Raw genomic sequence first — 143,796 nt, 5'->3', positions numbered from 1 at the left:
CTCCCTCTCTGACTGACTTGGCCTCACTGACTGGCCAGCCACGGGGAAAGGGATTCCCCACCCAGCCTCTCTCTGCAATCACCTCCCGTGGTAGCTGCATGAAGCTGAAGCAGGGGCTGCAGGTGCAGCATCTCACCTCAACCCCAGCAGCATCAGTGAGCCAACTGCCTGCTGGTGAAGGTGCAAGGCCCCAGCCCGGGCTCCCAAGGCCCTGGTCAGAAGGAATGCGGGAAATTGCCTGATGTAGCCCAGCGTCTTACAGGTGAGAGTGTGGAGGACAGGGTATGTTAAGGCTACATTATGCTCAAAATTACTGGTCACACGGACCAACCTCTTTTTTCCATTTTGGATAGTCAGCAGGGCAGGGGAATGCAACTGACACAGTGTGGCTGAATCTCAGAAAACCTCTTGCGACATCTCCCCAAGGGACAGAGGAAATATGGCTGGATGCCAACAAGGTTAGACAGACATAGGCACAGGTGATCAAACAACCACGCCAAAGATCACTCGTTACTTAATGTTTCTTTAATGCCAAGAGCAAAGGTGAGTGGTCCAAGTGTGAGGATGTGTGAGCCGAGAGAAAGCAGAGTCCTGACAGCTGGCCTTGTGGGCTACTTGGAGGATGGACCTGAGGTCCCTCTCACAAGCACTTTAAGCAGGGAGGTGACCTGGTGAAGTTCAATTCTGGAAGGAATGCTGGGGTGACAATGGAAAGGATGGCCCAGGGAGTGTCTGCAGCACACACTAGCTCAACCCCAGGTAACAGCATGGTGACTGTGTCTCTGAAGTCTGGCTTCCGTTTCAAACCTGACCCATCTTGACTCCCAGTTTACTATGGACCAGGTGCTCATCATAGATCAGTTCATCAAGGTAGGCTTTATCACCTTTATTCGAGAGTGAGAAACTAATGGAGAGGGTGTGCAACTTGCCCTGCCGTGTATGGTGTCAGATTCCGGACTTGAGCCAGGTCTCCTTGCTTCCACAGCCTAGGGCTTCACTCTTCTGATTATGGGCTCTTTTTGTGACTCCACTGAGGAAAGATTAGGCTGAGGCCAGGCGGGGTGGGGGGAGGGGGCGGGGGGTAGAAACAAGGACCACAGGATCTCTCTGATCACAGCACCACATGCAGGATGTTTAAAGCATCCACTTCCCATAATGTGTCCCACACCTCTCCCCTCACCAAGGAATGGTGTTGAAGTATGAATTAGGATGTTTTCTTGGGCCCAAGATAAAAGGGCAAGGGCTTCTTTAAAAAGCAGCCACTGGAAATGTGGGGAGGTATGTGAAAATCAGACCATGATGAGAAACCATGGTCTATCTTGCACATGGCAGCAAATGCTCAGACTTGTCATTTCTCCTTGACTTGCCTGCACACCATCCTCATATAGGCACAGTGATAGAGATCAGAAATGGTAAATGATTCAGGTCAGCCAAGGGAAGGTCATCTGTCCCTGAAGCAGTGGACTGAGACACACATTTTGGCACATCAAAATGAATAGTCCATTCTGGATAAAGTCATTGCTTCTCTTGAGATACAAGAACCTAGTGCTATTCTGCTCTGGCTAGCTCAGATGAATTAATCAGAACTAAGAGCTTTCCAGGCAGAGAGAAGAGCAAGTGCAAAGGCCCTGAGGCTGGACCATGTGCGGCATGTTGAAAGAAAAGCATGTGTGATTGGAGTCCAGTGGGGCAGGGCAGGGAACAGAGATGAGGTCAGAGAAAGCAGCAGGAGGTCAGAATGTGTAGGACCTATTGTAGAAAGCCATGTAAGGACTTTAGCTTTTACTCTGGGTGAGATGGGAGCCAACGGAGGACACTAAATACAGGAGTCCTCTAATTGACTTAGTGTTTTAAAGGGTAACCTGGCTGCTCCTTGGAAAACAGGCTCAGCCGGCATCCCAGGTATGCAGCAATTGTAACGCCTGGGGAGAGATGATGATGGCTTGAACAAGAATGAAGTTAGTGGAAGTGGTGACAGGGGCTTAGGTGTTTGGCATGTTTTTCAATGAAGAGTATATTAGTCAAGGTTCTCCAGAGAAACAGACCCAGTAGAATATATCGTACCTGTGGTGCCAGGAGGGCACTGCCCAGACTCAGGAGAAGCACCTGAGAGGCTTCAGGCAGTGAGGGACATGGTGCAATGCTCCCTGGTATGTGGTAGGCACTCTGGTTTGCCATGGAAACCAGACATCCAGACTTTCAGCCTAATTCAGAATCTCTTCCCAAGCACTGTGTTGGGCCAATACATCAAATACAGCCCAAGAGCGACCTGTTTGCCCCTTCAGATGTAAAACTGAATTGTTTTCCTTGGAAAATTTTACCATCTAGTTGAGATAATAAGATATGCTCTTAAGAGCTATAGTTTAAGAGAAAAACTAAAAGACCAGGTGGTGGGTGGAACTGTGCCCTTCCCCCGCCCCCCCACCCCCCTCTCTGTCGCCCCAAATAACATATTGAAGACTTAACACCGAGTACCTTAGAATGTGATTTTATTTGAAAATTGGATTGTTGTAGATGTAATTATTTAAGTTAAAATGAATTCATACTGGAGTAGGGAAGGCTCCTAATCCAATATGACTTGTGTCCTTAATAAAGAAGAGATAGAGACACACAGGAGAAGCCCAGCTGACCATGAAGGGAGAGAGATTAGAGCGATACAGCTGCGAGCCAAGGACTGCCAGCAAAGCACCAGAAACCAGGACTAGGCAAGGAAGGCTTCTCCCTAGGGGTCATCGGGAGCACAGCCATGCAGACGCACCTTGATTTTGGACTTACTTCTAGCCTCCAGAATCCTGACACAATAAATGTCTGTTGTCTTAAGCCACTGAGTTTGTGGTGGTTTGTAAGGGCAGCCCTGTGACTGCAGGGCCATAGCTCTCGCCACTCTAGTTACTGCCTGACGAGTGTCAGGGAGACCCATGCAGGTCTGTGACAGCCATCAGAAGGTGCAGGTGACCAGGCTTTTGGGCGAGGTGCACCCCAGACTTTGCTTGGGAAGGAGGGGAAATGCGCTCTTGCCCAGGGTCAGCTGAGGAACAGGTCCTACAGCTCAGGGCAGGAGGAGGTGGGGCTGCTGACTTGCTGAACCAGGAACAAGTCAACAAGCTGCTGGCTCTGACCTCGCCCAGAGCAGCTGACGGCTCTTTCCCAAAAGGCAGTTTCCTGATTCTTGGCTCCCACAGCAAACCCGGGGTCAGGAGTAGGCAAGCAAGGTCTCAGCCTGGAAAATGTGCAGTGAAAGTGTCCACTCCGCTAAGCATTGTTCTCATTCCCAACCCATTGTTTTTCATCAGAGAGTTTAATGTCGGGAATTAGATTACAGTTCCTGTCATACCAGCCCATTTTAAAGGTAAAGAAACTGAGTCTCATAAAGACAAAGTCATTCATTCAACACTTTCAGGCAATTTTGTGGCAAAGCGTATATGAAAACTCAGAACTCGGGACTCTCAGTTCCGTGTGCTTCCACAAAACATGCCAACACTAATCAGTTCATGTTCTAAAATTAAGTTCCATGGGGAGAGGCTAGGATAGGGTGTGTGTATCAACTGCAAAAAACAAGTCAGGACGGACTCTCCCCACCACTCCCAGGGAAAGGAATTTCTCTCAGCCCAGCTTATACTTCTGGGAAATTCACATTTTCAGGCATCTCACCATGAGAGGGGTAGAAAGGAGGAGCCCTTCTACCCACCCAGCCAGTCCACCTCAGCTGCCTTTCCTCTCGCCTGGGCAACCAGAGGCCTGGGCAGGCCGCACAGCAGGAAATCCTGAGAAATGGAAGGAACTTAAACACCCATCCATATGGGAGGGGTCAAGTAATGATGGTGTATTTAGTCAGCAGTGAAAAAGAATGAAGCCAGTCTAGATATGGAGTCTAGGAAGGATCTTTAAAACACATTACAAAGCAAACACTGAAGAGACCTGCACATGGTATGGTCATATTGTTGTACAAAATTACACCATATATGTGACTTTGGATGTGTAGAAAGAGGATCACATCAGCCTGATGATGGGGATCCATCTATTCACTCCACTATCGGGCTGCGGGCCTTGGGCTGGGTGAGGGGATCCACAGAGAGCAGAGCAGACAACAAAGCAGAGTTTCTGTAGTGGGTATAGGAGGGACGGAGGATAGGAAAGGGGGAAGAGACATAATGTCCTTATATTTTATATACTTCTGTGTAATGGCAAGTTTTCCAGCTAGAGTGTTGCATGATGATGTCATAATAAATACAAAACTATATGATCAAAGAGAAGAAAGTAGCAGAAGAAGGAAGAATGCACATGTCAACACAGTGTGCCAGGGGTGCTCATGGGAGGACTCTTGGATTGTCTTTCAAGCTGTTACTCTTGACCTTACTGGAGGATGGTCTCTGGTACCGAGCATCCCAAAAGAATGATACCAAGTAGAGAATGTCAGGCACAGTGTCCACAGCATCATAGATGGAAGAAAGCATATTCCAGTGACAAAGGTCCCACACCTCCCTGCAGTTTCCTGATGGCCCTCAGAGAGCACTGCCTGCAGCCGCTACGGTTCCAGAGGAGGCAACCTTTGAATAGCAGGGTCATCTTCTAGAACCGATGCCATGAGCATAGCTGTGCTGTCTTCTGTGAAAGTGGTCTTCTAAACATGATTTATACCCTCCTGCCCTGTCAAGTGCCTCTGTCTGACCAGCAGCCCAGGCAGTCTAACCCTGGGCAGATTGCACAGTTACATGGATTGCGTGAAAGGACAGACACACCCTTTTCCACCCTAGCACTTCCCAGGTTTTGGGTTCGTCTTCTATCCTCTATGGACAAAAATATGAACCAGACAGGTTATTGGCCAGTGGGGTAACATATACCTTACCAGTACTCTGATGTGCTTCTGCCTCTAGGTGTCCGTTTGGGCAGAGATTTGTGATCGGAAGACCAGAGTTCAAATCCCAGTTCTGCCATTTTCGACTGGTATGCTCTTCCACATACTTCCTTCTTCAAAAATAATAACAATAATAATTAAGTGAAGATAACAAAAAAGATTCTACTTCACAAAATGGTTGTGAGGATTTTTAAGAGTTTTTTTTAATATTTTTTATTAAATTTATTGGGTGGCCACTGGTTAATAAAATTATGAAGATTTCAATTTAAAAGTTTTTATAACTGTCTGTTTTTCACTTGTGTGTGTGTGTGTGTGTGTGTGTGTGTGTGTGTGCACGTGCACAATCACTGTTTTACTCATCTCCTAGATGTGCCTGGAGCTGACAAGATTTTGAGGGGGAGGGGTGAACAGAGTGTGCCTGTCAGCTGTGACAGAGACCAAATCTCAGTCCCAAACAGAAAGCCTACAAGGAAATGCATCCAAGTAAAACCAGATCCACCTGTCCTCAGAGATAATCAGAAAGGTTCCTTTAGGCTACCTAGGGCGAAGGCATGTGGTCTAGACCACCCTAACTGCATTTCTGTCCTCATTCCTCACCTGGGGAGCAGTTTCAAAGACATGAGTTTTACAACCTGTTTACTTAAGAAAGAAAGATGAAATCTCATGTTCAACTATTTTCACTGCTCTAGTATCTGACTTTGTGATCTAATGAAGCTGTTTAAAGCAAAAGGAAATGTGTCTCTCTTCTTTTCTAGGTGTTTTCATTGACAAATTTCATGGGGTGACCTTGGGCAAGCCAGCCATTTCCCCTTCTGAGTCCCCACACCACTGCCTCTTGCTCCTATAATGATTCTGTCCCAGTCCCTCTGAGAGTGGGGTACTCAGATCTCCATCTAGCCATCTAATACAGCTCTGTAATTTGTTCACAGCTCTGAAACACTGTCCCCTCCTTTGTTCCACTTACTGTATTCTATTAATAGACCCCAAGCTTACATCACAGCCTGCTGAGTCAGGAGATAGCTCATATTCCATTCACTTGGAGAGATTTATCAAAATTCAGATGCCTCGATTTTTTTCAGCCCCAACAAATCAGAATCTCTGGAGGCAGGATCCTTGGAGGTTTTCTTTCAGAGCCATTCCAGGTGAGTGTAATATGCATACAGATTTTGGCTAATAATGTCCCCGTGGTTCCCTTCACAGGGATGAGGGACAGGCCCAGGTGTAGATTTCAAGGGTCTAAATGCCCAGCACCCCCTTCTTAATCTTCTGACCCATGCCAAAGATAATTAAAAACCTTAACCACAGGAGAGAGGAGGCGGGGTGGAGGGGTGCGGGGGTTGGGGGGCAGCACATTTGGGAACAGTCCACCTCAGTGAAAAGAATCTGAGAGGTTCCCTTTCACTCCTCAAAGTTCAGCATCCACAAATAATGAAATGACAACTTATAATTTTATAGGAAGTTCCCTATTGATGAAACCCTTCATCTCACACCATATCCATGTCATAGGGGTTGAACCTGCCATGTAGGAAGTAATGAAAGAGTTGTCTGAGAGAAGTCAGGTGACTTCTCCAAGGCCTAGTTTGCTAGTTATTGGTAGAGATGGATTTTCTTGAACATTCAAGTCTGCCCCAGCACATAGAGTAGCTTTCACCACTTAGGACATCCAGGAGAACATGAACCAGACACATACACATGGCGCCCCAACCCCCAGTTCCTTTCTTAAGCAGCAGGGTGCCAGGGCTTTCGACCTGTGATATAGATTTGAGTTACCTGGTGTGGTAGGCAGAATATAGCCCCCCCACGTATGCCTCAATCCTTAGAATCTATGAACATGTTACTCTATGTGCTACGGGGGACTTTGTTGATATAATTAAGAAACTTGAGAAGGGGAGATTTGGGGGATTACCCAGATATGATCACTAGGGTCCTTATAAATGGGAAGTAGGAGGGTTAGAGTCAGAAGATGTGATGATAAAACTACAAGAGGGCAGATCAGAGAAAGAGAGTGAAGATGCTACTGCAATGTCGGCTTTATATGGAAAAAGGGACTGTGAGCCAAGGAACATGGGAAGCCTCTAGAGTCAGAAAAAGGAAAGAATCGACCCCTGGAACTTCCAAAAGGCTACAGCCCTGCCAATTCCTTGGCCTTGACCCAGTAAGAATCATTTCAGTCTCTGACATCCAGAACTATAAAATAATGCATTTCTGATGTTTCAAGCCAGGAAGTGTGTAATGTTACAGCAGCCACAAGAAACAGATATATCTGAGAACCAGTAAGACACAGACCCTTATCTGGGTCCAAGATTAGTGGTGAGAGCTCTGATGGGAGCTTTCCGGTGTTGCCTGTGTGCTGTCTTGGAACCACACTCTGAGCGTGGAGGCCATCAGCGACTCCCTGCGGCCTCAACGTCTGGAGGCCTCTGGTTAGCATGGGGGTTAGCAGGGGTGGGTGCATGACCTGCAGACCTGGGGGTTCCCTTCCTTTGAATGTACCCACACATCCATCCCTCTAATAATGGTGCAGATCTCTCATCAGTCTTACTCTCAAATCACCTATTCTTAGAGGTATCCCTTTTATTCCCTATTTCTGCCCCTTGTTTATTTACTTCACGAATTATAATTGTAAGTCAGGGTGTTAGTTTACCACCCTTTTCCTCATGTTTCTGCTGCCCCAACCCTGGCACAGAATGGGCACTCCGATGTGAATGAATGAATGAAGTCCAAAAGTAAAGAATCTTTTAGTTCTTTTTCAAAAACTGTCTGCCAAAGTCTCTCACACCTTGTATTTATAAAATTGAATTTTTTTAAAGCTACATAATCCAAAAGTTTACACTGATCCAAGGAGCTTTATTCTCTCAGACTGGTTCTACATTACAAGCAGCCTGAATATTGATCTTTCCCATCCATGTTCAAGATCTCTCCCCAAATCTGGTTCTCAAAAAGGAGACTCTGAGTTGAAGATTTGCAGGCAGGAAGCATATGAGGACATACTTACAGGGTCCACTCAGGTGGGGAGGGAGGGAGGCAGGAGTGGACAAAAGGAGGAATGGGATGCAATGCAGACCCAACAGAGTTCTCAGCTGGTTCCTACAGGAAGCTCAGAGTAGGCATGGCCCTTCAGAATTGTCTCAGCCCAAGGGCACAGATAATAACCAGTCACTGAACTGGTTACAGCTGTGTAATGGCCGGTCCTTGAAGTCAGATTGGCCCAAAAGAGAGCATGTCTTGGGGACAGCAGTTTTTGGCAAGCCTCGGAGAAGGACTCAGCTGAGAGCTGTCAACCTCGAAAGCTTCCAGCTTCTGGGAGAAGGAGTGGGCCAGTCATGGTAGGTGGGAATCTCCAAGCATGCCTTTGGTTTCCTTAGTCACTGAAGAAAAGAAACTATTAAATCAGACTAAGCCCAGGATGGAGCTCTGTGTCACACCAATATGAAGTGGGGTGAAATAGACTAAAGATGCAAGAGAGAAAAACGCTGTCTGGCTGGCATGACACAGTGGTTAAGCATTGAACTATGAACCATAAGATCATAGCTCAATTCCCAGTTAGGGCCTAGGTTGGAGGCTCCATCCTCAGTGGGGCATGCAGGTGTCAGGTCATCAATGATTCTCTTTCATCACTGATATCTCAGTCTTTCCCTCCTTCACCCTTCCTCTCTGAAATCAATAAAATTATTTTTTTAAAGAGAGAGAGAAGGATACTGATGTAGAAGAGTCCAGAAGGAAGTAAACTGAGATGGACTTGAGGGTGCACAGACACCATGACTTGGAAACAAGGTTCTTCTGAGATGGGGCCTTCAATACTGTGGTGATTCTTCTTGGCATTGACTCCACGAGATGCTGAAAGGTGATGTGAGGAATCTGACACCATGCCTGATGAATTGCACTGTCCAGTTCTGTGAGATTTGATGGTTGTGGAACCAGCTGCCTGATGGCTCTTTTTTACTTCATCCCACAAATGCTCAATTGGATTGAGATCTGGTGATTGTGGGGGCCACGTAAACAAGGTAAAGTCTCCCTCATGCTCTTAAAACCACTCCTGCACAATTGACCACCATGGCATGGAGCATTGTTTTGCTGGAACATTAGGATATGCCATCAACATGTTAGGATGAACTTGATCAGCAATGATACTTAGGTGTGTTGTGCTATTCAGACATTGTTCCACATGAATTGAAGGGTCCAAATCATGTAATGAAAACATGTCCCAAACCATAACACTGCCCCCACCAGCTTGAAGGATTGCACTCATGCATGTGGGGTACATGCTTTCAAGCTATTTCCATGAAATTCTCACTCTACCATCTGCATGATGCAACTAGAAATGTGATTCATCAGACCACATGACTGTTTTTGACTGTCCAATCTTTGTGTTCCTATGTGAATGGAAGACGTTTTATCTTGGTAACTGCAGCAACAAAGGTGTTCGAATAGGCCTTTGGCTTCCATATCCCATACAATGCAGTATATGGCTAATTTGCCTACAAACATCAGGTGGTCATAATAATCTGGCCACTCAATAATCTGGTGGGAAAGGTAGCTTTACATTGTGAGTGCACAAAACACAGTTTATTCTTATATTATTATTTATTAATTGTTGTATTATTTTCCATACAAACAACTGCAAACCTACTTTTGCCCACCCTATATGTATTCTTAAATAGGATCATATTCTATATAGTAATTCTCTCACTGCCTCACTCTTGGCACCAGAATTGCCCACAGTGTGAGACTGACAGCTCTAACTTGGATGGTTTCACTGGATTTGCTGCTCCTCCTCCAAGTGAGAAAGGCGGGGCTCTTGTGGAGAAGGGAGCCTCGGTGACAGCAGCCCAGGCCACAGCCTGTGGGGTGAGGCCACTGCCATGAGGCCATGGGTGATGCTGGCCCAGAAGCCTCTCCTCCTTCCCCGGGACAAAGGCAGAGCAAGTGTGGCCCAAAGGCTTTGCCACGTGGTTTTCTAACATCTATAAATGTTTTCCTGTTTCTGGGTAAGAGTTGTTAATCTTCCTTCCTGGAGTCTAAATAAAGTTCAAAACAAACCTCTAAACAAAGGGGCCCTCTGCTCCTAGGTCTCCACTCCACTCCCTGGAGAGGAACGAGCCAAGATGCTAGGATCCTGACGACTTTAGCAGCCGAGCCCCACAGAATCCCACCCCAGGATTCCTCTCGCACCCTCCAGGTAGCCACCAATTGTTACGGACATTCTCCTGTGGGTAGCGTTTTATTTCTACTGGCCCCTTTCTTCATGTCCTCATAATTGTGCAGGGAGAACAAAATGGTTTTCCCAAAAGAAGTTATTTGGGGCTTTCAAATGGCCCAAGGTTCCATGTCTCTCCTAAGAGCCTAATTCATCAGCATGCAGCAGGAAGGTGACAAGGATCCTAGACAAAGAGGGGTGAGGGGCCCTACATTAGAGCCCAATGCTGCCCCTGCCTCAATGTGAGGCCAAGCGGCTGAGTGGATGGCCCAAGAGCAGGGCTCATCAGCATTACATGGGAATACAGGAGGTCCTGCCTGTAGGCTTCCCAGAGTGGCTGTGTGTGTGTGTGTGTGTGTGTGTGTGTGTGTGTGTGTGTGTGTGTTTTGGGGGGGGGGGGGTGTTAAAATATCCCTGGAAGAACATTGCTGGGAGGCACTGGGTGTGTTTCATTAAACTGAGTCTACACAAATGGGAAAGATGTTTGGTCTTAAAAAGGAAAATTGATCTCAACCAGAAATCAAGGGAAGGGATTCAAGACCCTGTCACCTTCGTATGTGAATTTGTGCTGCTTCAGAAGAACGTTCACTCAGATCCTTCAAAAGATACCAGGAATACACAATCAGTGCCGGAACTCCGACCTGCCACCTTCCGCACTGCACCCTGCGATGTGGTAGGAGGTCATAGACCCTGGTTGCTCATGGCCGAATCCTGACTCATCATCTCACTGGCTCATCATGTAGCCTGCTCCCAAGTAAGAAGAGCTGTCACCGGCTCATCTGCACAGAACTAGGCTGAACAAAGTGGGAGTGAAAATGCCCCTCCCCGTAGCACCTTCTCTCAGGAGAAGCAAAGCCCTTCCCTTAACCCCATCCTTTCCTTGAGACAACATGATCCCCGTTTTCATGGGAAATGATGAAGAGGACACCATAGTGTAAGAGTCAGAGAGGAACCATTAAATAAAATTTCTTTATGGTTAAAAGATTTCAGCAAAAATACCTAGCGAGAGGTGACAACATTGAGAAATGAAGCAAGGCTAACTCAAGTCAAAAGGAGGCTTCTCCAACTGTGACAACAAGTCCCTTGTGAATCACTAAGGAAAGAAGAGAATCGCTAAGGGATAGGACGTGGGGTTGAAGGAATGTCAGGGGCTGAGGAAAGGGAGCGTAAACAATAGAGATCTTTATGCCTATCCTGCAAGGGATAAGCCAAGCTTGGTTAAAGCTAACTTTCCTACTGCAGACTTGATATGGAAGCAAAGAATTTTCTAACCAGAAGTTCTTTTAGAAAGCACATAGTCCAGATAAAGCCCTCATTCTGAACCATTTCTAAAAAAAAAATATTAAGTTACATTAAAATATAAACAAATATAAATATAACTTGGAGTTCAATAATTAACAAGGATCACCTCCACCTCCTGAGTGGGTATTCTGTAAAAGGCACTGACCTGGGTGCTTCGTGTGTACTATCTCATTTAATTGCAAAACAGTGGTGTGAGGCAGCACTATTATTATTCCCTTTTTACAGGTGGATATGAAGCACTTGCTGCTACAGAGCAGGCCAAAGTGCTCCTCCCTTCCCCATTTAAAGCCCAGTGGAGGGCAGGGTATGGTGTGGGGAAGGGCCAGCAGCCCTGTCACTTGTCCTTCTCCCCAACATCTCAGATGACCCCTCTGTTTGAAAACCAGAAGATAAACTGAATCCCTCAAGGCCAAGGTAGGCAAAGATAAAAAATATTTAGCTTTAAAGAACAGAATATGTCTGGGGTCCAAATACAAGCCTGGAAATCAAAGTCCTATGAGCAAGTGGAAGCAGATGCCAAGGGTCAGCCAGGACACGGTCCTCAGATCTGGGGCTGGATCTCAAATGACCCCCTTACTGGACATTGCTCCCTGCTTAAAGCCCGAAGTCTCGAAATGCTGCTTATTCTATTAAAAAAGAATCAGAAAACTTCCTCTCACCTTCCAAGGACACTCTGAAGAAGCCACGCATCTGTCTGAAGCCTGTGTGCAAAAATTCAACACCCAGGCCTGCTTCTCAAAAAGGTACAGGATCTGAATTTACTATGCACTCTGCAGTCAGGGGAGTTTGTGACGTTGATTATGTAGGCAAACAACAGAAACACCTGCAAAACTATTGTATAAAGGTTCCCTTCATAGTGTGATGCCATGAGAAGCCCATTTTTTAGATGTTAAAGAGCAGTTCTGAGTAGTTTTTTAGTTAAAAATCAGCCAACAAAATTAATTACTGAGAGAGAAAACTGGCAGATGCCACTAGCCAGTGAATTAGCATGCTGAGGATGGGAAATAAAAGAAATGAAAATGAAATAGGACTAGAATAAGCAAGGGGATCCTATATAATAAAAGCCCAATATGCTAAGCATCCAACAGTTTGTTTGACCTCAACCAGTCACTATGAAGCACACTGACTATCAGGCGGCAGACACTCTGATGGGTAGGTGCTGGGGTCCGGATGATCAGGACTGGGTGAGACAGGTCGGACATGCCCTGGAGCCCTTCCGAGGTCCCTCTCCAGCCCCGATCATGCACTGGTGAGGTCCCTCAGCCTGGCCTGCACCCTCTCACAATCCAGGACCCCTTGGGGGATGTTGGAGAGCCAGTTTCAGCCCGATCTCCAGAAGCCAGGCCAAGGGACCTCACTGTACATGAACATGTGTACTGGGCCTCTAGTGTGATTTAAGAGAAATTAAAAATGAGGACCCATAATGAAGGAATAGAGTATTATGAAAAAAGACAAATTTGATAGGCAAATAAAATTCCATTTTAAAATAAAGGCATTGTAGTTAAGGACTCACAGGTTAAGGATGCAACAGAGTAGAGGGGGAAAATAGGGAACCGCATGTAGATCTGCAGGAATCACAAAAACTGCAGCATAGAAAAACAAGGTGGAGACTATGAAAGAATTACCCAAGAAGAGGGATAGAATGAGATGCTCCACATAATCTAATAGAGCTTCCAGAAGGAGAAACTGAGTCACTAGTCACAGGGAAATAACTGAGAATATTCCAAAATTGAAGACATGTATATTCAGATTTTAAAAGCACACCAAGTTCTGAAAAAAATAAATAAAAATAATAGATTTTTAAAAATATGACTTGTATTTCTTTAATGGTTTGACAAATTGTTTAGGTTTTTCTCTCTAATCCTTTCTGAGTTTAATTTCTATTTCATCTAAATGTTAGTTTTGTAGAATAAAAGAATTGAATAAAAATTAAGAATATAAATTCTAAAAAATAGAAAATAAAGACTGCAGAAATAAGTAAATGGTGCTGAATGGAAAAATTAATGAATCATCTCTATGTTTTAAGAACTTATTTTTAAGCCACTGCTATAGAATCAGCTACTAATACTGGCCTCTGCTCGCTTCCATGACAAACAGGTCACTTTCCGTGTGCAGGTCAGAAGTCTGCTCCTGGGATGATTTCATGCTAGTACATTTCCTATGTATGTGGTCAGGAGATCCTTCCAAGGGAGATTTTCCCAGACAGGGAGTGGGAAGAGGATAGAAACTTCAGCAAATGCTGGACCATCTTCAGAAACCTGATACCAAACAAACATGGGCTAAGAGTGACACCCAGTGGCCGACCACCAGCACAGCCCACAAGAGTGACTCCCAGGACTTCCAGCCCCTGGCTGCTGCTGTGTCCAACACATTTGTGGGGTCTCTGACAGCTGCTCCAGGGAGGTCTGCAATCTGGAGAGTGCCTTGTGGGGATGCAGTGAGCCAGTTCCCCTCTCCTCCCTACATTGTACCCCTCCCTGTCTCCTGGCTCACTTCTCCTTTCCCTACCACGTGTGCAGTCTCTGCAGCATTGGGTCTCCCAGGGGACCAGGTGCAGGACAACAGAGGACACTGTGGAAATAAGGAGAAGGTCTCATGCCACCACTGCGGTACAGGGGCTGATGTTCTCCAGGGTGAGAGTGTATCCCCACAACTGAGCAGTTAAAATGAAAAAAATAATTTAGTTAATTTAGGTAATTGATACATTATTCTCCCTGTAGAAGGTAGGCAAACTGTCTCCCACCAGAATAGTCCTGTGCTGTGGACACAGCGCATGCCCCACCACCCCTATGGATAAACCCAGCAGCCTGAGCCTGCTGTATGCAGATCACTCCCCCATCTCTTTCCCAAAGCTTTGGCCTAGGGCAGTGGTCGGCAAACTCATTAGTCAACAGAGCCAAATATCAACAGTACAATGACTGAACTTTCTTTTGAGAGCCGAAAACTGACTTCTGTGCATGAGCCACGAAGTTTCATTCACACTGTATGTGCGTGCCTGAACATGGTATTTTGTGGATGAGTCACACTCAAGGGGTCAAAGAGCCGCATGTGGCTCTCAAGCCACAGTTTGCCAACCACTGGCCTAGGGCATCTGGAACTTTTATATTGTGAACTGCTTCTTTGCTCTTTTTCTGAACTAGTTCCTTAATTTTAAAAATCTATCAATTATACATCTATGTGAGTACCTTGCATTTGGTAGGTAATCAATAACTGTTTGCCAGTTTTGTTTGGTTTTCTAATAAAGAAGGGTCTCCTTGGAGATGAAGAAGCCAAATTTTTCACATGGCATTTCACAGGAACAGTTAACATTTGCTTTAGATTTATTTACAGGTAATTTAAGATATTTCAAAAGTCATCCATCCACATCCTCTTTGGAGATTTACTTCTTGCAATTTTTAGAGCCAAATTAAATACTTCATGTCAAGTGTAACAGATTATCTGAGCTGGGAAATGGCTGTCTCTTTGCCTGCATGTTCCATGCTTCTCCGAACTTCTGCTTTTGACTGTAACTAGCCATGGTCCAATTGTCCTTTAGCTTCAAGGTCAGATCATTCCATCAAAAATCAGCTAACAGAATCAGTATGTGATCAGTGACATGGGAGCATAATTTAATGGAGCTCAGAGGGGAGAGAGAGAGAGAGAGAGAGAGAGAGAGAGAGAGAGTGAGAGAGAGAGAGAGAGAGACCCCGACTGTGAAGGGAAAGAACTGAGGTGAACCATGGAGGATACCTTGAGTAAAGATTGGATGGAGGGCCTAAAAGTAGTGGGAAAGAAATGGATGAAGACCTGGCAGTCGGAGATTATACAAAGTCCACATCCACTATTCTCCTCCCCCCAATTATAATATATGGAATGGAGTAATGATGGTGGGGTGTAGGGTGAAAATGGCAGCCAAATTCTGAAGCATGTTTATGTCAGCCTGAAGGGATTTAAATTAACCTTGCAGGAAATGGAGAGTGATAGAAGACTTGACAGCAAGTAAATGTCAGAGATAAAGTGAACACCCTTGCACTGTATTTGGTTGTGGTGTCTAGATGATCTGTAGATGACATATGAGTTTGAGCAGGGGTCATATTCTTCCATAAATTTAGAATATCTTGGAAAATGTATTACGTGCATAGAAAAAAAACCTGTCTACTTTATAATTATAGGACATAGTGTTCTATAAATAGCAATTACACCAATCTGGTTCAGTGTTTTCAGATCATTATTTTTACTGACTTTTGGTGTTCTTTCAATTGTGTGTGGTTTTTTGTTCTTTTAATTATTGAGCAAGAGTGTTAAAATCCCAAGCTGTGATTATAAAATTTGTTTCTCCCTTTAATTGTTTCAAGTGGTTCTTTGTCTATTTTAAAGATCTATTATTCAGCACACACATTAATGATTGTATGTCTTTTTGTGTTCTACTACAGCCACCCCAGCCTTCTTTCACAATATCTTTTTCAACCCATTTTCTTTCAACCTGTCTTTAAAGTATATATTTGATGAATAGCATATAATTGGGCCTCATTATTTTAAAAAATCAATTCTGACAATCTCTCTCTTTTAATTAAAGTGTGGTTTTATAGTCTTCTAGCCCTCATGGTTGATGATGAGAAGTCAAAGGTATTTGAAATTGATACTTTTAAAGAAAAATTACTCATGACACTTTTGATGATGAGGCTTTATTCAAGTAGAGACTACTGCTATGGGGGTTTTTAATAAGGGAAAGTGATCAGGCTCAACTCCAAACACAAGGACAAGTGGCAAAGGAGAAGGGTGGGGTCAGTAAATGGAAAATTACTCAGAGGAAACTTCAGGGATAGTAGGATTCTTGTTAGACCTACTTAATAGGGTTCTTGCTGAAGGCAAGCAAGGATGATCAGATATTTTTTTAATATTTTTTTTATTTCAGAGAGGAAGGGAGAAAGCTAAAAACATCAACAATGAGAGAGAATCATTGATCAGCTGCCTCCTACATGCCCCCTACTGGGAAACGAACCCACAACCTGGGCATTGTGCCCTTGACAGGAATCAAACCCGGGACCTTCAGTCTGCAGGCCAAGGCTCTATCCACTGAGCCAAACTAGGTAGGGCGAGGATGATCAGATATTATGGGTAGGGGGAGGAGTTTGATCAGATGTTGAGAAGATCAGATGCTGAGTGGCGAGTGTTTGCTAAGCTGACTCATCAGTATTCTTGCTAAAACTGGACTGAGTACACCATGGACAGAGACCACAGTCAGGGCCTCATCAGAAAGAGGACTGGCTCATAGGAGTTTGATTCACATTTGGTCTTACATGTGAGAGGATGGAGGACCGGGTCTGCTAAGGCCACAAGCATACACAAAAAACTGGTCACACAGGCCAACCTCTTTTTTGTTTTGGATAGTCTGCAGAGCAGGGGACTACAGCCAACACAGTGAGCTCACCTTTAGGAAAGCCTCCCTCCTGTGAAATTTCCCTAAGGAGATGGAACAAATCTGGCCTGAATGCATAAGGCTAGACAGAATGATGACTGAAATTGACTGCCAATATGCTACTTAATGCTTCCTTGGATGCTATTTTCTGAGCAGTTCTTATTCTCAGCTCTCATTGCAGTTCAGGCCAAAATTTATTAAAGTCTTTGGATGGAGTCACAAATTCACTCCTTTAAGTAATATGAATGAGCACCTACTCTGTAGTGAGCACTAGTAACACTATGAATGAAATCAGAGCCCCTGCCATCACAAAACCCACAATCCATTGGGAAGTTAGGTGCAGTCAAATGACTGTGCAGTAAGGGATATGACCGGGAGGAAAGTAAGTACTATAAGAGCATGTAGAAGAGGAGTTTCATCTAGGCGGGAAATCAGGAAAGGCTTCCCTACAGAAGTGACCCTTAAGCTAATCTCTGAAAGATAAGAGTTATATAGACAAAGGTAGGAGGGACAAGCATCCCAGAGACCAGCATGTCCCTCAGAGGCCCTGGGCCTAGTAAGAGCAAATAAAGAGCCAATGAGCAGTGGGTGCAGGAAGAAATTAGGAGCTGTATTTATCTGCCAAAAGAGGGCAGAGAATTCTTATTACTTTGCTCACAGCTGTGTCCCCAGTTGCTAGAACTGTGCCTAACACATATTAGATATTCAGAAATATTGATTGAATGAATGAATGAATGAGTGAATGAACGAACGAACGAACGTTGGTATATGAAGCTAATAGAGTACATAGGGGATATTAACAACAGAAATTTTGAAGAGTTTTAGGCAGTGGGATGCTGCTACCAGATCTCTCTGTTTTATAGAGATTAGCTTTGCTCCTGTGTAGTCAAAATACTGGAGGGGGCAGGAGTAGATGTAGGGGACCAGCAAAGATGAGCATTCCTTTTTTTGGATAAAGGCAGCTCAAACCAGTCTGTGGCACTGCAGAGAGAGCAACGTGAAGAGTATCAAGGGATATTCAGGGGGCTTGGTGAGGGACTCCTGGACACAAATTGGGCAAAGTTATTGGTGAGGGAGGAAAGAGGATGCACAGGAAAATGGAATCTGAATTCACCATTATCTCAAAACGTTTGGAGGAAATGTCACAAGCAAATTAAATAAATGCAAAACTCTTAACTCAAAATACACTCAAAAATACAATGACACAAGTACAAGTGGGGGAAATGGCTAAAAATAAAACCTAAGAAACACTTCAGAGTACTTTCAAGCTCTAAGCGTGAAGGTTGCATAAATGAGGGTACCACACACTGATGCAGGGTAGGCCCCCAGAGGAGAATTACTGTGAAAGTAAACAAAGTGGCAAATGGAAAATCCTGCTGTCCTCGGGGCCAGTTGCTGAGACCACACATTTGGCTCTAGGTGACAGATGTTAAAATAGACATTTATTGACCAAAACTCACTGAGAAAAGGGCAACTTAATGAAACATGAAAGAAAGTTAGCACATGAAGACATAGCTACATTAACAGAAGACATTTAGCAAGCAGGTAAAAAAAAAAAAAAGAAAGAAAAAAAAAACTCAAAAGGAATAGTCACATTGAAGTGTATAAAGGCTCTTTTGAAGGTGAGAAATTGCACTTCTGTGATCTGTGGGAGTCTCATCCACGGTGGGTGATAGAGGAACAAAAATTTCCACTCAGTGACAGAAAGCATTTTCTAAATGAATGTGTCCCAAAATAGAAGTCTCAGCCAGCCCGGGGCCTCCCTAGGGGAGAATAAGCAGATGAAGGCCAAGAAAAGTCAAGGCCAGGTCATGAAATCCAGAGCCTGTGTTTCCGGCTTCTTGGAGACTGAGCTTGATCCTCAGCGCTGAGTGGAGGCCTATGAGCGTTGTAAGGAGGACGCAGCCTGGTCTGGCTTACATCCTGGGAGGACCTCTCCAGTGTTGAGGATGGACTAACACTGGCCTCACCAGAGTGGTCAGGAGGGCCCATAGCAGCCGCCAGCCCACATCCAGGTGCTGGTACTCTGATTAGGATTTCATTGAACCTATAGATTATTTTGAAGAGAACTGATATCTTGCTAATATTGAGCCTTCCAATCCATGAACACAGTATATCTCTCCATATATTTAGGTCTAGTTTGATTGCTCTTGTCAATGTTTTGCAAATGTGAGCATAGAATTCTGGCATGGATTTTGTTAAACATATCTCTATATTTTTGGTGCTATTGTAATGTACTAGTATTGTTTGTAGATTCTTTAGGATTTCCTATATAGGTAATCGTATCATCTGCAAATAAAGACATTTTTTTTTTCCTTTCTAAGCTGTACACCATTTATTTCCTGTTCTTTTCTTCAATATTATTTTGAACAATGGATATCCTTGTCTTGTTTCTAATCTTAGAGATAAAGTAGTCTCTCAACATTAAGTTTTTTCATATTTGACCTTTATTAGGGTAAAGAAGCTCCCTATTGTTTCTAGTTTCTTGAGAGATTTTATCATTAACAGATATTGAATTTTGCTAAAATGCTTTTTCTACATATATTGAGATTATCATGAGGCTTTTTTCTTATATTTTCTGTTTATATAATTAATTACATTAATTGATTTTTCAAATATTGAACTAACTTTGCATTCCCAGGATAAACCCACTTGTTCATTATGTGTTATTCTTCTTATATATTGCTAGATTTGATTTGACATGGTGCTCACCACAGTGGCTAGTTCCTGATGCCGTCAGAGAGACCCATGCAGGTCTGTGGTAGAGGGGCCGGCAGCCATCAGAAGGCACAGGTGACCAGGCTACAGGCAAGGTGCTCCCCAGGCTCCTCTTAGAAGGAGGGGAAATGCGCCCTTGCTCAGGGTCAGCTGAGGAACAGGTCCTGCAGCTCAGGGCAGGAGGTGGGGTTGCTGACCTGCTGAACCAGGAACAACTCACCAAGCTGCTGGCTCTGACCTCGCCCAGAACAGCTGATGACTCTTTCCCAAAAGGCAGTTTCCTGATTCTTGGCTCCCACAGCAAACCCGGGGTCAAGAGCAAGCAAGGTTTCAGCCTGAAAGATTAGCAGGGAATGTGTCCTTAAACAATGATCTCTCTACTCCTCTATGCATTGTTCTTGTCTCAACCCATTTTAAAGGTAAAGAAACTGAGTCTCATAAAGACAAAGTCATTCATTCAATATTTTCAGGCAATTTTGTGGCAAAGCCTATATTAAAACTCAGAACTCAGGACTCTGAGCTCCGGGTGCTTCCACAAAACATGCCAACACTAATCAGTTCATGCTCTACAATTAAGTTCCATGGGGAGAGGCTGGGACCGTGTGTGTGTGTGTGTGTGTGTGTGTGTGTGTGTGTGTGTGTGAAGCGCAAAAGACAAGTCTGGACTGACTCTCCCCACCACTCCCAGGGAAAGGAATTTCTCTCAGCCCAGCTTATCTTTCTGGGAAATTCACGTTTTCAGACATCTGACCCAGTAAGAGGGGTAGGAAGGAGGAGCCCTTCTACCCACCCAGCCAGTCCACCTCAGCTGCCTTTCCTCTCACCTGGGCAACCAGAGGCCTGGGCAGGCTGCACAGCAGAAAGTCCTGAGAAATGGAAGGAACTTAAACACCCATCCATATGGGAGGGGTTAAGTAGCGATGGTGTATTTAGTCAGCAGTGAAAAAGAATGAAGCTGGTCTAGATATGGAGTCTAGGAAGGATCTTTAATACACATTACAAAACAAATACAGAAGAGACCTGCACACGGTATAGTCACATTGATGTACAAAATTACACCACGTATGTGACTTCGGATGTGTAGAAGGAAGACCACATCAGCCTGATGATAGGGGTCCATTCATTCACCTACAAGTGTGGGAACTCAGCTATGATTTTTGGCTTCATAGTCTAATAGGTCTATTTTAGTGATGAGGAAAGCATAAGTGGCTCTGTCTCATTCTTTTCCTGAGTGACCTTGAGCAAGTCCAACATGTCCTTTTTCTGTCCCTTCCCCTCTTCCCTACATGACATAGCTGAGTCCCCACACTGTGCCAATCTTGCTCCTTGGAACTTTGGCCAAGTCCAAAGGAAAGGGCATGCCCAAGTCAGTCACCAGGTGTCCTGTCCAATACACAGCGTGGGGCGCTGCCCCTTCCCTCATTTCACTCACTATCCTTCTATTGTAGCCCACATTTACTCAGGAGACAGTTCTAGAATCACACCTTGAGAAACATGCCACAGACCAGCGCTTCTGAAACAGGTTGCACACCTGTCTGCACTTCTGACTCGGACAGATTCATCAAAATGCAGGTTCCCAGACCTTGTCCTGTTCGGTGAATCATTGAAGCCCCTGAAAGAGGGACCCCGGAAATGTTTTATACACCTTCTAGGTGATTCTGGTTAGCTGACATGTTGGCAAATGCTGCCCCAGGGGTTCCTTTCCTGGGGAGGAGGGACAGGTATATAGACTTCAAAGATCCTCAAGGCTGGGCTCTTTCTTAATTTGATCCACACCAAAATTAATTTAAAGCTTTTACCAGCAGGGGGCAGCATGGGCAGGGCATTTGAACTGCAGAGAAAATAATCTGCATACAGTGATCACAAATAACAACCTATAATTGTACAGGAGGCCCCCTTTTGTGAAACTCCTCCAAAGTCATTGACTCCTTAAACCCTGTTGCATACCTGTGAAACAGCAGGTCTTTGTGTGAGAAGTCAGGTGACTTCTCTAAGGTCATATTTCTAACCATTGGTAAAGGTAGGTTTTTCCACACATTTGTTGGGAGAAAAAGGGAATGAGAAGGAAGGAATCATCTATAGTAGGTTCACCCTTTAAAACTTATAAGAGGCTCTAGATGGGTAGCTCAGTTGGTTAGCGTGTCATCCTAGTTCTCCAAGGTTGCAGGTTCGATCTCCACTCAGGACACATTCAAGAATCAACCAATGAGCGCCTAAGTAAATAGAACAACAAATCTCTCTCTTATTAAAATACTTTTTAAAAGTTTAACTTTTAAGAGAACATGTACCAGAAACACACACACAGCACAACCTTCATTCCCAAACCTCAGCTCCACCTTCACTAATTCTGCCTAATAATAAAGTTCAGATGCTTCTCACCTACACAAACCACATTCCTATAGCTGTCAAACAAACAAGAGGAACAAACTTATCCACATACTTATGTATGCACAGACGACAAAAGTAAGAATGAATAAGAGAAAACCATTTAAATCATAGGCTGGTTCTAAATTCATGTGTATTTTAATGCCTTAGATTACTACTTCAGAGAGGAAGGGAGAGGGAGAATGAGATAGAAACATCAACGATGAGAGAGATTCATCAATTGGCTGGCTGCCTCCTGCACGGCCCACACTGGGGATCAAGCCTATAATCCAGGCATGTGCCCTGACCAGGAATCGAACCATGAGCTCCTGGTTCATAAGTTGACACTCAACCACTGAGTCACACTGGCTAGGTCCACCTGGCAATCTTATCAAAATGCAGATTCTGATTTTGTAGAACTGAGGTAGGGCCTGACTTTTGCATTTTTCCATCAAACTTCCAGGTGATGCAGTGGATGCTGGTCCACAGACCACACTTTAAGAAGTAGTAGCCTAGTAAGATATGTACACATATAATACCTTAATTTAAAGAAAAGGAGGAAAAAAACAAGAATTATTAGCCTATGTCATCCACTGCTACTCCCTTCCATGACTGGAGACTTCAATTAGCACAAGACGGGAGCAATGGAACTGCTACCTGCTTCAATCCTTGCCTTTCACTGTGTGAGCATCTCTCCCACTAAGAGCTACTCTAGTGTTTAAAGACACATATTGATCATACATGGTCCCTAAACTTAGCCCATCAATTAACCTCAAACTCACCTGAGGAAACTATGATCTCATATAACAGCTCCCGGCTTGCAAAACAGTCCCATGTATGCAAAACTATATTGGCTTAGAGCAAAGGGAAATTTTGTACGACTGTTTTGTTTTGATTTTTTTTCATTACTCAGGTCCCTTTGTTTCAACCAGGGGCAATGTTGCCTCCATGGAGACATTTGACGATATCTGGCGACATTTTTGGTTGTCATAACTGGCTACAACCTAGTGTGTATAGGCCAGAGATGCTGCTCAACACCCTATAAAGCATAGGACCACCCACACCACAAAGAATTACCTATCCAGCCCATATTTCAGTGGTGCTCCTGTCAAGAAATCCTGCTCTGTACAACTCATACAGATCCAAATCTTTGGCAACTTATTGAATGGTTATTTGAGTATTTCCACAGATCAGGGGAAAGGCCAATAATATAGGCAGCCACTCAAATTAGATACCTTCCCATTGGGCAGGAGAGTTTAGGGGCTGAAGGGTCCAGTGGTTGGGTTTGAATGCCAGTTCTGCTGCTGGCAAGCTGGACAGAATTGGACACATTATACAAACCTCTCAGACATCAAATGACCATAAGCCCCAGGAGGACAGGAGCCATCTCTACTTGGGGCAGCAAAGTATATACATTTTCCTGGCACACAGTAAGTGGTTATATGTTTATGGACGAAATAAATGGGACCTTACTTCATTATAACAATCATTTATTTATTCTGATGAAGGTTGCTATTTTAAATTCTTGATTAGAGACTTGAATGTTAGGGATTACTATTATTAGCTGTACCTTGTCCTGGCAGAGCCAACCAGCACTCTGGGATATGTATAATGTCCTTTGCTACGCGTGTACAGTATTGATTGTGGGGAAAACTGTAGGTTCAGCATCAGACCACCAGGTTTCAAATCTTAGCTCCACCACTACATGAGCTTAGATGTTCTATTTACTCTCTCTCTCTCTAAGCCTCTGCTTCTTCATTTGAAAAACAGGGGTAATAACAACTCCTATCTCACAGGCCTCTTAGAAAAATTCAAGTTAAATGAGATAACGGATGCAAAGTCCTTAGCACAGTGCCTGGTGCACAGCACACAGCCAGCTCCCAAGAAAGAGGCTTTGTTATGCTTTTGGCCTCAGGCCTCCAAATCAAGGGCGCCTGCTCTGTTACCTCTGCAGAAAGAAGAGGAGACGCAGTGCGCAGTGTGGAAATCAGAACCTGGCCCCAGAGACCGCCTGAGCAGCCTCCCTTCTGCTGGGCGGCAAGTCAGGAGCCTGCCCCTCTCCCTGCTCCGTGTGCCTGAAGGAGCAGCACTGGGACGAGCATCCCATACTGTCCACGTGCCCACTTAGTCACACTCAGAGCACAGCCTCGGTGACTAGATGCACGGCATTTTCATTCTGCTAAAGGGCCCAAAGACACCAATAAAGATGTCAACGCTGGAAATTGTTTGGAGAGCAAAGAAACAAACGAGGAGAGAAAAGTGCAGCCTTTGATTCAATAATGAATTTTGCATAAAGGCCCATATCATAGAGCACCAGAGAACAAACTGCCACACGCTCTGTTTTCCATTTTTTATGAGTTTAGGAGAAGGTCGGGGGAGGGCTGACATTAGGAGCATAGTAAAGAAAGTGTGTTCAAGCATATATCTTGATTGAGCACGTGGACTGGAGCCATTTATATTTTATAGCTGGTGAGAGCTTGGAGCTAGAAAGGAGCATCTTGTTAGACCCTTTCACCTTAGAGATGAGCAAACTGGAGCCCCTGGACATCAAGCAACAGGACCCACGCCTTTGGCCTCAGAGTGCCCGGCTTGGGAAGGGGAGCCATGGGCTTGTTTCCTGGCCCAATCCTGCCTGGCTCAGGGATTTGAGCCCGGCTTGTAAGGACGGGCAGGAAGCGTGGAGGCCTTCTTCAAGTGCAGTTCACACTCATCCACATGATCTTTCCTGAGCACGGACTGAGGGCCAGATGCCATTCTTGGTCCTTGGGCAGACCAGGTGTCTGCTCCTAATGCACATACCTTCCAGCTGACAACACAGCCCATAAAAGTGTACAAATGAATTGTACAACATCACTTCTGGGGTGTCCCATGCCCTGGGGGAAATAGGCAATATGCTGTGGCAGAGAGGGACTGGTGGGGGAAGGACAGCTTAGCAGGACTCACTGGGAGACAACATTCACTGAAGATGAGATCTGAACCACGAGAAGGAGCCAGTCACATGGGAGTCAGAGGAAAGGGGGTTCAAGTCAGAAGGAACAGCCACCCCAGGCAAGTGTGGGAAGCAGAGCGAACAGAAAAGAAGTCTGTGTGGCTGGAAGAGAGTGGGCAAGGGGAGATGCCAGGAGAGGAGGTGGTAGTCATGGGCAAGGCAGTAGGCTGGGACTACAGGCACCTGCCCACAGTCCCCCTGGAAGATGGAACCGGGACTGAGATGCAAACGGGGGCCTCCAGGCTCACCGTTCTTATGGCACTGTGTCACCTGTGCTGTGCAGGTCCTTTCAGCATGTGGGCTCACCGGGGAAGTTACAGGAGGACCCGCCACACTGGGCCTTGACCACACTGTGCTCCCACTCAGGACCTACGAGGACAGGCCTCCAAAGGAGCCCCGAGAAGCAGAGCGGCTGGACGGCATCAAAATGGAAAGTGGACTTCCCTTCCCTTTAGTCACCGTGACACATACAAGGGTCGTGAATCAGCCCTGCCAGCACAGAGGAAGTCCTCAAAAGAGGCAACGGCAGATTTTTTAATTATTATTAATTTTTAATTACACAAGAACTGATGGGTCCATTTTCTATACTTAAAAAAAAAAAAAAGTAGGAAAGAGATCAAATGAAATAAAATATGGTCCCTAAGGCACAGAATCGTCTCCTCCAATCCTGACATCTTGTCAGGCCCCCCACCTCTATCCCATCTAGAGCTAAAAACTATTATCAATTAAGTGAATAGTGTTCCCAACTGTTTCTTATGCCTTTAAAATGCATGTGTGTGTATACCCAAAAGGAGATGGGGCGGTTTCTATGGGTTTGTTTCCACAAACTGTAGCATACTGCATGTAATGGCTGCAGCTTCTCTTTACCCGACCAGACAGCAGATTGTAAGGAGCTTTCCAGGTCACGACACGGACATTCACCTCATTTTGCTATTTGCTGTGTAATGTTCCTCGGAAAGATGGGCCCCAGTTTATCTCCCTGTGCACTGTCATTTCAAGTGTTTCCAATCCTCTCTGCATTACTAAATACAGTTAACACTCCAGAGAACGCTCTTCTCCGTCCACGTTGTGAGTGTCCCCCTAAGGCAGACGGAGGATGAGATTCTTAGGTGCAGTTCCCAAAAGGGAATCAGCCGGGGGCCTGGACTGCAGTGCATCACTCCAAGCATGGAGCACGCTTCCCTGGCGTTCCTGAGGAAATGACTACCGCCACATACCACCCTTTTCCATGGCCTTCCTGGATATCAGGGGCTATGACGTCACCTTCTACAAATTCTGTGACAATGCCTGAGTTTCAATCTCTAATTTGTAGTGAGATGAGGACAAAAATAATCACCACCTACTTTGCATTTATAAAAATAATCACTTTAGTTTTACAAAGCACACAGTTTCTCCTTTTGTTCCTAGAATAACCCCAAGACACACACAGGAAAGGGATCATTGCAATACACATCACACCAATGTCTAGTGCAGTGTTTTTCAACCTTTTTTGGGCAAAGGCACACTTGTTTCATGAAAAAAATCACGAGGCACACCACCATTAGAAAATGTTAAAAAATTTAACTCTGTGCCTATATTAACTATATATAAAGTAATTCTCTTGAATAGGAATCAAATAAACACAAAGAAAGTATTTTATAATTACTTTATTATGAAATATTAAGTAAACAAAATAGTGAAAAATTATAAAATTCTTGTCTTGTCTGCACCTACGGCACACCAGGCAACATCTCGCGGCACGGAACAGCGGTTGAAAAACGCTGGTCTAGTGGATACTGTTACTCATTACATCAGAGTAGACTGACTCGCAAGAATTCATTGGTTGCCTAAGGTCCCATAGCTAGGAGGTGAGATTAAACCCAGAAACCGGGTCTTCTGACTCCAACCTGTCCTCTTGTGCAAGGCAACACTGAACTTCCCTACTGTGGGGCTTAATAACTAAGCAGGACCAGAGTTCTCAGCAGATTCTAAAGGATTTGGTGGAAGACCATGTACAGAGATAAAATTCAGGTTTTAAGAAGCCACATGAATAAAGAGGGAAGAGAGCCAAGTTTGGGGGAAGAGGACATGGGAGTTAATGTAACTGAACTCTAAGAAAGGATGAATAAATCCATGGTGTCTGAAAGGCTTTTACTCCACCCATTAATTAAATACGCTCTCTGGGACACTTGAGTTAGCTGGTCACGGGAGGCCTCTCTAGGGAGCTGGCAATTAAGCTAAGACGTGGATGAGAGGGGATTCCAGCTTTGCAAAGGAACAGGGGGAGAGAAACCAGGTGTGGGGAATAGTGTGTACAGTTCTCAAGATGAGCAAACTCACTGGGAAGCCATGGAATCCCTCTGTGCAGGGAGCAAAGGGAGAAGGAGCATGCGATCCCGTGGGCTCCGGATGATTGACCTGGGCAGGTGCTAGAGGAGTGCAGAGGACAGCTCCCCGGAGAGGATGGGACTTAAGGAATCTTGAGAAGTTGACTGGAAATGATGGCCTTATTCAAGGGAAGCACAGCAGAGGAGGGCACGGCCAACACAACTGTAGGCAGAAGAGAAATTATTGGTGAGTAATGAGTAAGACTCCCTCTCTTAATCTGCAAAATGGAAGACCAGGACAGAAAGCTCACTGAGGCCCCTTTTAGATACGAATTTGGAAAGTGAGCCAAGAGCAGCTTGGCCAAGGGAATGGCAGGGCTGAGTCCAGCTCTCAGATCTCCAGATTTCCATCCGGAGCTGGCTCCGCCCCAGCTTCTTGTTTCTGTCAGGAAGGAGGCTGGGACTGTAGTCGGATGTGAGTGCAAAGCCCCAGCAGAACCCCCCGGTGGGACCGTCTGCTTGGAGCTCCCTTGCAGCCCCCAACACCCTGATCTCAAAGCCAGTTCCTTTGTCCCCCCCACCTCACCCCCAGAAGCTTTTCCCAAAGACCTCAGGAACCCCTTTGATTTTTAAAAAATATTTAATGTCCAAAGTATTATATACATCCCCTTTCTTTTCCCATTGACCCCTCCTAGCCTGCCCTGCCCCACCCTGGCCCCAGGCCTTCACCACACTATTGTCTGTGTCCATGCGTTATGCATATATGCATACCCCTTTGATTTTTTAAGAAACATTTCTCCATGCAACAATGTGAGGAACAAGAGGAAAAGCTTGGCCCCAGCACAAAGCTGTTAGTTAGAAAAGCAGGCCCTAACTCCCCCTAGGCTTCTGGGTTTTCCAGGGAGGACCGGGGCACAGATGTGGAGGGAGCACCATGTGAGGCTCTGGTGGGAAGTCCACTATTTGCTCAGGACCTGGATCTCAGCACAAGCCAGGGGTGTCCTTGGGGGACCAAAGGACCCTGCAGCAGCCTAGCATGTGGTGAGACCTTCTGCCAAACCCCAACTACAGGACACTGAGAACCAAGAACATTACAGTGAAAGGAACCTCGAGAGTCACCTAGTCTAACCCTCCATTATCAGTGTGGAACTCAGGCCCAGAGGAGGTCTCCTGACCAGTCAGTCAGGTTGGTCCAAGGCACTGCCTAACTATGTATGAGCACTTCCTATGCACCTGATTCTTAACAAAGGTATTTGTTGACACACACAGAGAGGTAGGTACTGCTATGATTCCTGCTTTATAAGAGAAATTTGTGGCCCAGAGAGGTTATGTCCCTTGCCAAAGGTCACAGAGTTATGAAGAGTACAGCCAAGTCTCTAATCCAGACCCTTTTATCCCACTGCCCCGGGCTTCTTCACATCCTGTTGCATCAGGACTATACACAGGACCGCTGACCTCTCGGCCCAGTAGAGCCACTTCCATCCTGGGCCCATTCAGCCTGAACATGATCTTGGTCATCTGAACCCCACTGAGCTCTTCCACAAAGAAGCCCTGAGACCTATCACCAGCAGCTGGTCTTGCTGCCCTTACACCTGTGGTCCCTCTTTTGCAGCTTAGTTCCACACCCCCTTCTTCCCTCTATCCCTCACAGTTCAGACTGGCTGTTCCTTCTTCTTCAGCCTTAGCTCAAATGTCACCTGTTGAATGAGACATCCTTCTGTTAGTGTCTATTACTGCCCTCTCTTTCCTAACTTTACAGCTGTGTGTTTATTTCTGTGTTGTCTCCTCCCCCATGTCTCTGTCAGGCACTGTGCTTGGCACAGAATAAACAGTCCATTAGAAATCATTCAATAAGTGGGTCAATGAAAGAATGAACTAAAAAAAACACCTTAATTCTGCCCTAGCTGGTTTGGCTCAGTGGATAGAGCATCGGCCTGCGGGATGAAGAGTTCCGGGTTTGATTCCAGTCAGGGGAACATACCTAGGTTTCGTGCTTAATCCCCAGCAGGGAGCGTGCAGGAGGCAGCCTATCAATGATTCTCTCTCATCATTGATGTTTCTGTCTCTCTCTATCCATTCCTCTCTGAAATCAATAAAAAAATATATTTTTAAACATAATAAAAATAAAAACCTTAATTCTTCTTCAAATAAAATGTCTGCCAAAATCTCTCACATCTTGTACTTGCCCATGAGATAGTGTTAAACCCACATAACCAAAGAAGAGACGCATCAGGGCGGCAGCAGGGCTCAGCTGGCCCCAAAGTTTCCGCTTTCCCCTTGAAGACGATGGCAGATTTGCCTCCCAATGGTTTTGCCACCTGGTTTTCTAACTAGGAGCATTCCCCTGTTTCCGAGTGAGACTTGTTTATCTCCATTCTGGAGTCTCAAAGTTCAAAACAAACCTAAACAAAGGGACCCTCTGCTTTGTGCTTGTCAGCCCCATTCTCCTGCAAGGACAGAGCCAAGATTCTGCTTTCCTGATGACTTTCACAGCCCATTCCACCGAGAATCCCACCCTCGCTTCCTCCTGCGTCTTTCCCGCCTCTCCAATTGTTGTGGACATCCTCAGGGGTGTAGCTTTTTTAGCTTCTTTTAACCCTTTTCTCCCTAGCCTTATAATGTTTCAGATTGTTTTTCCAGTAGAAGCAATTCAGGGCTTTTAGAGTGGTCCAAAGCTCAATCGTCTCTCCAAAGAGCTGAATTCATCAGCAGCCAGCTGATTTTATTATTTTAAAAGAACCCTAGACATAAGAACTAGTCAATTAAGCCCCCTGTAGTTGGAAAATTCTAAGGCATATTTTCATGGCCACCAGACACTCTATGGAAAGGCCCATAAGGTCTACATAAGTGAAAAATGGCAGGACCATCTTTGAGGGTAGGTATTAGAAAGGATACTAATAATTATGTTCATCACTATGCCCAACAACTTTAATACACCCAACATTTCATGAGGTAGATATCATATTTTCCCCATTTTACAAATGAAGAATTTGAGGTTCATTGAGGCTGAGTATCTTGTCCAAGATCACACCGCTAGTTAGTGATGAAACTGGTACTGAAAAGCAGCCAGATTAGAAGCAGTTCCTAGCCTCTGAACCAGGCCATCATTTGGGTTTACCTAATATTCTTGTTTTACTTAGTTAATTACTGTCTATCCGCTGCCCCCTCCCAAATAAAACTTATGTTCCAGGAGGGCCTGGTCCTTGTCTGTCCCGTTCACCACAATATCCCCAGAAGCTAGAATAGGGCTTAGCACAAAGTAAATATTCAGTAAGTGGTTCCTGGATTAATGAATGAATACTAAACTTTTATTTGACTTTGTCTTATAATTGGAAAATATCTAAACACTAAAGCTTTGGATGATAACTACATATGTTCACTGAACAGCCTTGTTCATTTTGCATATTTATATTTAACTTACCTAAACTTTCTCCCAGAAAAAAGAAAAAGAAAAAAAACATTTTTCCAAGCATTGGCACCTAGCAAGTTGCACACAACAGGAGAATCAAATAGGAAGCCCAATTTTTTGGAATTATTTAAATATTTATTAATCACTTACTATATTTTCACAGCAATTCTAAACCTCTGCCCTTTTCAGTAGCAAACAGTGGTTTGTGAACCATCTGGGACACTTGTTTAAAATGCAGAGCATCTATCTACTCAGAAGCCTGAAAATCTGCATTTTTACAGATATCTGGTGTAGTTGTTGCACTAACAAAACTTTAAGAACCACTGTGAGTAGGTTTAGGATTATCTCCCCCCCAAAAAAAAATTGAAAATAAATCCTATTAAGCTACCAAAATGTGTTTCAAATCCACTGACACTTCAATTTCTCTGAAGATACTTTAATTGCTATCACATCTTGATGTTTTTTTTCACCATGTGGAAGGCAGAAATATTGTATTTACCTAAAAGGTATTCTTTCCAAGTTTTAAGAGGGTGGCTACCTACCCCTACCCTGTCATCCCAGACTCTGGCACAATGAGTCCTTCTCACATGGGACCAAGCAAGAAAGGAGAAGACCCCGTCCCGTTCTGCCACCAGTCGTTGTGTGTCCTCTGGCAGGTAGCTCAGCCTTTCTGGCCCACTGTTTCCTTGTCTATAAGTTGGGGTGTGAGTGTTCACAGCTTTTTGATTCAACACATGCCCTACCCGGAGTCATTCCATAGACAGGGATCATGTGTCTTCTCGGTCTTGTTTTTCTACACTTGAAGGTCATGCTTCTGTGGTCATGAATTCCATTCAGGAAGTAACAAGGAATGTGAAGGATCCCACCCCCACTGAATTACTCATGACCCCAAAAAATCAGAATATAGGTTTCCCTAATACACACCCAGGTGGACTAATTACAAAAACTAAACTAAACAAAAACACTTTGGATGAGAGCTAGTTGGCCATACAATAACTGGGTGGACCTGTGAGATTGAGTCACGAGGCCACATACCAGCTGTTTGCCTCAGACAGGGAAGTCTTTCAAGGTGCGGGTTCCTAGACCTTCCACTCTGAGGGCTGTACAATATTAGTTCTAGAAGAGCCCTGGAGTGCCTGTCAACAAATACTTACTGATACCTACTGTGTGCCAGGCACTGTCCTAGGCATTGGGGGTGCCATAGGAAACCCTACTGACAAGACCCATACTTTCATGGTGCTAACGTTTTAGTGGGGAAAGAGAGAGGATAAACAATTGTAACAAAGGAACCAGAGACATGGGGCATTAAGAGGGAGAGAGTAACATAAGTTAGGGAGTCTGAGGGAATCCCCCAATGTCTCATCTGCTTGTCCAGCTGCTCCCTTCCACACACGAGGAGGACCAGCCAGAGACAGCAGTGACAGCAGTGACCCGGTCAAGACCAAGCTGAACTGAAGCAAGAGTTGGAAGTGAAACTGGTTTTCCTAGGAAACCAATCCCTTCTTCACAGCCTCTCCCAATATTACTTTACTTCCCGGTCATCTAGCCCTTAGCCCCTAAGACTGAGGGAGGGAAACAAGAGCTCAAGAACTTCCTTATTGGCCCCACGGCACAGGGGTCCCCTTAGTAGTCATCCCATTGCACCCCAGGACCCAGAGAGAAGCCCCGGTGGGGCGGGGCCTGAATGCGGGTCGGCGTGTCCAGCAGGTGGCAGCAGCGAGCGGCCGCGCCCCCCTGCACTGCCACCCCGCGAGCCCGCATCATGGATGTCGAGCTCTCCTATTTCGCTTTGCTCGCCTTGGAATTCGAGACCCCAGACGAGAAACAGGATTCATGAACCGGTCGCAGGGGCCCGGGCAGGGGCCTCTGGCTCCCGACGCTGGCCGAAAGGTGGGTCCGGGGGGCGGGTCACTGCTTTCCGAGAAGCCGGGCGGGGACGCGCTGCCCAGAGGAGCCGGCTCTCCGCACGCTGCCCCCGCCCTGCCTCCCTGTGGTCCACACCCCCTTCGGGCTCCCGAGCTGCTGGGCTAGAGTAGTTGGGGGGTGCGGTGCGACCAGGCGCCGCCAGCCCTGCTTCTGTCTCCTATTCGGGGTCTGAGGGCAGCAAGACTGGGGCACCAAGCCCCGGGGAACCCGTGTTCTGCCCGCCTCCTCTTCTTCCCTGCTCTCACCTGCGCCTCTTGGTCCACTCGCCTTCAAGGCCAGTGGCTACAGCCCAGACGGAGCAGGGACAGCAGAGGGAGAGGGAGCACCTGAGGATACAGAACTGGCACTGGACTGCCTTTTCACCCCCAGGTGATGAGTGAGGTCGGAAGATCGGAAGATTTTAAAAGCAGCCAGGGCCTCCGTATTGAATGAAAGACCCACGGCAGAGGCATCACCATGAACACGAGCAGTAAGTGGGTCCTCCTCTCCCTTGCCATGGGAACAGGGTGGGGGCGGGAGGTGCAGGAGCCTGCGTTCGCCAGGGCTGCCTGGAAGGAGGAAAGAGACCTGGCATCTGGGTGGACACATGGCCCCCAGACTCTTCCGTGGTCCTTTCTGTGCTCTCCTGCAGAGAAATGGGGGTCTGAGGTGGGGTTTTTTTTTTTTGTGTGTGTGTGTGTGTGATCATTCTGCCAATGTTTCATCGGCAGGCAGCGCCACTTGCCTCTGCAGGGAAGGCTGCCTGTCTCCTTCTAGCAATGCCTGGGAAGGCCTCTGAGGCAGTCGTGTGGCCATTGTCTGAGTGTGGGGGCTCTGAGGAGACCTCTCTCCACACAGCTGGAAAGCCACAGAGAGCTCAAAGCCACACGGCTGGTCCTGGAGCTGGGAGGAGCAGGGAGGCTGGCCCTCAGTGGGTGGGTCTGGGGATTGTAAAATATCCCTCTCCTGCGTGCCTGCAGCCCCGCGGGCCCGGAGCTGCGTTCTCCACATAGCTCTAGGCTGCTTAGCCATGCCCAGAAGGAGAGAAAGAGACAAGCCCTTTGGCCAAGGCCTCTAACATGCCAGAGGCAGCAACTGCTTTGCAGAGTCAGGACCAGACATTTTGCTACTAGGCTGGGCCCCAGTTGTGAGAAAAACAAAGAGGCCCAGTCCATTTCTTATCACTGTAGCACCTTAGACCGTGGGCACACGCTGTGGCACCACCCTGAAGGGGAGGGCTGGGTCAAGTCCCCCTCCTGCTCCCTCATCAGCTGAGCTTGCTGGGTCACTGCAGCAGCAGGTGGGGTTATTGGATGGGGAACCCCTAGGAACATTCACTTCCTTAGGTCTCTGACTTGCCCATCAGTCTCCTTTCTGGATCCCAGATTGTCTGTAAAAGGAGAGGGGTTGAATTAGAGACTCTTCAAATATAAGAATCTACAAGTTTCTTAAAAAAGAAAAAAGAAAAAGCTAGAGCTGAGCAGCAATACCAGGAAAATCAGGACCTTCTGAGACTGTGTCCAGATCAAACCCACTGTTCCCTCACCTTCCCTCCATTCCCAGGCTGTTGGCAAGGAGGAACAGAAAAGAGCGAAAACCACTGTGATGGAAATGAAATATTTCTTTACTGTGTATGTGTATGACTTCTCTCTGCTGCCTCCCATTGTGTGTTACATGGCTGCGTGAAGCAAGCGAGCGAGGCTGGACTCGCTTTGCCTCTTTCAGCCAAAGAATGTGCCTCTCCGTTCTGCCAGCCTGGAACGGTGCTTTGGCTTCACACCAGGCTCAGGGAAAAGGCAAAATGCTGTAGACCCGATGGCTTAGTGGGCCACAGGTCTGCATCTGGTGCTTTCAGGCAAATAAAGATGTGAACAGCCTGTCCCTTCTCACTGTCTCTAGCAAAAAATGGATTTATCGGAGCTAAGAAATAAGGTAAAATAAGCCACTGACCCTCCCCTTTTCTCTCTCTGGAATTGTAAGGAATTCTTGTCCTGTTAGCAACACTGATTATTCTTGAAGGAATGAAACAGAGATTTTACTTAAGAAAAAAAAGCAATAATGACCAATGTGTTGAAACTGCAGAAGATGAGAGCTGACAAAAATGTCATTCTAGACACTTTTTCTAAATCAGGAGATTAGCAGAAAAATAAACAGAGTAGAGTGACTAGGGCAGCCTAGAGCTCTCTGAAGTCTCCATAAGAGGAAGTGCTCCCTGGGCAGCACTGTAGAGAGACTGGCTCAGGGCTCAGGGGCTGGGCTCCATCATCTCTGAGGCTCCTCCCAGCCCTGAGCCTGCAGGTGGAGGGCAGGAATCAGACCTCTCTGGACTGAAGGTGTGGCAGGGTCCTAAGGACACAGAACAGGGTGTTGACAGGACATCTCTGGGGTGACCTGATCTAAGCAAAAATGCTCTCCCCTTTGCGATGTGACATTCTTAACTTAATCCTCATGCCTGAAATTAAGCCTAGGAGAAACTCAGCTTTTCTTTCACTTCCGTTTCCTGGGTCCTCACTCTTCCCTAGCCATTGTACTAAGCATTTCACAGGCATGAGCAACCCAAACTCTCACACCCAACCTGTGGAATCTTCTAAAGGTTTACAATATCACAGAATTAATAGTTGGATTATGAACGGTTCTTGGATGCATGATAGTTTGACAGTGCATACCATTCCTAATCCATGGTTCAAGGTCACCACTGAAGTGGGAGCAAAGCATGAGCTTATTATTGAGTCCTCATCACTTCATCTGGGGAAGAGAAGGGGCTGCAGTCTTGGGACAGTGTATAAGAGCTGACAGAATGTGGTCCCTGGAATCACGTGGGCCTGGGTTCCAGTTCTCCTTTTCCATTTATTAGCTGTGGCCCACAGCATGATGATCCCATCCACAAAACGGGAATGACAGCCCCTCCCTCGGTGTAGCATGGAGATGCATGTTAATGTGTTGTGTAAAATTCAGAATGTGGAGCCTTGGGCATGGCTGGCATCATGTCAGCGATGGTGGTCAGTCTGTCGTCGTCACTGCATTGGCAGTTGCCACTGTTGGCTTTATGATATTAGCAAGCATTATGACAATATGATCACTCAACCTCTGGGACATTATACTGTCATCATAAATTGACAGGAGTCCCAGAAGTGTGATTTTCAGGATTACACTGGATTATGAGAAAAATGCTTTGCAAACATATGTACATTGTTTTTATCAATAAGAAATACATGTCTTATGTGGCAAAAACGGGGGAGTGTGCATTCTTGTTTCATTTTTGTGCACTTTCTTTTCTTCTGAAATCCAGCTGAGCTTCAGGACAGGAATTAGAAGAAAGGGGTAATTTTGGAGATGATGGAGTGTGTGTTGGTTCAGACCTGCAGAATGTAACAGGTGGGCTTTGGCCCTCAAAGCCCATATGGAGGGAAAGGAGAGCTCCCTGCAGGGAGAAGACAGCAAAGGCATGAGCAGGACACACAGAACTCAGGGACCCTGGGCTAACACTGAGACAGCATGCTCAGAGAGCCTCAGCGGATGGAAAGGGAAAACAGCAACTGCCTCTACCTTGGCCTCTGTTGGGTCTACCGCCAGCCTTTTCTTGCCCTGGCCTGTGCCCAACTTAATTCCAAGGATCTGTCATTGTCTCCTGACCTACTGAGGCAGCCCACTAACTGGTTTCCTGCCATCCACTCCAGCCACCCTCTATATTACACTCTGCTTAAAATCCGGATCCTGTCCTGGCTGGTGTGGCTCAATTGGTTGGAGCTTCATCCTATGCACCAGGAGGTCTCAGGTTAGATTCCTGGTCAGGGTACATAACTAGGTTTTGGGTTCGGGACGTGAACTTGAGGCAACCAATCAATGCATCTCTCTCACATTGATGTTTCTCTCTCTCTCCCTCCTCCATCTCTAAAGTTAATTTTTTATAAATGCTCATTGTTCATTGCTCTTAAGCTGTGAGAGGAAACCCTTCATTGAGACCTGTAGGTCCCAAGTGGCCTGGCCCAGCCTTGCTCACAGCCTGTCTCATCCATACTACACCACTCTCCATGTTCCCATCCCATATACCTCCTTCCGTTCCCTCTAGTGCCTGCTCCTCCATCCACTCCCCCTCACTCCAGCTGGTCTCCTCACCCTCCTGAGCTGCGGAAGCCCTCCCCGCTCCCCAGCCCAGCATCCCCCTGATGTGCACTCTCCATGCACCTTGGTCCTGTTCCTTCAGAGCTCCAGTCTGTCATCACACCCTCATCCAAGTCATTTTCCTGAACCACACAGCAAGGAGGGAGGTGACCCCAGATCCCTTGCTCTCACAAAATTCTAGAGCCATGTAAGCACCACCATCTGAAGTGCATATTCTTAGGCAATAGTAAGTTTTTGGTTATCCCCTGTCAGTGTCTCCCATTCCCAAGATGGCCCAGGATTTCCAAAGCCTCTAGGTCCAAAGCGAGGGAAGACTGTTGACCCTAGAATGCCAGAGGCCATAAGCACCAGAGACATTTCTGTGTCCCATAAAATGCTGTGTTCTCTACTTGGTTCGGAACTCCCAGAGCTCCTGAAAGCTGAGTACAAAACCCAGCGCAGGATCATCCTTGAGGTGGAAGCATAATGCCCACCATGTACAAGGGTACCTACAGCCATCATCACCTTCCTCCTGCCCTCAGACCTCTTCCTGGATCTCTATCATGGACTGGCATGTCAACAAGTTTTGTTGAAGAGAGTACTGAGGGGGTCATACAACCTCCACAAAGATGTCATGGGATAAGCAACACCATCCTGCGGTGGTAAGAACCTGAGCTCTGAATTATAGATTCCCGAGTTCAAATGCAAGATCTTTGGTGTACTCCCTCTGTGATCTTGGGCAGAATAGATCTTGTCTCTGAGCCTGGATTTTATTATATGTAAAATGTGAGCAGTAATGCCAATGTGCAGGGCTGTTGTGAAGGATTAAATGAAATAACATGAGAAACACATTGGCGCTGCGTTTCAGGGAAGGAACTGAACCAGAAATTGAGTTGGCTGTTGAGCAGAGCAAAGTTCTGCAATGATGATACCATCAGAGCCAATCCCCCTCTGGTTGGAAATTAGCCTGTTTTGCTGGGGATATCGTAGCCACCACTAGGTTCTGTCCATAGGAAAGCCATGGCTTTCAGGAAGATTATTAACCTGTAGATGGCATGAGTTGAAAGGGCAATGCAGGAAGTTAGGATCCTAGGTAAGAGATAATTACACTGGTTCAGAAAAAGTCTGAAGGCCAGGATTTTGATGGCTGTAAGAACATAAATAAGGGGAAAGATCCTTTAGAAAATAAAACCTGTATAGCCTAACACCGGACTGAGTTAATAGGATGAAGGAGAAGAGGAGTCTATCTGTTAGGGTCCTGGTAGGGAACAGATGGATAAGTTGAAAGGAGCTAAATAGAAGGCATCTTTGCAAGTGTAGAAAAATAAACTCAGAGAAGCAAGGACGGTCCAGTATCAGGAGGATAGTGACAGCAGCTCATTACCACTCATATCACAACTGTCCCCAGGCCTGATGGGCAAAAAATAACAAATAAAGAAACCCAGAGACCCAACATGCTATAGGGTAAGGACTACGGCAGGAGCTGTGGCCCCTGGCTCCCAAAAGGCAGCCAGTCCATGCATGGCAACTCAACGGATCTCCTACAGTGCTCCCCATTGGCTCAATCCAACCAAGAGACTGAGAGCAAGGAAGGCAGTTGAAGAGGTCATCATGGCCAGCCTCCCAGGGCACACTGCAGGGGAGAGAAGGGAGCAGAGTGGATCTGGAGAGGGAGGAAGTTCAGAACTAAAGTTATGCAGCACAAGGAGCATGATGACCTTTCCTCTGCTGATGTTGTTGACCATGACAGGAACTCTAAGAATTCCTTGAAACAATGTGCTTTTACAAATACAAGCACATAGGATGCCTTCTAAAAAAAAAAAAAAAAAAAAAAAAAAAGTCTATATTTGTAAAACAAATAAAATAGAGATGACTGTATACTTTATAAGGACAGAGATTTAAAAAAAAAAAAAAAACACAACAACAGTGCTTCCCAAATGAACCATAGTTAACAAATGATTACCTGAGGCTGGGGGGGGGGGGGGGAGGGGGGGGCGAGAAGAATAATGTAAGGAACAATTGAAAAACCATATAACAATATGATGACTATAACACATCTCTGCAAATCACAATGTGATTTTAAGAGTAGTTGTATTGCATAGAGGAAGTGATATCAATTCTGAACTCCAGCTTTCCTATCTGGCAAAAGCTTTATCTTGCTGAGATAACATCTGCCATGGTGAATGGTCAACAACTGGCTGATACCCAACACTGGCCAGATACCATTGTAAAAGAATAGAAAACAACCAGAAGTGTAATAAGCACATTTGCCAATTAAGTTGTTCTCCTGTAACTCTTAAGGGCACAGCATGGAACTAAATAGCTGGATTTAAATTCCAGTTCTGCCTTTTACTTGCTGTGTGACCTTGGGCAAGTCACTTATCCCCCCTGTACCTCACTCTTCATCTCTAATGATAATCATGGGGAATATAATAATAGTATCTCTCTCATAGAGTTGTTGTAAAGAATGTTAATAGTTGTGAATTGCTTAAAACAGTGCCTGACATATAACAAGTGTCTATAAAACAAATAAAAATAGTGTATATTAATTTGCTAGAGCTGCCATAACAAAAACACTGCAAACTGGGAGGCTTGAAAAACAGAAATGTATTACCTCACAGTTCCAGAAGCTAAAAGTCCCAAAACAAGGTTTCAGCGGGGTTGGTTCCCTTTGAAGGCCATGAGGAAAATTCTGTTCCAGGCCTCTCTCCTTCATCTACGGGAGATTCAGTTGACCCCAGGATGCCTAGAGGCCCTGAGCACCGAAGTCAATTCTGTGTCCCATAAATGCTGTGCTCCTCACATAGTCAGAACACCCAGAGCTCCTGAAAGTTATGGCTTTCCTAGGCACAAAACCCAGGGCTGGCTCATCCTTGAGGTTGAAGCATCATGCATACCATGTACCATGGGCCAAGTTCCATCCTCTCTCATTTCTTAGCTTCCTCCTGTCCCCAGACCCCTTTTTTGGTCTTGTCCCCTTCTCTTGTCACATTATCTTCCCATTACCTGTGTTTCTGTGTCCATATTTCCCCTTTTGATAAGGATACCAGTGGTATTGGATTACCACCCTAATGACTTTGTTTTAACTTGCTTACCTCTGTGAAGACCCTATTTCCAAATAAGGTCACATTTGGGGGTCCTATGGATTAGGACTCCAAAATATAAGTTTGGGGTATACAATTGTAGACATAACATAGTATTTGGGGTAAACAATTCTAGCCATAACACAGGAGAAGATTTTGTTGTGGATTGGTTTCCTCTGAATATTGTCTATTCTCAGGGCTACTGATAGTTTATTATTAAAACGCATGTCACAAAGGTTATCTGCCTACTCTTGATGTTTAAACCCTAATCTCACCACCTCTGGGAACCTGAAGGGAAGAGTTCACATGTAGGAGGTCTCCAGTGGCTTGGTAGTCCCCAGTTGGTCTGTCTGCAGAAAACACACACTTCCCACCTGACCCTCCCCGTTCAGATCATTATGCACAACTGTCACGTCTCATAGTGTAAGGGAATTAACAGTCGTGGTATTGGTTTTCAATCTGCCTAGTTTCTGGGAATGTCCAATACGGGGAATAAGGATTGGTTTACTCATTTTTTCACTCAACAAATATTTACTGGCCAACCTCTGCACTGGGCCTGATGCTGGGCACACAGCAGTAAACATAACAGACATGGCCCTTGCCTTCACAGATCAAACAGGGCCAGCCAGTGACCAGCATGACAGAACATGTAATTGCCCTACACCCGGTTTTCAATGAATTTGAATCATCTACCAACACTGGGAAATCAGGAAGTCAAAATTAGGATTTTTAGCTTCTCTGAAAGAAACAACTGGAAGGTCTTGCATCCCTGGCTCCATTTTCCTGTGTGACAACAGTCAGTCGGATTGCTTTTTTCAGTGGCGCAGGTACTGGTCTCCAGGGTGCCACCACTGCCACCACTTCCTGTTAACTTGCACAAGAGCAGCTGAATGTTTTTGTGTTACCTTGCTGCTGTAAGCATTTGAATTGTTAAGCCCTGTCAGGTAGATGATCCATGTAACATCAAACACGGAGAAGTGTATCTTCACACAGAGATGTGGGAACTGCAGCATATCTGTTAATTATTATGAAAGAAATTCCTGTCTGGAGTTAGCAATTGATTAACACTGCCATGTTATTCAGGTCCTCTTGAAGAGAGCAAAACCCTACTGCATGTCCTTATTTCCCCAGCTGAGCTATTCCCAGGAGGGAGATATCATATCCTGTTGGATACAGTTGGGCAAACAACGTCCCGCCCCATCTCCCAGTGGTCAGTTTTGTTTCCAGGGGAACCTAGTAGTAGGGGTTGAGGCATAGACCGAAGGAAGGAAATTCTGGATAATTGGTTCCAGCTCGGGGCACCTTTTCCAGCCCAAAGGAAGGTGCCCTGGGAGGCTGAACTGTTCCGGAGGCTGTTCTGGCATAGAAAACATGCCTGGTGCAGTTGAGGACATCGAGTCAACAGCTGGAGCTCCGTAACAGGAAGGGCAGTGTATTCACCCACCCAGCTAAGGAGTGGTTACTGAAAGGCCACACACTGACCCCAAGATGGCTACTCAAAACCTTTCCTCTGTCAAATTGGTGTTCTCCTGCTTGAGAAAGAAAGGAGAGAAAGTAGATAATGCCAACCTCGTTTCTTCAATTGAGAGCCGATTTTCTTCAGGGTAGCAAATAATTCATAGAAAGCAGAGCACCATGCCTGGTGCATAGTAGGTGCTCAAAAGATAGTCGATGAATTAATTTATTCATGCAAAGCTTGCTCTCTTTTTCTTTACAACGAAGATCTCTCTAGCACTAGACTCATTCTCCTATCTGCTAAGTTGCCCACCTGCGTATTCCAATGTATTTCAGCCTAAATTTTAATAAACTTACATAAACCTACAGTTTAATAAACTTTTTCTTTAAAGAGAGTAAAAGGGAAAAACTGCGTCAACTTTCTGGTTCCAGTTGATTGCTAGAACCTCCACCCGCCCACTCACCTAGATCAGTAATTAGAAAGTAGGCCTTGTGCATTCCCTGTTCTCTCACTCTCCCACATTCAGTCTGTGTCCACATCTGGTCATTACACCTCTCCAAAATGACCTGGAGTGGTCCCCTCCTCCGCTGCCACAACTTCCCAGTGTTGTTGACAACAGGCACAGCCACGGGAGTGAGTTGGGTGGGGGAGGGGAGGGGTGGGCAGATCTCAAGTTTGGCAGGAAGGAATGGAGCCGTGTGGGCTGGTGGACAATGGGATTGCAGGCTGCATGGGCAGGAAGAGGCTGTAGCACTGCTCCACAGAACCCTGATTAGGCTGTGGATGAAGCATTGTGTTCAGGGTAGACAGGGATCACGGGGAGCATGCCCGGGAAAGAGCAGCCAGCACAGTGGAAGGACTCGAACATGCCAGGGACAGGGCATTGAAGGGGCAGGAGGGAGATGCCAGAGCCAGCCCCTCGCCCTGGTTTTGTGTTCGCCTCAGAGTATGGGTGGTCCCTTGACAATTTCACACGTCACTATTGGATTGACTCCTGGAACACAGACGTCTCTAGCCTCTTTCCTCAGTGTGTCACCAAGCAGACAAGCGGTCCAGACAGGCTCCACTTTGCCGCCCTGTTGCTCCCAGAGCTGTGCTTGCTGCTACGTTCTCCTGCAACAGCCCCACCCCCTCTCCTGGCAGAATTCCACGCTCCACTGCCTGTATCATTTCCAAAGCTTCCTCCTCGCATCTGCTTAATTTTGTGCAAAGCACAGGTCTTTCTCCACGGCTGTTATCTCTTGCCCTCACCAGCACCATCAAGGCCAATGAAACAACGGCGTTGCAATAGTCGAATGGCACAATTGATCTATTTTAAGCACCTGAAGTACCCTCCACCAAGTGCCAGTCTTCCCACAGCAGGCTGCTCTCCGTGTGCAGGGATGGGGCAGCTGGAGGTCTGTCCCTGCTTTGTGAAATCTGGGGAAACAGCCCAGAGATCTGGATCCTGCCTGTCCACGGATGATATAAGGCATCCATAAAATTAGCTATTTTCACAGTCAGCGTGTGCTGTTCTGGAAAGAGAGTTGCCTATCATGCCAGGATTATATGGTACAGGAACCTCAAATGGCCATAAATCCCTCTTTCAAAGGAGAGAGACATGTAGGAAGAAGGGACGTGGGAGGGAGCATTTTTGGAACAAAGAGAAGCCCAACCCACATCTGAGATGCCTTAGCCTCAGATCAATTTTTTTCCTTCTCCTAATCAAGAGACATTCTTTTCCAACTAGATAGCCTATCTGAGTGTAAATGTTTTATGCATATTCTTTTTTAATCCTTGCAACAATCCTGCCTGGGCATTCTGCATCTAAGGAAGGCCCCCACGTTATGTTGGTTCACACCATCCTTCACAGAACTTGCCACAATCGGTAACTGTTTTTACCAATAGCTTGTTTTCTTCATTTCTGTCTATTATCCCCTTCTGACAATAAGCCACATGATGGCTCTGTGACAGACCTGTCATTTTGTTCACTGCTGAGTCCTCCAACTGCATCCCAGTGCTTCACACAGAGTGATGATTGCTAATAACAGTTTACATTTGTTGAACATTTACTGTGTACCTGGCACAGCGCTAAGCCTTTCGCAGACATAAACTCACTTGACCCTCGCAAAGTCCTAGGAGGTAGACACTAATATCCTCATTTTTACAAAGGAGGAAACTGAGACTCAGCAAAGAAGTCATTTAATAGGTAACAAAGCCTAATGAATATATGAATAGATGAATTTAAGGAGGAACATTATATTCCATTTTGCATAAAGGGAAATGAGCTTCAAAGGCAAAGTCACCTAGCCCCAGTCACACAAGCTAGAAAGTGGTGGGGGCAGGTGTTTGCAATCATGTCGATCCTACTCTGAGGCCGCCCTTCACCCCTTCCTTCTTCCTCCTTTTCACGGTCTCTCCCCATTTTGCTGTGATGAAGGTCATGGGCTGCTTGCTCTTAGGGTCTCCTGTTGGATGTCCCATCCCTGCTCTCCCATTCACTGGGGCAACGACACAAATCCCCGCGCTGTGTATGGCGATGTGCCAAGCACTGTGAGAGAGGAGATGCACAGGACAGGGAGCATGACCTCCGACTGCCTCCTTCCAGCGTCACCGAGGGACAGAGGAAGCCATCATGGGTGTTGAGAGGGGAAAGTGAAGAGGAAGAGAGGCCAAATGCCTTTGGAAAACCTGGGGGATGCTGTGTGGAGAAGACCTTGAGGAATGAATAAACTCCTGTTAGGTGGAGCAGAAGGGCAGGAAGGGGCCTTCCAGATGGGCTTATTCACTCTTCTCCCAGGCAGGCATTCCACAAGACTTGTTGCACAACGTCTGTATCCTGGGCTCTTGGGCGGGGTGGAGGGCGACATAAACAGATACAGAGTGTTTGCGGACATGTCAGGAAGCCCAGCTTGTCTACACTCTGAAGCGTCTAAGTAGGTGGAAAGTGAGGAAATAAGGCTGTGGAGTTGGTGAGGATCAGATCTTTGAGAGTTTTAAATGCCAGGCTGGAGAGTATTTGTTACAGTCTGTGGCCAATGGGGAGCCATGAGAGGTTTTGAGCTCAGCAGTGACCCGACCGGAGCTGTGCATTATTTAGGAACCATCTCCCCGGCAACACATACCTGCTGGATCAGAGAGCCCAGAGGCAGGGAAGGGCAGGCTGAGTGCAGTGGTGCCCGTGGGAGTGGGAGAGGGGAGGCGTGGGCTGCCGAAAGGATGGCAGTGGTTCCATAGCACTCTGTGCATTCATGTCGGCATTGCCACCCTTATGCCCACAGGTGGATCTGTTATCTGATTCTGATTTCTGGGGCTGTGAGAACTGATACTTTGAAAACTAGGTTACTGACCAAATCGAGATGCCTAGATAGTGTATTAGATAAGCACAGGAGCTGTGGAGTCAAACTGCCTGGGTTCAAATTCCAGCTCAGCCACTTACTAGCCGTGCAGCCTCCAGAGACTCGCTTTACCCCCAAAGCTCCCGTTTCCTCTCAAGACGGGAATATTTGGGGAGCACTGAGTGAGGGGCTGGACACAGAATGCTTAGCACAGTGCTTGGCACAAAGAAAACAATAATGTTCAATAGTGGTGAAGCAATGAAATACTTTATTTGTGCTGGGAAAACCCCCTTTACATATACAAATTAATCAACACCTGGTACTGATAGGATAGAGGCACCTCTTGATCTTCCATTGGGAGAGGGGGCTATGTATTGATAGCCCAGGACTTTTTTTAAGTTAGCATTTAAGGAGTGCTTCTTTTATATCAGACTGTATTCTAAACTTTGCATGAATTGTTTCTTTTGATCATAGGCATGAATCAGAGGTGGCATTAATGTTGCAGAGAATATTCTTAATTGAGTAGGAAGCCTGTCAGACTAGACCAGGGTTGACACACTTTTCCTGGAAAGGGCCAGATAATAAATATTTTGAGCTTTGTAGCCCATACAGTCTCCATAGCAAGGAAAGCAGTCCCAGATGGTGTGTTCTCAAAAGGAAGGGGCTGCGGTCTAATCAGAATTTACTTACAAAAAGAAAGAAAGAGAGTGATTTGGTCCATGGGCCCAAGTTTGCCGACCCCTATACTACATGACCTCCAAGATATCTTCCAATTTTGACATTCCAATGCAAAATGATGGCACAGAAATGCCTAATCCTTATTTAGTTCATCTTTGTAACTATAAGGGGGGGTTACCTCAAATACAATAGAGAAGATGCACTGGAAGTACAGACACAGAAAGGATCGTCTAAAGCTGTCTCTTTTCTGTTTGCTGCCTTCATGTTTGGCTCACCCCCGTAATTCACACTCTGGTGTTGTATGACTTTTCTCAAGTAGCCACCAAATGCCAGCTGCGCAGGCTGCCCTGGAATCTGTTCAGTAGCCAGCTCCAGGCTGCAGAGAATGACACTCAGGCCAGAGACTCTCCCTGCTGGGCAAATATAGGCATTCCAGGCTAGCGCTTCAATGGCCAGAGCAAAGCCTCTTCCTGCTTTGCTCCCCATTCACATTTCCTACCTGAGGCCCACATTCCCTTGTAATGCAATACAGTGCTGTGTTGTCTGTTGTATGTTTTATCAGCCCTCCTTCTGATTCTTTGCAAGAACTCCTCTCGATTCCTGGTATTACTAATGGGCTGTCCATTGTAATGTTCTGCACCTCCTCCAGGGATGGCATATGACCTAGACTAGCCAACCAGAGTTTCCTATCTACGTTAGCCACAATGATTTGTTCGTCAGTAGACACTAACCCAAGAGACGCCTGCCAGAGTGTTTCCGGAAATTGGATAGGAAGATACTGGAAAGGAGAAGTACTCATTCGACCGAGGTTGCTGAGCTGAGGAGATGAGGGTAGGGGATACTGGTGGCCATCCTTGTCTACAAGAAGCTGTCTGAAAATAGAGAAAGTCAGCTTTCTGACCATGTAGTAAAGCCCCTGCATCCGCCAGACATGAGGCCAGAGGCTACCCACCACCACCACCCCAGACCTCCTGGCTGTAAGAACAACAACAAAAAGCTTATCTTTTTGCATACACTGGTTTCAATTGGGTTCTAAGGTACATTTTTTAGCTGTTCTTGCCATTGGCAATTACCTCCTACAACCACCTCCCTCTATCAGAATCCTAAACCAACTTTAGGCTAAAAGACTTTCCACTCCAGCTTTCTCAGATCCACCCCTGAAGTGACTGTATGCCCTCTTCTGAAGACCCTGGCCTGTTTAAAACATTCTTATGCTTCCGCTCATTTGCTATAAGTCAACATGGTTTATTCATGTGCATTTCCTAGCACTCCTCTAGTAGAGTATAGTGTATTTGCTCCCCAACTGCAAACCACAAACCACTGGGGAACCAGAGGATTATTGCTGAAGCTTACAAATCCATGTGTGCACCAAGCTTCAAATGCATAACATTCTGTCAAATGCATGGGTTTGGGAAAAATCAATATAGCAAGAAGTTGCCATAACTATTACTTAAATGCAATACCGATATAGAGAGGTTAACAAATATCCTCGACATTAAAAAGGAGTCTTCAAATGATCTGAATGTGGCTACATGGATGTTTACATATATAAAGTATTTGAGCTTTACCCTTAAGATTTGTGTATTTGACTCTATGCAAGTTATGTCACAATAAAAAGTAAAATCTAAAATGAAAATAAAGGAGTCCTCATACTTGACAAGTCCATTCATCACTAATCAACACACAGACATTAATTTTAGATATAACATAGACCTAAATAAACTAAAGCTTCTAAGAGAAAATACAGGAGAATATCTCATGACCGTGAAAGAGGCAATGACTTCTTAGAACACTCAAAGCAGTAAACATGGGCAAGACGTTCTAACAGATACTTTACAAAGAACATATGCAAATGGTCAATAAGCACACAAAAAGTGCTCCATGTCATTAGTCATCAGGGAAATGCAAATCAAAACCACCTTTTTACACCCACCAGAATGGCTAAAATTCCTCATACATTGTGGTGAGAATGTAAAATGGTACAAGTTCGGAAAACTGTGAGTTTCTTAACAACTCATCAATCACCTACCTAGGATCCAGCAACTCTTCTAGGTATTTACCCTTCAGAGATTATATATGTTGCAAAAAAAATTTGTGCAAGAATGTTCCTGGCAGCTTAATTCATAACATCCCAAAGCTGGAAACAACCAGCTGTTCATCTATAGACAAATGCATAAACAGAGTGTGGTACATTTACACAATGGAATACTACTGAGCAAATAAACGAACCAAATGTCGATACATGCCACAGCATGAATGAATCTCAAAAGCATGGTGGGTGAAAGGAGCCAGACAAACAAGAGCGTACTGTATGGTTCTATTATATGAAGTTCAAGAACAGACAAAACTAATCTGCATGGATGGAAACCATAACAGAGTTTGCCTCTGGTTGTGGGGAGCCGTGATTGATTGCAAAAGGTGGCAGCAAATTATCTGGAGTGATGGAAATGTACCCTATCTTGATTGAGATGCTGTTTAGATAGGTTTATGTATTTGTCTAAACCCATTGTAATTATGATCTATATATTTCATTATTCATTAGAAAGAGGGAGAGAGAAAGACCGTTTAAAAGATTCCTAGGCTTAGAAATGGAAGATTGACTCCTAATCGCAGCTCTCCTACTAACTCTGTGATATCTGCTAGTATCCTCATCAATCCAATGGGTGCATCCTGTCAGCCTTGCTTTCCTCAAAGGGCTGTTTCAACTATAACAACCCCTGGGAACGTGCTTGGGGAACGTGTGAGCATTGTACATTTCAAAAGCCTCCTCTCCAACTTGTTTTGTTCAGGTCTCTCCCTGGCCTTGATATTGCAGCTAGACTCGCTCCTTGAGTTCACCATAGGCTTCCTAGCCTCAGGCCTGTACATACTGTTTCTCCACCTACACTGCTCTTGCCCCTGGTTTTCCATGACTGTCTTCCTGCCTTTTTGTAGTTTCAGATGAAATGTTTTACTTTCAGATTGTCTGTCCCCACCCCTTATTCTGTTCCTTCATTCTACTTGTCATAGTTTTATTATCTGTTTTTATTTATTTACTTATTTATTTACTACGTATCTTTCCCACAGAATTGTAAACTCCCTAATGAGCGGAAAATGCTTTTTTTTTTTTTTAAACCAATGTACCCCCAGTCCTTAGCACATAGAAATCAGCCAGTAAATACTGCCGAATAGAAAACTGCACCAATGAACTTGAGCTTTAGTGCATGGACTTTATCTGTTTGTGCTGACTTGGCACCTTCTGCTTGGAGCCAGGTCTTCCCTGGGCTTGCTGGGTGCTAGAAAAGTGACACCAGAATAACGTTGGTGTCACTGTAAGTGTGCTCACTCAGGAAAAGCTTTCTGTGTCAAGGGACTCAGGGCAACTTTAGGATATCCTGTCCTTAGGAAGGCTGGGACACCTTCTATGTGTAGCTATGCTTTATGGTCCCTCTGTTGGGATGCAGCCTGGGGGTTCTGCATCTTTCTCTAGGTTAAGAAGCTGAAGCACAAACAGTCAAACTACCTAACAAACAGACAGGAGTTGTCCTCCAGCTCTAGGGCCCTCTACATCCATGCCCAGCACAGGGCCCAAGAACAACTGTAATAAATGCCTGTGTCTACATCCATCAACTTATTGGGCACTTTTCAAACCTCTGATCTATCTTGGGGAGCTTTTCCCCTAATCCCCTTTCTCTCTCTCCCTCTAATAATCAAACTCCTTTTCTGGTGGGAAGGGGTTCTGGATCTGAACACCCTCACTGAGACCATTTCTCACCATGGAGTCAGCCCCAGGCCAAGCAATCACTCCTGAGCCTAGGGCACCCAGCATCACCCACAGCTAATCCCGTCTGCAAGAACTCTGAAACCTTCTGTTTTAGAACTGGAATGTGTTGGCTGACCTGGATTATTTTGGCTTCATGACGTCAGTGCTATGGGGAAATGCTCTTTTGCAGCAGCAAAGTCCACTGAGGGTATGAACTTAGGGAATGCTCTGGTGAAAATGTAAGGGGCTTTGAAATAGGGAAAATGTGTGCCCTTCCCCCCACCTACATCCTCCAAAGCCAAAATTATGCTTTCTCTCTACCTTGCTGTCTCCCTTGAAATCTGTATTCCTTTCAACAGATAATGTCAATAAGCCCTTTATGTGAGTAGGATTTGGGGCTACTGTTTCTCATCTGAGAATCTGTCCTGTGCCAATGAGTTTGGGCCTCTGGCCCACATGTTAATTATTGTACCAGAGTTCTCAGAGTCGACTGGGGACGGAATGCTTTTTTGGCTAGGAGAGGGGTATTCTGTTAGGATTTTTTTTTAAAGCATTAATTTAACTTAGGGAGGCTGTCAGAGTGAAAATGCTTGTATGCTTCATTGATGTTTGCTCCCTCTTGTCTGAGCTCTTAACTGGGGCTTGAAAATCAAATGGTAATGAATCTCTTGGGATATTGTGAACTCATATCGGCAATAATCATTTTTTGCTGACATTAGTCCCAGGAAATAATAATAATGTTACAGGATGCAAAATGGTGGCAAGGATGTCTAGTGGTGTGTGTTAGTGTAGAAAAGAAAGTTCCCTGAATAGGTGTGAGAAGGGTTGTGTGGAGTCTGGGCACCTCTTCAGTTCCCTAACCTTCAGTTTTGTCATCTGTAAAACAAGAAGCATGTCATCTGGCCTGACTCAGATGTTTCATGTCAATTAAATGAGGCAGTGAATGAAAAAAGCCTTTGAATTGGCCCCTATTTTGCCAGTTTTAAGTAGATGCCTTCTCTTGGCTATTTTTTGAGAGAGAAGCATATATTTGAATTGTGTGGTTTTTATTATCTTTGGTTGCTGGCTATGTCTCTTCATTAAAATTTAATATAATTCTACACAGAAATCGAGCACAAGGCAAATTCAGCTTTATTTGGGTTATAGATAAATGGGGCAAGGTAGAAAGAGTCGGTTCACTATGAATCTAGTATCCTTTGGTTAAGTTGTCCTGATTTCAAGTACTTCGATCCATTGTTAGGTCATACGTCCCACCATGCATTTTAGTATCCCATTCAGAAAGTGTGTCTCTATAATTAAATGGTGATAAAAAGATATACAGAACAGTGAGCATAGGACAGAGGCTTTTCTCCTCTCTTTGTGTCTGGAAGGACAGTGAGCAAAGCAAACCAAAAAGAAAGAATCCTTTCATCATGCCCATCAGAGCAGGTGACGTGTTTTGGCCGACAGGTCCAGAATTTCACCCTTCAGCTCCTTTTACAATTCCCAGGTGAATGGTGCCTGTCACCAGGATCTGCCAGGTCTAGTGGTTAGAACACCCTGCAGACAGCTCAGTCAATGCTCTGACACTTTTCAGCTGCTCCTTAAGACAGTTTCTACCAATGACTAACGTGAGGAAGGCAGTGGGGCCCGAGCAGTCGGGACTTCTTCCTGGGGAAAGCCATCTGCCTCAGCATGCATTTCCAGGACGGGTAAACATCTGAACGTGGAAGGGCCTCTGGCATGTCTGTTGTGAAATGGGAATCTCCCAGTGTTGAGAGGGAGCAGGATGCGTTTAAGGGAAAAGAAAGAAAGCCAGTGTGGCTGTCATCTACTGCTAATAGGGAGGTGGGTCTGAGATGAGTTGAGGGGTGGGAGGGGGCATAGTCTGGGAGAGGTGATGCAGGGCCTCAGAGACCATGACAAGGAGTCTGGCTTTGTCCCAAAAGCAAAGTGAAATCACTGAATGGTATTAAATGCTGCTGGAGGAGGTAGGATCAGGATCAAGCATCATTGATTTGCATTATCAAATTTGCATTTTGGAAGCATCACTCTGGTTACGTATGGAAAATGAGAGGGAAAAGGAGACCAGTTTGGACCTGTTGGGATCCCCCAGGCATAAGATGATAAGACTGAGACTAGGGGTAAGTGATACAGGACATCCTCTGCTTGAGGGGCATTGCATGGTCTTGATTCCCTGCAGCTCTTATACCCTTTGTACTACTTAAAATAATGATCTCCCTGACTGGTTTGACTCAGTGCATAGAGCATAGGCCTGCAGATTGAAGGATCCCAGGTTCAATTCCGGTCAAGGTTGTACCTTGGTTGTGGGCACATCCCCAGTAGGGGGTGTGCAGGAGGCAGATAATTGATGTTTCTCTCTCATGGATGTTTCTAATTCTCTATCCCTCTCCCTTCCTCTTTGTAAAAAATCAACAAAATATATATTTTTAAAAAAATAATGATCTGGCATCTATGTTAGTTGGCTAGGACTGCCATACAAAATACCATTCATGGGTGGCTTCAGCAACCAAAATTTATTTTATGATAGTTCTTGAGGCTAAAATCTGGTATCAAGGTGTCAGCAGGGCTGGTTTTTTCTGAGGCCTCTCTCCTTGGATTGTAGATGATTATCTTCTCCCTGTGTCTTCACATGGCCTTCCCTCTGTGCATGACTGTATCCTGATCTCCTCTCCTTATAATGACAGCAGTCTTATTGGATAGGAGCTCATCTTAATGTCTTCATTTTAACTTAGTCATTTCTTTTAAAACTTTGTCTCCAAATACAGTCACATTCTGATTCCCAGTATACTTTTTTTCTTGGATTCCCTATAAAGAGTATTTAGATAACCTTTTTTTCTTTTTTCTTTTTTTTTTTAATCCTTGCCTGAGGATATGTTTTTATTGATTTTTTTTTTTTTTAGAGGAGAGGTAGGGATGCCGAAACCAGTTTGGCTCAGTGGATAGAGCATCGGCCTGCGGACTGAAAGATCCCAGGTTCGATTCCAGTCAAGGACATGTATCCTGGTTGCAGGCACATCCCCAGTAGGGTTGTGTAAGAGGCAGCTGAATGAAGTTTCTCTCTCATCAATGTTTCTAGCTCTCTGTCCCTCTCTCTTCCTCTCTGTGAAAAAACATCAATAAAATATATTTTAAAAAAGAGAGAGAGAGAGAGAGAGAGAGAGAGAGAGAGAGAGAGAGAGAGAGAAGAAGAAGAAGAAGAAGAAGAAGAAGAAGAAGAAGAAGAAGAAGAAGAAGAAGAAGAAGAGAGGAAGGGAGAGGGAGAGAGACTGGTTGCCTCCCATATGCGCCATGTTCAAGGAACAAACCCACAGCCTAGGCACATGCCCACAGTCTTTTGGTGTATGGGACAATGCTCCAACCACAATCTGTTATTGTCCACCCCCACCCACTCCACACACACCTGGTAACCACATTATGTATAGGAAAAGTTGCATAACCATTTGATGTATTTTACTTTGGTTTTGGTCTTCCACCAGATGTTGAACTTGAAACGTGACTGTGTTGTGATCTCTATGTCAGTGTGGGTTAGCCACAGAAATTTCCTGTACTGGTTACTTCTTGGGAACAAGCCTGTTTCATTTACCTTCCTTGTGGGTACAAGAAATACCTGTTGTAGGAAACAGCTGTCAAGTTATCCTGACCAAAAACTTAACTCCTCATTTCATCCCATGGGTGTGTCTAAATGTTTGTTTAATGACCACAAGAATACTCCAGGGTATGTAAACATGAGTAGCATCCCTTCTCAAGTAATTTACAATCTTCTAGGGAAAATAAGCAAGCACAAAAGTGACAATATTATTACACTATGCTCTAGGTCAGTGTGGCTTTCAAAATGTGGTATCCAGACCAGCTGCATTAGTATCACCTGGGAACTCAGCCCCACTCAGACCTACTGAATTAGGAACTCGGGGGGCAGGGGCGGGGGGGGGCGGGGGGGGGGGGCCTAGCAATCTGTGTTTTAACATCCTGGGATTCTGATGCATGCTCAAGTTTGAGAGCCACTGCTTAGTCATAAGAAGTACATGTCCTGACGTTTTAAAATGAAAGAGAGCTCATATGTGGAGGGGAGTGAGGGGACAGACCCGGACATATTTCTAGAAGTATGTTTCATACAAGACAGGCCTTGAGGAGTGGGTTGGATTTTAATGTTTATATATAGATAATCATATTTACTACAGTTGCCATCTGCATGTTTATGTATTGCTTTTGCAAAAGTAATTAACAGCCTGGACTCTAACTTGAAAGATCTGCTAGCTGTCCTTCCTTGCATTTTAACTGGCTCCGTATGAGTTGAGGCTTCCACCAACATATGCTCAGTTATAGAACTGGTATTTATGGTTGGAGGCATTTTGTTGGCGGATACTTTCCCTCAAAACATTTCTTGAATTGGACAATGGAGATTCTACCTTTGTATCCTGAGACAAATCAGGCCGAAGCATCCTTGAATGTCATAGTTGGATAGGGATATCTAGTCTAATAATCCAGCCACTTGATGCCTGAGCTGGCCTTGAAGCTGGGTGACATCAGGCCACTCAGCATAGACACATACTCGTTCTGCTCCCCGGTGAATAATTCTATAGCACATGTGGGCAAATTATGTCTCAAAGGCCAGTTTTGGCCCACTGCCTATCTTTGTAAGTAAAGTTATATTGGAACATATATATTGGAACAAGCATGCCCATTAATTTACATATTGGCTGTGTTTGTACTACCATAAAACATTTTAATCCCCGCCTTAATACTTTGTAGAAACTCTTAAATTGCAAGTGACCAAAACTCAGTTCAAACTACTCAAGTTAAACAGGAATCTATTGGCTTCTGGACCTTTGAAGTCAAGGAAAGTCTGGCTGGAGCAGCTCCTCTTGAGACCCAGCTCCTTTTGAGATCCAGATGGACTGTCTTTTCTATTTGTGCTGCTCTAGTCGGTAATGTCTACCCACCTCCTGTTACTGAGCTCTCCTCCTGCTCAATCTGATGAACTCTCTGCCTTCACTGCCCATCTCCATTTTATTCCACTCCGTCCACTCTAAGTTCAGATCTTTTTTCTGTTATGGTAGGTCCTGCAACCATAACATGGACACTAGACTTGGCATAGGAAGCCCTGGGTTCTAGTCCTCAGTGTGCTATTAAATACAAAAACATGAGATAAGAATTCAAGACACTGAAAATCCAAAGCCCTCAATAAATATAAGGGATTGCTTTTATTTTAGAATCAAGGCATATTTAAGCTAAAAAAGGCAAAAAAATTTCACCTTATCCTGGTGATCTGGGTGACAAAATGATGCATTAATGGGTTTTATTTGACTCGCATAGCAATCTTTTTATTTTTTAATATTTGAGCCCTGCTAAAATTGTGAGATTTTACTTTAAAATCCATATTTCTGCTTTCACTGAGCTCATGTCCCGAAATGGCAAGAAACCAATGAAACCAAAGGGGCCACCCATGCCTGTTTGGCCACATCTCTCACTCCCTTCATCTTACCACTCACTCATTAGCACTGAGTTTTTAGTACAGTTATCCATCTGATTCCTGTCTGTTGAGCCTGGTGGTCATGCAGCCCCAGCCAATTTCACACATGTGGGAAGCTCACAACCTAGAAAGACAGCCTATTTAATCTCTGAACAGCTCTGATTGTTGGTAAAATTTACCCTGTATAATCCATCTTCCTTGGCATCCCAAAATGGGTAAGTGATCTGCCCCAAGTCTTCTGCTGTGTTGGAAGACTAGAAATCAAAGGTGTCAGTATGACTGACCAAGCTAATAGTCTTTTTATCCCACATGATGGAGGTATTTCTTTTCCACCACTTTGCCCACTCACTAATCTCTCAATTCCAATATAGGGGTGGGGATGTGCATTTTTTGAAAAATGTCATTCAACATCAAGTTTATTTATATGTTTACATGTGTAAATATTCTAAAGAATGGAGGTTGGTAAAATTTTTATGGAAAGGGCCAGATAGAGGCTTTGCAGGTCAACTATTCAACTCTGCTGTTTTAACATGAAAGTAGTCATAGACAACATGTAAATGAGTGGGTATGGCTATTTTCCAATAAATCTTTATTTACAAAGACAGACAGTGGACCAGAATTGCTTTTCCATCCATAGTTTGCCTACTCTTGATATAGAACCGTGTAGTGGGCCAGCAGAAGAGGTGTATGTCTATGTGGGGTACCAGGATGCCACCCATCTTGCAAGGGCCAGCTCAGGTGTGGCATTTCCAAGTAGCTGCCCTGATTCCTCTGCAAGAAGTTATCTCTATGGCATTAGTATTTCTTAGCACAAAGTTTTCAAAGTTTTTCCAGGGACACTGGAAATACCTGAGACCCTTTTCATGGTCCACAGGATCAACACTGTTTTTGTGACAACCCTATGAAGGGTTTTGCTTTTTTCACTCTCATTCTCTCATGAGGACAGAGTGGGATCTTCCAGAGGTGAAGTACGATGAAGTCATCACTCTGACTGCTAATGGAATGCATGCATCTGGGTTATTTTGTTTTTAAAAAATTCTCAGATATGATTTCTAATACAATAAATAACAATAGATGAAACTTACCAAACCAAAAACTCTCTGAGGTTCACAATAAATTTTAAGTATGTGGAGGAGTCCTGAGACCAGACAGTTTTAGAACTGCTGCTGCTGTGCTTTTCTTTGACTACAAAATGCTTATGTTGTAATATGGATTTTTCAGACAGTCCCTGCAGGAATGTCATTTTCTTGTAGAAAGGAGCTGTGCTAACTAGTGTGTTTTATGACTGCACAGGAATTTGCACAACATAGTTTCATTTATTTTAAAAATGTTTGTAGTAAACGTGCTGTGAGCCAGATATTGTGCTTGGCATTAGGACGAGAGAAGTGAGCTCAATAGATACCGTCCCTGCCTTCATCAACCTTAGAGTCTAATGAAGGAAAAAGAGATTCAGCAGATAATCACAACTAATGATATCACTATATAACTGAAAATGTAATCAAGGGATGGTACCCAGGACTGTAAGAACCAAAAACAGTAAGAGAGTCAGTGAGGGGCCTAAGATCTGTGTGATGTCGAGTATCTGTCTAAAGCAGAATTTCTCACTCTTGGCACTACTGAAGTCTTGGACCAAATCATTCTTTGCTAGGAGTGAGGAGGAGCTATTTTGTGCCTTTTTAATATGTTTAGTAGTATCCCTGGCTTCTATTCACTAGGGCCAATAACACATACACATACTCATCACACACACCTGGGTTATGACAACCAGATGTCCCCAGGCACTGTCAAATGATGTTCTGGTGGGAGGGGTCAGGGGGCTTGGAAAATTGCCCCTAGCTGAGAACCACTGATCTAGAAAAGACGTGTGGTAGAAAGTCTATGGCTATGTGAGAGATGCTTGTGGCTGGGACTGAGCTGGTGGAGATGGAGAGAAAGGCTAAGTTTTTAAAAACAAAAACCATCTGCCACGATTGAGTGAATTAAATGTGTGTTTAATCTACCTTATTAGAACATCATTTCATTGCCAGTCAATTTTTTTTAAACATATGTGAAGGTTGGCAAACACATCAGTGAAAATATACTGTGTAATACCCAAAGGATATTTGGCATGTTTTCTAACAGCCCTTTAATATGCATTGGTATCAGATATCAAGATTTCTAAAATTCTCATCTCAGTGCCAAAGATTATGTGAGCTTCCTGATCACTAAACCAAGGGTTCCCAGACTTCAGTGAAGAAAAGACCCTTCATAGGCACTTGTTTGAAATGTAAAGTGATTCAGTAGGTCTGGGGTAGGCCCAGGAATCTGCACTTTGACAATCCACACCTTCTCCCCAGGTGCTTCTGAAACAGGTAGTTAGCTGATGACTCTGACAAACACTCATGCAGCACAAAGCACTTCCATGGAGAAATTTGTTCCTATTTCACTTCCACCACTGACTTCTGCCAATCAGCATTGCTCTCACCTACCTCTGTGTGTCTTTGTTCGTCTCCAGAGTGGCTGCAGGAAACTTTCCCTGACTCTTGGATGCTCCCATAGCATAGCATCCTTGGTTCCATAGCAGCAACAAGTTACTAAGAGTGGCTTAAGAGTAGATACACACATCCAACTTACAGAACAGGAAGTCCAAAGAGGGGCAGATCTAAGGCAGGTTAATTCAGAAACTCAGCATCATTCACAAGCAATGGATTCTTCCCAGTTTAAGTGACTTCCCTCAGAGGTCATCATGGGCAGTAAGGCTGCATTCCAGCGCCCCAGGTGACACCCACCTCCAGAAGTCAAAAAGAGCTAAGAAAACCTCTCATTTCCACCTGACCTCACCTGTGTCTCACTGGCCAGAGGTACATCACATGCCTTTGCCTAAGTCAATCAGTTGTCAAATAATGAAATTATGAGAATCAGTTTCACCAATCAAGATTCCCTTCCCAAGACTGGAGGGGTCACAACCTTTCCTGAAAGATATGGCTGCTCAGGGAAGGATAAACAAGAATGAGTTCCCTCCAGGAAGAGGTTAGCAGATGAGGAGATGAATGTTTGTTGGGAAAGAAACAATAGTGTCCCCTACCATTCTCCCCTTCCTCCCTCCTAGCACTTTCCCTGCCATTCCCACAGCTGGAGTGTGAGTCACATGAAGGCAGGGACCTGTTTATCTCATCCACCATTGTGTCCTCAGCTAGAAGCTGTGGGTCATTTTAGATACATGAGGTCCAGCAAGAAGTGGTCCAGGAATTTTTATTTAATTTAATTTATAGATTGTGGCTTGGATAGAAAACTGTGATTAATTAGGATATAAGTACCTGGTTGCAAGTGACAAAACCCCAACTCAAACTAACTCATTATTTTAGAAAGGGGGCTATATAATATTTGTTAGTATAACTGGGCTTCAGGCCCATCTGGATCCACAGAATAAAGTATTGCATTCGGGAAACCTGTTCACTCTTTCCATCTCGAGTAGGCTCTCTCACCGTGGTGGTGGTGGGGAGGGAAGCTGGGGGAAGGGGAGGGGGGGCGGTGCGCAAGATGGCACCAGGCACCCCAGACTACCTCCTTCTGGCTTAGCAACCCAGATGGCTTCTACGAGAGCTCCTGTAGAAAAATTCCAGAGAGGGGTAAGTCTTCCAGTCATGTGGAAAGAGGATTAGGGTTCTCTGATTGGCTAGGCGTGGACTACTTTCCAGTCCAGTGTTAGAATAGGATCAGCCGACCTAAACCCCATGGAAGGGGTTTCCCCGGGGGAAAAGAGGTTCTTTTGTCAGAAGAAGCAGAGAGCAGATGCTGAACAAGCAAAACAACAGATGTCCACTACGTTTTATGTATGAAAAAAAGCTGTTTGCAGGGCCTTATACATGGGCCAAACAAGAGAGTAAACATTTTTCCCTATTCCCCCAGACTATACAAATTACATGTGAAACTGAATGATGCTTTGTTTCCTAAAGATGAAAAAGCAACTTTTGTTCTTTGATTTTTTGGGGGGGCGGGGGGGAACCTTTGTTTTTATAAAAATATTTTATTTCAAGAGGAAGTATTCTTCATCTTTCCTCCTATTATCTTTTAGTCTTTTTATTCTTTTTCTTAGTTACTTATGTCTTGACTTTTTCGTCCTACATATCATATATCAACAGCCTACTAAAAAATGTTAAAATGCCATCTCTTCATGGTGCCTTCCCCAATTTTTATTTCTTTCTCTCTTTTCCCCTACCCAATCAGAAATAATTCATAAAAATCTTAGCACTCCATATTTGGACTTCTTTAATTCCTTTACCAAATTCTACTTTAGATTGTAGCATTTAGAATATATATATATTCATCATTCACTTATTTGGAAAATATGAATTGATTGCCTGCTAGTACCAGGTTCTGGGTACAGCACTAGATAAATAAAAAATAATCTCCCCTTCACCATCCTGGAATTTCTTTGAAGTAGGAGCTGTGTTTACTTTATCTTTACATCTCCATAATATTTAGCTTCATTTTATTGTTGTTATTGTTGTTATCATTATCATTATTATAGCAAGCTTTGGCACAGCACTTGAAATATATGAGATAATGTAGTAGGTGATTTATGTACATTACTTCTGATCCTTTCAAAAGTTCTCAAAGGTAAATACTATTGACACCATTTTACCTATGAGGACATAGCACCTTGCTAGTCTTCTAAAGCCTGTGAGAGGAAGAGACTGGATTTAAACCCAGATCTAACAGGTTCCATAGCCTATTCTCTCTCCAGCCCACAGGAACTACTCCATAACTACCCTGTGGAGCAATTAAAATTTGCTTCCATTTTTCTGTGAAGGTTGATTCCCCACCTTGCATTTGGAGTGCAGGGTGTAGTCTTTGACTTGTGAATCTTGTAGAAAGGATACATCTGAAATGAACCATATCTGTCTTTATTCCTCTTGTGACCACTGGCAGACATCTTTGAGGCTACATCCATTCATCCCCAATCCATACAGTCATAATTTCAAATATATCTTTTTTGAGAGGCCTTAGACCTTGGTTTCTTCATTGGCAACACTGTAGATCAGAGATGTCTAGTAGAACTTTTTAAAGTGATGAAAATGTTCCATTCCCATGCTATCTAGTTCAGCTGCCACTAGTCACATGTGCCTAGTGAGTACTTGAAATGTGGCTCATATGCCTGAGGAACTTAATTTATTGTTAATTCATTTTAATTCGAATAGCCATATATAACTAATGGCTACCATATTGGATAGTGCAAACCTAGAATAATCTATATCATTCTTTTTACCTCTGATCTTATACATATTACTAGAGTCACAGTGCACGAAATGGGCCTCCTTTCCCCAGCTGATGGCTGGGGCTTCCCTTCATTCTGTGCTGCCCCCTCGTGGTCAGTGTACATCATAGCGGGCGAGCGAACTCCTGGTCAGTTGAACTCCCGAGAGGACACTTTGCCTATTAGGCTTTTATATATAGATAGCTTGGGTTGTACACAACATTTTTTAAATAAATGGCATAAAGTATTGCAATGAAATGGAATAGAGAAACTATTAGGACATATCACGTTTGCTTAGAATTAGTTTTATTTGTGAAACTTTTGTTGCACACATTTGTGTGCTAGATCATTTGGCAAAATTGATTTCTTCTAGTGAGTTATAGTCCCCTAAAAAGTTTGAAAACCTCTGCTTGTCCCTGAGCAATGTCACTGAGACCTTGAGAGTGACCTGTTTACAGGGTGCTCTCTTCTCTAGCCTGGGGCTCTGCACGGCCTCATTTCAGGAGTATTCTGATCTTCCAGGTCCTACAGGCATGTGGTGAACATGCAACTTTTTGCAGACGGTAATTGGAAGTGACTTTGTGGTCATCTATCTGTCTGGATGCAGCAATCCCAAACTGGTGGCCCATGGGCAGAATCCAGCCCCCCAACCTCCCTACACACACACACACACACACACACAGAACTCTTTGTGACCCTGACGTGTAATAATCCTCTGGGACTCAGGAGCTTCTTCTCTTTTAAGTAGGCCAGTCCTGCCAGTTTGGTCCCTGTAGATCGATTTTCTACTGACGTTACCTGCCTGGCCCCTGAAAGTATTTTGTATTGCATCTGTGCTTAAAATGCATAGAATGTTGGATTGGAAAAGAAAGTGAGAGGTCACAGTGACCCAAATGGGGAGGAAGGGAAAGAGGGAGGGGAGAAGGGAGAAAAGGGGAAAGGGAGAATGGGAGGGAAGGAGAGAGGGGAAGATGGTATGCAGTGTAACGATGGCAAGCTATCCCATCAGCCCTGGGCCTGGCTATCGGGTCAGATTTCTGTGAGGGGAGCTTCTAGTGTGCCGCAGTCACACGGTAGGAGTGTCTGGTGAGAGGATGACTGCAGAGGCCATAAAAAAAAAAGCCCTTATAGAGCTTTGAGCAATGGGATAAGCACTTTAGACACCAGGGAGGTCACTTCCAGGATCCCTCTCTGCCCTCTGAGAACTGAGCCTGCTTAGGATGGCTTTGAGGATTCCCTGACATGTGTGATCTACACCTCACTTTAGCTTGTCCTTAGGCACACTATCCCTGATCTAAAAGAAAGGTATTTTCCTGCTGGTCCTGGTGTGGCCAGCATGATGGGACCCTGAGCCAGTGCCTCTCCTCACCAAACCTCAGGGCTGCATCTATAATGGCAGGAATGTGGATGACAAGGGACAGAAGGTGCCTTGATCACTACCTGGGGGAATGAGGGAGTCACAAGTAGGTGACATGCCAGCCCTACTCACTGCAGTCACAGCTGCTCTTCAGCTTTAGGCGGGATCAGGGATCACAACGCCAGTGCCTGCAAGCACCTGGCAATGCAGGAGGGAAGCCAGCCAGGGGTGAGGCCAAAGGAAGAGGCAGGAACCATGGTGATCTGGAAGGGTTTAAAAACAAACACCAGGCTGCCCAAATAAAGCATGTCTGGGAGCCACATCCAATGGAAGCAGGCTCAGTCAAGGGGATTTCCCTGAATGAGCACCAGATCATCATGTGTGCATTCCATGCAGACGGCAGTGAAATCAATATAACTAGAGGCCATATCTTCATTTTAAGAAAGGGTTCATAGCTTTAAAAAAAAAAAAAAAAAAAAAAAAAAAAAAAAGTGGAAACCTCCAGGCGAGATGTTTGCTATATGCCCTCCACTCTGACACTGAAAACCTGTAAGTCCAGGGAGCCCGGTGGCAGCTGATGATCTTGGGTTTCCCACAATATATCAGGGCTTGATGGCCTGCCAGGGCCTCAGGAAGCAAACATTGTATAAGTATTAAAACCTCTGGCTCAGAGGCCAAGGGGCTGAGTCACTCAGAGCACGAAGACAATCGCTGGCTTCCTGGAGTTCCTCTATTTCCAACATGGTTTCCAGGACCCCAGACGAAACCCAAATAGTATTTTTCAGATAAGCTATAGAGATGCTGGGAAGAGTGCCACATTTTGGGAGTATTCTGTTCTTCCAGGTCCTACAGGCATGTGGTGAACGTGCAACTTTTTGCAGACGGTAATTGAAAGTGACTTTGTGGTCATCTATCTGTCTGGATGCAGAAGTCCCAAACTGGTGGCCCATGGGCAGAATCCAGCCCCCCCCCCTTCCCTCACCACTCCCCCCACCTCACACACACACACACACACACACACACACACACAGCTCTTTTTGTGACCCTGACGTGTAATAATCCCAGTGCAAGGCAGCCCTGGTCTCCCTGCTGGGGATGTATGGGCAGGTCCCCCTTTTCCCTCCGCCACACTGGGCAGGAGAAGGCTCTCCTGGGAAGGCCCCGGAGGAAAGGAGAGGAGAGGAGAGGAGAGAGAACTGAGCTTCTCCTAGACCTACTGATGCCCTCTGAACCCTAGCTCTAGCATTTACGCATGTGTGACTTCAGGCACATGAAATAACCTCTCTGTGGCCCAGCTGCTCCATCTTTAGAGTGGGGATCATATAGACTCTGTCTCGTGGGGTTGTTGTAAGAATTAAATGAGGAGATGGGTACAAAGCACTTTGCACAGGTCTTGGCACATAGTTGTCACCAAATTCACCTTAGTTGTTTTTAGCTATTTTTACAGCTCCTCTGTGTCCCTGAGTGGGGGCTATTCCTCAGCCACTCTTGCACAGCACTCATGCATATCTGACTTTTAAAACCCTTGACCAAGCGTGGCGAGATGATATTTTTGAGATGCTCACTGGTAACTGGTATTTCTCTGTTGACGCCTTCCCTCTACTCAGTGAGCAAGGCCTCGGGGCTGGGATGGGCAGCAGAAGCCAGAGACAAGAGGAGTTGCTTCCTGGCTTTTGAGTTTCAAAAGCCTGTGCCCTCAGAACAGGAAGGGTTTCAGCCTCAGTTAGAGGAGGCAGAAAGGGCTCCTTCTCCCCCAGCTAACAGAAGGATTCCTGGCCCAGAAGAGGGGAGGAGAGCCTCGGGGAAGAAATGAGACTCGGATCTTTGGAGTCCTCAGAAAGAGACCCTGTGCCAACACAACCCCAGGGAGCAGCAGAGGGGTGGGGCAGGGGGAAGGGGGAAGGGACTGGCTGAAACTGTTTCTGCTTGTCTTGAAATAGAAACCTAGTTGAGTTATAAGAAAGAAATGAGGTTTGGGGGTTTTCTTTTACAATCAGGAGATTAATATAGAAATAAGTGAAAAGTTAACTCTGGGACATTATATCTGGGCAACTTTCTGAATGTGCAAAAGGAATGACAAAATGCAGTTCCCATTTTATCAGGTGACTTCACACAAGTGAGGGTACGTCACTACTGTCCTGGGAGGCGCCCCGGGCTTCCTCGCCTGTGACACCGCTGTGGAGAGGGCCCGTGGGGTCTGGCCCAGATCCACCCTGCTAGGGCTGTAGCGTGGCAGCTGGCTGTCAGGCAGGAGCAGCCGGCCTGGCCAGGAGCGTGCGGCTCTGACACATGTCCTGACAACACATTTCTGGAGAAGGCAGCGTGAGCCGTGTTGCCAACCACATGCCACGACCGTGGGACAGGCGGGTGAGCCTGGCAGAGAGGCTGTGGAGGAGTTTCTGTTGCAGCAAAGGTTTCACAAGACCGTCTTGGGGTGACAGACTGTGTGACTGACCTGCTGACACGGGAAACCGTGGCCAGGCTGGGACCATCTGTGCAATGACCTGGGGATTCCTAGGCTGTTCCCACCTCTGCTTGGCAGCAGCTGCCAGCACCTGCAGAGCCTGCCTCCCAGGGGCCAGGCACACACACCTGTCGGGCTGTACCTGCCGGAGCCAGGGAAGCTGCTCAAGGCTGGGCCTGGGGGACAGCCATCCCTGCTTCTTCACCATTTGCCATAGATGCTGTTTCCTGGTCTGGACTCTAGTACCCTCCACTGTTGTTCTTATGTCTTTGTGAAAAAAAAAAAAAAAGAAAAAAAATATACATACACACATACACATACACACACATAAACACACACACATCTTTGTAGTCAGTTGGATAATGGATGGATGATTACTGTTGGCAGAAAAATTAGATATCTTTTTAGCCTCCCCAAGCCCACTTCCTCCCCAGAGGTAACCACTGTTGGCAGTTTTGTGTGGCAGGCAGTAGAGCTTAGTGGGGAGAACACCAGTTCCAGAGTCAGACTGCCTGGGTTCAGATCCTCCCTCTGCCATTGACTAACTGTGACCTTGGATAAGTGGCCTCAGCTTGCTGGGCCTTAGTTTCCTCATCTGTAAAAAGAGGGAAATAATAATATCCCCTCGTGAGTTATGAAAATTCAATGAGATGACATATGTAAATTGCTTAGCACAGTTCCGGACGGAGTAACCACGCTCTAAATACCATGTCTTATCCTGCCAGGCCTTTCCTTATGATTTACCCCTCTTATTTCTTATTCTCCTTAAACTGTGCTATGCTTCTGAATCCTGAATCCTGAACCCCAGCTATTCGAATGCTAAACCTCAGCATGGCTCCCCTATGGTGATGTTATCTTTTATGAGTTCTCTTTCTACCTTTCCATGACCCTAGGGCTCAGTACCAGCCCAGCTAACCCTCTAGGTTTGCCTTGTCTTTCATTCTGTTGTCCCAGAAAGGGTGCCTCCCTGCACTGAGGGAAGCAGAAATTGCTGTGTGAGCTCAGATGAATCCCTTCTCTCTTCTGGGCCTCAGCTGTCTCATTTGTGAAGTGAAGCCATTGGACTCATTTTACTCATTCTGTTATTTATTCTGTTATCTATTCAACACTTATTCTATGCCTGGTACTAAGGGTATAGTAGAAAACATGACAGAAATGGTTCCTGCCCTCATGTTGACCACAGTCTGGTGTATAGATACCCTCCCAGTCCCCTGCTGCTTTAAAAATCTGATTTCCAGGTATTCACTGGGTGAACATAGATGTAATGACACAGGATGACACATGCATGACCCTTAGGGGTTACCAAAAGCAGCTCTCACAGTCTCCCTATCGGAGTTTTCAGAAAACAGATTGCTCACTAAGTATAAGTAAGCACACACCACAAACACTCAAACATGTCCTCCTGGAAACAGCAGATGTGCCCAAAATACACCGCCCCAGGATAACATAAATCATAGCCTCTCATCCCCACAACAGGAAACACCCAATTCACACATTCCTCTGCAGGATACATCAGAAGCATGTCAGCCACCCACCTCTGTGGCCTAAAGAAACCCATAAACAGAAAGCACTCAGATGGGGAAGAAAGCAGAGGTTACTTAAGGTGGCGAATGGGCTGCAGCCAAGGGTTGTTTTTTTCTCGACAATCACCAAGGAGGGAAAACCTCTGCCCACGTTGGACTGCTTCAAAACTGGATTTGACAATGTTTGAGCCAAGCTCAGGGGCAAGTGATGGGGGTCATTTAGAAAGAATTCCTATACTGGATTACAAGTAGGAATGCACAGCTTCGGAGATCCTTTCACTTAATTACTGCTAATATTTAAGCCCAAGCTACATGCCAAGCAGTGTACTAAGCACTTTTATGTAATCTAAGTAATGTAATACTCCAAATGGTCTGAGTTATTCCCACTCTAGACGGGAGCAAACTGAGATGGGTGCCACACACTTAACTTGCTTAAGGTCACGTGACCAGCAAGGGGCAGGAGGGGAACACAAACCCAGCGCTCCTGATGCCAGCATCCACGCCATTAACCTCGGTGCCTGTGCTTCTCCCCGCTTTCAGTGCAGGCTCCCACATCTCTGTGGCCTTATCTCAGCAAACAGGACCAGTGTCACGGCCATGATCCAACTCCAAAATCAAACACATGGTCCCTGTTGGTAACCACCACGTACTCTTATGTATAGACCCCACCCTAGCCTTCAGGCAAATAGCTTTCTACCTGTGAGGTGCCCCGATCCACACTGGGGTCTCCTCCTCCTCCTCTGTGTTTATCGCACCCCTGTGAACACACCCAGGGTGCTTGGGCTCAATGAAGTGGTGGGGAAGCTGACGTGACAGCTGCTGCACCCGCCTGTTTTCCTGGGCCCCGGGCGGCTGCGAGCTCATTGCTGAATCGGTTCATTCTCTGCTTGATGTCTCACGGTTCAACCAGAAGCCCCACAGTTTTTATTACACTTCCAGCCAATTATTCACAGTTGTTATACTGTCTCCAAGTCAGTTTTGTCACTCTTTTAATTATACCCCCGCATAATATAGGTGCTTCTACCTTTTAAAGATAACTCTTATCTACAAGGTCAAGTGACCCTCCGAGGAGGAAAAGTATTGTGCAGGCATCACATCAGTAAAGAGAACGTAACTTAGGTCATGTTTTTATGAGAGAGGAAGCATGCCATTATCTGCTTTTAAAAGTGACTAATAAATTTGATAACATACAGAGCCAGAATCAATTTTTGTTTGTTTGTACATAGGAATTTATTATTAAAAACACTAGTAAAATTCAGGTAAGATTAACAAATACCTTATGCTGACCAGGAAACACTAGGGGTGTGTTGCATATGAATTTATAAATGGGTGATGTTATCTTTACTTATCTGTTTTTGTTTTTATTTTATTTTCAATATATTTTTATTATTGATAGTATTACAGAGATCTCTCGTTTCCTTCCCTTCCTCCCCTCCACCCAGTCCCTACGTCCCTACCCAAGTCTTCACTAGCCTATTATCCATGTCCATGGGCTATGTATATAAGTATATTAGAGGCCTGGTGCAAGAAATTCATGCAATGGGGGGAGGGGGGGAGTGTTGTATCTCAGCCCAGCCTGCACCCTCTCCAATCTGGGACCCCTCGGGGGACATCCTCTCACTATCAGGGACTGCTGGCTCCTAATCACTCGCCTGCCTGGCTGCCTGATTGCCCATAACCACTCTGCCTGCCAGCCTGATAGCTCCCTAACTGTTCCCCTTCCAGCCTGATTGACACCTAACCACTCCCGTGCTAGCCCAATCACCCCCAACTGCCCTCCCCTGCAGGCCTGGTCCCCCACAACTGTCCTCCTCTGCAGGCCTAGTCCTCCCCAACTGCCCTCCCCTTCAGACCTGGTCACCCCGAACTGCCCTCCCCTGCCAGCCATCTTGTAACAATGTGGGGGCAGCCATCTTGTGAGGATGTGGGAGCAGCCATCTTGTGATTACGTGAGGGTGAGCATTTTGTGGCGACATGAGATGGCCATCTTGTGACATGATAATGTGAGGGTCAATTTGCATATTACCTCTTTATTATATAGGATAAGTTCTTTGGTTTATTTCTTCTTGTCCCCCTATTTTTAATTTTAATGTTGACATTGTAGTAGTTCCCTTTCTCTCCCTCCCCTATTTGCCCACTCCAACCACCCTCATCTCCCCATTCCTTGGCTTTTACCAAATTATTGTCCATGTCCATGGTTATGCATATTTGTTCTTTAGCTATTTCCTTTAACTTCTTTACCCAGTCACCCCCATCCTCTCCCCTTGGGCACTGGCCAGTCTGTTTCATATATTCATGCTTCTGGTTTCATTTTTTTTAATTGGAGGGAATTTTATAAATCATGTGTCCAAGCTCCTCAGTGACTATAGAGGGAATAAGGACCAGCAGATGTTAGATGATTTTCTCACGATTAAAAGCTAGGTATCAGCAGATAGGGAATTAGAACCCAGGTTTCCCCCAGCTCTATGAGAAACACAGCAGATGAAGAACAGGGTGAAGGAGGAACAGCCAGGTGAGGGTACTGGATGCTGAATTGTTCAACACACAGTTCCTTTTACCTCACCAGGAGGCCATCGCCCCTCCCCTTCAAATCTGTTGTGCTCCAACAATTTTAAATTATCTTTGTAACATTTGGGAAAAGCTTTACTCGCAAATTTAATTATGGAATTAAACCGTATTTGCTTTTAGAAAGCTAAAGACTTGGTATGTATATAAAAGAGGACTCAGACCCTTAATTTTTAATCTTGTAGGCATTGACTAGCTAATTTTCTGTCTTAAAAAATAATACTGACAGCCATTGCCAACTGATTTTCTTGCTTCTATTTTTGGAAAGATTAAGATTGTTCACTCCTGCGGTGCCTGAAAATCTGTGATTTTCCTTTTTTTAAATCAGTATTTATTTCACTGCTCAGAATCTTTTGTTTCCAAATCAAATTCAGAATGGGTGAATGTGTGTGTAATGTTTCCTACTGCAAATTATTTTTTAAATACATCTTTAAAACGCTTCAGGGATAGAAAAAAAATACAAAAATACACACACACACAAATAGAACACGATTTAAGTCTGAGGTGGTATTCCTGAATTAATTTGCACATGTTATTTTTATATAAATAGAATTCAACCAGGTTTCAGGTTCTGTCCCCTCTCAATGCCTAGTATTCCATTTGTGAAGCTCTGAGGCTTTAGGTTCTACTATGGCAGCCACTAGCCACCTGTGGCTATTTAAATGTAAGTTTATATTAATTAAAGTTTAATTTAATTTAAGATTAAGTACCTCAGTTACACTGACTATATTTCAAGTGCCCAATGGCCACATAGGGCTAGCGATTATTATATTAGACAACATAGATATAGAACATTTATTTCCATAACTCGGGAAGTTCTATTGGCCAACACCTCTTAAGGACTAGTAACTGGGAATGTCTCTCCCGCATGCCCTCTATTGGCCAAATAACATTAAACAGAAGCCAGAGATTCCCTGCACACATGTCAGAAACATCATATGACTTATGTGTCTTGATTATTTCACAAGTAAGCAGAGCTAATGTCCTTTGAGGCTGTGGCTACTCTCAAACCTTGCTCTCAAGGATAGCTCCTAACACATGAAGCAATTCAAAAATTCATGTGTAAGTCAATTTAGAATAAAAAAGGCATTTGCCATGAGACAAATGTTATAAATCATGTGACTTTCTGACAGGGTTGGACCTGCATTACCACCATTTGTCCACCATCCAGAACTAAAATATCATTGCTGACATGTACACATAAGGAATTGTTTGACATTGAAATTGGAACTTAAAAGAACTGTTGGCCCAGAAAGAAACTCACTACAGACTGATTCATTTGCCTCTCAGCATAACCATTATTGCTTCTCCCATTTTCTGTTCTTATATATGTATTTCTACTATCACATGATCTCACTCATCTATGGGAAATAATGAACAACATAAACTGATGAACAAAAACAGACCCAGAGACAGGGAAGCATCGATCAGACTGTCAGGCCTCAGAGGAAGGGTAGGGGTAGGGGGGGAGAGATCAACCAAAGGACTTTTGTGCATGCATATAAGCCTAACCAGTGGTCATAGACAACAGTGGGGTATGGGGCATGCATGGGGAAGGGTTTGAGATGAGAATGGGGGGATGAGGACAAATATGTAATACCTTAATCAATAAAGAAAAATTTTTTAAAGTACTGAAAAAAAATTTTTAATCAGTAGAAATAATGACCAGCAGAAAATCAACAATAAAATGTTAGGGGGTTATAGATCTGTGGGGAGAAATATATCCTCCATACATACCTCCTCACACAGAGAATAAGATTAGGTTGCTGATTTAATTAGCCAACAATACAAAATGTTACTGGAAATGAGGTAGCTTCCAGGATCAGATGTGGCATAGCTTCCCTGGACCACCAGAGTTCTATCTGTACTGTCTGGATAAGGAAAGGTCTTCATACATCTTAAAGCTCAAATCTTGCTACACTGCTGCCCTTTTATAATCACAGCTTACATCAGCAATCTGGAAGAACTCACACCAGTGATGCATGCATTTCTGTTCATGGGACTTTGTACAAAATTCAGATAGTTGTGGATGTCCAGCCACAGTCAGCATCACCAAAGCAGTAACCTCATTCTGAGAGATGCAATGAAGTCAAGGCAGGGGGCACCATCAGTAAATGGTCCAAGAAAGCCCATTTTCCCAATCCATCCCCTCACCCTAATTTTTTGCCTTTTTATCTAAGTTGTTCAAAGACGGTTATTACTAAAGACCATGATCACAAATTCATTTCCCCAGAAAATCAAATCAGGAAAAATCTAATTGATCTTGTAAGTTGGTTCTTGAGAAATAAGATAAGTTAAAAGAAGTAGATGAAAATTTGTGCAGTGATTCTGGAGAGACTTGTGGATATTTCTAGAGCTCTAATCATTGGGGATGATTATACTATTTGTTGTTATTTTCAGACTTGTAGCTTTGTTTCCCTCAGCAATAGCAGATCACCACACTGTTCATATAAACAAGGTCATATTTTTTTCACAAACTAGGCACAGAGGGGAGAATGAAATATTTTCCAAGGATATGGAACAGGAGGAGAAGAAAAGGAAATGGGACCAAAGAGAATGCTTATGGACATTCTTGGGAGGAAGGAAGAATTGCACTGAGCTGTGGGGAGAATATGATGGTCATGATGTACTTTTTGATATGCTTTATTGTATTAATCCATTTAATAGGTTAACTTGTGATTTAGTTAACTAGCTAACTCATTTAATTCGTGTCTTAAATTAAAAACAGGAAAGAGTTGACTAAGAGGCATGAATTCCATGAAAGAAAGACTGTGAAGGTATTATTCTCTTGCCTCAGATAGCAAAGTTATCAGAAGTAACTAACCGTCAGGGCTAAGGAGGTAGCTCTTTGCTCTACAGAACAGATATGATTCAGGATCCCTTTAAGTAAGAAGATAATCAAAAGCCCTGCTTTCCTGTTCTATGTCTTTAAAAAGAGGAGGGTGGGTTACAGAGATAATCTTTGAAAATCTGAAGAATACTATAGGAAAATGTACCTAACACCAAATTTTATATTTAATTAGCAAGAAGTATTAAACCCAGGTGTATTAGTCAGGATATGCTGCAGCAACAAAAAAATCTTATAGGCTATAACCGCAAAAATGTTTCCTTGCTCTTGGTAGTTGATCATCCTGGGTTAGACTGCTAAATCAGGAATCTAAGCTGACCTGTCCCTACACACCAACTGAGGTATCATTAGATGTTGGGCTATGGGGAATGCAACATGGCAGGTCACATAGTGGCATGTAGGGCTTTTGATTAGCAGTGACATACAACTTCCATTTACATTTCATTGCCAAGCAAGTCATCATGTACAATCCTTCATATGCCTAGAATAACAGATTCAAATTTCAGTGTACAGACATAACAACTATCACACTAGGTACAGAATCCCTGAACTAGTGATCTCTAAGTTCCCTGGCAGCTCAAGGTTCCTGTAAATCAGAGTAACTTGTAATATGCTTATTCAGAGTTTAGACAGTTTTCCTTATCAACATGTCTAAATGATAGACACCAAGAATGGATGGAGAAGTACAAATTTGGTAGCAACAAAATAGTCACAGGGATATAAAACACAGCATAAGGAATATAGTCAATACTACTGTAAATGATGTATTGCCAGGTGGATATCAGGATTGTAAATTATATAAATGTCAAACCAGCATTCTGTATATCTGAAATGAATATAATATTGAATGGGGGGGAAAATCAGTAAAACACCCAGATCTCATCCCTAATTTTTGTCCTTGCTTCCAACTTAGGACCAACCAGAGAGAGTCAAATGTGTACCCCTAACCAGTCACATAGGACACCCTACTTCTACCTGGCCTCCTAGAACTTCCCCAGGCCCACAGCCACCAGTCAGGAAAACCTGGATCTTTCCCTTTCCCACCAGAAAGCTTTCCCACTTCTCTGAGTCTCTACCAAAACGCCAGTGATGGGGGCTGACTCCCTTACTATAGTGACCTTTGAATAAATAGCCTTTGCTTTTCTATTAATTAATTTTAAAGAGATACCAATTTCCCTTCAATCAGATCATCTTTATAGCCAGGATAAGAGTGAGCCTTGCCCTAATAGAGAATGAGTAGAAGTTTTGGGACTTTTCCACTTTGAGGGAGAATGAAGTAACAGTGATTCTTTCATGGTGCCACTGGGGTCTTCCTATAGAAGAGAAAACTCGGTTCCTCACTAACACAGTTATTCCAACAGTTCACACATAATGAGGTTGGAACTGACAGCTGCTAATATCTCTCCCAACCCTGATGTTTCGAGTTCTAGGCAGGTGCCTACTGTGATTAAATCTCAGGAGAGCAGATTTTAGAATGGTCAAGCAAAGTCTACCTCAGGGAAGGGAGATTTAGAAAAGTAGCCATGAAAAGGCCAAAGCAAGAGAACAAAAGACTCAATAGGCTAGTAGAGCTCTTGAACCCCGAACTCCGTTAAATGCTGCCCTCTGAGCTCCAACCCCCAGTGACTTCAGCCCCTTCAAACCTCCATCACCTCTTTTCTCTCAGTTATGCACTTTTGACTTCTTCTCAATGCTATGAAAGTGCTGTTCAAAGGCATGTTTAAGACGAGTCCCCTTGTCAACCTCCTTCCAACTAGACTGCCTCCTTTTGTGCCTCTTTTATGGAAAGTCTGTGCCACCATTGACCACACCCATTTTCTAGATGTGAAAACCGAGGTACAAGAGAGGATGTAACAGAAAGGCCCATTGTCAGCCACCCATCTCTTTGTGACCCTTGAGACAACTCAAGCCCTAAATTCCCTTTGAGAAGTTTGGGGCCCGGCTTTGACCCAGAGAACACCCTAAAATGGTATTTCTGGATTATTTAACTTAAAATACTCTATTTCCTCTTTTATTTTTCTTCATTTGTGAATTTGGCCTCTTTTGTTGCAAGAAAAGTTTATGCTTGAGTCTTTGCCTGCTTAAGGAGATTTACGGACTCCCATCTTAATGCCACTCCCTTCTAATGATGCCTGAGATCGCATATTTAGCCTGATGATATACTGAAGATACTTTGCTCAGCATTTGCACCCTTTCTGCTTTTTATTCCAGTTAACATTATAATGATGTCTTATGGCAGACTTTGTAAAGAATGAGAGCCTTCTGGATGGTGATCACTTTGTTTCTTCTTACAGTTCCTTATCAACAGAATCCTTACAATCCCCGGGGCAGCTCCAATGCCATCCAGTGCTACCGATGTGGAGACACCTGCAAAGGGGAAGTGGTTCGAGTCCACAATAACCACTTCCACATCAGATGCTTCACCTGTCAAGGTAGGAGGCCCAAATTCCCAGCTTCCTTCTCAGATTGCTGGCCCTGCTCCCATCCCAGGGACATGACACAGAGATAAACAAACACAGGAGAGAGAGACAGAGAGAAAAACACAGAGGAGAGAGAGAGAGAGAGAGAGAGAGAGAGAGAGAGAGAGAGAGAGAGAGAGAGAGACTTTCCTTGAGCAGTATGGAGTGAAGAGGGAGGGAAGGGGATGGGAAGTGCTGGGATATGGAGGAGAGGGAGGGAGTCTGGTGACCCCAGAATGATAGTGTTGACCCTGGAGGAAAAAGGCAACCCTGCAAGCTTACCTTACACCTCTTAAAAAAAAGTTCTGCCCTGTGCCTAAAAATCCATTTGACAGTGAATGAAAAAGCAAGCTGTCCTAGCTAAAATTCAACATGTCTCTTAGGTGAACATTTATTCTATGATAGTGTGAAGAACTGCATTAACGCAACTAATACTTCCTGAGGAGTCACTCCACACCACTGATGTATATTGAATTTAAGGTCAATTAAAACCTCTAGATCCTTTCATTCTGGTAACTGCTTCCAACCTCAGCCTCATGTATCTGAGACTGACTTCCCCTGCCACTGGGGAAAATCCTGGATTTCTTTCCTTGGGACCTAACTGAATTCAGCGCTGGGCAAACAAATTAAATATTCCTTAATTTGTTTATGGAAGCATAAATGGGGTGTATTTTAATTGATGTGATTTAAATTTTATATTGAGAATTTGCAGACACCTTTAATGCAAGTTGACCTGCAAGAGTATCTTGGTGAGTGACCATTTTTATATCACCAGAAATTGAGCTAGGACAAAGATAATAGAATTGTTATAAGGAGGTTTGAGCTATGACTCTGCAATTATAGTCTTAAGAGAATGTATCTGTTGTCTTTTATTTATTCCAAAATTCAGTCATTTAAAACAATCTTTTACTCATGAGTCTCTGGGTTAACTGGGCTGAGCTGGCTTTGCTTATCTCTACCTTCCTCATCATGATGACGTGGTAGGTCAGCTGGCTGTGTTGGCAGTCTGTTGACCTGAGTGGCTCCATATGGCTCCTCATCCTCCAGCTGCTTGGCTTGGACTCATTTGCATGTGGTCTCAGAATTCAAACCTCAGCTTCTGTCACACTTTTTAATGTCCCATTGGCTAAAGCAAGTCAAATGGCCAACCCAGACTCAAGATTATGGAGAAATACTGGAGGGAGGAGAAAAGGGAGCTGGATAAGGATGGGGGTGGGAGGGAAAGGGACAGGGGTAAATGGTAATGAACAGAGAATTGACTTGGGCTGGTGAACACACAATACAGTGTACAGATGATGTGTTGTAGAATTGTGCACCTGAAACTTGTATAATTTTGTTAACTAGTAGAAAAACAATAATAATACATAAGTAAATCTGTAAAGAAAAGAAAGAAAGAGAAAGAAAAAGATCACTGAGAAATAAATGCCTTTTCTGGGTGGATCTGCAGATCAGATTTCTAGGGTGTGAATGCAGAGAAGGGAGGAATTTGACCATTTTGACGTCTGTCACAGGGAGGTGGTAGAATCTTTTTTAATGAGGACTCTAAGGAGGAAGAAAGGAGTATCATTGTCAATATCAACTTGCTTAGTTAGAGATGAAACAAATGGAGGATTTTGTTTCCAGGGATTAGTTACACTAAATAACCTTCTCATTTGAAAAATCTAAAATCTCTATGAATTTCTTTTACAACTTTTTTAATACACACTACTGTGCTGACATGAAAGAAAGAGGTGAGAAGCAAAAATAAAAGCAGAAATCCTGCTGGGACTGCCAATGCCAGATTTAATCCTGATGGTTTATGCTAACCCTGGGAGACCTTGAGCATTTACCTTTGTGGCTATGGGGACCACGGAGAGCAGGAGGCGAAGCCTGGAGCCTGGCCAAAGCAGGAATCTAATAGGAGGCCTGAGATTTCCCTTCCAAAGGTCTTACTCTCAAGGTCTAGATGGATGAGAAAAACTGGCTCTGGAGACAGAGACAATACTGAGACACAGCTGTACCAACTTTGGCACTGGGTAGAAGAGAATAAAACTTGTATCAAAATGTCTATCCGTAATCCCCCCTATATTGTTTGTGGATACATCACAGGTAGTGAAACTAAAGAAAAGCAAGGGAACAACATACATTTTGGGATAATGTGGGAAAGGGATGCTTTAGGGTAGGGGTGTCGAACTCAATCAGAGAAGGGGCCAAAATCTAAAATCCAGCCTAAATCGCGGGCCGAATGGTTTACTGAACAGTCATAAACTGTCATTGTGATGGAAACGCAGCGGAGTGCAGTGATGACAGCGCGGTGCAGGCCACATTGCAAGGCCTGGTGGGACGGATTTGGCCTGCGGGCCTTGTGTTTGACACATGTGCTTTAGGGAGAGGCAAATAGGCTCCCAAGGTGCTGGTCATGCTCTATTTAGTAAACTTGGCAGCAGATACCTAGCAGTGAATTTTATTTTTCTTCTTTAAATGGTACATACATATTTTATACATTTTCTGCATGCATAATGTATTTCATAATTTAAATATTTTAAGTAATGAGCTAGATCACCCTCAGGGGCCATTCTAATGCTTTGATTTTGAAGTTTCATAAAACTCAGTCTTGTTTGAAAAGTTGAAAATCAACAGAATTATATGCCAGAATTCTGGACTCTCAGATCTGGAGTGTCCTCAGTTACCACCTAACCATCTCATTTTATAAATGAGGCAATTGAGCTCCAGAGAGGTGAGGCAACTTTTTCAAAGTCATATCTGAGTGGTAGAATAGGAACATGGGCAGTGATCCACGAAACAGTACATGTTCCACTGAAACGTGCCCAGGCTGTGTGTAAGTCCTTCTAGGCTCTGTATTCACAGAGAGCATTCATTCTCCATTTTCTCAAAGCACTTCTAACTTTTCATATTCTGTCTATTGTCAAAGCATTTGAGCTGCTTCTCTTTAAAATTAAGATTATATTATTGCCGAAACCGATTTGGCTCAGTGGTAGAGTGTCGGTCTGCGGACTGAAAGGACCCGGGTTCGATTCCGGTCAAGGGTATGTACTTGGTTGCGGGCACATCCCTGGTAGGGGATGTGCAAGAGGCAGCTGGTCGACATTTCTCTCTCATTTACGTTTCTAGCTCTCTCTCTCCTTTCCTCTCTGTAAAAAAATCAATAAAATATAAATAAATTTAAAAAATTAAGATTATATTATTGATTTCAGAGAGAAAGGGAGAGGGAGAAAGGGATAGAAACATCAATGATGACAGAGAATCAATGATTGGCTGCCTCCTGCAAGCCCCACACTGGAGATCGGCCCCCAACCCAGGCATGTGCCCTTGATCAGAATCTTACCTGGGACTTTTCAGTCCCCAGGCTGATGCTCTATCCACTGAGCCAAACGGGCCAGGGCAAGATTTTATATTTTTGATTCCCGGAATAATGACTTTTCTGGGTATGCTGATTCCACATCAGTTCCGCACTACAGACCCTCTGTGAGGCCTCCCCAGAGACACCTGTCGTGGGCCAGCTCGCCTTCCATCCCCATGCTCCCCACTGTACTTCCAGGAGCCCCTGAGATTCTTATCAGCCTTAGCATCCTTTCTACCAAAAACTTCCTCCTTTAGCTCCTTGGGGGAAAAGAAGGAACTCATTGTTCTAAGTTTTCTTGTGGCCTCCTGGTTTTCTCCACTGGGAGAGGTGACTCCGGGGGTGGAGTTGACGGGGAAACAAAAGAGAGAAAAGAAGGGAAAAAACAGGAGCTGTTTCCAATGAGGTCGTAAGCCATGACCTAACTAATTCCACAGCCATGAAGTCAATTGATCGGCCACCTGCATACCTCAGAACAGCCTGTACTCTGGCCTTGCCTGCCCTCCAGCCCGGCATTGTTTGATGTGATGAATTTTCATGAAGCCTGATGGAGGAAGAACCCTTCCCCATGGCTCACCTTTACCACCACTTCCACCCACTCACCCTGCTTCTCCACAGGGGTGGGCTTCAGGGCCTCCAGCTCTACCTCACACTGAGTTTAAAGTGTTTAGGATGATCGTGAGTCCTGAAGGAAGCTCTCCTTCTCCCTGGACTCACAGGATGGTAGTCAAAGAAAAGCTCAGGTCATTTTACATATAAGTAAACTGAGGCCCCAAACAAGAGAGGGCCAAGTTCATTGTCACCCAGAGAGTTAGTGGCAGCACAAGACCAAAGCCCAGGGGGCCTGACTCCCACCAGACCACTATGTCTCCTGCTGTGCTGCCTTGGCCCCCTGGGGCGGTGACATCTGGGGCTGCCCTCCTCACTCTCCCTGGCCCTGGAAGCCAGCCTCTGGCCTGCAAGGTGAACAAACACTTGAGAAATATTTCTGGCATCCACCTGGAATTCGCTCCTATTTTAACCTGGCTGCTTTTGCAGAACAACTTTCCTTATTCAAGATGGGGTGGTATTTACTGGGGTGATGTCACCCAGTCCAAGCCAGGTCCTCACACTTACAGGCTTGGAAACTCTGTCTCATTGGTTTCCCCACTATTGGCCACACTTGAGAAAGTTGACTCATGCTAATAAAATCCTCAGGAAACCAATATAGAAAACCAGAGGGCCTGTTTATTAACGTAAACAAGAGCTGTGACTCCCCATTGTTCTAGTGCAGTGGTCAGCAAACAGCGGCTCTCAAGCACATGCGGCTCTTTGGCCCCTTGAGTGTGGCTCTTCCATAATACCATGGCCTGGGCGAGTCTATTTTGAAGTGCCATTAGAAGAAGTTTAAGTTTAAAAAATTAGGCTCTCAAAAGAAATTTCAATTGTATACTGTTGTTATTTGGCTCTGTTGACTGATGAGTTTGCCGACCACTGTGCATGTTACTCTAACCAGCCATTTCTCTCCCAAAGGCAATCTATGTAGAAAGTCAAATGATCAGACAGCTGCTTGGTGAATGTACTCAGAACAAGGGAGCTGGTCTGAGGGTTTGAATGGACTCTCCAGAAGCCTCTGATTGCCGACCAGCCCCTTTCTGGCTGGCCCATCCTTGCTTTATCATTTCTTAAAATATATTTTTAATGATCTCAGAGAGGAAGGGAGAGGGAGAAAGAAACAGAAACATTAATGATAAGAGAGAATCACTGATTGGATTCCTCCCTCACACTCCCCACTGGGTGAGAACTGAGCCTGCAACCTATGCATGTGCCCTTGACTGGAATGGAACCCGTGAACCTCCAGTCTGCAGGCCGATGCTCATTTCACTGAGCCAAACCAGCCAGGGCCCATCCTTGCTTTAGCTGGATCAATACACTCAGAAGTTCTGGTGGCCCTGAGAGCCATTCAATCTCTTAGAAGAAATTTTGCCTCCTCTTTCTGCTCTCATTTCCCACCTTTCTAAGTTCTTTCGAGGAAGAGTCACGTGTGATTCAGTTGTTCACCTATGATTATATCCACCTACTCTTCTGTTCTCTGTTGTATACATCTTCATGTTGTCCAAAAGGACATCTCCAAAACCTAATGAAATGCCTCATAAAATCATGTTGCCTCTCTATTCAAAAGCTACCAAGACAATTGATCATTTTTGCAACTCAGTAATGAAGAATCACTAACATCTTCTCTCTACTTTTGTATATGTCTATGTTTTGTTTTTTTAAAATAACTTCTTTATGGTTTTAAAAACTAAAGAAAAAACAATTCCTAGCTTCTTAGTATAGCACAAAGCTAGACCTGGGCCCTCCTCCACCGGCCTGTCAATACTTCCATGTAGTACTGCCCTCCAATCCCTGAAAACAGCACTCCTTCCCCAGCCCCATCTCCATACAAATATCACTTGCAACTTCCTGCCTCTATGCTTCAGCTTATTCTGTTCTTCAAAGTTCAATGTAAGAGCTGCCTCCTTCAAGAAGCCTCCCCCACTAATTGTGCTCCCTACTCACAGAATGTTCTACCTGCACCAGCCCATGGCCTGTCACCATGACTTATGCTCAGTATGATCTTCCTCAACACACATATGAGCTCTTCACAGTTTGGGGACTGTGTTTATCATTCATGCCTGGAAACAGATGCACCTTTTTTGGCTGTGATGAGGACAGATTATAATCTTCAAATCATCCATCCCACTGCCATTGTAAATTGAGTCCGTTTTGGGATTTGGAGTGCATGGTCCCCATACCTAAAACACCTAGCCCAGAGTCATGCTTGTAAGAATTGCCCTGGAATTTTATAACTGAATGATTCTTTATCAAATTCATGATACATCAGCATGTAGCATAGTGTGAGCCACATGGCCTTAAATTTTCATTCACTGTTGAGAGGATTGTATAACATCAATGGTCTCAGTTGGTGTGCACCAGATCACTGGGGAGTGTGTTAAAATGCAGATCCCAAGCCCAGCCTTAGGGAGTCTGATTCAAGCCTAAGCACCTGCATTTTAAGAAACCAAACAGGTGATCCTGATATGAGTGGTCTTCAGCCCATACTTTAAGGAAAACTGGCCCCAAAGACCCATGAGTCTGATGTGCCACCATTCTTTTTTTTTTTAACATATTTTATTTATTTTTTACAGAGAGGAAGGGAGAGGGACAGAGAGCTAGAAACATCGATGAGAGAGAAACATCAACCAGCTGTCTCCTGCACACCCCCTACTGGGGATGTACCCACAACCAATGTACATGCCCTTGACTGGAATCGAACCTGGGACCTTTCAGTCTGCAGGCCGATGCTCTATCCACTGAGCCAAACTGGTTTCGGCTGTGCCACCATTCTTTGATCATTCATGACCAAATCAGATGCTGGCCTTGTCTCCAACAAGACCCTCGTGCTTGCACACCTTCCCTGGACTCAATCTGCTCTTCTTTCCCTCCTGTTTCCTCAAGTGTGTGGCTGCGGCCTGGCCCAGTCCGGCTTCTTCTTCAAGAACCAGGAGTACATCTGCACCCAGGACTACCAGCAGCTCTATGGCACCCGCTGCGACAGCTGCCGGGACTTCATCACCGGCGAGGTCATCTCTGCCCTGGGCCGCACCTACCACCCCAAGTGCTTCGTGTGTAGCTTGTGCAGGTGAGCGGGAGGCTGGATCCTCTGCTAAGCCCCCAAGGAAGGGAAGAAACGGCCTTTCCCGGGCAGTTCTGGGGCTTTCTGGGCTTTAGGCTGGACACTTTGGTTTCTAGAATCTCAGGGGTGGAAGGATCTAAAAGCCCAGTGGTTTTCAAACCTTTTAATAGCTAACCCTTTTGTCAAATGTGATCTAATGTAAAACACTACTTTGTCCTGCAATGAAGACAGGGAGGACCTGAGCCCCCACACACAGCCTCTCATTTTCCATCAAAAGGCCCAAAGGAACCACGGAGTTCCTTAACCTCAGTACTCAGTTTGGAAGCCATGAGCATCTGGCCGCACTCCCACACTCAGCTACCTGTGTATAGCCTTCCTCCAGGATCCTGGCAAGTGACTCCATCCCTAAACCTCAGCTTCCCAATTAATAAAATGGGCATCAAAGCCATTCCAACCTCATTGGGTTTTCATGAAGATCAATGAGATGAAGCACCCAAAGATCTTAGCTCAGTGACTGATACATAATTGTGTCCACTTTTATTAGTATTATTATTTTAATTATCATAATGATAATCATCTAGCCTCTCAGGGTATCTGATAGATGAAGGAAATCTCACTCCTTCTCTCCTTCCCACTCCTAGCATCCCAATCACTTGTTAACTTAGTAAGTAAGTGCACATTAAGGGTCCACTGTATGCCAAGTGCCACATTAAGGTCACAAAAAAATAAATAAAACCTCAACCCTGACCACAAATATGTTATAGTGTAATGGTCTGTTCTGATTAAGTTATAAGTAAAACATATGCATTTTTAAACTGGGAAAGGCATTTATAGATTAACTAGTAGCCCTGAGCACGAATCCGTGTGCCAGTAGGTCACTGCTGCCTTCCTGTAGCTCTCCACCTTCTGCTTGCTTGCTGCCCTGCCCCCTCCTGTAGCTCTCCACCTGCTGCCCTGCCCCCTCCCCACCCCCCCCCCCCCCCCCCCCCCTCATAGCTTGCTTCCCTGCACCCTCCTGTAGCTCTCCGCTGCCCACTTATAGTTCAATGCCCCACCCTCTTGCAGATCTGTGATCTGGTCATCACACTCAGTTGATACACCTCACGTAATTAATGAATAATTAGCACATTCTTCTCTTATTATATAGGATTATCCTCCCCATAAAATAACCACTTGTTAGTTACCAGTAAGGGTTTTTTATTGAGACCAATGATAGTGCGAAAGAGGTAGAATTCATTCATCCTCTATCTCTTACAACCTGGGCCCTGGGTTCTGGATTCCCAGACCCACCAGAGGTTAGCACAGTAGGGTCCATACAGTATAAAATTTTGTCAAGCACCATAGAGATATAGTATCTCCCCAAGCTCATGCCATGTCCCTCTACCATGAGTCAATGCCTGAACTATGCGAATGCTGCTCCCCAACTCTTGCCCCCAGGACACCCTCCATCATCCCACACTGCTTACACAAGGGCAGTGGAGCCACTGGCAGACTATGTCGGGGGCTATGCTCAGAGTCTGTATTGATGAGTGTCCAAAACCAGATGCAAGAGGAGCTGGGTGGTAGGATGGACAGTGTGGGGTACTGGATGCAGTGTATACTTAGTTAGGGAAGACGGCCATGTATGAGCCTGAGAACTCAGAGCTGCGGGACTCAAAATGCACAGATGAGAACTTGGAGCTGCGGGAGGAAGAGGTTATTTGTGGACTTCTAAAGGTCCTGGATGGTAAGTTCGGCAGCTTAATGAGTTCTCTTAGACATGCAAGGATAAATCAAGTTGGGATGCAAACAATCCTTCTAGAAAGAACAAACTCAAGGAGGAGTTACTAACCACTTCATTCTCCTGATAAGAAATGTATGCTTAACTGTCATGAGTCTCCCCGTGTTGAAACCATGTAACTAGCCCAAGTGGGCTTCCAGTTCTGCCCTGGCCCTAACGAGTGGTTTAGTCAGCCTGACCCTAGGAACAGTGCTTGAATTTATCTGGTGCTCTAAAGGCAAGCTGTGTGTGTTACCAAAGAGCTCCGAGGACGTGTGCTGTCGAGCACCAGCAGACACAGAATCCCTCCAGAGAAGACGTATTGAATCTCTCCTTCGCCCCCTTACAGGAAGCCTTTCCCCATTGGAGACAAAGTGACCTTCAGCGGGAAGGAGTGTGTGTGTCAGACGTGCTCCCAGTCCATGACCAGCAGTAAACCCATCAAGATCCGCGGACCAAGCCGTGAGTCCTCCCCACTGGGCACCTACTTCCCTGTCTCCCAGGGCTCCCCTGTCTCAGCTCCATTTATGGCTTCTGCAGGCCTAGAGAGAAGTGTAGGAGGTTCCCAGCTGGGAGGACTTCTGGATCATGACCCAGTTGGCATGTGGCCCAGACTGACAAGCTTCCCTAAGCACAAATGCAGGGAGAGCAGCTGCTGACTATAAACAGTGATGGCCTGTGCCGTCGGGTGGGCTTTTCTGGGATGAGCTGGGCTCCTGAACTTATCTCCCTTCTGCATCCACCTCCCAAGGGCGCCCCATTGAAGCTGACCAAGTGTTTTGCTGCCAGTGGTTCTCCATTTTTACAAGCCCCACTAAAAGGGAATTCTCAGACATGTCTTACAAAAGAGAACATGTGGGAGTGAACCACAAGGGCTGTGCTAGTGTCTCCTAGAGTGTGTTCTGTGCACCCCTGCATCAGCACCACTGCAGAACTGGGAAAAACACAGTCCCAGGCTCACTTTGGACTTATGGGAAGGAACCTAGAAATCTTCATTCTTAATAAGCACCCTGGGTGATTCATTCTCTGTTCATAAGATTGACGATCACCATCTAGGAATGAGAAGGACTTCTGCCATGCTATAGCAAACGTCATATTTTATCACTAAACCACAGATTAGGGGGAGGGGAACTTAAGATAAAGAGTGTACCTTGGAACAGTCATTCTAATTTGTGGAATGTCCATTCCACTCAAGTGTGTCTGGCAGTAAGATGTCTAAATCACTGTTCCCAGACACCCCTGTCAGGCTACTGACATATACACAGGGACCCGGCCCCCTGGGTCTCAGTAAACCACACCAGGCTCCAGTATTCCTTCATGCTATGTGACACTCACTGGCCTTGTCGGCAGAATCAATGAAACCCATTAGCTTTCTGTGCTGCATCACTGTGTTGGTGCAGGGGGCTGTCAGCCATAGCAGCAGCAGAGTCAGCATGCTAGGGCTACATCCTGCTGAGGTGGGTGAGCACACAACACCCCAGTCAGCAGGGTCAGCTCCCAGGGGCTCCATTAGAATCCTCCCAAGGTGGTGAGCTGGACAGAAAGACCATGGGAAGGCTCACCCTTTCCTTCTTTCAGTCAAATTGGATCTGTTTGTAGGATGAGCAATAACAGTTTGTTACTCTGAGCATGTTTCTACCATCTCAGGGTGGCTGAGTGCACACACTGTGATCTTTCATAATTCTTTGAAAGATCATGCAGAATAGCAGCAAGGCCAGGATGCTGGGATGCAGGACAGCGGCCCTGTGACTGATGCTGCTGAAGTACCCAGAGGCCAGTGGGACCACTTATGAGGAGCAGAGAGAAAGGAGCTGGGAGTCAGCGGCCTGCCAGCCTTTTGCGTGATGCAAAGCAGCTATGCAGCCTCCCTGGTGCTCAGTTTACCCAGCGTGGTAGAATGCAAATGTATTAATGTACAGGAATCAGACTAACATGCATCATCGTGCATAAAGTGCTCTCTAATATAATGTGAGGTATGTTGTCCACTTGGAGGTTTAATCTATAATAGAAAGCATTGCAAAGGTGAACGGAGAAGATTCCTGAATCCATCATTGTTGCTCTCAGCTTGTGTTGTGTGTTACTGCAAGCATCGGATCTCGGACAGGTGAAAGGCTCCTCAGCTGAGTGTGGGATTCTTACATGTGAATGCGTCCTCAAGGAGAGGCTACTCAGTGTCTCCACCATAATTCTGCAGATCAGGAGGTAGAGGAAGAATGGATAATTGGAAGCAAGTGAGCATATGGACAGAACTCCGGGGGGAGTACCCACAACTATGGCTCATCTTATTACTCACAAAGTAAAGACATCAATCTGTGCATCGACAGAGCACATGTGTCATAGAAATGTTTTCTGCCTGAAGGTCATTCCTGTCACTGCTGCAAATGACTAGAGGGAGTGCTGGAAGGTCTGCTGAGTTCCCAAAGGAAAGAGGGAACTAAAACCAAATTCTAGAGAGCGCTAAGATGAGGAAGGCATCATGGAAAAAGAAAAGGGAGAAAGAAATGTGATGTCTTTTTTATCTAAAGGAATGTGAGTTTTATCTGGAGGGTGAATAAAGACTTTCTGGAAAAGCAGGCATTATATCTAATGAAAATATGTCAAGAAGGATACTCAGGAACTGTTAAGAGGAAAAAAATCATGTAACTTTCCATAGGAAGAAGAAATGTTTCCTCACAGACTTCATTGATAGGAATCAGCAGCAGTAGTCGCATTATAATCATTACCACATCACCATCACAACCATCACCACCATAACTACCAACACCATCACTACCACCATCACCTTCACCCCTACCATCACCATTACAGCCATCATTATCTACCAAAATCATCACCACTATAACTATCAACACCATCACCACCACCATCACCACTGCTAACATTGATTGTTACTATTGTCCAGGAATACACTAAGTTCTCTCTTTTTTTTAATGTTTTTATTGATGTCAGAGAGAGGAAAGGAGAAGGGAAGAAAGATAGAAACAAAAATGATGAGAGAGAATCATTGATCTACTGCCTCCTGCACATCCCCTAATGGGGATCAGGCCCGCAACCCTGGTATGTGCCCTGACATGCTCAATCACTGAGCCACACCAGCTAGGCTACACTAAGATTTCTATATATACTAACTCGTTCAATCATTACAACTCTATGAGGGAGATAAGACTAACTGATGACAAAAATGAGACTCAAAGAGCTTAAATAACTTGCCCCAAATCACACACAGTAACGGAACTGCGATGTGAGCCCAGAGATGTCCCTCAATCACAGACATGTTTGCTCATTAGGAAGGGAGTCTGTGCCTGGATTAGTTGCTTAAAGCAAGATGGGGAGCTTGCTATGACTCATAAAACTCACTCATTTTTGCTCATCTAAGCGAAATGAATGGAGAAGTCAAAAAAATAAATAAAAATGAGTATGTGTGGGTCTTTTGAAACCTCAATAAACTGAGGAATCAGGGAGGAACAGGTGGAGGCATCATACCTTCTGCCAGGTGAAGGTTGTAATTTTGGAATAGAGTGGAACATATGAGCAGTGGACAGCTGGCTTGCAGAAACCAACTAGGAACAGGGTGTGGTTATGACATGAGACTTGTGGGCTCCTGAATCGGGTGCCTGAATGAAAAGAGAAAGAAAGATGAAAAGAGTTCTGATAAATATGAAGCCAGAACAACGGAGAACCAGCAGTTTAACATGAAAATAAAAACCACGTGAAAAAGGTATCCCAGAGTTCTCAGGGTCAGTAGGCCTTCCCTACAATAGTGATATTGCTTCTGGCCTCAGATCAGGGATTGGAGAATGCAGAGAATATAGATTAAAAACATGAAAATGTGAAATTGGAGACACTGATGCAGTCTTTGTGGCCTAGAAAGCTAGACCAGATACCTGGACCTTCATGTTCTTGTATGCCAGTGGTCGGCAAACTGCGGCTTGTGAGCCACATGCAGCTCTTTGGCCCCTTGAGTGTGGCTTTTCCACAAAATACCACATGCGGGCACGCATGTACAGTGTGATTGAAACTTCATGGCTCACGCGCAGAAGCCGGTTTTAAGCTCTCAAAAGAAATTTCAATCGTTGTACTGTTGATATTTGGCTCTGTTGACTAATAAGTTTGCTGACCACTGTTCTATGCCAAACATGGGCAAGTCACTTCAGACTCCTGACTGTCTATAAAAAGGGAGGGGTTGCCTAGCCTCTCTAAACTATTATGTTCTAAAGCCTGTGATAACTGTAATCGGGATTTGGGGGTAATTTATCCCAGGAGAACAAGAAGGAAAAAAAAATGAACCCTAGGATATTTTCCCAGTCCCCATCTGAAAGCCTGGGTCTTCAAGCATCTTGCAATCAGAAATGTTCCTGCCCCTACCAGGGGTCTTCAAACTACGGCCCGCGGGCCACATGCGGCCCGCAGAGGAGTCTGAACCGGCCCGCCAGGTTTTTTGGGCAGTGAGCGCAGCCGAGGTATTACAGTAGGAATTAGTAGTTCATATAGTCCGGCCCTCCAGCTCTCTGAGGTACCGTGATCTGGCCCCCACTTTAAAAAGTTTGAGGACCCCTGCGGGCCTAGCCTGTGCTAAGTGGTGTTAGAAAGGTGCTGATAGCCAAGAGGGGGTACTATGGGAGCCGCCTCCTACAGCACTTCATCAGGGCCCTGACCTCCCACAGCTTGCAGGGGCTCACCCCCTTCCTGAGCTTGCAGACTCATCATCTTCTCTCCCAGGACTGGCTCCCAGCTGGCTGTGCAGGCCTCCAGCCAGGCTCTCCCAACGTGGTGTGCAGTGTCTTTCTCCCCACTGCTCCGAGGTGCATTTGTCTTATGGAGCCAAACGGGAGGCTTGTCCTCTAGTAAACTTTGCCTCATGACCCTTTCCTCCTCCAGAGTGGGCCATCCGGTTGGCTAGGCCCCAGTTCCCAGCATCTCCCAAGTACCTTGGATGCTGGCTCCATTTCCTGCCCCTCCCCAGACACTGGTTGAGCAACAGGCAGCTGCCAGCTCCCCTCCCCTCCATATTCTATAGCCCCAGTGCACGTTTCAAGGTGACAGGGAAGGAGAGTGGGGGCACCTTTTTGGTTTGGAACAGTCTCATTAGACATTTTTATCCTTGCCACTTGGGGAGGCAAACGTTTGGTACAGAAGCACACTGGGGAGGGGCCAGGCATGGTAAGTGCTATCCTTGCCTGGATGCTGTAAGGCCTGCTCCTGAGCATGGAGCTAGGCGAGAGAAGAGATTTAACCACAAAACATTGCCATTGAGCGTACAGCCTAAGGGTGAGAAAAATAGGTTCTAAGCTTATCCCCCGGAGCAATGCCTCTCGGACTTTACTGAGAGCCGAGATCTTGATAAAATGCAGTAGTCTGGGTGGGGCCTTTGCTGCACCTGTGTGCAGCTCCCTGTGGTGCTGATGGAGAGTAGCATGGGCTTGCTAGCTATCCGAGAGCAAGCAGCTCAGGGTCCGCTCTGGATGAACAGTGGTCAGGACGACAAGCAGGAACTTTCTGGAGGAACCCTGGGAGGTCTTTCTTTCTCACTCACACTAATGTCGAGAAGCCAGGGCTCCAGTGGCCTTTTCTCTCCCCCAGTGGAGCCCTGGATGTGTGCCAGGGCCAGGGTGGGAGCTGTTGTGGGAAAACGTGTTCACATAGGTTTCCTTGACCTGGGCTGAGATGATGGCAGTTCACATAGGTGTCCTTGACCTGGGCTGAGATGATGGCAGTGCTCCAGGGGCCCGGGATGCTTTCCTCAGCAACGTCCTCTTGTGTTTGCAGACTGTGCCGGATGCAAGGAGGAGATCAAGCACGGCCAGTCGCTCCTGGCACTGGACAAGCAGTGGCACGTCAGCTGTTTCAAGTGCCAGACCTGCAGCGTCATCCTCACCGGGGAGTACATCAGCAAGTGGGTCTCTCTTCCCTCCCACCGGCTTCCTGGGTCTGGGCATCCTACCAGGCTGCCCCATTGGCCCTCGCCTACCTTTCTAGCATCATCTCCCTTCATTTCCATCCAGCTACCACATTACAGCCTCAAACAGCATCTCACCCACCTTGGACCTCCCACTGTGTTCCATTGCCTGAGATACTCTTCTCCCTTCTTCACATGCTCCTTCCCTTCCCTCTGGTTATAGGTGCCACCCTGTCCTCATACCATCTCTTACCACCTCTGGTCCTCCCCTACTGGCCCTCATCATGCCCTGATTGTTTCCTTCATCCAGGCTAACACCATTTGCCATTATATCCATGTTAACTTTTCAGTAATGATAATTATACTTGCTATCATTAATTGAGTTTTTATTATGTATAAGGAACATATTAACTGCTATATATGGATTATTCCATTAAACCCCAAAACTACCATCATGAGGTATTTACCCCCATTTTAAAAACTGTGGAAACTGAGGCTCAGGAGTGAGTAACTTGCTCCAGCGATAATATTTCATGTCTGTCCTCACCAGGGTGGGAACTTTTTTTTACCCACTGCTGCCTTCAGCACAATGCCCAACCCACAGTCAATAATCTGGTTGTTGAATGAGTTCAATTGAGATGAGAGGAGATGATTGATGGGCACACAAAGCCGTCAGGAGAGAAGGCCCAGCTTCTAGGGGCCTCACACTGCAGCACCTGACAAGCCACCTAGTGACCACATTTATACTCAAGAACCTAAAAAGAATTGTGGCCACAGATGCTCACAGCTTTGACACTTTGTGACCTGAACACGTCCTAGTACCACACTCTCTGGCCCGGCACTGGGGCCTAGTGAGCATGTAAAGTATAGCATACATGGTTTCTGCTGTCAGAAAAGTTATAGTCTAATAAAGGAGAGAAACTATATACATAAAGAATTATGACCCCAGGGAATATGTGATAGGGAGCTCAGGAGAGTTTTTATTCCTTAAAACCTTTTTGATCATAAGTGACAGAAAACCAAACTCAAGCTCACTTAAAAGCAAAAAATGGAAGTTCACTGACTCATAGGAACAGGAAGGCCAGAGGCATACTAGCTTCCAGCGTGGTGAATCCAGGGGCTTACGGAGATGTCTAGCACTTTAGAAGTCTCTATCTATCTCTCTATCTCTATCTCTATCTCTATCTCTATCTCTCTATCTTCTTCTCCCCTCTGCTTTCCATTGTATTGAATTCATTCTCAAGTACACCCTCCCCAAGTGGTAAGATGAGCATCAGCAACTAAGCTTTCTTTCCATCAGTTTAGCACAGCAGAGACCGAGGCCTCTTTCCCAAGAACTCCAGTAAAAATCCCATGGCTGTTCTGATTTGGCCGCCCTTGGGTCACATGCCCATTTCTGACCAATCACTGGCCAGGAGGATGTGACCCCTAGAGACAGAGTGCAGCCCTCTGTGGTGCACATTAACTGCAATGGGGAGGGGTGACAAGGCACTGATGCTGACAGAAGGGGAGACGGATGCTGGCCAGGCAGCACTGGTCTGTGTCAGAGGCCCAAACGAGGGCTTGGAATATTTGGGGAGAGGAGGGATCCCTTCTAACCAGCAGGAAGTGGAATCTGGAATCTGTGAGAGCTTCATGAAAGATGGTGGTATTTGAGCTGAACCTTAGAAAGGGGATAAAATTTGAAAATACAATGAAGGAAAGCTTCTAGGCAGAATGTCTAGCCTGGGCAAGGGTAGGGAGGTATGGGGAACATCCATCTGTTGCCTGGAACTCCGGCATGTGCACAGGTGCAGTAGGGTCCAAGGCTGCAGAGGTGACCTGAGGCCACATAACTGAGACCATACTGAGTGCCATGTTGGTAGGACTTAGCATTCTCCTCTGTGCTTGCCAAATAAGGAGTGTCCTTAGTGAGTCTGGGAGCCTAAGTCAGAGTTCTCTGGGGAGTAAGGGTTTGCTCAGAGCTCCTCTCAAGGAGGCTCAACCTAGATTGCCCACCACACCCTGGGCCTCTGCAGCCGGCTCTGGGCTCTTCCTCTGTCCGGCAGCAGAATGGCAGGTGCTCAGAGGCACTGGCTCTGGCACTGATGCCTAGGTTAGAAGCCCAGCCCACATGACCTTGGCAAGACACTTCATTTCTTTGAGTCTCAGTTTCCTTTTATTAAAATGGGGATAAGAAATTGACCTACTTAATAGGGCTGTGTTGTGTAAAGGCTCAGAGATATGTGCTTCATACCTAATAAGTACCTAGTTAGTATTAATTTTACTTTTGCTTCTTTTTAAAAAAATATTTTTTATTGGCTTCAGAGAGGAAAGGAGAGGGAGAGAAATATAGAAATATCAATGATGAGAATCATTGATCAGCTGCTTCCTGCATGCCCCTTACTGGGGATCAAACCCGCAACCCAGGAAGGTGTCCTTTACCAGAATCGAACCTGGGACCTTTCAGTCCACATGCTGATGCTCTATCCACTGAGCCAAACCAGCTAGGGCTCTCTTCTCTTTTTAATCACATATATTTTAAATTCCCCAAGGCCTTGCCAACCCCCGGATCCAAATGCAGTGGTGTTGGCATTTATACCCAAATTTTGCTGGTTCATTGTCTCTACGTCCTGACAAATGACTTTATCCCCTGCTGAGTCACCCTCCCACACCCATAGAGGGAGGGAGGCTTGTCTCTGGACCACAAACAACAGTCTCACCTCCAGACTTTGCTGGGCATGGGTCCTCACTGCTGCCTCTCCTTCAGGAAAACAGTGACTGCCCTGCTGCCCAGGGTGGGCTCCCAGCAATCCCAGCACAGCAACAACTTGGAGCTGGAACAATGACATGCCTGTCCCTTAGTCTTTCTGTGTGTGAGCCAGTTCTGTCACACCCAAAGGTGGGGAAAATGTTCCTCTCTTCTCACAAACAACAGCAGCACTCAGTGAGATGTCACCAGATCCAGTCCTTAGAGCTGTGAAGGGCCCAGAACAGAACTAAACGCTCTGAAGTTCCCAACTATCTCCACACTGATCCTTGATAGCTGAGCCCCACACATCCTCATTGAATACCCTTCTCATCAATCACAGGGGTTCCTCTGCCTGCCACTTGCCAGGTGCTCGCTAAAGGCCGGCACATGTCCTTTCATCCTCAGGAAAACCTGGGTGAGAAACCAGACGGACTGGGTATGAATCTAACTCTTGGCCCAACAAGTTGGCTTTTCTCATCCACACGGTTCCGGCTTCATACGGCTGCCTTAAGGATTAAATGAGGATAATCTATGTAAAACACCATCAGAGGGCCTGCCGCACACCAAGCAATAAATGTCATTGGCTATTAGTAGTAGGGGGTAGTATATGAATAATTAACAACAATCTTATTACTGCCTGATAAGTTATAAGCCCTGGGCAAGAATGGAGCACAGAGGTGGTGGTCAGGAGAGGTTCCTGGTATCTGGTTATCCAGGAGCACCGTCAGGAGACTCTTTCACCACTGGTGAAATTATTAATTAGAAGAGGAGCCCTTTAGGATACACAAAAAAAAAAATGATCACATTGATTACGTCCTGGTTTTCCTGGAAGAGAAACTGGGAGGGGCCGGTAGGAGGGTAAAGACTTTCCCTTTATGCCTTTGTAATGTGCCAAAGGCAAATATTATCTATGCTAAATACAATAACTCCTAATGAAGTTTAAATATTTTTTAAAAGAGCCCTTTGGGGTAAAGGTCTTCAGAGAATGAGTCTGGAGAATGTGTGGGGAGGGGAAAGAAGGAGAGTAAAAAAAGGAACAGCTGACCAGCAGCAGACCGTGGTTCCCAGACATGCTTAGGGAGTTTGTCAGTACACAGATTCCCCAGTCCCAGAGATTCTCTGAATCCATAGATCTGAGGGGTGTCTGGGGAGTTTGGATTTTTAATGAGCTTCCCCAGTATTCCTAATCTTGGCCCAGTGCCCATCAACTGCAGGTCCTGGAACTTCCACAGATACTACCACCACCACCACCATCCCAACACCCCCCTCAACCCCCCAATCCCTCCTGTCCCACCACCACCCCTGGCCCCTGGCCCACCACAGAACCTCCAACTTCCTCTTCTTGTGTGGATTTCCTCTTGCAGGGATGGCGTTCCATACTGCGAGTCTGACTACCACTCCCAGTTTGGCATTAAGTGCGAGACCTGTGACCGATACATCAGCGGCAGGGTCTTGGAGGTGAGTGGGTACAGGTAACTGTGAAGGTGTTTAAGCAGGAAGGCCTGTGACTCCCAAAAGTCATCACTGAAGCTAGAGAAGTCACCCTACGCCCTTCTTCCATAGCCTCCTCCTCCCCCACTTCCTCTGCTACAGCTTAGCTAGGTAATTGACCTTGAGCAGATAACCTTGCCTCTCTGGATACACTCTAAATGAGAAGCTGAACAAAATTATTCCTCGTTCAAAAACGCTGTGATGGGAATATCAGTAACCTATCAGACTCAGATAGATTGCTAGTGAGTAACAATTATGATTTCTTTCCCAACCCTGCTAAAAAATGGAAGCTGTTTTTATTTTTTTATTTTTTAAGCTTTTGGTAAATGTGCTGATTTAAGAACCAGCTTGTCTAGCAGCCTGCTCCCTAAGCCCTTCTCTGGCTGGTCCATCACCATGGCAACAGCTTTCCTCCGCCTCCAGTGCACAGCTTGCTCTGCCAGTGAGAGACAACCTGCAGCACCCTTGCTGAGCCCCTGCCGGAGCCTCCATCCACTTGCCTTCCTCCCCACACCCATGGACCCAGAAAACCATCATAGCTTTGAGACCCCCTACCTTGAAATATTAGAAACAGGAAAGAGTTTGGAGTGAAGGAAAAACAATAGCCTAAGAGCAAAAACAATTGGGTTCTAATATTCATTCAACTGCTAACTCATGCTCAGATGGGAGGTGAGTATCTTTGCCTTTCTAGACCCCTGTTTTCCTATCTGACAGTGGCTAGGGATGGCACACTTGCTCAGCTGTCTGGAGCAGAATCATTCATTCTAACAAATCTGGTCAGTTGGTTGTAGTTCTCTGGACTCAACACTATGTTAAGAAGGATTCTGCGGGTACATCTAGGCTCAGCAGGAGAATGGACCCAGAAAGATTATTTTTAAAAATTGTAGGTTCCATTGATGCCCTAAGAGAGAATACGCTAAGCAAGTGCAGAGTTAATAAACTATTGTATTAAGCATTTCCAGGGAGTGCAACGTGGAAGATAGGGCCTAAAACAGGGACACTGGCAGGGAGGGTACTAGACCCAGGTTTCCAAGGGCCAGACACCAGAGTGAAGAGTTTGTATGTAATTCACTGGGCAGCGGGGGCATGTGGAAGGGCCTAGCAGAAGTGACCTGCTTACTGCTGCACCTTAGAGAGGACAGCCGGATGTACATGGGCCAGATTTGAAGGAAAGAAACTGCAAGTGGGAGACCAGCGAGGAGGCCATGACCCCACAGGAAGGACTCAGGAGGCACAGTGGCCATGGGAAGACCAACCCACCCTATCTCCAAGATCATGGAAGTGGAATTCCAATAGCTTTGCAACTGTGAGGCAACTAGTAGACCTGAAGACTGAAAGGGAAGCGGCCAATAGTTGAACCAAAGTGTCAAGCCTGGGTGAGAGGAAGTCTGGTGTTGCCTTCTGCAGAGATGGGCAGACACATAGTGAGTTCGTCTGGGGCAGGTTGTCACTGAAATTCCAGGGCGGTTTCAAGAGGGCAGTCTAATGTGGATCAGAGCCCAGAGACAACAGTCAGTCCTGGAGGGACCTAAAAAGTGCTAGGATTTGAATAAATGCACCACGGAAGTCGTCGTCGGGATTTGAGAAAGTGAGAGGTAGAGAGCGCACACTGAAGGAAACCTTGGGGGCTAGCTGCTTACAGGTGGCAGGTGGAAGCTGAAGAGTTACCAGAGAGGGAGGAAGAGCAGTCGGGGAGGTGGTGAACAGGGGAGGGGCAGTGAGAGGCCAGACCTTCAGGAAGATGGCATGGTCAGTCAGAGTGGTGGTCAGATTCTGCAGGGCAGGTAAAGGCTGAGAAAAGACTGTGGGGTGTGGAGCGAGTCACCTGCAGGGGAGCCATTGGTTGGATTTGCAGGATGGTCTGGGAGGAGCATCCAGAGTGTAGTGGGATAAAAGGTCAGGGGGATGGGAGATCATAAAAGCAGACCTTTCCTTCAAGAAGGGAAAGAATTGGGATTACACGCAGGGCTGCCAATGGGAACTGTCTCAGCCTTTCCAGGCTGCTCTGAGATTGCCGGTGGAGGCTGACTTTCCCTGCCTGTTCCTCTCTTTTAGCGTCCTGGGCGCCTCCTCTCCTAGGGAAGCTGTTGTGGCTGCGTTTCAATTGATTCCATCCGTACACGGCTCCATTAGCATCTTGGACATATTGATTTTTTTTTTTCTTAGAGCTGGAAGACACTTTTAGGAGTCAACTAGTTCACCCTCCTCACTTTACAGATGAGAATAGTGAACCCCAACACATGTGATGCTTTTCCAAGGTCACACGCAATATTTCTGGCAGGGAGAGAGCAACCTCTAGGATGCCAGACACCTTTATCCCACACTGCTGCCCGCAGCTCGCAGCCACTCAGGGGGTTTTGAAGTAAGGTTATGTCATGAGAAATACATGGCTGGAGTGAAACAGACTTGAATCCCAATTTTACCACATCTAGCCATGAAACCTTAAGCAAGTCACTTTCCCTGAATCTTAGAATCTTTGCCAATGGAGAATACTACTGTTATTTCACTCCTAATGGAAACATATATTGTTCTATTATTTCACACTAATAATAAAGAGCCCGAGAATAGTTCTGGCTTCAGGCACAGCTGGGTCAAGTGCTCAAACAAATGCATCTGCAATATCTCGCCATCTTGGTTCCACTTTCTTCTGTTGACTTTATTCTCAGGAAGGCTCCCCTTCATGATGGGGAAATTGGACCCCAGTGACTCCAGGCTTATTCGTCCTATCACCCAACATCCCCAATGGAAGGAGAATTTCTCTTTTCTGATAACTCAACAAATATCCTGGGACAGCCTCTTATTAGACAATCTCTGGCTCATCTCGGAACCAGTATCTGGACCAGAGCTGGAGTACGCTTATTGGTGGTGTCAGCCCTACTTAACTTAACCACATGGAACTGACTGGGGAATGGGAAGTCCCACCCAGGAAAGGCTTGATGCTATTTCTGGAAGAAGGAGGAAGGATGTTGGCCAGGCAAAAACAACAGTTGCCCACTACAGGGCTCAGCACATTGCCAGGTACACAATAGGCACTTAATTAGATTCCGTTTCCCCTTCCCATCCCCTCCCCAGGCCACCCCAAAATCCCTTCCTCAGTTAAAGAACTGAGTATGCTGAGCACCAGCCATACTCCTTCCTTCCTAGTCCTGGCCAAGGAGAACCACAACCGGGTGCACATGTGTTTTTCCTACCCTTGTGTGTGGTGCTCTCCAATATGGCCCCCTTATTCAGGTAATAGATCTTCACCATATTTATTCACTATTTTCATGATTTTAGTTTGTTACCAAACAAAATATCTCATCTTATCTCACTGACTTGGTTTCCCTTATGCTGGTGCCAGCTGCTCTGGCAGCCTCCCACCCATTTTCTTTCCTCCCTCGAGTTATTTTCAATGCCATCCATGGCCAGGGTGCTGAAGTGGGCAGGTACCTCTTTCGGCTGAAGCTGTGTGGTGGGCATGACATTTAGGAAGATGCCAAGCTTTAGTTTTGCCAACATGCTATTGCCACCGTGGAAAAACAGGTCTATAATTCAAATGAAAAAGAGACACAAAATGGGAAGAGGCTACTAATTAAACCAATTATCCCTGCCATGGTGTGGGGGAATCAGTGCCAGAACATTTCAGCTTGGGAAAACAGCGAGCTCCTTCCAGAGTTTGAACAGTCTGCTTTGATGACAATAAGGACGTTTTATCATTGTGAGAACCACACAGACAATGCAGAGTAAAACAAGAAATAGTGACGGGTTTGTTTTATTTTCCTTTTTAAAAAATATGTCATTTTCACATTTTTGCTAAGTTTTTAGACTAAATCAAGTATTTCTTGAATAAGCAAGCCTATACCAAGACTCCCCCACAAACCCCCCCCCCAAAAAAAAAAAAAGATTTGGAAAAAGGCCTTCAGTGATACAGAATAATTTTTTAATTGGAAGGAACTTGTTAGCATCAGACCAACTGATGGCTTGGGGATTAAGGAGGTGCATTAACAACCACTCCCAATATCCATCAATTTCCTCCAGACTTATAAAAAAAACAAAACAAAAAACTTTGCCCTAACATGTAAAATACACCTTCAAAACAAGCCCCAGCTTCTAGCCCAACCTGTGCACCAAGCTCTTCCCATGTGGTAGGGGTGTCGAACTCAATCAGAGAAGGGGCCAAAATCTAAAATCCAGCCTAAATCGCAGGCCGAATGGTTTACTGAACAGTCATAAACTGTCATTGTGATGGAAACGCAGCAGAGTGCAGTGATGACAGCGCGGTGCGGGCCACATTGCAAGGCCTGGCGGGACGGATTTGGCCCGCGGGCCTTGTGTTTGACACATGTGCCATGTGGGAATCCCAGAGCTGCCACTGAAGGGTTCTACACACCAAGTCCTCTTGGCTGGGATTATAGTGCCAGAGTGGTCAGGGTGCAGGGGAGTGAGGGGCTGGTGATGAGCCCTTAGGAGTCCAGCTTCAGCATTGCTCCTGGCTTCAGGGAGACTTGAGTCAGACATTCTCTGAAGCTAAAAAAATAAATAAATAAAAAATTTGCAGCTGCAAGTAATTTTCATTTTTCCTTAAAATAATGGTAGGGAAGGAAAGTGGGAGTAGGGAAGGGGGCTCACCAGACTATGGTGAGCTGGAGATACCGTGTTTCCCCGAAAATAAGACCTACTTACAGGTTTCCTTCTGAGTGAAATATAAGGCATCCCCCTGAAAATAAGGGCCCCCCTAGGCTAAACATGAGAGATTTGGTCCACTGATTCTGAAAGAAATGCAGTCACAAGAAATTCACCAGGAAATTCAGGAATTGGATTGTTATGATGATGTTCCAGAAGATGATGACATGATTGTCATTGAATAAATGAGTAAATTCTTGATACTGTAGGATTCACAGTTTGTCTGGTTTGTGTTGACAACTACCTTACTACCGTACCGTATACAGGTAATAAATTTCCTTTATTTTCATTTAACAATAAATGTGTACCGTATTCTTCTTCATGGAAAAGTAAGACATCCCCTGAAAATAAGACCTAACGCATCTTTGGGAGCAAAAATTAATATAAGACACTGTCTTATTTTCGGGGAAATAGGGTAGGGGTGGAGGCACCGAGATAGAACAATCACAGGAGTGACCTGGGGATCAGAGGCTTGACAACAGGTTCTGGTTTTGAGGGCCCTTTGTTTGTCTCCTGTGTACTAAGAGTCTGTCCTCCCATTGTTACTCTCACAATATTTGCCATGTCTGTGAACCTCAAGTATTCTTTCTTAACTAATACTTTAAATTGTCTTTAAGTTGGCTCATTTACATATAAGGAAATATATATAACTAGAGGCCCAGTGCACGAATTCGTGCACAGGTCAGGTCCCTCAGCCTGGCCGGCGATCCGGGCTGATTGGGTCAGTCTCGCCCATTTGGGGGGAGCAGGGAAACCACGGGAGGTTGGCCCGCTATAGGAGGGTGGCTGTGGGAATGCACTGATCACCAGGGGGCAGGTCCTATATTGAGTGTCTGCCCCCTGGTGGACAGTGCATGTCATAGCAATTAGTCGACAGGTCGTTGGTCCTTCAGTCATAACGGTTACTTAGGCTTTTATAAATATAGGTAACAGGAATGCCAGGATCAGTTGCAATTTTACTCATAACCAAAAAATAAGTATAGTTCTAGCTAGATTTTACTGCTTGTGGAGGCTCCTGTTCTCATTCTTAAAAGGGTAGATTAGTAAGTTTGAGATAGATGTTAAAGGCATACTTGCACCAAACTGATACTTTCTCATTGAAAATAAATCAGAGGAATTGAAGAGGATTGAAAAGGAGAACATTTTTTCCCATTGATCCAATGTTATTATCTCCTGGGTCCACGTACCCTATAAAAGCATCTGCTGCACTATCAGTGGTGAGGGCTCCATCCTTGGGGACATGCTGGGATGTCCTCAGAACAAGCCTGGTTCCTCATCTGGAAATGAGGTGGGACTGGAAACGAGGTGGCCTCCAAAGGGCCCTTCTTCTGCAAGAACAGAAGTGTGAGTATCCGGGGAAATACCCCGAAATGCCATCATGGCCCATGCTGTGTAATTACTGAGCTTCCTAGATGAACTTTTAGATAGTTCTGGTCTCTCCTATGTAGGCTCCCATCCAACCTCAGGACCATGAAGATGCCAGCAAAACTAACTCGCCCAGGAAATGTTCAAACCCAACACGAGCCCCTCCCCCCACCCACGACAACAGCCCCAGGTCTGTTGTCTGCTATTTCTCCTTTTTATTTCTATAGGCAGGAGGGAAGCACTACCACCCAACATGTGCCAGATGTGTACGCTGCCACCAGATGTTCACTGAAGGGGAGGAGATGTACCTCACAGGTAAGCAAATCGGACCCCCTGTAAGGCATTCCAATCCACTCGTGACTGGAAAGGAGATACAATCGCCTTTTATTTCAACGTTATCTTGCTTTTGGCTTATCCTCGGGTTTGCAATTAACTCGCCTCTCTCTGGGTGGTTTGGGAAATTTGCCGGTGTGGCTAATATGAAGTGACATGTAATCTGCCTTCCATCCCTTTGCACCTCCACCCGCTACTTGGCTGGCCTGCTTCCCTGGCAGTGCTCTGACAGACTCCCCTGGCTCTTACTGGGGGTGGGAGGTGGAGCTGGACAAGGCCACGGGGTCAGAAAACCTCAGAGGGATGCCTGAGTTGCAGAGCATCTGCAGCATCTCCCTTTCCTTCTCCCCACATCTGAGAGTATCACACCAATGGACTTTCAGGAGGCACAAAAAGGAAGGGGATGGAACCAGCACTCTCTTAGAAGCAAATCAATGGTTCAGCAGGTTCAATCCTCCACTCTCTGCCCAGTCCATCGTCCGAGGGCATCATGGAGTTCTTGGCACAGCCCTGTGAAGGGGTCTGCGGGACCCTTCCTTACCTACCAGTTTGACCTAGCATTTAGGACCCTCTCATGAGTTCTCAGACTGTCTGTCTAGCCTTGAACCAACCCAACAACTTAAGCTGCCAAATTTTAATTATTTCTTTATCCATTCAACAATTATTTTTTAAAAAATATATATTTTATTGATTTTTTTTACAGAGAGGAAGGGAGAGAGGTAGAGAGCTAGAAACATCGATGAGAGAGAAGCATCGAACAGCTGCCTCTTGCACACCCCCTACTGGGGATGTGCCCGCAACCCAGGTACATGCCCTTAACCGGAATCGAACCTTTCAGTTGCAGACCGATGCTCTACCACTGAGCCAAACCGGTTTCGGCTCAACAATTATTTTTTGAGCAGGCTCTCCACTGGGGTCCATGAGTCCCAACCACAGCCCTATACCCATTGCTCTACAGTCCAGTGGGGGAGATGGATTGTAGTCCATAATCACACAAGTAACTGTCAACCAGGATAAGTTTTGTGAAGAGGAGACATATGGGACTATGCAAGCACATAACAGGGTGGGGAGAGGCATCAGGGAAGATTCCCAGAGAAGGAGGATAGGTGGGTGTTAGCTTGGCAAAAAGGGGAGAGGTGGAGTGTGTCAACGGGAGGGGACAGAATCTGCCAGGCTCTGAGGTGGGTAAAGAAATGGCAAGTGTTGGAAACCTAGAGGAGTCTATATGGCCGAGGTACAGAGGTAAGTTGGCAGGGGTGGGCCAGGCCTGTCCTTGTGGCTAGGATGGTGTTCAGCCCTCAAATGAGCATGGCCCCAGGCCTCTGGTTTTGTTTACATACCTTATCCTCAGCAAAGACACTTATCTTCCCTGTCCTCCTTTGAAAATCCTATCATTCTGAGCCCAGTTTAGTCACTACCCACTTCATAAACCCCTCAGGTACCCCTGACCCCACCCACAATTTAACACACGCCCTTCTCCCTGAGACCCTATATCTCTTTGTCTACACTTGGTCCCCTCCAGCTTGCATAAGAGTCTGGGCCAGCTTCCTGAGAGCCCTTGCTCCTGACACTGGCCCCACAAGTGCTCACTCTACAAGTGATCACTGCTGGCTGAACTGCTGTGATTAGCCATCCCCAGATGTGTGGATATCTCTTAGGGAGTAGTGAGTGTGTTAAGCTGTGGGTTTCCCTACAGTTTCCCTACAGTGCAGATCTAAGGCCCGGGCTGCAGTTACACAGAATGTGACTTCCTGTGAACCTATCTTAGTCACATATGCCCACATCCAGGAGTTCCTGCAAGATCAAATGAGTCTCTGCCTAGACCAGGTGTTCTCAACCATGGCACTGCTGCCATGTGGGGCCAGATAAGTCTTTGGAACAGGAACTATCCTTCATATTGCAGGGTATTTATAGCATCCCTGGCCTCTCCCGACAAGATGCCAATCCCTCTTCCTACTGTGACAACCAAAAATATCTCAGGCATTGCTAAGTTTCTCTTGGAGACAAAATAATCCTTGATGAAGAACTATAGACCTAGACATATTCAACAGAATCTCTTATCATCTGCTCAAATGTTGGAACAGAAATTACTGGGTTGGATGGTGTGACTCCACAACTACTTACTTGTATGTACAGTCACATAGGTGTTAGAGGTGGGAGGTCACTGGAGACTTTAAAGTAACAACTCCCTTTATATAGATGGGAATAGTGAGACCCAGAGGGAGGGAGAGACTTTCATGTGAACCAGAATGTGAAGGAGGCAGAATAAGACTGGCCTTATAACTCCCACTCCAGGACTCTCTGCACCTCACCTCCTGGGACCCGAGACCCAGGTCCTGCCTGCTTACTCAAGGACTAAACTGCCCCTTCCCGTGAGCATTGATCCCTCGGGGCCGGGGTCCCAGAGTGGTTCCTGCTGCAGGACCCTGCGCTACAAGCTAGAAAGCTCACCTGAGTAGCAGCAGCACCTGCACGATGTCTTCATGGACCCTACCCACCTTGGGAATCTGGACTTTGCACTTGGTTTGAAAATTTATTGCATGGTATTCCCCTCCCCATTCCCTGGATTAACACATTTTCTAGCATTAAAACTGCCCCCACATTCACACCCATAGTTTACCTTTCTGCCTGAATTCTCCATCCTAATCTTTCCCCATGTGGTGCTTTCAATCCCGGTTCCACTGTTTCCTAAGATTTTACCTTGAGCGAGTCTCTTAACACTCTGAATCTCAGATACCTAGCCTATCAAATCAGCTTTTAACAGCCCCTATGTAGAGAAGTAAGCTAGGTTCCTGGCACATGGCAACCTTTTAGCTCATTCATTTAACAAATATCTATTGAGCATCATCTGAGTGCCCGGAGCTGCCCTAATAACTGGAGACATGGCAGTTAGCAAGTCAGACAAGTTCCCTGCGCTCATGGAGTGCCCATCCTCGTTTATCACTACCTTCTAAGCTCTGCTTCCGACCAGAACTCCACAGATTGCTGAAAGAGTTAAGTGATGAAGGGAACAGCTTTGTGATCATGAGAGAGAATGTACAATCAAACTTAGGGTGCAAGTGCCTCCAGGAGGTAGGAGATATTCTTGGTGATGAAGACGGGCCTGTTACTCTCCTCCTTAATTATCCCCTTCCCCACCCTCCTGACTCCTGGGAGAGTGGGAGTAATTGCAGGGCCTTCAGGGACCTGCCTTGAGAGATGCTGAGTGATCCTGGAATGAGGGGGACCAGGCCATCCAACGCTAGAGTCATGCTGACTTGGGCTGTGGGCGTTTGGGGAGGATGTCAGCCATTGGGGGGGGGGGGGGGGGGAGCCTGGACGGAGGTTCTGCTACTACTGAGAGCTTGGCCTGTGATTGCCTTGGACATCCTCCCTGGGTGGGATGATATTCTCCTGAAATAGCAAGAAAACTGTCCTCCCAGGCAGCACAGGAGTGATGAGAATTGGCTTAGAGCAGGGACTCCTGGGTTCAAAAGTCAGCACTTCCATTAATGGGCTGTGACCTTAAGAAATTACTTCTTTCTCTGGGTCTCTTCCTCCACCTATAAAATGAAGATAATTACACTGTCTTTCGTTCCTACTGAGGCCATGCTATGCGGCAGGCTCTCTGTGATGTGCTGGCTGCTCAGAGATGAACGAGGCAGGTGTACCTGCTTCCGAGTGGAGGGTACACTATTAGGAAGGGAAGACAGACTTTACTCAAACAGAAATGCAAATATTCAATGACAAGCTGTGTGATAAGTGCTGTGAAGGGGGAATTTGGGAACAATGGAGATGTTTTAAGGCTCCTGATCTAGTAAAGATCTTGAAAATGAGTAGGAGGTGGGAGGGTGAAGAGGGGAGAGAAGATTGTGGAGGCAGAAAGAACAGCAGGCGCAAAGATCCATGGTGAGAGGAAGCATTGCATAGTGGAGAAACTGAGGCAAGCCCACGTGGCCAGTGCTCTGAGAACAAGCACACTCCACAAAGTCCTCATGAATATTCAGGAGATGAATGTGAGGCTGTGAAATGCCACACAAAGCAGCATACAGGGGGGACGGGGGGATGGTGTTCGGGAGCCCGTGAAGTGCATATACCCAGCCTTGTCGGTTCCATAGCCAGACACAGAATGCACGGTGCTGGCCCTGGGGTGGCGAGGTTCTTTTGGGCAGTTTATTTGTGTTATAATTGCTGTGTGATGACTTTCTGATGGGCTCTAATTGGGCAAAGTCTGACATCTGTCTGGGTGAGAACTTCTGAGGTCCCAGGAGACAGGAGTAAGTTTTCTTTTATTTAAATTCTGCTGTGCATTCAGTCTTGCAACTGTTTTTGTAAAGATGCCAAATTTCTCATCTGTTTGTGTCTAAACCCTTCATTTGGGCCTCACCAGAGAATTAGATCACTGATTTTGTGCAGCAAAATAATAGCCAAAATGCTGCAGGGTCAGGGCAAAACTTACACTGAAATCACAGAGGCTACAGTTGCTAGGCCAGTGGGAGTTTTTCTAACCCCAAATGTGGCTCATGAGGTAAATGTTGTGCTTGTTCGAAATGTGCCTATACCTTGGAAAGAAGGAAAGATAGACTTTTCTCTCTCCCTTTGTCTACACTAAATACCCCCATGTCCTCAGAATAACTTTGGGAACAGGAGTTCAGCTGCACATTTTTAAACAGGTCCCTGTTATCATTTGTATATTTAATTAAACCCACCAAGCAGGAAATCATTTATGAAATCCTAGGACAAACTCTGCTCTGCTGAGGAATATATTATAACAAATTATAGGTCCTGATAATAATAATAGCAGTAATGGATAAATAAAATGCCTTATATTAGTTGAATGCCTAATATGTGCCATACACTGAGTTTTAACTTCAATATACCATATTATCATTACAAAAAATGAATCAAAAGCCATTAATATCTGCATTTTAGAGAATAAAAAAGTTAACCCTGGGCCAAGGTTAGCTAGCCTGTTTTGCTAGGGTTTAAATCCGTTTTCTTTCATTTATTATTGGAATTCTTAACCCATGGTTCCTAGTTGGCCTCCTGAATGCAGTAAATCCCCTGAAATCACTTGCCAAAGCTGCATGTAGGTGTTTCTTTAAGGAGAGGGTCTGTAGCTTTCATCAAATTGCCAGGTATCCATAGCCCGAAATAAAGTGAAGAGCCTGGGTTCTGTGGTCATGCAAATCCAAAACAGTGCCCTGGAAGCTTTCTTTGATAATCACACCATACCCTTCTCTTATATAACTGAGTCAATTTCACATCCCTTTTTTTTTTTTTAGTTCAGATAATACAAGGGCCTGGTACCAGGAAGTGTGTCTGTCTGCACAGCAGGATTGATCTTTAATGGAGGCCTCATTGTCCTCAGACAAGTACCATAGAAGAGGTTTGCTGAGCAATAGATGTCTAGGAGAGTGTCCTATGTTGTTATGGTTTATGGCATGCCAGCCCTCAGACTAACCTACACATCTCATCAAACCACACTTAAAAGGGCACTAACGTAATTGTGGCTGCTATAATTTAGTAGTTTAGAATTGTTATTTTAAATTGGATCTTTCTCCTGACAGCTTAGGTTGTAGGAGTTATGCTTAAAAACTTTAAATCTTATGTTTTCCCAATCCTGCTACATAATTTTAGACTCTTCAAACATATCCTGCTACTGTGCTAAATTGATATTTCCTAAAGTCTGACTCTACTAAGCATATTTCATTTTAAACAGAGTACATTTTAATTTTTGAGAGGCTGCAATTTTTTTTTATTTATTTTTTTACTTCTGGGGTTACCAAACATCTCGAATCCTATAGACATTACAGTGTGGTCGTTTTAAGTTGGTATTTTAAAGTATGTTTCCAACTTGCTCCTCTCAGGTTGCCACAGACTCAAGACAATGTGGCCATTTTCTCACCAGTTACATGTCACATCCACTTCACCAGCCAATTTGTCCATGTTGGTCGAAATTAGGTCCAGAGTAGCAATTTCCCTGGTTGCTTCCTCTATTTTCTGGGAAACAAAATTGCCTGCCGGGCAAGTCAAGAACTTGTCAGATACTCACGTTTTAGCTCAATGAGATGTTTTATTAGTCTGGACTTTTTAGGTGGCAGAAACCCAACTCCAATGACATTAGGCACAAGAGGATTGAACAGCGCACATAACTGAGAAGCACCGAGGAGCAGCGCAGGGGGAGAGGCCCCCAGGTGACAGCAGGTGGTTCTCCCTGCTGCTTTGTGTGTGTGTCCTCGGCTCTCCCACTGCAGACTGGCTGCCTCCATGAGGGGTGGGGCGGCATGGCCAGCCCCCGGACACCAGGGGTCCAGAGGGGTAGAGTTCTTTGCAAGGTTCAACAGAGGAGTTCCTGGGAGGCTCCCAGAAGCCTGACTTTGGTCACATGCCCACACCTAGCCAGAGTGGGGAGACGGTGATTGGCAGGTCGGCAAAACACCTAAGCTCCCTAAACCCTAATTTGCCCATCTGAGAACAGGGATAACCATAGTCCCCACCTCACCGAGCTGCTGTGAGGATTAAAGGAGTGAATACATGGTAAAGGCTTAGTACAGAGCCCGGCACCACCAGCTTTGCCGGTGTGAGCTCATAATAAACACTCAGTAATGTAAAAATAACCATTCCCCATGATGCCATGCACTAATAATGTTGGCTTTTGTCAATAGTATCATTATTGTTAATAACACTTAGCACAGGGCTCAGCACTTGGGCTCGTAAATGTTATCATTATTATTTATCTTGATTATTTTCATTATCATTATTATATTCGTTATTATTATTATCTTTCAGTTGAGTACTATTGTTATAAAGTGTATAGCATAAGAGTTGTCAGAGGCACTCTATAAATATAAGAAGAAGAATAAAAATACTTAGTGCCTGACACACACTAAGCACTCAACACATTTTAATAATTGTCCTAACTGTTCTTTTCAGCAGTTATTATTTCCTGTGAATTACTCGGTACTGCCGTTCTCCTTTCCTCATCCCACTTCATCCTCCATGGTAACCTGCTTCATGGTAGCTAAGCAGGTTTGCCCCTCAATCTTTATTAAGCTTCAAGCCCCCTTGATCGTGTCAGTTCCAGGCAAGCTGGTCTTTTCCACTGCTCCCAAGGTGCCCTCATCCCTGGGCACAAGCCCAAACTCCCAGGAGGGCACACTGGCAGCAAGTCAGGCTTCTGCTTAGTGACTCCACCTCACCACCCGTCATCTGCTTGCTGCAAGCCCCTCGCTCACCTGCTCATCCGGGGGAGTAAACACCACCCACGCCCTGCCAAGTGTTTCCTTGCTGCTTTCCCTTCCCCAAACTGGATCCTGGCAGACAGCTTTTATTTGTTAGAGGAGGGAAAATAATAAGAACAAAAACAACTAACACTTACGTAGTGCCTACTCCAAGGCAGATTCTGTTCTAAGTGCATGTACAGCGTACGGTCCACCCTTATCTGCAGGGGATACATTCCAAGATGCCCTGTGGATGTCTGAAACCATGGAGAATACTGAAACCTATACACGCCAAGTTTTTTCCTATACATACCCACCATGTAAAATTCACATAACATCAAATTAACCATTTTAAAGTGTACAGTTCAGTGGCATTTAGTACATTCACTATGCTCTGCAACTAAATGCCATCACCCCAAAAGGAAACCGTACCCATTAAGCAGTTGCTCTTCATATCCTTTCCCCCTAACCCCTGGCAACTACCAATCTGCTTTCTATTTCTGTAGATGTACCTATTCTGGATATTTCATTTAGATGGAATCATCTATTATGTGACCTTTTGTGTCTGGCTTCTTTCACTTAGCATGGTGTTTTCTATGTTCATCCATGATGTTGTATGTATCAATGCTTCATTCCTTTTTATGGCTGAATAATATTCCATTTTATGGATTTACCACACTTGTTTATCTGGGCAGGGACTTTAAAGGAGCCATTCCAAGGCCCTAGCAAGTCTATGTCACAAAGGTAGTGCTGCCGACATAAAAGCAGATCTCAGAAATTCCATCCTATTATGCTCAAGAGAAATCCAGACAAGAAACCTGCTGAGGAAGAACAGGCTGGCTAGGATCAGGGTTGAAAACTCAATAGCCTGCTCAAATTGCTTAGATGAGTGAGAAGGGCTGGGAGGCAGACAGCAGGGAGGGTCACAGGCCCCCTGCCGGGCCTTAGCGCATTCATATTCAAAAATACTTAAGAAAACACTGTGCTGCCAAAATGGAACCTTCCCTGGGCCAGCTTCAGTCACTGCCCCATTTGTAACCCCAGCTGGGCATTCTGGAAAACTGTGGCACCAGTTCCAGTTCTGGTATAAATACCCATTAATACAAAAAAAGTAAATGAGTTGGCAAATTGAATTTCAAGGTCTAACAGAAAGGTGAGTGGGATCCCAAACATTAAATAAGTCCATAATGTTACAGGTGCTATAACCAGTCAGATAAGACTGAATGCTGACTCTGCTACAGACTAAAAACAGCCTTAATACCTAGCCCAGGGACAATCTTAGAGAATTAGATTTCTATCTGATTTAGCTGACACAGAAATGGCTAATCCTTCACTTCCATAACCTTTACAGGAGGTTTTAACTGCAGAACTTGGAATTGTGAGTGACAGTCTCAGAGGATGAGAGTGTGACTTGTGGAACCAGGAGTCTTGCAACAAGCAAAAACATGTTGAATTTTTACAAGTTAAAGAGTTCCGTCTTGTAAAATTGATTTCTTTATCCCAATGGCATTCAGGGAAACAAATCTGGAGTGTTAAATGGTATTTAGCCCTGCGGTTCTCCAATTCAGTTATAAATAACCTGGGGAGCTTATTAAAATCACAGGTTCCCAGGCCCCACCTCCAGGAAACGGACTTCAGGGGTTTTTCTGGGGGGCCAAGAATCTGTTTTACTAGGCTACTGGATAGGTGGCCCACTAGTCACTCTCCAACAAACCCCAATCTAGTGAATATTCTTGTAGACAATCTGAAATTATAGCTGTTGAATCCGAGTCTAGATTCTACCTCTTGTCCAAATCTCTGGGCCTGCTTAGAATTCTATTTTACTGGCCTGAAATAGAATTTCATGCTTATTTTGTTTATTCATTCATTCAGTGAGTATTAAGGATCTGCTGCCCCTGCAGGTATATCTGTAGAAAGGACAGAAATGAATCCCGCTTCTTATAGAATTTATATTGGACGAAGTAAATAATTATTTTTCCATACAGAGAAGCCTATTAAGATAGAAACATAAACTCTCCATGTTTGGGTGGGATAGTAAATGTTCATGAGTGTCACTACCACATGACGTTATCTCCTCAACAATAACCCTGCTAAGCATCTACACACCCAGTGTTTGCTTAAATACTTACAGGGGCGGGAAACTTACTTGTGGAATGAGCCCTTTCAAACTTCAGACATTAAATTTTCCTTCCCTGAAACTTTTGCCTTTGGTCCTTGTTCTCCTTTATAAGATATGATGAATGAGGTTGTCCCTCTTCCCACAGAGAAGCATTAAAATATTCCCCCCAAAAAAATCCTTTTCATCCTTCTGTTATGGTTACCATCACCCTCTGAATGCATATCACTGTGTCTTTTTTTTTTTTTTAATACAAAGGTGAAAGCCAACTATTCATTCATCTTTTTCTTTGTTAAACTCACATGAGCCAGGCTCTGTTTAAGACTCTGGGGATAAAGCTCACAGAAGAGAATAGCCCTCCTCTTCACTCTGGATGCTGCCGTTCTATTAATGTCACATTGTAGAGCTATTAACTCACAACGGAAGCTCACTAGATCATAATTTCATAAAGGTCTTCATGAACAAATCATCTTTTCTTACCTTCATTTATCTAAGTTTATTGCTATCTACCAACAAATGCCTCCCCTCTTTAATTGGAATAATATTCTGCCAACTCTCAAACTTTGTTTTTTCATTTTGTTATATTTTCTTTCTCCCTTTGATTCTCAACCCTCACAATGTATAAACCTGTGTACGGAAAGCCATCTGTGGCTCAGCTTTATTTTAGAACAGTGGCATGGAGAGACCATCTCATCTGACACCTTCCCCTTACACATGATTTCCCCCATGAGAACTTCTGCCTGACTTTTTACCTTTCCTATGCCTCTTTTGCTTAATCTCGTGACCTTAGACATCTGTGTCCACCTCATCATTTCCTACAGTGATCATCCATGTGCTTCCTCCAGAGCCAGAGTGGTAAACAACTCCTGGTGGCTTGGGCAGCAACTCAAAGAAGACCCGGAAATGCTCTCTCTAACTCCCCGAAGCAAGGATCCCCACCCACCACTTGGCAGTAGACACACCCTGAGGTTTCTGGATCAAGCTGCAGACCCAGAGTCCCTCTACTGGGCTCTGAGAGCCATTGCACTTGACAGAGAAGGAATTAAACGTGTGTCCAATCATTAGGAACATCCAAGACTGTCAGCAAACAAGAATCTAAGATCATTATCCCACAAATGACAAAATGGCTCTAGAATTAGAATTTTGGAGATAAAAAATTCATCTCCTTGTTATTCAGATGAGGAAATTGGGGCCTTAAAGAGGAGGTGTTAGAAGCTGAGCAAACACAAGAACCCAGGGCTCCTTATTCCAGGCCCATCTTCTCTTCACCACTCTTTTGGGTCTAATTGTTCAACCTTAAATCAATCTCCTGTCACTTAGCCAGTATTCCAGTCCTGGAGTTCCAGGCAACAAACCATAATGGTGAGTATATCCCAAAAACAAAGCCAGACAAACAAATGCCATCTGGGTGCTCAGGAATCCAGCCATTTGCTGGCTCCTTTCCTTTTAGGGCTGGTTACAAGAGGAATGGCACCAGTGGGATAACATGTTCCTATTTTTTTCTTCTAATCCAGGACATCTGTCTCTTCTTTGGGGAATGTGTAATATTTGGGGCTCCTCAACATGTGACCAGCCACCTGTTGCTCATGCCTTTCCAAATTGGCCTCTCAGTTTGGGGCTGGCCAACTGGCATAACACCCACAATGAAATGCAACATTCTAAATTTGAAGAGTCTGGAGTCTTTCAGGAATTAGCAGGTCAAGTCAAAGCCCTTAAGCAGAATATACATCATGACACTTCTTCCCCTTAAATGTCATAGCTCTGGTAGACTGTCACCAATCTTTGAAGAGAATGAAAGCTGGAGTTCACCACAGTCTGTCAGTTTATTTCACCTCCAATGCCATTCATTCATTCAACATACATTTATTGGCCACCTGCTATGTGTCACTCACTGCCAAACGTCCACTCATCTATTTACCCCCACAAACATGTACGGAGACTCTACTGAGAGCAAAGTCCCATGCTGGATGCTGCGGGAGGTCCAGCAATGAATAAAGCCTAGCTCCTGCCCAGAAGGAGCTCTTAATTTAGTTGGGGTGATAAATCTACAAGCTACTATGATTTAAGGCCATATGTGCTAAGAGATACAAAGAACTATGGATCACAGAGGAGCAAGAAGTCATTCTCAACTGACAGGTAAGAAAGTTTGCAAGAAGATGTCATGTCAGCATTAACCTTGAGAAATGGGTAGGATTTGGACAGGCAAAAAGAGTGCATGTCTGGTTAATCCCTGTAGCAGCAGAGATCCAGGAAAAGCAAGAGTCCTCCTGGCTGCTGTGTTGGGTTCATATGCTGTTGAGAGAGTAAATGGAGATGGGAGAGGGTAGGGAGAGACTTGAATGCTGGCAAGGGTGAAAGGTCTGAGCCTCTGTTATTTTCCTGGCCCCTAGGTTCTGAGGTTTGGCACCCTATCTGCAAACAGGCAGCCCGAGCAGAGAAGAAGTTAAAGGTAAGCAAGCCCAGATACTTTTTGCCACAGGCTGGGAGCACTGTGCTTTAATAGAAAGTAATTCCTTAGTGTGCATGCTCCCAAATGTGAGCCTAACACCCACCTCATGGGGCGGGATTAAGACATTGGATGTGAGAGCAGTTTGAAAACTGTCCAGCGGTGTCTTAATGTGAGTTTTTTAAGCATTTCTGGGGTGAGGCTATGCCGTAACCATTCTTTACCAAGATGGCAACCTCTGCAAGATGACCCAATCTAAGGTCATTTATTATTAATAATAATAGTTAATATTGTCACAGGGATTGAAAGTTTGCAAAAGATCTTCACAGCCACTGTCTGATTTGGTTTATTTAATTATGGGAAGGCATTTTATCTTTGCTTTGCTTGTGAGAAGACCAGGGTCTAAAGAGGGTGGGGATTTGCCCACAGTGATGCAGCCAGGCAGAAGCATAGCCAGTCTCCAGGCACATGCTGAATCAGTCCCTCTGAATTACCGAGATTCTGGGTTCTCGATCCAAGAACTGCAGAGAGGGGCCCTGTTCCTTGGTCCTTGATGCTGTGCAGGAGACACCTGGAGTGTGTGTTGGGGCCACTCGATGGTCTCCAAGGTATCCCTACACTCTGGCCCTCAGGTCAGCTTGATTCCTTGGAACTGTGTTAAAAGTTACCTGCTAGAGTATAAGGTAAAAACACATGTGTACAATTTCTGACCAGCTAGTGAAACATTTTTTTTTTTTTGCCATCTCATCCATCTAATGTAACTTTTAGGAAAGAGACAGTTTGTTGATATATAATTTTTTTGACCCAGGAGTGGTTTTTTCCCCATTTCTTCCAAGGCCTCTCTCTTTTAGGTGTAAGAAGACCTAATCATCCTTTTCTTCCTCAATGTCTGCCTCTTTGGTGGCATTTCTCAAATTTCAGTCACCCTACCACCCTGATGCTTTTTTGCCATATCTGTGTGCAACCTGTATCACTATATAATTAATATTTTTCTTTTTCTTTACACCAACTCACTACTTTTTACTTAACGAAACTTATTTTAAAATAAAATGTTATAGCACCATGTGGAAAACCAGTATTACTTGCTATAAATAAAAGGTAACCATAAAATAAATTAGATGAAAATGAAATAATTCTTAAGAATGCAATTCTCAAGAATAATTCTTGGAAATTCTAGCTGGATCATGTTGCCTGCACTCTGTTAAAAAGGCAGGGGAGGGAGTTTTGGGGAATTATCAATTGTCAAGACAATTGTTGAAATGTATTAGTACAAAATTAAGACTTGCTCCTTGATCTGAGAGGACTGAAATAGAACTTCCCATTTTACTCTCTCACTCTAGGATTCTGTATTACCAAATGTTCCACATAAATTCATCTCCACTAGAGCCACACTAGTTAACAAAACACTGCTATACAACCCCACTCAGAATGCTTTAAGTTATAGGATGAGAGATCTGAAAGGGAATTTAGCAGTCCCTAAAACCAACCCCTTAATTTTATAGATCAGAAATTCAAGATTCCTAAAATCACATAGTTCCTTAGTGGTCCTTAATGTTCAATCTGTTTACTTTTTAACCACACCATGCTGCCACTCTCTGATGCACTGAGATTGGCACAGTGTTGTTCTGCTAAGGAAGCCGTTAGTCCATCACTGCCACTGTTTAGAGAAAGATTTTTTACATTTATCATTTAGGTCGATGTCAATTTGCAATGGATATACTATAAACACATTAGGTTTATTAAACTTCAATTACATGAAGTTTAACCTGCTTTTATATTTTGTATAAGCAAACTACATTTGGAATAGTGCTAACCAATTTTATTCATTTAAAGTAAATACATTATTGGCTGGAATTACCTCAAATAAAAAGTTTTAAGAGTAACTTCCTACGTAAAAGGCCAATTACAAATATGTAAAAACAAATCCATATTTAGTCCAACAGCCTGAAGTCCTGTACATTTCTGATTTCATTCACACTCAGACATTGATTTAAAAGGCAGTAAAGAGAAAGCACAGAATAGCCAGAGAGTGCTTTTAATAGTATTGCTAATGTTCCATGAAGAGCTGGGTTCTTATGCCCTGTCTCCCCCTTCCCACCAAGTTGGGGTGAGCGTCTCACCCCTTCTGTCTTTGTATCTCCCACAGCACAGGCGAACGTCTGAAACTTCCATCTCACCCCCTGGATCCAGCATTGGGTCACCCAACCGAGTCATCTGCGTATGTATCGCTTCTCAGCATAGAGAGGACTTTCTTGTCCCTGAGCCTGGAATCTAAAGAGGTTCTTAGGATAGAGACAGCTGTCAGGTTTTCATCCCGCTGTGCCAACATGTGCTAGGTGCTGTGCTGGGTCCTGAGGATACAGTGGGGACAGAGAGGACATAGCCCCTGTCCTTGGGGAGCACACAGCTTAGTAATTTATAAGGATAATATCGAGATCAGGAGGAGCATGAGAAAGAAAGTGCAACAACAGCAAGAGCCCTGGACAAGCTCTGAAACAGTGCAATGCCCATCCTTCCCATTACTTAACTGAGACAAGGGCAAGAGAAAAATTGGGGATTAGAGTCCTATTCAGAGTGGGTATTGAATGGAATGTCAATGTGGAGACAGTGTGTGAGGTAAAGAGGCAGAAAGGAGGAAGAAGCCATATGAATGTGGAAACATGGCCATAAAGGATTTGCAAACACATAAAAGAACTTCCTAATCGTGTGAGAAGTCCAGGGATGGAGTAAACCTTGTGCATGTGTCTGAGCTCGCACCCCTAGAGGCATTCAAATATGGATAATCATCATTGCCAGGGATGTGGCAAAAGGGACATAGTGAGTGTCTATTCCACTACATATTGTCCTCTGCACTGGGGAGATGTTGGTGCCTCACCAACCTGATCCATAATGTTGAGCACAGGATTCCATGGATAATCAGCGCAGTTCTGATAGGTGTTAGGAAGAAAAAGTACAGGGTGCTCTGATGATGCTGCAGATTTACCTGATGGTCTAGGGCCAATTGGGAGTAGAATCCTAGGAAGAAACCTCTAAGCTCAAACCTGAGAGAGAAAGAAGTAAGATAAAGGAGGAGAGGGAAGCATAGCCTGAGAGGACCACAATGAACAGGCTATTTCAGCTTTCCTCAAGTCAAAGGAGCCAAAAATACCAGAAATGGGGGCTGGAGGTAATGTCTAGGCACATGTGTCAAACACAAGGCCCGCGGGCCAAATCCGTCCCGCCAGGCCTTGCAATGTGGCCCGCACCGCGCTGTCATCACTGCACTCCGCTGCGTTTCCATCACAATGACAGTTTATGACTGTTCAGTAAACCATTCGGCCCGCGATTTAGGCTGGATTTTAGATTTTGGCCCCTTCTCTGATTGAGTTCGACACCCCTAGTCTAGAGCATTATAAGAAGTTCTAGAGACAGTGCTCAAACCCACCAGCCCCAGTGGGCCCTGCCCATCATGCCTAATCATTATTTTACTCCAAATCCACATCCAGTTTCCTTCTTGATTGCTGGATTATGCCTATTGATGGGACTGTTTCCTTTCCTTTCTTCCTCTGTTTAAATTTTTAAAAGATGTAAGTGTAGCCATTGACTGCAACTTCAATATAGGTCAATACTGCCATGCGGCTCCCACAAAAGACAAGTGACTTTGATCACAGACTGTACGCACTGAAGACTCCTGTCAGAACAAGGAATGGGCCAGACCATGGCAGGATTAATGAGCTTAGTTTCAGGGCCTGTACCGTGAGAAGGTTATTGACCAAAGTGAGTCTGTCTCCAAAAGAGAGTTACCAAGGTGTACGAACTCAGGATATAGAGATGCACTGTAAAGCCCTTAATCCCTGGCTGGTCTCTGTGCTGCTAAGGAGCCTTGCTAACCTTTGTGAAATAAGCTAGGCCTTGATGGTGTTCCCCCTGGAGGCAGCTCCAAGAGTTGCCCCTGTGAGATGCAGCTCGACTACAGATGAACAACAGCAACTGGGGACACCTGCCACTGTGCCCTCCAGCTGGGGCCCTATACATTGAGATCAGTTACCCCGACATCCTCACATAGGCATGTGTGTTCCCTTCTGTATCTTCCTACTCTCCCCTTAATGATGCCTCACTTTCAGCTACTCAGGGGAATGACTGCACACGTGTTGTGAGTCATGTTTTAAGTCAGACTGTTCCAAATATGGCTTCCAAAGTCAGGAAAGATTCCATCCAACCACATTTGGGACAAGAAGTAACAGGCAGAAGGAAAGAGTATTGGTTTAGTTTTCATAAATACTGAGGTTTGGTATTAAAATAAAATTATTAGTGTACCTGTAGAGGATAGGTTTTTTTCAAACTTTGCCCCACCCCCTACTGACTGCTAGAGTCATCTCCAGGTGACTTGACTTGGATCAGCTCTTCGTGGTCTCTTCCTTCCTTCCTGGCTAATTATATTAGGATGCCTCTGTCCAATCACTATAAACTCATTTATAACCTGGAACAAGGCAGCTATAGGAAGAAACATAAATTTAGTTGTCTCAGAGGTTTGGAATAAAATGCTGAGATGAATATTGATGGGTTGAAACAAGTTTGTAAGATGCCAAGAGTTCTCAAGGTCAAGATCTAATATCCCAGGATGAAAGGCAGCAGTTACTTCAGCAAGTGGACTTTCCAAATGAGGTCTCCTTTACCCACCTACCCCCAAATTGGTACAGATGTGGATGTGTGACCCTGGCAGGGTCTGGCAGAAGTGAGATGGCATACCTCAAAGGGTTTAAGTGAGACAGGTTTTGTGAAGGGGGCATTTGCAGAGGTGTGGGCAGGGTTAGGGGACCCATTTGGTGCAGCATCCCAAGACTATCAGAACGGAAAGTTGTTACTCCCCTCAGCCTAAAGGGAAAGGATAAGAGCTAGAGCTGTGGAAGAGCAGTCCCAGGCAGGAGCCATGCCCAACCACAGCCAGGCAAGACAGGTACCATAGGGACAAGTACACAGCCTCTTCACTCTCCTTCCGGGTGCCTCCCCCCACCTTTGGGCAACCCAACTGAAAGACAGGGGGCCTGTGATAGAGTCCATGGGGCCTTGGAGCCTAGGTCAGGACAAGGAGAGTGGACAGTGGGTCTAGGAGAAAAGGGGAATGAATAGTACAGTGCCCAAAGAGCACTTGGATGGGACAGGATGGAAGAGTGGAAGGGCCATGAGAAGTGTTTGAAATACCAATGCTTTTAAGGTCTTTATAAAAGCTGTTCTCTCTATACTAGTCCTGGAACTAAGACTTAACTGGCCCCCAAAGCACTGGGAGATGTGGATAATGCGGATAATACGGTCTCCTTGGTGCCCTATCTAGTGACTCTCTTAATTTACCTCACTTCAGCACCTCGAGAGCACAGTAGTTATGGGGGGACAGATCCTGTTAATCAGAGCATAAACTGAGTCACAGGAGGATGCAGACATGGAAAGAACATGGCTTCAGAAACCATGAGACATGAGCTGTCCCCTGCAAGGGGAAGCTCTCTCCTTATCCATGCATTTCTAGAAAACTGAACTCAGGCAAAGTCAGGTAGTAGAGGCTCAGTTCAACGATGTGAGGAGCAGCTTTCTGATGCAGCCCTTTGACAGCTGTAAGCCAGTGAACACCCCACCCTAGGGAAGGAGGAGAGCCACTGGAGAGGGCAGGCTCTCAGGTTAGGCTGGCTGGCTTTGAATTCTGGTTTTTCTGCTTTTTAGCTATGTGACCTTGGACAAGTCAATTAATTTCCCTGTGCCTGTTTCCTTATTTAAAGGTGTGGGTAATATTAGTACCTACTATTAGATGTGAGTTATGGAGTTAATCCATATGAGAGACTTAGAACAGAGTCTGCCTCATAAAAAATGCTCACTAAATGTCAGCTAGTAATTTCTACCATGATTATTTCTGTCTTTGCCAACTTCATCATCCTCAAGAATGCTGTGAATGGAGTATCTTCACTCTATAGGGTCAGAAGGCAGTCAACACCCTGACACTTCACAGAGTTGTCTTGACATGTAGAGGAGATAAGTCCTGTAAAGCACAGGGTCTCGCACATCATATGTGCACAATCAGTGTTGGCCCCATTGGGATGGATGGCCTCAAAGACCTGTCTTATTCTCACATTCTGCAAATTTTCCAATCTAAAGTTTTGTTTCTAGTGGAAACTGGAGAAGCTTGTCCTCCCTGTGCCTCTCTCCTTTCCCTCTTATCTTTCTGCTTCTTTCCTGTCCATTTCCTTCTTCCCCAGGCTAAAGTGGATAATGAGATCCTTAATTACAAAGACCTGGCAGCTCTCCCCAAGGTTAAGTCCATCTACGAGGTACAACGCCCCGACCTCATTTCCTACGAGCCTCATTCCAGATACACGTCTGATGAGATGCTGGAGAGATGTGGCTATGGAGAGGTATGGCATCTTGCCCCTCTCTCTGGGGCTGCTGGAGGAGAGGAGGGTCCATGGGGTCCCCAATCCCCTCCATCACAAACACTTTGCTCTCCACAGTGTTGACCCAAAGACTCTTTTAAACTGGAATTTATAATTAGCATTTTAAAATCAGGTTATTTCATCCAAAAATCTGACTTACTTGAAAAATTACAGCTGATGACACTTCACCAGTATTTCCACCATTTAGAGATGGGGAGCAGTTCTCCTGGGTCCCCATCACTTCCTGAGAATCCTAACATTGAAGCTGAGAACCTATAACTACTTATCACCTGAAATACTGTTTTTCTTACAGTGGAGAAATTTTATACATAGCCCACGGCTCTTATCCCCTGCCAGGATTAATGGCCATTTGGGTTTATAATCCTTAGTAGGTTCTCTGGTTTTTGCACTTGACCTTAAATACCTGAACTCAAAGCAAGAGAGGAACTCTTATAAACACTCAGCATCAGATGGCTTTTTAAATAAATGGTTCCTGGACAAGAGAAAGTGTTCTTTGGAAAAGGCAGGGTGGCCGATACCCGGGAGGTCCTGGCCATCGATATCCCAGGAGATTTCTAACTCCATCCCAGACCTCTGAGCTGAGAGCATGTGGAGCAGAAGGACCCCTGGCGGGGGCTGGGGGAACCACAGACTGAGATTCTTGTCCCTATTCCACCACTGTCCCTTTCCTCTCTAGAGGGACTAGCTTCCATTTTGGTTTGAGATTCTGGTACTGAGACTCTCTGTGTTCTAGCCCCTGAAATGGACCACAAAAAGGGGACCAAGTGTTTGGTAAAAGCTGCTTTTCCTAAGGGCAGAGATGGCCCACTAGGGCCCATAAGCCACACTCACCCTGAAATTTGTTTTGTTTCGCTCACAAAATATCTTTTAAAAATGTAAATTAGTTTTCAACATTTAAACATTGGAGATTTCACCTTAGAATTTGTCTTTCTCACTTGTCTTGGAAACTTAAGAAGTTGTGTTAACATTGGACAGACATCCCAACCTGGCCCTGATGCTCTAGAGCTGAGCAGACCTCCAGGGAGGGGCCGTTCCATCTCCAGCTCCCACAACACCCACTGGCCAACTCCCATGTTGATGGCACCAGCCTGGCCCTTGCTTGGTCCTGCCTTTGGCCCCCGTACCCAGGCATTGTCCTCATGAACCACAGAGGTTGTGAATGGGTAAAGGGACAAGGAAGGGTCATGAATTGACTCTGAGCTTGCAGTGGAAATGCCTGGGTCCAGGTGAAGACCCTGCCACCACCGCCTCCCTGAGAGGTCCTGAGCCTTTCCATTCTCTTTCTGGGCCTTGGCTTTCCCATTTGAAAAAAGGAGAGCATAACCTCAAGGTTTTCCACCACCTGTCAGCACTGCTATCCTGGAACTCGAAGTGAGGGTTATCCGGACAGGAAGGCTGAGGGCAGCGGAGGCCCTCTCTTTGCTGAACCATTTAACTGCTCTCTGTCCCTCTCTCTCACCCCCTTCTCTCCTTCCATGACTGCCTGCAAACTCTTCACTTCTAAGTCGCTGGGAACATTATCTCCCTACTCCCAGGTAATTAATCTGGTTTGGGGAGACCTTTTATATAATTGTGTCCCTTGATGCTGACCAAACAGGCCCCTGATAGATGTGAGGTCCTCCACTCCTCCATAGCCAGTTAGATGTGAGGTCCTCCTGGAATTCCCAAGGGGCCTGAGCCCTTGACCCAACCAAGACAGTGATAGGGAGATAGGAGCATGACCTGGAGGAAGGGGTGGTGGCATAAAGGGTAGAAATGATTGGGGGCAAACTTGATATACCCTTTCTACCCAGAGAAGACCTCCCCAATACTGTGATCCTTGGCCAGGATTCCAGGGACCTGACCCTCAGTTCCATTCAAGGGCCTGTGAGTGATGGGGGAAGGCCCTGGAAATTCTCTGCACCCTTCCTTGGGTTGTGCATGTAACCTACGGAGGAGTCTCTATTCAGAAGGGCAGCACCATGCATCAGCCCCTAGAATCCCAGATTCTCTGTCACTCCCCCACCTGCCTACCAGACCCCTGGGCCATAGGCCTGCCTAGTTGCTGACCGTGCTCACAGCCTCATTTCCTCCCCCAGGACATCTATGAGAACCTGGACCTCCGGCAGAGACGGGCCTCCAGCCCAGGATACATCGATTCCCCCACCTACAGCCGGCAGGGCATGTCCCCTACCTTCTCCCGCTCACCTCACCACTACTACCGCTCTGGTAAGGTCGGGGAAAGCCCCCAAAGGGACAGGAAGAGCCAGGGAGACAACACGGTGGTTTGATGTTCCCAGCTGTGGAGATAGAATAGGATTTTCCTGAGATCTCTGTTTTACAGCATGGCCTCTGTAGGCCTGTGGCCACCCAGGTGACCAGCTGGGCCCACTGAGTCCCTTGGCAGGAGAGAGGAAGAGCAGCTGTGGGGAATGGGTGGTGAGCTGCTAGGAGAGGGGAGTGGCAGGCAGCCCAAAGACCCTAGCTGGAAGAAGACACTTCAGTCCTCAGCTTTAAGCCTGCCTGGTCCAGAGGATAGAACCAAAGGACCAGAAATGGGGCTCTGGCCTGGCCTTCACCCACAGCCCAGCCCCACCCAGGCCAGTCAGGTCATCAACAGCCAGCCCTGAGATTAAGAGTGAAACCAGCAAAGCGATTAAGGGAGGGGGAAGAAGGGTAGGAGGGCAGGGTAAAAATGCCTTCCTGAGCTTAGTTGAGTGGATTCTTCCAACCCACAAAACCTGACTTTAGGGTGAAGCAAGAAAGCAGGGTCAGGCCTGTTCCTGCAGACACAGTGCATGAGCGCACAGCTGCCTTCCCCCTGTTCCTGCTCCCCACACTTCACTGCTGCCTTGACTGCCACTGCGTTAATGCCTGTTTTCTCTGCCTCTGTTCTCTCTGGGGGACCACTGCCTGCGTGCTCCAGGGCCCGAGAGTGGCCGGAGCTCTCCATACCATAGCCAGTTAGATGTGAGGTCCTCCACTCCAACCTCTTACCAGGCTCCCAAGCACTTTCACATCCCAGGTAGGCTGCCAGCCCGGAACTCCCAGCATGGACGGATGCATGCTTCATGGGGTTGCCAGACACCCTGCACCGGCACCAAGGAGAAGCCATTTCCTGGGGACCCTCCCTAACCATCACCGGAACTAACCCACTCTCCAGCCCTGATACACCCACAGTCTTACCCTCTCGTGACAAAATCAACCTTGGTCAGGACTGCCAGGAAGTAGCCCAGGGAAGTGCCTCGAATGTTGAGAGGCCGTGATGGGACACAGCAGTAATCGGGCTGAAAGTCAGGGGCTTTTGCATCAAAACTGGGGATTAAATATTGATCCTGCTGCTTATATATAAGCTGTTGACCTCAGGCCAGTTACTTAGTTTCTCTGAGCCTCTGTTACTCCTTCTGTACAGACAGGCACTATTCTGGACCCTGAGGCTGCAACTTCAACTAGCCCAGATCCTGCCTTCATGGTGTTTATGCTCTATGTGGGGAGAGAGATCATAAATGAGTAAACAAATAAGTAAAAGGATAATTTTGGGTGATAGTAGGTGCTGTAAACATAATAAAACAGAGTGACTGGGGTGCAGGAGGCTGGGCTAGATGAGGTGGTCAGGAAGGGCTTCTCGGAAGTGGTGACAACATTGAAGCCAAAAGATGAGAAGGAATCATCCTTATGAAGATCCCAAGGGAAAGCATCCTGGCAGAGCAAGTAAAAAGGCCAGTGTGGCCAGAGGTTGCGAGCCTCAGAGATAGTGATAGGTGAGCTTGTGGGTGTGATCTGGACAAGATCTCACCCTGAGTTACAGCCTAGACTATTCTCCCAACTCTATGAGCACAGGTTCTCACTCCTCACTCACTTTTCCCGGGAGCTTGTCCTGCTTTTTCACTTACTCCTTTCCCATCCTGTCTGTTTGAGGAAGTGGGAGGAGATGACACTGAACCATGGCTGCAGCATTCAGGGCACTTTCTCATGGAATTAGGCGTGGCTGCTGGGTGGAGGTAGTGGGGCCCAACCTGCATGGGGCCTGCTGAGCACATGCCCACCCTCTGCCTGCATGTCCATCACTCAAGCCCCAAGTTGCTTCATCTGCACCATTTGAATCCCTCCATTCCTCTCCCCTCACCTTTCCTGGAACCTGGTGGTACAAAATTGGAAGCTCAGCTTTGGAAGAAGTCCACCTGGGAAAAGATGGTGGACCCTTGGGAAAACTTATGGACTATTTCTCTCTTCTGAGATCAACTGACCAACTGTTTTCTCCTTTTTTCCTCCCTCTCCCTCTCCTTTTCCTCTCTCCCTCACCTCCCTACTGTGCCTTCTGGGTCTGTCTGGCAGCTGGAGAAAGTAACATCTACCGGAAACCCCCGATCTACAAACGGCATGGTATGGTCTGAGGCAGAGTGAGCATGGCCAGGCAAGGGATGTGGGGCATTAACACATGTGCCAATGGCGTTGCTCAGGTCACTAGGAGGGACACCTGCAAGGCTGCACCTCGGGCCTTACTGACTCCAGGGGACACTGGAGAAGAATGTGCTGACATTTTAAAGAGCAAGGAAGGCTTCATATCCCCCACACCCTTTGCTGCCATCTCCCCAGTTCCCCTTCCCTACTGTCTAGTGTCCTAAATTCCACGGTCAGAGTAACCCTTGTCGCGTACCTCTGGGAGGGGCACTCCCAGGGCACTGACGCTCAGTCATTCGTCACTGAGGCTGGCAGTTCCTACAGGAGCACTTACTGAGCCTCAGTACAGGGGGCACATCTCTTAGCTGAGGATGCAGAGGCACAGCTGCCACCCTGTCACCCTCAAGTGCCTACAGGACTAGGTGGATAACAGAGTTGGTGGAGCATGGAGCCAGCAGAAGTAGCCCTGAGCCAGGTTCTGATCTCACTGAGCTAGTGGAAGGGGCAGTACAAGTATAAATTGTGGCTCTGGGTACTTACAGCCTGATGATTTAGACAAACATCCTGGGTTTTGGAAGGGGCTGGGCTGGGGCCGAGGGGAGTCTGTGAACATGTACACGTCTATGTGTGGCTGCAGAGGCCATACTATGTGCCCTAGTGGCCACAGGAAGTCACCAACCCTGACAAAATTAGTTTGACTTTACATCTGGAAAAGGCCCCCAGATCTCAAAGCCCTCAGGACTGCGGGATTTTGCAGATGGCTCTGGAAGGCAGCACCAAAGCAGGGAGTGTGGGGTGGAGGTGGCTGAGTGGATAAGAGGGTGGATGAAAGGGCTGAAGGAGAGGGGCCGGGGACTGACTGAACCACATCGAAGAGAACTGGGAAGCTTTGGGAGCAAGTGCTGCTGGGGGAGGGGGCACAGCCTGGAGCTGGCTGAGGGCCATCCCAGGACCCTCTGCTGCCCTGGCTGCCAGGCGTGTAGATTTTGTCCCTATAGCTTCTCTCCTGAGAAACTGTCCTAAAGCCAGCCTTCTCTCTGCCCTAGCCAGGCTCTTGCCAGTCTTTGAGATATGCTAAAGTCACTGCCCAGAAGATTTTGTGGCTGCGATAGGTTTGATGGTCACTCCATGCTGTGGAATTCATGTGGCAGCTGGAAGCTGGATGGCATCTGAGCCAAAAGACTAATTCTGATGCTCACAGATGAGAAACTGAGGCAGAGAGGGGAAGGACTTTCCCAGTGTTACAACTGAGTTAAGTGGCAGAGCTGGGTGAAGAGCCCAGCATTGCTGACTCCCTTCCTGTCCAGTGCTCCTTCCTTTGGGTCATATAGCCTCCCCAAGAAGGACATGGCATCTCAGAGTGAGCAGGCTGACCTGACTCAACATGCAGCAGGGCCTGCTTGCCAATTCCCACCCTAAATGTGGCTCAAATCCACAACAAGGCCAACTGCTAGAAGGTAAGGAAGGTAAGGGCAAGGGCTCACCTGGGACATGTCCAATCTCACCTGGTGGAGCCACGGCCTTAGTGTTCACTCAGGAGCACACCTGGGAGTCGTGGAATGTGGTAGAAGGAGCCCCGAGCGAGGTGTGATCCTGTTCTGGTCTAACCTGCTGTGTGGTTCCGAGCAAACACCTTCCCCTCTCTGGTGTTCAGAATCCCAACTGTCAAATGCAGGCCTTGGCCTCAGTGCTTTTCTAGCTCCAGTGCTCCATAGGGTGGCCTTACTCCCCTGGGCTGGAGCCTGGCTGAGACATGGGAAACAGTGTACAGGACACTGGTCTAGAATACTCTGCCTCCCTAAAGCTCTCTCTTTGGGTCCTTTGCAGGTGATTTGTCAACAGCAACCAAGAGCAAAACAAGTGAAGACATCAGCCAGGCCTCCAAGTACAGTCCAGCCTACTCTCCAGACCCCTACTATGCTTCAGAGTCTGAGTACTGGACCTACCATGGCTCCCCCAAAGGTAGTGTGCCCCACGGGGAGCCAAGGCCAGAGCCCTGTCACCTACACTAGGGACACGGGGCCAGGACAGTCACCTGCTCCTTCACATGACCATTCACTTACTCATTCGGCAAACATGTATTGAGGACCAGCCATGGGCCCTAGGGAAATACCGGGGAGCAAACCAGACCATGTCCTTGGCCTTGTGGACCTAACTAGAGCAGGAGATGATATACCAGGGGTGAGATACAGGAGGTAAGAGAGCTGATGACAAAGCGTCTCAGATGCAGAGGCTGCTGCTGCAGGAAGGGTGAGGAGGAAGCTTTGTAGAAGAACATCTGCAAAGCCTAAGATGGAAGGGCAGTTGGGGGGGAAGAAACAGCCGTCAGCTTAACCGAGCAGGGAGGGGGAGGTGATGAGGAGCCAGATCCCACTGGCCTTCTGGGTTTTTGTCTTTATCCTAAACAGTAGGAAGCCATTAAGAGTGACATGATCAGATCTATATTTGTGAGAGACCACTTTGGCTGCAGGGTGGATAACAGTTTGGAGAATGGATGGAAAAGAGTCTTAGTGGTCCTTAAGGTACGACTCCAACCAATCTGGCATCCCAAGTGTTTCCTTCAAGTAAGGGAAGGAATTTTCATCACATGCCATTTTGATTCAATACACACGTTGGCTAACTGAATGTCCATTCTAAGCAAACCTTCTGAGGAGCTGAGAGGACCCTTCCTCATCCTCAAAGAAGCTCCATTTAGAAAGGAGCTAAGACACCAGCACAACTATGACCCAAAGTGGACATGTCCAGCGTCCATAAGAGAGAAGTGTTCAGAGGCTGCACAGCCAACAGGTGTTGGGGAGAGGGGGGATCTTAGATGAAACTGCTTCAATCACAGAAATGCAGACAAAAAACCTGACTCCAAATGGCTTTGGCCAAATCAGAGATTTCCTGGATCAAATGACTGAAAGTTTCTTGGCACAGCTGGATCTAGAGGTGAATGAACATCATCGGGGCTTATCTTGGCCCCCCAGTTGGGTGGCTCCATTCTCAGGCTGACTCTGCCCTCTTCATAGCAGAGGGAGCTGTGGCAGATCCAGGCTTACCTCCTATCCTGGGCAGAAAAAGGGCTTCCCACCAAGCTAAGTCCCAACACAGTGGCTTACTAGCTCTGTTTGGGCAGTCAGCTTCACGCCCACCTCAGAGCCCAAGAATGGAAAGGGACGCTGGGCATCCCTGTACAGGAGGCCATGGTGGAGTTGCAGCTCACCAAGTGCACTTGGACAGGGTCACTTGGCTTGAAAGTGGTGGCACATAAGGGAAACGGCCCCTGTCTAGGCTCTACTGCCCCTGCGCCCGCTCCCCAGAGCAGGCTGAGTGGGCAGTGCACGCAGAAGCTGATCCTTGCTGTCTTTTGGCAGTGCCCCGAGCCAGGAGGTTCTCATCCGGAGGAGAGGAGGAGGATTTTGACCGCAGCATGCACAAGGTGAGGTGGCCACCCCGCTGAGGTATGTTACTGAGGATGTTTTCACTTGCGAGTGACAGAAACCAAATTCAAAGTCATTTGTTGATGGAAAAAAGAAATAGCATAACTGAAAAGTCAAATGGCAGGATTTGCTTCAAGTATAACTAGATGCAGCCGAAACCAGTTTGGCTCAGTGGATAGAGTGTCGGCCTGTGGACTGAAAGGTCACAGATTTTATTTCGGTCAAGGGCATGTACCTTGGTTGTGGGCACATCCCCAGTAGGGAGTGTGCAGGAGGAAGCTGATGGATTTTCTCTCTCATTGATGTTTCTAACTCTCTATCCCTCTCCCTTCCTCTCTGTATATTTATAAAAAATAAATAAAAAATAAAAAAAAAGTGTAACTAGATGCAGCTGCTCAAAAAACTGTCATGGGGAAGTCATCTCCCTCTGCTCTGGTGCCGCTGCCTCTGCATTGGCCTCATGCTCAGGCAGGTTCTTCTCATGTAGTGGCACGTGAGTGCCAGAAACTCCCATGCTTTGCCAGTGGGAATGGAAAGTGGTGCCACTACTACTGACACTGGTGGTTCCTCAAAAAGTTAAGTGTAGAACTACCATGTGACCCAGAAATTTCACCTCTAGATATATACCCAGAAGGACTGAAAACTGGTACTCAAATATATGTACACACATGCTCAGAACAGCACTATTCACAGTGGCCAAAGGTGAAAGTAACCCAGATGTCCATCAGCTCACAAATGGATTTTTAAAATGTGGCATATCCATACAATGGAATGTTATTCAGCCATAAAAAAGGAATGAAGTACTGATACATGCCAAAATGTGGATAAACCTCAAAAACATTACACTTAATGAAAGAAGCCAGACACAAAAGCCCACATATTATACAATCTCACTTACATGAAATATCCAGAATAGATAAATCCATAAAGACAGAACCTAGTTTGGTGATTATCAGGGACTGGACTGGGAGAAGAGGGTAATATGGAGTGACTACCTAATGGGTACGGGGTCCTTTTAAGGGTGATAAAAATGTTTGAAACTAGATAGAGGTTGTGGTTGTACTAAATGCCACTAAATTGTTCATTTTAAAATGGTTACGTTTATATTATGTGAATTTCACCCAGACCATGGGACCATCTGTGAAGGAGAGGCTGCAAGGAGAGAGAGACATTAGGAAGGCAAAAATAACAGGTTCACTATAGAGAGTCCAGGCACTCAGCTGCTCCCAAACCTGTTCCATCTCAGGGCTCTTTGCTTCCTTTTAACTCAGTGGTTCTCAGCCTTTTTAATGCCATGACCCTTTAATACAGTTCCTCATGTTATGGTGACCCCCAATCATAAAATCATTTTCGTTGCTACTTCATAACTGTAATTTTGCTACTGTTATGAATCATAATGTAAATATCTGTGTTTTCCAATGGTCTTAGGCTCTATAGCAGCAGTTCTCAACCTATGGGCCCTGACCCCTTTCACAGGGGTCACCTAAGACCATCAGAAAACACAGATATTTACATTGTGATTCATAACAGTAGCAAAATTACAGTTATGAAGTAGCAATGAAAATAATTTTATGGTTGGGGGTCACCACAACATGAGGAACTGTATTAAAGGGTTGCGGCACTAAAAAGGTTGAGAACCAAGTCTAACTTCATCTTGCTTTTCCCCTACCCCCAGCTCCAGAGCGGAATTGGCCGGCTGATTCTGAAAGAGGAGATGAAGGCCCGGTCCAGCTCCTATGCAGATCCCTGGACCCCGCCAAGGAGCTCCACCAGCAGCAGGGAGGCCCTGCACACCGCTGGCTATGACATGTCCCTCAATGGCTGTAAGCACTGTTCTGGAGTCCTGCCTGCCCGGGGCTTTCTCCTCCCCACTGCTATGCTCTCACCTGGTTCTAGAATACAGACTTGACAAGGGGCTCTGCAGGGCACTGAGTAAGACCATGTGCCGCAGCGAGCAGTCACTCTGCTTCTTGGGGCATCTGAAGCAGTGACTTCCAATCAGGTCCAATGTAAACAAAAACATCTTCTAGTCATCTGAATGGCTCAAAGATATAAGGGGCCCCTCCTGAGGTAGTGAGCCTCCTGTCACTGGAGGTACACAAAGCAGAGAATGGATTCAAGCAGTTTGCCCTAAGAGTCACTGTAATCCCATCCCTGTTCCCAGACACACACATGCTCTGTCTGCCTCCTCTCTTTCTTAGCCCTGTGGGAGTCAGTCCTGCCAGGAAATCCTATCTCAAGTCAATACTTGATGGGTAATAACCTTGTCAAGATTAATCATCTTGACATCATATCAATACTTGATGGATACAACTCAATACTAGATGAGTAGTAACCTAATCAGAGATAATCACCTTGACTTTAGATGAGATTAAAGGAGATGGTGGTGGTAATGATGATAAAACCAGTTGCTATTCAGTGTTTTGCATGTGTCAGGCACTGTGCTAGTTCCTTTCTATATTATGTCATATATTCTTTGCAATCACCCTGTAAAGGAGATGCTCCCTCCCCATTTAAGAGATGAGAAAATTGAAGCATGATTAAGTAACTTGAAGAAGTTAGTATCTACTAATGCAGAACCAGGATAGTTCCCCATTTGACCACTGAGAGGCACTAATTTTACTCTCTGCTTCTGGGCTCTGTGCAATACACTGCCAATGCTGTTCAAAATTCAACACATTCAGTGGCATCTGTGCAGCAAATAAAACACAGCAGCTGCTATGCCCCAGGTGCTGGTCTAGGAGCTGGGAGCGGAGGTAGGATGCGGTACAATTGGAAACTGACCAGTGGGAAAGGAGGTAGTGAAAGAGACCCCTTCTCCCCCCCCAGCTCCTATGTGTCTGTCCACCATGTCTGTCTGTCCCTATGAACACTGACTTGTGGCTTTTCTCTCTTGCAGCCCCTCGGTCCCACTACCTGGCTGACAGTGGTATGTTCTGCCCGCCCTACCTTCAGCCCCATGGTGTCCTGTGAGGGCCAGAGCAGAGTCAGCTGCAGGTCCCCCATAGCTGTGATGAGCATATAACATGGATGTCCCAGCACAGTCCTTCTCTCCAATAGTCTACCCCAGTGGTCGGCAAACTCATTAGTCAACAGAGCAGCAAACCGCTGGTCTATCTCATTGTGCTTGTCAAGCTGGTGGGCCTCAATTTTTGGTTTTAGAACAAGAGTTGACGTGCCCAGTAGCTCCCAGAGGGAAAGAAGGAGTATGCACCTCTTCCACCCATCTGAGAGCTTACCTGTCCGGGTTCCAAGCTCTCACCTCCAATTCCAGGGCCTTTGTCCAGAGCCACCCTGTGGCCAGGATAGGAGTCCATCATAAGAAGCTAGATTTGTGCAGGACAAGGCCAGAAGACTGTGTGAATGGGTGCTTTGGGTGGGCCTAGAATTCTGTCAGACTGAGACATCCTAAGATTAGTCAGCTGCAGGCCTGGAGAGCAGTCGGAAGAGCTGTTAGCCTCCACTATGGCCCCTTCAGCCCTAGGGTTGGGGAGTAACATTGACCATCTGCAGCCAGATGAGCTCAGGGAGAGGGGTCCCCACCTTGGCCCCCTAGCAATTGTTTTGCTTCTTTTTTTCAGATCCCCTCATCTCCAAGTCCGCCTCCCTGCCTGCCTACAGAAGAAACGGGCTGCACAGGGTAAGAAGGCTATGCGGGGACATTGCCTCTGCGATGTTGGTGATTCCAGCATTAGCTCATTGCTGTGGTGCTTATGGTGATCACTTAGGGGTAGAACCTGGATAAAGGCCTTGGGGCTAGAGGTGGGTCACCTGAAGGAACCCAAAGGCAATGCTCGCTCTCCTCCCTGTGAGCCATATGTGAAAAGGAGCCTTCCGGGAGAGGCTGGCCAATGCCTGGCACTGTGCTAAGCACTTTACAAGCACTAACTTCTTTAACCTGCGAGATAGTTACTATGGAGGCACAGAGGGGCGGGGGTGACCTGCTCAGGCTCTCAGACCTAGTAAGCGCAGAGCCAGGACTCAAGCCCACAGCCCACACCTGACTGCCTGCTCCACTTGCCTGGCATGGCTTGGAGCCCTCTGAGCTCTTTGAATGCCTGCAACATAAAACCTTCCCAGAAACGGAGAGTTGGTTTAAGGACCTAAAGAGAATTTTAAAAAAATATCCCTTGTTAGCAAGAGGAGAAGCTGTGTGCCTGGACAGGTGATAGGGGAAGCAGAGACACTGAGATAGATGTTTATTAACTGAACACCTACTAAGTGCCAGGCACTGTCTAGGTGCTGGAGGTGCCTCAGTGAATAAAGTGGCTGCTCCCGGGGAGCTTGAGTTCTAGTTGGGGAGACAAACGACCAGCAAGTAAAGGTGGGATCTGCAGTCAGGTGGTCCTATCAGGCGTCTTCAAACTACGGCCCGCGGGCCACATGCGGCCCGCAGAGGAGTCTGAACCGGCCCGCCAGGTTTTTTGGGCAGTGAGTGCAGCCAAGGTGTTACAGTAGGAATTAGTAGTTCATATAGTCCGGCCCTCCAGCTCTCTGAGGGACCGTGATCTGGCCCCCACTTTAAAAAGTTTGAAAACGCCTGTGACCTAATTGCTAAGATGGAGCTCAAAGCATGGGGGCAAGGAGAGAAGGCAGTCAGAGAGGGGTGGATAAGCCAGGCCTGAGGGCACAAAGGTTCTTGCTGCTTGAAGACCAGCAAGACCCATCCAGATGGAGGACACACTATGTCCCAAGGCCCAGGACAGGGAGGACACAAGGCTGGCATGGAGTGAGCATGAAGCCCAACCCAGGGGATGAAACCCGATGGGTGTCAGTAGAGCCCTGCATGCTGGTAAGGACTTCAGGGGGTTTCCAGTAACTGTGCTGTGTGACCTGACTCCCTGCTGTATGGACTGCAGACTGCAGAAGGACAGAAGTGGAGGCTGTACACATTAGACTGCTTGAGGGTCGAGCATAAGAAAGGGATCCGAGCTCCACTGGAGCATGGTGGCTGGTGTTAATCAAGCTTCCTGCTAAAGGGTACACAGGTCCTGTCCTCTGTGTGCTCAGAGCCTGGACATTTGCTCACACAACAGTTATTTATTTAAAGTATTTCATGTACATCAGGCACCACTCCGGGTGCCTGGAATACATCAGTGGCCAAGCAAGACAAAAATCCCTGCCCTCTGAGCTTCCATTCTTGTAGGGACAAACAGAAAGCAAGTAGTAAATAGTAAACAAGTCAAACTATATGGAATGTAGAAGGTAGTAAGTGCTATGGAGAAAAGGGGGGAAATGTTGAGCATCACGGATAAGGGAGATCACAGACTTGGGGAGAGGGCAATAGCATTTTTAAGTAGGGTTGCCAGGGGAGATCTCGTGAAAGAAAGCATGAGACGTCATTCACCAATAAATGAGTATTTCCTGAGAGCTTATTATGTGCTGGGCCTGGGCTCTAGAGATATGGCAGTGAGTTAAATTACCCCAACTGGAGGCTGAGGCTTCTGTGAGAGCCCCATGTCCCACACGCCCTGGTCCATTTTCTGGAGAGAGGTGAGTACTTCGGGGAGGCAAGGTGAGCTTGCCTCAGGCCGGCCCTGGCTCTGTCTCCCCTGCAGACACCCAGTGCGGACCTCTTCCACTACGACAGCATGAATGCCGTCAACTGGGGCATGCGAGGTGAGTCACGGGGACTCGGGATGCACTGCTCATAGCTGTGACATGACCCTATGACTGCTACAGACTCGGGCCCCAACCTGGGCTATATCCAAACCCCAAGTTCCCACTCCCTTTCACTTCCCAGTCCCTCCCTTTCGCACTCCTCACCCCTCTTCCTCTCAAATCCCTGGCCTTGGGTGACCTCCAGACCATCTGTCACATCTGGGTTCCCAGAGCCATCCCAGAGCACTGCTGTCCCGGCACAGCTGAGCTCGAGTTGCTGCCAGCATGGGATGCAGGGAAACACTCGGAGCCAAATGCACACTGTTCCCAGCAAAACTTCCATTGCTGTGGGCAGTCTGCCAGGGGTTCTCCCGCCAGCCTCACCAGCTCCTCAAGCAGGCTCAGGCAGGAGGGCAGCTCATATAAAAACCTCGGAGGGCCCCAGAGGCAATGGAGGGAGGGTCTTTCCCTGTGCTTCAGACTTGTCTTATTTCTCTTCTAAATCTCTCAAAAGTAAATTTTCCCCTAAAACCGTATCTCTGGATCAGCCCAACCTCTATCTCCTGCCATCCATGGTACTCTCACCAGCCTTGATTTGGGGTGGATTCAGCAAGGACAAGGTCTCTAAGACAGAGGCCAGTATAATATGCACAGCAAAGACCAATGTGTTTCCATTTTGTGTGTCTTTTCTCTCTACAGAGTACAAGGTAAAGGAGATGCACAGATCCGGGAGGTCTCTGAGACACTAGAACCTGCCACACTGGGGACCAACAGGAGAATGACAGTGCTATCTATGCAGAAAATGGGGGCATCGATAAATAACCCCAAGGGTCCCCTTAAGACCAGCATTTCCAGTTTCTTGGCCTACTTTCCCTAAGTTGTTCCCCACGACTCTTGCCTCCTGAAATCAGACCATTCCCCATGGACCTCAGAGACTGTCTGGAAGCTTCCAAGTCACCAGATATCACCATCTACATTCAGGAGGCCTTGTGCCCACATTGCTGTCAAATGCCATCACACTTATCCCTAGCAGTTCAGGGAACTCTGGACCCTTGCCTTTTGGGAAAGGGTGGCTTGAGGCTGCCAGGCAACCCCAGGGAAGTTAGATCCAGCCCTCCCTCCAGACTTTAACTTCTGGCTCTTTCTGGGTAGAGGAGGGAGCCCAGACACAAAATGTGGCTCAAGGGACAAGCCCACCGCCCTCACTCAATCTGCAAAATCCTACCCCCATCCTTTCTCCTTAGATCTACCCTTATGAACTGCTGCTGGTGACCACAAGAGGAAGAAACCGACTGCCCAAGGACGTGGACAGGACACGTTTAGAGGTAAGTGTAGAAAACTGAGCAGGAGCCTTTGGGTTCAAAGGGATTCTAGCAGTTGCCTCAGCCAACTCAGGAGGGCCCAGGGAAATGAATGGCTTCAAGGTCACACAGCTTATTGAAAAGTAGAGGCTCTGTGCTGCCTCCTCAATTCACGTAGCATCTGTGCGACGCAGGCACAGTGTATCCCACCTGCAGTTGAAGTCTGCAGATGAACGAAGAAGCTAGATTTGGTCCCTGCTCTCAGAGCCTGGTAGATAAGAAGACAGTCAGCCCTGGTTTTATGCAGGAGTGTAGAGAAAATCAGTGTTGTGACAGGGGGGACAGGGAGGCAGCACTGCAGAAGTAAAAGCCTAAGGAGGCCTCAAGTCGGACTCCCCAGTTTCCAACCCTGATCCTGCCATCCCTAGGTGGGCAGGTGGGTCAAGCGACAACATCTATAAACTTTAGTTCTCTCCTCTGTAAGGCAGGGTGATTGTCATACTTCCCTCCAGCTGCCAAGTGACACAATCAAACAATACACAAAGCCTCTGGCGTTGAGTCAGGCAGTGTCCTGCAGAGCAAGCACTTCGCCAGTGTGGGATTGCTCTTACTCAGAGACCACTAAGGCTCGGCTGGAAGACCAGGCTTCCAATAAGAGATAGGACTTGGCTGGACTTTGAAAGTGGGCAGGTTTGGGTGGGTAGAGAGAGGGAGGAGAACATCATGCAACAGAAATAGCATAGGTAGCCGGGACCGGTTTAGCTCAATGGATAGAGCGTCGGCTTGGGGACTGAAGGGTCCCGGGTTCGATTCCGGTCAAGGGCATGTACCTTGGTTGCGGGCATATCCCCAGTAGGGGGTGTGCAAGAGGCAACTGATCGATGACTCTCTCTCATCGATGTTTCTAACTCTCTATCTCTCTCCCTTCCTCTCTGTACAAAATCAATAAAATATATTTAAAAAAAAAAAAAAAAAAAAAAAAAAAAAAAAGAAATAGCATAGGTAAAAGCACAGAGATGACCTGAGCATGGCATTGGGCTTTCAAGCCATCCAGTACATCTGGCTTGGAGTTCCAGTCCCTGGTCACTTCTGATGCAAGAGCACCCTCTGTCCTTTCCACCCCAGGGTCTTTTCTTGTCTCTACCTGGACTGCCCCTCCCATCCCACTAGCCTTCTCACTCCTCAAAGGTGCATTCTAGTGATGCCTGTGCCTTAAATCTTCCCAAGCTTCCCCTTACAATGTGTCACCCACCTCTTCCTCCAGGCTCCCCCAGCCCTATGTCTAGCATATAGATCCATTTCCTCTGCCTGCCAAGATCCTATGTCATCTACCACATGGTCTAGACTGAAAGGAGAAGCATACCAATCACCTTGACCTGACAGCGAGGAGTTCATCCAGAGTGGAGAGGGTTGGGGCAGTTGGAGGGGAATGCCAGTGAGTCCTTCCAGCCCTAGCTTGGGGTAGCAGCGAAGAAGCGGGTGATTCAGCCAAGGGCTTCCTTTCACTGTCTGGCAGCGAGTGTCTTCCAGTGCTGAAGGGGACAGCTCCCAGGGCAGTTCTGCAAGCACCAGCATTAAGGGATGGAAATGTTCATCCTGAAAACCAATTGCTCTGCTACACCCTCCAGGACACCCAGAAGCTCAGACCAGGGAAGCACAGCCTCTCCTGAGCACCAGAACCACCCAGGGAGCTTTTTAAAAATACCAATATAGGGCTCCACCAGTTAAATTGCTGTCTGGGGAAGGGACTCCGGCTTCAGTGTTCAGAGACTCATGGGCATGTCTAACGTGTTGCCTGAGCTGAGACCACTGGGCTAAAACACTGCTCTAGCCCCCTGTACCAGTTCAGGAAGTGGACTGAGCTAAGTCAATTAACTACTGCAATTGCTACCAACAGGTCATCTTGGTGATTCCAGTAAGTTTTTAGGCAGGATATATACCATATATTTCTAGCACACAATTTAAAATTTTATTTTGAAAAATTTCAGAACTCAAAAAGATGCAAGAATAGCAAAATCAACACCCATCTACCCTTCATTTAAATGCTTCAATCATTGATATTTTGCCACATTTTAAGTGCCACATATTTCTAAATCTTGAACAAAACACACATTGTCTTGTCAAGTCCTATCTCTTATTGGACAATGTATTAAGTTTCAAGACTGTTTGTAATGGAAGGAGAGTATGGGTGGGTGGAGGTCCTGCCATGGAACACAAAGCAGTGTTTTATTTTACAGCGTATTGTTTTCATATGAGAAAGAGATGAAAAGACATTTCAATGGGTGGATGAATGTGAACAGTAGTGTTTTTCACCGAGTAGCCTGAGGATCAGCCATTTAGATTATTTGTAAAAATATCAATAAGAGGAAATACACCCTAATATCTTGGCTATGCCCCCATCTTCCCCAAAACGACAGAGGAGTAGCATTAATCCATACACACTCCTAAACACAGAACAGATGAGTGTAGCAGGGATGTAGAAAGGTGAGATTAACCTGGGTGCATCCAGAGGCACTGGGTGAAGCATGAATCCCACCTGAATCCTGAGTGGGGGCAGCCCTTCAATCAGACCAGTCCCCAAGGTCTCTCTGATGAAACATTCACTCACACATTTATCCATTCAACACATATTCATCACACACTTCTGTGAGTCAGACACCACACCAGGCACAGTGCACCCAGAGGAAACATACAGTGACCACTCCTGCCTCTACCAGCCCCCAGCCTACACCTCACATCTTCAAGTTGTTTCCTCTCTCTCCCCTCCCACTTCCTTTTAGCGCCACCTGTCCCAGGAAGAGTTCTACCAAGTCTTCGGCATGACCATCTCTGAGTTTGACCGGCTAGCCCTCTGGAAGAGAAATGAACTGAAGAAGCAAGCCCGGCTGTTCTAAACAGAGGCTCTATAAATATATATGCACTTATATAAAGATATATGTAAAGTCTCTATACTGGAGCTCAGTATAATCCTCTTGTGTAATGGGACACGCTGCCTGCCAGGAGACTTGCTTTTCTGTGCTGTCAGGCAATCCCACGTCATCAAAATATTTTTATGCTCCTTACTTTCTCTTTTCTAAATGTAATGGGGTTAGGGAAGGAATTTGAGGGGACACCCATCCTTTTACTAGGGACCCTTTTTATACTGAAACATCTGTCCTAACTTGAGTCCCCCAAGATCCAACCCTCCTTCCTAGAGGAGGTGCCTGAGGTCTCTTCTCTCTGCTTCTTAGCTCTTTTCTCCAGTCATGAGTGTGGACACTGACCATGCTGTTTCACATCTTATTGGCCCCAGAGGGGCCTTCCCATGGGTTCTCAGTGACTTTGGCCATGTTCCAAAGTCACCGGGCACCTTTGAGAGCCCTTGCAGAATTTTCTCATCACCCACAATTAGGAGTTCGGTGCTCTCTGGGGTGATGCAGTTAGAAGTGTGGGCCTCGGGACTGCTCTTCACAGCAGTAAACAGAGGTGGCCAGGGACTTGGCCTCTCCTCGGTCCTTCAATCCTCCTCCTTCTGTATCTGATCCTAACCTCTCCCTGGTTCAAATCTACAACTTGTGGTAAAGGAAAAGGCACTTCCTTTTCTTCCACCACTTCCACCTGGCCCCTCTGCCTGGCCCCTACCATGAGAACCAGAGAGAGGGATTGGAAGCTGGGAGCAGAAGTGTGAGACAGAGAAGGGCACCTGTTAGAATTGGAGCTGAAGGACCTCTTGGGGCCTCTTTCCACCACGCCCCCCTACTGTTCCCAGCACCTCCTGACCCCTTCCCCCTTTGGAGGAGAGGCCCGTTATTGCAGCCTGTATTCTTCAGCCTTACTACAATCTATGTGCCTGACAACTCAACACACCACAGGGCTACGGTTCCCACCATAGCTCTAACTGACCAACGAAACAGACAACCTCTATCACCCCTCTCAAGGTAATCAAGGCCATGTTCCCAAGAAAGGTTCCTGGTCTGTGCCTGCTGGTCCCAGGGCTGGCAGGGCAACCCAGCCAGGATCTGAATCCCACTACAAAATGGGCCAAGTATCATAGGGGAAACTTTCTGAAGAATGGCTGCTCATGAGATTCCAGAATGAAGCACTGGCCCACATCATTCAGATCCTCCTGGATTTCCCCAGTGGCTGCTTTTCCTGCCTCCTTGCCTTCTGGAACTGGGTAAATGCTTACTTAGCCCTCTCTTCTCCCCTTTCCAGACCTTCTACTCTGAGTTGGTGATGTCTGGTGGGGCCTGCTCCTTATTGGAGATGCCTTGAGTCAGGCAATTTTGAGGTCTTGGGAGGAAGGACCAATGCATGGCAATGACAATTAGGACTCTCAAGAGGCTGGTGATGTGACATGGCTACTGTAGGACTGACTTCAATTCAACATACCCTCACTGAGCACCTTCTGATGCTGAGCACTTGCTGTATACTGAGCACTGAACAGGGGAGGGAAGTGGGATGCTGGGACGATTAGCATGGGCCTGGTCTGGGGGACGTGCATACTAACAAGTAAGGGACTCAAATGTGATGGGTGTAAGGCAGAAAGTGATGGGAGATGGCATGAGGAAGTGTTTGTGACATTACTGAAAATGTAGATGGCAGTGGGTGCAGACAAAGGAGAGCGTTCTAGAGGAGACTGCATTTGAGCAAAGTTCGGGAAGCATCTTTGTAAACTGGGAGGAGACTGTAACTTGAAAGGGTGAAAGGATGAAGGGACCGGAAGGGAGGTCTATTACGCTCTCATTTAAAACATCAACCCTCTTGGTTACTTCTCTTTATGGCCAATATCTTTCAACTGTCCTGACCCCTTAGAAATGTCCCCAGCCAGACACAATCATTGAAACTGCCTCATCGTCACTGCTTGAGAACTTGGCAAGATTTGAAGGGCTTTTGTTATTGTTGTTGGATATTTTTGTTTCCCATAAAGGCACATGATTTCAACCCAGACCTGTGTCCTTCTGTCGTTCGTAGTGGGAGTGGAAACAAGTGACATGGGAAGAGACTGAACCACACACATTGTTTTCAAAATAAGAGTCTAGAGAGCAGATCTCCCTTGGCCTTAGTTTCTCCTTCTGTAAAATAAGAAAACTTGATGAGGTAAGCATCATCCAGGTTGGGTCCTGCAGAACAATGGTCCCGCAAGATGGTAGAGGATGTTCCAAGGACAAATAAGATTCTATGATCAAAAAATTATAATAGTAATAGTTCCTCATTAAGTACCAACAATAGGCCAGGTTCTATGCTGAGGAATTTACACCTACCATCTCATTTAAGCCTCTGTCACAACCCAAGAGGTGGCCATTATTCTTATCTCTGTCTCACAGATGAGGAAACAGTTTTGAAGAAGGCACATAATTACCCTGGTAGAGTCAGGGACCAATTCCAAGCTGCTCGACTGGAGAGACCGGCTTATCTATCTACTCTTATCAGTCAGGATGAGTTCAGCTCCAAGAAAAGAGTGCCTTCTCAGAAATGGCTTGAACAATGAGAACACACATTGTCTTGCACAACCGGAAGTCCTAGGTGCAGGGCTAGTCAATTAAGCAACTCAGTGATTCCATCAGAAGCCCGGGTGTTTCTGCATCTCTTCACCATCAGCACACTGGCTTGTGTCCTCAGGTGTGACCCCTCATGTTTACCAAAGGCTGCTATGACTCCAGCCATCATGTCCTCACACAACCACATCAAAAAGCAGGAAAGAAACTTCCCTTCGTGTGTGACTCTTTTAATCAAAAAGACCTTCCCAGAAATCCTCAGGAGACTGCTCCACAGGTCCCACTGGCCAAAACTAGGGAATAGACCCATAACTTTGCTGCAAAGAAGGCTCAGAAACTGAGCATTTGGCATTTCCAGGCTCTATACTGAGAGGCAGGCATCCTGTAGACAAAGGAGAGAAGCAGCACAAGGACTAGCCTCAGGATAATTGAATCACGGTGTCTCAGTCACAGCCCCTGCCCACCCCTGCTTTGACACTCACAATGCTCATTGGCAAAAGTCTGCAAAGTACTATAGTAACTTAGTTTAATCCAATAATTCACAAACTATTTGACAAAACTCGTGATTCAGAGATGTTAGACTTCCTGTATTTCATCTATCCTAAGATACACACATTTTTCATGTTTTGGCATCTCTGAAGATGAGATGTGACTCAAACGAGGCTCCTTTCCTGGCCTCTCATTCTGTGATTCTTCTAAGTACCATCCCCTCCACAGCCCTCTGGACAGGTGGCTCAAATGTGCAAAAGATAGTCTGGAATGCTCCTTTGCTCCCTGCCTACACATGCACCCACCCAACATCCACTCAGTGAGCGCCTGCTGCCAGGCAGGGGCTCTGAGCAGCCAGCAATGCGCAAGGCAGGTGTGAGCTCTCCCGTAGCTCTGCTCTAGAGGAGAAAACAGGCTGTAAGTAAATAAACAAATAAAAAAAGAGAGATGGTGCATGAAGATAACTGTCACAGAAACAACAAATAGGGCACTGGAGGGAGAACCAGGAAGGAACTCAGTTCATATATTTACTGAAGGATAAAAAGGGACAAGTGGCCAAGATCGGTTTGGCTCAACGGACAGAGCGTCGGCTTGGGGACTGAAGGGTCCCGGGTTTGATTCCGGTCAAGGGCATGTGCCTTGGTTGCTGGCATATCCCCAGTAGGGGGTGTGCAAGAGGCAGCTGATCGATGACTCTCTCTCATCGATGTTTTTATCTAACTCTCTATCTCTCTCCCTTCCTCTCTGTTCAAAAATCAAAAAAAAAAAAAATATATATATATATATATATATATATATATATATATATTTTTTTTTTTTTTTTTTTTTTAAGGGACAAGTGGGGAGGGGCACTCCAGGCTTAAAGAAGAGCATATGCAAAGGCTCTGGGGTGGGTAAGAGCTTGATACAATTGAGAAACTAAAAGTGTCACTGAGGACAGAATAGAGCAAGTGAGGGAGATGAAGAAGGGAGGGAGATTAGAAGAGGTGGGAAGGCAAGCAGGGACCAGAATGTGCATAGGGTCTAGAAGGACACCTCTTATTCATTCGAACTTTGTGGAGCCTGTCTGGCTTGCACAGTGGTTGGTAATATATCCGATGCAGGGAGAATCGCTCTAAGCCCTGCTACTGAAGTGTGCTCCCCAACCAGCAGCAGTGGGGTCACCTGGGAGTTTGTAAGAAATGCTGTATCTGGTGCCCCTAGTCAATCCGCCTCTGTGTTTTAATACGATAATAATCATTAATAATTTAATGATCCACACACATAGTGCAGTTTGGGAAGCACTATTCTAAACCACCATCCTTTTAGGACAAACCCAACATCATTTTGTGCTAGGCTTAATGAAGTTCTAGAAAGGAGCCCTTTCCCCATGCATATAACCTTTTTGGACACTGGGGGGCAATCTTACATTAATAAACCAGAACACAATTACACAATTGCGGGGGTGGGGGGGGGGGGGGTAAGTGCCCAGAAGTCACAGGAGGTTAGAGCATAATGTCCACCTTTTGCAGCCAAGGAATCAGGCCCACTGAGTGAGCAGATCAGAACTAAGCAGCCGCTCGTCCTCACTGGGCACCTGGCACGGAAACATGGGGACCGGCTGTGGAAGGTGTCAGCAGCTACACTAGCCACTGAGCAGAGCTGAACGTGGAGCAGATGGGCTTAACATTTAAAGAGAACAGAGCACTGCTGCAGTTCATAGCAATTAACATGGCAGAATGATGCCAGCTCTGTTAATGCCCCTGGGGAACTAAGTTTTACATGCTTCATTCCTCATCAGACTTTGAGCTGCTAAAAACCTTGACTACACAGTGATAAACACCTGCTTTTATAGACACAGCTCTGAGCCGCTGCCAAGACATTCGGAAGCCAAGCCGTAAAAAAGCCCTGGAGCGAGGCCCTTTTAAATAAGTAAAACCCTGAAGCCCTGAAGATGACGGCCAGCCTGTCGTTACCACCCAAGGGCCCACTTGGCACAGGGAGGGACACAGGCAAGGGGACCCCAGGCCTGCAGTCAGCCTCACGGCTAGTCCTCTCGGCAAATGAGGGCCAGGTGTGCAGATGAATCAGGTCACAGAAGTCAAGCGACAATTACGCCCATGACAGAAAGCGTTTCCTTCTCAGGGAGAAATATCCAAGTCACTCAAACATCACCTTCCCAATGTTCGTAAGATTATTTATTTAGTCAGTGCTGCTTATGTAATATTTTCATTTCAATCAATTCATACCCAATGTTTCTATTTTAAGCAATATCATTGAGATTATGGTTTTGTAAAGACTGGTTATATGTTTTAAAATACAAATTTAGACAGCTTAGTCGAATCTTTAAATATGTTGGCCTGTGTAACATCTGAATTCATCTCACTTCTTCACCAGTAGTCTGAATTCCACCCTTTGGGAAGAGAGGACGTATATTCCCTCAGTTCCTCATGACGACTGGTCTTTGGGGAGCCAAAGGGAAACTAGCAGAAGGACCACAGAGAAAAGAAAACACAAGCTCTTCTGACAATCAAACAAGGCCTGGGTTAAACCTGCCCACCCAGGGAGCCGAGACCATTATGTACCACCGGTTGGTCCAGGGCATCATGCAAACAGGAAGTCCCTGGCCCTTGCTAAGGCTTTCCCTGGATACTCTGCCCTCACCTGCTGCTCTGGGGGTAAAGCCTTTGCCTCCATGGGCACCTCCGTGAGCTTCGGCAGGGACATCATATCGGGTCTAGTAATAATTAATGTCGTTTTTAACATTCATTTAAAATCTTGCTTGGCGTTGACTTGTATTGACATAGCCTTCAAACACGTGGTATCTACAGAACGTGTGAAGTGCAATTAACAAGTTTTGCTTGAAAAAGTTTGTATTTGGTTTGGTTTTTGTTGCAAAACTAGGGCTAAGAAGATGGCGGATGAAGAACATATTCGGCACTGCATGCTTTACGAGTTCCAATTAGGAAGAAAAGCAAGTGAGGCTGCAAAAAACATCTGTAGTGCTCTTGGTCAAGATGCAGTTAGCGCCAGAAAATGCCAGCGTTGGTTTGAGAAATTTCGCGAGGGAAATTTTTCGTTAGATGACAAGAGTGGTCGAGGCCGTGTGTCCAATTTTGATCAAGAAGCTCTTCAAGCTCTTTTGGTGCAAAATCCTCAAATTACCCAACAAGAGCTTGCGACAACTTTAAATTGTTCACAAAAAAACAATTTCCAATCAATTGCGTGCACTTGGCGAAGTCCAAAAGTTTGGAAAATGGGTTCCTCATGAGTTGACCGACAACAACCGTAATCAAAGAGTCACAATTTGCAGTTCGCTCCTCTCTCATCAAAACCGTTTGCCGTTTTTAGAGCAAATTGTTACCGGAGGTGAAGAATGGGTGCTGTATGTTAATTTGAAAAGGCGGCCTCAATGGTTGGACAAAAATGAGGCTCCGCAGCCCACACCAAAATCTGACTTGCATGCGAAAAAAGTGATGTTGTGTGTTTGGTGGAATTTTAAAGGAATTCTTCATTATGAACTTTTACCATCTAACCAAACCATTACAAGTGCAGTGTATAGTGCCCAATTGGAAAGGTTAGCCCAAGCTTTAAGAGAAAAAGAACCCGCGCTGATTAATCAGAAGGGCGTAATTCTTCACCACGATAACGCACGACCGCATACTGCAAGAATCACTGCTGAAAAACTGCGCCAGTTGGAATGGGAAGTTCTCCCTCAACCTGCATTTTCTCCTGATATTGCCCCTTCCGATTACCATTTGTTTCGTTCTTTGCAAAACTTTCTTCTTGGAAAAAATTTAATAATGAAGAATGCCTCAAAAATGCATTGACCGAATTTTTTGCATCAAAATCACAAGAATTTTACAACAGAGGGATTAAAATGCTTCCTGAGCGTTGGGCACAAGTAGTAGAAAACAACGGCAACTATATTGTTGATTAAATTTTGTTGTATTGTTTAAATAAATTAGATTTTAAAAAAGTATTAGAAAACGACATTAATTATTACTAGACCTAATAGCACGGCAACTGGACTCAGCCTCACCACCAGCACAGGTTATATAGGTCGAATTGTGCCCGCTTCCAAAAATAATCCATATGTTGAAGCCCCATCCCTTTCCCCTCCCTCCCCACCTCAGAATGTGGCTGTATTTGAAAATAGGGCCTTTAAAGACATGATTAAGTAACAATGAGGCTGTTATGGTGGGCATTAATCCAATCTGACCGGGGTCCCTATAAAAGCAGATAAGAGCACAGGAAGAGATGCTAGGGTTGCATTCACAGAGGAAATATCACATGAAGAGGCACCCAGAGGGCAGCCATCTGCAAGCCAGGGAGAGAGTCCTCGGAGGAACCAACCCTGCTAACATCTGCTCTTGTACTTCCAGCCCCCAGAACTGTCAAAAGACAAATTTCAATTGTTTAAGCCACCCAGTCTATGGCAGTTTGTTATGACACATGCAATTAGACCTGCAAAATAGGAATTAAGAGTGCTTATTTCATAGGGTGGTAAGGACAGAATGATGTGCTTCGGGGACAGTACCTGGCTGCAGGAGAGGTGTGCCTCTGATGCCACAGCATCTCCCTCGTTCTTAGATCAAGTGGTTTAGCCAGACTGTCAAGCCCCCTCTGGGCCGGTGCAGGACTACAGGGAGAGGGGCATGCCTTTGTCCCCTGGAACCTCTGCTACCACGGTGTGCGGGCCTGGAGAGGTAAGGCCTTAGCCAGTTGGAAGGGACCATGTAAAGATGAAGACTGAACAGAGGAAGGTGGGAGGTTGAGAGAAAGTAGCAACTACTCTGTTTGCATTCCTGGGGATCTGAGCTTGCCTTCAAGCCAACTTTACCCCTTCAACTAACTCCCCCATTACCCTCAGAGCAAATAAGTTCCTTTTTTATTTAAACTGCTTTGAGTTGTGATTCTGTCACTTGCCACCAAAGGAGTCATGAAAGACACACTGGCTTCCAGAGGGAATCAGCACTGACAGTGGCATGCATGCCTTTACTGTCCGTGTGAGGGAAAGTGATGACAATTTAAATAGTGCAGGCAGCTACCCCAAGGGATCATGGGATGGAAGGGAAGACTTGCCAGGGCAGCCAAGTGAATACATATGAAGGGCTCAAAACCTTCCTCGGTCAGTCACTGAAAGATGCATGTAGGATCTGGACCCAAGGGCCCTTTGGTTCCCAAAGCCCTTGTGTGGATACAAAAGAAGTGTGACTGCCTCTCTAACACACAGTCTTGCCCACCTGGATCAGAAGAAATTGTCCCAAGTTATGTGTCCTTCTGAAAAAAATGATAGATGTTCCTGCAGAGAAAGGGGAACTTAGCAGAATTTAATGGTGTGATTTACAAAAAGTACCCTGCAGGGGGCAGCCTGGGTGTGTGGCTGGGACTTCAGTTGCCCTTAGAATTCCCAGAAGCATCTTCAGAGGAAACCCACCTTGATTACAGTAATAACTCACACTTCAGCTGGTGGGTCAGGCCGTGCACTAAGTGCTTAAGATGTCTCACTTAATCCTCGGGGCACTACTTTTATCCTCATTTTACAGATAAAGAAATTGAGCCTTTGATAAGTTCATTCAAGGTTTCAGAGCTGTAGGTGGCACAGCCTGAACTTGAACTCAGGGATGTCTCACTTTGGGAGCCCATGCACGAGGCCACTGCACAAGTCCTCCCTAAACAGAGGGATTTGGAGAGCACTTCCTCTGTGCCAGGTAAGGCACCAAGCACTTTAGATACATACATGGTTGATTTAAGCCTCACAACCACCCTGTGGGGGAGGTGTCATTAGCATAAGGTGACCAGATTTTAACATTGGTAAAGCGGGACACCATTGACGGGTTAATTGATTAAAAATTTGGTCTATATGGAGCAACAAAAATTTTCATAGAATGCAAAAATAGTATATTTTTTAAATTTCAACATAAGTACAATTTACAAATATAATAAATAAAAAATTTATGTATAGTATTATTTTATTCTTTGGCATATTTCTCATTTGAGCGAATTTTTTTTAGATTGCTCTCGTCGTTTAAAAGGTCATGAAATTTTTCACAAGAATTTGTTAAATTATATTTCACACATAAAAGGGCTTTCAAAGTCTCAACACTTAATAGTGAATTTTCTGATGTCCACACTCTATTTACTGTAGAAAAAAACAGGTTCAGTCATAGCATTAGTTCCTGGTAAGGACAGCGTATATTCCACAATTCTAACAACTGATCAACAATGTGAACTTTGATAAGCAGTTCTCAATCATCAGTTCTCAACAATCATTTGTTATTATTAAAGTTTAACATTATAAAATTAACAAAAATAACATAAAACTCATATCCTGGCTAAATAGCCACATGGCCACCGAAAACCATATATTCCCTTCCCCGTTCTCCTGCCATGTATTTTTTTATACATTCTTTCCTAGCTTGTTATGCATTCTTTCCAAAAATCGGGACTTTTTTAAAACGCCGCGGGACGTGGGACAAATTGTTAAAAATCAGACTGTCCCACCAAAAGCAGGACATCTGGTCACCTTACATTAGCCCCAATTTTTAGCTGAGGCATCTGGGGTTCAGAGAGGTTGAAGATCATGCTCTGAACTGGTTATCAAACTCAGATCCAGCTCTTTGCAAAGTCAAGCCCTTTGTGTCCCACAAACTGAAGAGAGTGACACTGGGGGGGCAAGAGGAGTGAGGTTCTGGTGTCATCAAGTGTAGAGCTCAGGGTACCACTCCTGGTTCTGCCTCTCAGGTCTTAAGTGATCTCAGGCAAGACTTCTTCCTCTCTTGCCCCAATTTCCTCATCGGACAAAGGAAGACTCCAACTGGCTAGTCTCTCAGGCTCCTCTTGGCTCAAAAGTTTTTCTGGTTTCAGGTTTAAGAAATCCACTTTGGACCTGCAGCCTGGAGTCAGCCCGATGCCTAGAGGAGAAGATGGGCATGCAGCCCAGCCTTTTAGGGGAAAGCTAGTCTGGGCTGTATTGTTGGGCATCAT

The 143,796-nt window shown here is 45.7% G+C and overlaps 1 protein-coding gene across 8 annotated transcripts; it reads left to right on the top strand.

Moving 5' to 3' along the window:
• The first annotated feature begins 32,250 nt into the window (after positions 1-32,250).
• On the top strand, positions 32,251-135,788 carry ABLIM3 (actin binding LIM protein family member 3). 8 transcript variants are annotated; one of them, XM_036423913.2, is made up of 24 exons: positions 32,251-32,428; positions 32,834-32,933; positions 72,581-72,718; positions 79,563-79,746; positions 81,849-81,961; positions 87,266-87,392; positions 91,491-91,584; positions 97,872-97,959; positions 109,686-109,744; positions 111,888-111,959; positions 115,963-116,118; positions 117,663-117,692; positions 118,236-118,365; positions 119,063-119,161; positions 120,472-120,519; positions 122,365-122,499; positions 123,894-123,958; positions 125,635-125,782; positions 126,859-126,888; positions 127,541-127,599; positions 129,518-129,578; positions 130,260-130,267; positions 130,805-130,885; positions 133,642-135,788. In XM_036423913.2, exons 2-24 carry the CDS (start codon positions 32,921-32,923, stop codon positions 133,753-133,755), a joined length of 2,052 nt encoding a protein of 683 aa, XP_036279806.1. In that variant the 5' UTR covers positions 32,251-32,428; positions 32,834-32,920; the 3' UTR covers positions 133,756-135,788. The 8 variants fall into 8 exon arrangements, with proteins under 8 accessions (XP_036279806.1, XP_036279812.1, XP_045432850.1 ...); XM_036423915.2 differs by lacking the exon at positions 119,063-119,161 and having other exon boundaries at positions 32,252-32,428; XM_036423916.2 differs by lacking the exons at positions 119,063-119,161; positions 120,472-120,519 and having other exon boundaries at positions 32,252-32,428.
• Positions 135,789-143,796: the final 8,008 nt, after the last annotated feature.

Source organism: Pipistrellus kuhlii, unplaced genomic scaffold (genome assembly GCF_014108245.1).
Source record: "Pipistrellus kuhlii isolate mPipKuh1 unplaced genomic scaffold, mPipKuh1.p scaffold_m20_p_8, whole genome shotgun sequence".
Lineage (NCBI taxonomy): Eukaryota > Metazoa > Chordata > Mammalia > Chiroptera > Vespertilionidae > Pipistrellus > Pipistrellus kuhlii.
This window is presented reverse-complemented; position numbering and strand designations above follow the sequence as displayed.

Bases quoted from the DNA above. Each gene is read 5' to 3' on its own strand.
- ABLIM3 (XM_036423913.2), top strand. The intron at 81,962-87,265 runs GTGAGTCCTCCC...TTGTGTTTGCAG, and splicing joins CAAGATCCGCGGACCAAGCC to ACTGTGCCGGATGCAAGGAG. The intron at 87,393-91,490 runs GTGGGTCTCTCT...TTCCTCTTGCAG, and splicing joins ACCGGGGAGTACATCAGCAA to GGATGGCGTTCCATACTGCG.